Source organism: Mesoplodon bidens (assembly GCF_964165515.1).
Source record: "Mesoplodon bidens genome assembly, chromosome: 12".
NCBI lineage: Eukaryota > Metazoa > Chordata > Mammalia > Artiodactyla > Ziphiidae > Mesoplodon > Mesoplodon bidens.
In genome coordinates this window covers 79,273,777-79,417,955 of record NC_138168.1, presented here as the reverse complement: position 1 = coordinate 79,417,955, position 144,179 = coordinate 79,273,777, and the positions used below count along the sequence as shown (strand labels likewise).

General features: G+C 43.2%; 2 protein-coding genes across 5 annotated transcripts in view; one reads left to right on the top strand and one right to left on the bottom strand.

Annotated features, from left to right (window-relative positions):
* The window catches only part of ZBTB2 (zinc finger and BTB domain containing 2), a 24,735-nt gene extending 8,298 nt beyond the window's left edge, over positions 1-16,437 (top strand). For 2 of the 3 annotated variants that reach the window (XM_081251055.1, XM_081251056.1), the window contains exons 2-3: positions 6,540-6,724; positions 13,681-16,437. In XM_081251055.1, coding sequence (XP_081107181.1) covers positions 6,552-6,724; positions 13,681-15,052 — 1,545 coding nt within the window. In that variant the 5' untranslated portion in view covers positions 6,540-6,551 and the 3' untranslated portion in view covers positions 15,053-16,437. Of the gene's footprint in view, positions 1-6,539; positions 6,725-13,148; positions 13,266-13,680 lie in introns of those variants that run through there. The other variant, XM_081251057.1, reaches the window with a different exon arrangement.
* A 10,248-nt stretch (positions 16,438-26,685) lies between these two features.
* Positions 26,686-128,052, bottom strand: AKAP12 (A-kinase anchoring protein 12). 2 transcript variants are annotated; one of them, XM_081251151.1, is made up of 4 exons: positions 127,716-128,052; positions 72,132-72,246; positions 28,723-33,715; positions 26,686-27,743 (listed from the first exon to the last, which is right to left on the bottom strand). In XM_081251151.1, exons 1-3 carry the CDS (start codon positions 127,881-127,883, stop codon positions 28,731-28,733), a joined length of 5,268 nt encoding a protein of 1,755 aa, XP_081107277.1. In that variant the 5' UTR covers positions 127,884-128,052; the 3' UTR covers positions 26,686-27,743; positions 28,723-28,730. The 2 variants fall into 2 exon arrangements, with proteins under 2 accessions (XP_081107277.1, XP_081107278.1); XM_081251152.1 differs by lacking the exons at positions 72,132-72,246; positions 127,716-128,052 and adding an exon at positions 51,656-51,758.
* Between the last annotated feature and the right edge of the window lie 16,127 nt (positions 128,053-144,179).

Sequence of the window (144,179 nt, the reverse complement as noted above, 5' to 3'; positions counted from 1 at the left end):
AAAGGTCCTGCACAGAAGTTCCAAGGCCCAGTTCAAACAGGCCCCGTCTCCTGACCATGTGAGTAGAAATCAGGTTGCTGAGCTGCTCAGCTTTGAGAGGGAGGCCCCTGAGCAGTGAGTGTTATGTTCTGTTAGGAGCCCAAGAACGGCCTGGGCATTCAGGACATTTTCTGGGCAAAGAAAACTGCAGTTTATGTCAGTTCACCCAGAATTTCCCAAGTGAGTGAAATACATCATTCTGTCTTCCTTATCGTCAATATACTCAGATAAAACTGGATTTGTGATCGTGCCTGGACTTCAGAACAGTGGGACACTTGTTGATCACTTGGTAAAGACCACCAAACGGACAGTCTTGTATCAAGAAAACAATTAGGCACAACTTAATGTCATAAAGTAAAACTTGATGTTGCAATTTTTTTTGCATTAGAAAAAAATTTTTTCCATCTGTTGAATATAGTGCCACTGTCCTTCCTCTAGAAGTATATTCTGACGTTATGTCCTGTCTACCTTTTTATGTTGAAAAGCTCTCCATTCCTAGCAGGTATGTAAATATTTTATGTCTTTTCTTTCAAAATAAAGAGGGAGCACACTCTGTTGGACCCCCAGTTTCAAGGTTGCTTGGTTTGTTTTTAGTAGGTCTTGGCAGCCCAGAAGTCTGAAAACCAATAGTTTAAATTAGCACTAGAGTACGGAATGCAGAGTGAGCAGCGGTGAGGTCACCTGTAAGCCATGTTGAGGAATCTGGGTTTCATCCCGAAGGTGGTGGGCAAACAAGAGGAGGATTTTCAGCAGGATGGTAACATCAGATTTTCCCTTGAAGAGATGGTTCTAGCTGTTCCATACGGATAGGTTGGAGAGGCTAGAGCTGGAAACGGGGAGATGAGTAGGGAGGTAGAGTTAAGGCGTGGGGTGGGACAAAGAGTTTAAATTGGTGGCACATGGGTGGCATATGGGGAGTGAGAGGTAGAGGCCTGAAAGGGGAGTCGGGGTTCCTGGCTTGGTCGAGGGGTAGATGATGGAGCCATGCACTGAGCTGGGGATACAGATGGAACAGGTTTGTGTCGATCGCTTTTATTGTCCCTTTGGGATCTGAGTTGTTTTGCCTAGACTGAATTTAGGGTTCCTTTGGGGCAGCCAAGTGAGAGTGGACCAGATCACCACAGAGAGTCTGCAGAGTGAGAAGTGGGCTGTGGACCAAATGCAGAGGAGCAAAAGAGGAATCTTGATGGGGATTAAAATAGAATAGCCAGAGGTGAGACGAAAACCAAAGTGCGGTGGCCTGGAAGCAGGGCCCGAATATTTATGGAGCAGGAAGAAGGGTATTAAATGCCGCAGAGAGGTCGAATAAGCTGCTCTTCCATTGGGCTGGGGAGCAAGAGGCCATCAGTGACTTTGGTGGGCAGTGCAGGGCCATTTCAGTGCTGGCGGGCAGCAGCAATGTGGTTGGGTGAGCAGTCGATGGCTGTGAGAAGAGCAGATGTCCATTTCCTCAAGGGGGGTAGCCTGGAGCACAGCCAGCCCATGAAGTTGCTGCATCCTCAATCTACGCAGCACTGTGCAAGGAAAGCCTCATGGAAATGATTATGAAGGGGGCCGTGATAAGGAAAGAAGATTGAGGAAAGGGCAGTACTGTCAGCTGGATGGGGGTGGGGCAGGAGCTCCCTGAGATGCTCCAAGCCGGGTACCCTCTCCTCCCTCTACCCTCTTACCCCGTTTTCTCAGGTTCATTCATATATGTGAGAATCTAGGGGGTGGTTTTTCTTTTTCCCACTGAGAAAGGCTTTTTGGTCTCTAGAGTAAAGAAGATTTTTAAAAATTGATCTGTATGGGATTTTCCCCCCATGTGAAATATGAACATATGACACATTTTCTTTGTTTCTCCTTTCATTTGGTTTTTCCACTTTTCAGAGACACCGGACATGTGTTCTGCCTTCTGTATTTGAAAGGCACATTCAGTTCATTTCCTATTCTAGATGCCCCTAAATTGAGATCCTAAAATAACTAGTAGACCCTCTTTAAAAATAAACATTTTGCAGTTTTATCATAGTTTTATTCTTATGATCTGAATAAGATACTTAACGTTAGTCCGTTTTGGAACAAGGGGGGAGCCATACATTTTGCTAAATCGAAGAGATGATATATATCCGTTCATGTAAAAACCCCAAACCTCAAAATCGTCCTATAAAATATTGATAAATTTGATGAAAATTTTATATGTCAAAAATCTCTCTAAAACAAAAGAGAGAAAAATATTAGCAACATATGTGACAAAGGGCTCGTTTTCTTTATATCCAAAGGGTTTTACAGATTGATAAGAAAAAAGAACAAATAACCTGATAGAAAATGGGCAAAGCTCATGAAGAGAAGCAAGAGGACATAAAAATATACTTCAGTTCATCATTAAATCCATAGAAGGTAAAAAGTGATATTGGCAAAAATTCTTTAAAAAGTGATAATACCCAGTGTTGGCCAGAGTGTGGGGAAATGGGTGGGGTGGATGGACACTATTGTGTGTCCATAATATTTGAATCTCTTATAACAGGTATATACACTTTAAAGTAGCCATAAAAAATCCCCTATTAATTTTAAACAGACATATTTGTACGTAGTGTGTTCCAAAAAATCAAATGAACCCCAGTTTAAACCCTACTTCTTGTTCTTAGGGATTCTATAATCTTGGGCAAGCTACCTGACTTCTCTAAGCCTGATTCCTCTTTTGTAAAATGTGGTTAGCAAGACCTCAAATAGCTCAAGTCAGTGTGAAAGTACATGAATGACATATAGGTATTATACTTTTTGTAGAGAAAGGCAAGTTAGTAAGATGGGAAAGGAAGTGTTCTGGCACTTTTTCAGAGAACAGCCTTGAAGGCAAGTTTCTAAAGTTATATCCTGGTGGAGGTCAGATGAGAGCGATATTTCTTAGTCATCCCGGTTACTTTGCCACCTGGCAATGTCCCTGTCTCTCCTTCCTGGTCTTCATGCTTTCGCCTTCTCTGACATACGCAGAAAACACTGGGAACTCAGTTCCCAATCCACGCCACTGACGTTCACCTGCAAGCAAGACTACAGTCCAGGTCTCTTCACACTCAAACTCCTGCAAACAGGGATGGCTCTCCTGCTTCTCATGCTTGGATATAGCTCTTGGTAGAAAACATAATACTTAACATTCTGGAGTCTTGCTTTGTGACCAGATCAGTCTCTTAAAGTATCATTCCACTTGGTTCATTTATTTTAGGGCACACTTGTCCATTTCTGTATCTGCCAGATCATCCCCAGAACCTAACCCTAACCCTAGAACAGGAAAGAGGGTGAGGAGTTAAGCACCAGCTGAGTAAGAATCGATGTGTTTCTGTTTCTATTTTTGTTTTTAAGCTTACTGGTAATGCTTTCTCCACAGTCGATTCTGAAGTTAAGCATCGTGGTGATCCATTTTTAATCTAATTAATTAATGTGTGATGGGCCTTTCTTTTTTAACGTTTTATTTTGAGATAACTGTAGATTTCCATGCAGTCACAAGAAATAATACAGAAAGAGCTCATGTACCCTTTACCCAGTTTCCTCTAATGGAAACATCTTGCAAAATTCTGCTCCATCACAACCAGGGTATTGACATTGACACCGTTGAGCTGCAGAACGTTTCTGTCACCACAGGGCTCCCTCCTGTTGCCCTTCTACAGCCAAGCATCACTGCCGTCCTCTCGCCTCGCCCCTCCGCCACTAATCTGTTCTCTACTTCTGTAATTTTCAAGAATGTCATGTAAATGGAATCATACAGTATGTAACCTTTGGGGACATAATTCACCCAGGTTGTTGCCTGTTTCTGTAGTTCGTTTCGTCTTAAGGCTGAGTAGTTTCCTGTGGTTTGGGCATACCACGTTGTTTAACTGTTCAGCCATCGAAAGGCATCTGGGGCACTTCTGGTTTATAACTGAGGAATAAAGCTGCTGTGGATATACAGGTGCAGATTTTTGTGTGAACCTAAGTTTTCATTTCTCTGGGATAAACGTCCATGTGTAAAATTGCTGGGTAGTATGGTAGTTACTACATATTTAATTTTTAAAGAAACTGCTTACTTTTCCAGAGCGGCTGCACCGTTTCACCTTCCCACCAGCAATGGCATGAGCAGTCCATTTCTCTGCATCCTTGCCGGCACTTGATTGTTGTTCTTTTATATTTGGCCACCCTGCTAGGCATGTGGTGAATCTCACTGTGGTTTTAATCTGCTTTTCCCTAATCGCTATTGAACTGTCTTTTCATGAGTTTGTTTGCCATCTGCATATCCTCACTTAAGTATTTTGCCCATTAGGTTTCTAATCCGATTGTTTTTGTACTGTTGACTTTTGAGAATTCTTTATATATTCTAGATACTAGTCCTTTATCACATTTTTTTCTCCTACCTTTTAGCTTGTCTTTTCATCCTCTCACCAGGGTCTTCCTCAGAACAAAAATTTTTAATTTTTATGAAGTACAATTTATCAATTTCTCCTTTTATGGTTAGTACTTTGGATGAATCCTAGATTCTCTAAAATTTTATCCCATTTTTTTCCCAAAAAATTATAGTTTTGGTGTTCTACATTTAAGTCTGTGATGCATTTTGAGTTAATTTTTATATAAGATATGAGATCAAAGTTCTTTTTCTTTTTTCCTTTTCCTTTTTTTTTTTTTTTTTTGTCTATGGAAGTCCAACTGATCCAGCACCATTTGTTGAAAACTGTTCTTTCTCCACTGAATTATTTTTGTGCCTTTGTCAAAAATCTACTCTACATATTTATGTGGGTTTCTCTATTCTATTCCATTGATCTGTGTGTTTATCCCTCTGTCAGTACCATACAGCCTTGAATACTGTAGCTATATCATACATCTCGAAATTGGATAGACTGATTCCTCCCGCTTTATTACTCTTTCTAAGAACTGTTTCAGCTATGCTAGTTTCTTTGCCTTTGCATAAACATTTTAGAATATTCTCATCTGTATCTACAAAGAAAATCTTGCTGGGATTTTGAAAAGAATTATATCAAACCCATATATCAATTTAGAAAAAATTGATTTATATTATGTGTTCCTAAACATAAATACAGTATGTCTCTTCATTTATTTAGATCTTTGATTTCTTTCACCAGCATTTTGTAGTTTTCAGTATACAAGTCCTATACGTGTTTTGTTAGATTTACATCTATGTATTTCATTTTTTGTGTGATTATAAATGACATATTTCTAATTTCACTGTCCACGTGTTCAGTGTTAGTATATAGAATTACAATTGGGTTTGTTTGTTTGTTTGTTTATTTTTGGCTGCGTTGGGTCTTTGCTGCTGCGCGGCATGTGGGACCTTCCCGGACCAGGGGTCGAACCTGTGTCCCCTGCGTTGGCAGGTGGAGTCTTAACCACTGCACCACCATGGAAGCCCTACAATTGGTTTTTATATGTTTATCTTGTATCCTGTGGCGTGGCCAAAGTCATTTAATAATTCCAGGAGGTTTCGTAGATACCTTGGGATTTTCTGTGTATATAAAAGTCATGTCATCCGCAAACAGGGACAGTTTTATTTCTTCCTTTCCTCTCAGTATGCCTTTTATTTCCTTTCTTGCTTTATTGCTCTAACTAGAATATCCAGTACTATATTGAATAGTGAGAATGGACATCCTTGCGTTGTTCTCAATCTTAAGGCGAAAGCATTCGCTCTCTCTCCCCATTAAGTATACTGTTAAGTATAATGTTGATATTTGTGTGCTGGGCTTTTATAAATGCTGTTTGCCTGTGGGAAGGAGCACATCAGGAGTTTACTGATTTGATACACTGGCTCCCCCAGAGGCAGTTCCCCTACTACAAATAGATTGAGGCCACGTGGTTTGCTGGAGTGAAGTGTGAAGAATAAAGACGTTAGAACCTTGGAGTCAGGGCATTCAGATTTAAATTTTGACTCCCCCCACCTTCTGGCCAGATGGGCCAGGCTAACTACTCGCACCTCTCGAAGCCCATTTCCTCCTCCACAAAAGATGGAGAAGACGACCCATCCTGAGCCCTCACCCTGGAGGAGTAACCACGTAGGGTTATTATAGCCCTGCCAGCGGCAGCCCTGTCCACACGGCAGGAGCTGGAGGATCGTCCAGACTTGGTGAGATCTTGGCCCTACCCTGCTGTGGCTACACCCCAGCACCTTAATTTACTTCTCTCTCTGGAAGGTTGGACAACTTCTGATGGATCATTAGAATTTGCGTTTGGAATCTTAGACTCAATGACAAAAGAATGTTTGCTGTCTGGCGGGCTGACTGCTCAGGTCCATTTCCTGGTTTCTCCACTTACCATCTGTATAAACTTGGGCAAAGCACGCAATCCCCGAATTCACCGTAAATTTCATCATCTGTAAAATGGGAGTAACAACAGAGCTACGTCACAGGGCTGTTGTGAAGACTGAGTGAATTTATGCAACATTTCTAGCAGTGCCTGACCTATTAGCCGGGACCATTACTATTGGTGACTCTAAAGACATTACTTATTTGTGAATCGTCTTTCTTAAAACCAAATTGTTTGCTTTGCAGATTTTTTAAAAAATGGATTTGGCCAACCATGGACTTATTCTTCTGCAGCAGTTAAACGCTCAGCGCGAGTTTGGTTTCCTGTGTGACTGCACGGTTGCCATCGGCGATGTGTACTTCAAGGCACACAAATCAGTTCTTGCTTCATTCTCCAATTACTTTAAGATGTTGTTTGTCCATCAGACCAGGTAACTAACGTGGTTGATAATAATCTAATGACTGTAGACTCTGCACTTCCGTGGCCCTCCTTCCCATGAACATGCTCTTTGCCCTCATCACGACCGGGGGTCTCGCTGCCTCTCCCTGGGTTCCCAGTCCCTCATCACCTCACTTGCCCCGAGCAGCCCCTCCACCTCCAAGTAGCCATGCTGGGGGTCACCGACACAGTCAGGATCGGCAGGGTCGGGTCCACTACGAAGGCAGCTTCCTCTCACTCCTCCGGCCCCGTCCCGGCTCTCCCCCAGACTTTGAGTATTTATCCTAGTCTCCTAATGAGAAGCTTGGCGGCATGAATTCCCACAGTTTCCTTCTTTTCTCTCTTAAAATGTCTCAATCTCCTTATCTTCGCACAGTCTTTTTCTTCCCATCTCTCTGTCGTGGAGAAAAGGGCCCCTGATTGTCTAAGGAAAACAATCTTCCTCCTGCCCTTATGCTCCCAGATCCTACCCTGCAGTTTTCATTCTGTACTTTTCATTTTATACTTGTACCCCCACTGCCATCCCCAAGCCTGTGAAGGCTCAGCCCTTCCGTGACACCGCTGTCTACCTGCGTGATGGTGCTGCTTTTCCTTTGTTTCACTGTGAAAGTTCTACAAAGGATGACCTATGGCCTTGCTTCTCCTCTCCTCATCCCACACTCTTCCTCTCCGTTGGCACTGTGGTTTCCACCCGTCGCTCCACTGGCATCATTTTTCCAAGGTCGCCTCCTCATCAGAATCACTGCCTCCTCCCAGTCTCTGTTGTCCTTGTCCCCTGCAGCATTTGCGACTGTTTTCTTCCTTCGGAAGGCTTGTCACCTGCATTTTGATGACTCTGAATCCCCCTTGTTTTTCTGCCTTCTCCACAGGCGCCTCCTGCAGTTTTGGTGAGTGGGGTCTCCACGCTGCTTTCTCTCTGCCTCTCCTGATGGGCGCTCATCTTTTCCTGGATCTTGCCTCTGCTGGAAACCAGTTGACAGCTCTGGGCTTGATCTTTCTCTGTCTCCAGAACTCTATTTCCCAAGGCCACAGGCTGCCTGCTGGACATCTAGAATTGAATATCCTCTTTTATCTCATTTTGCATGTCTAAAACTGAATTAAGTCTTCCCTGAAGTCCCTTCTGACTTCCCTATTTTTTTTCTCTTCAAGTAAGCCATACTAAAAATCTCTCTAAAATCGTATCCCGTCGGCACCCAAATCATGTTTTCTTCATAATTACCTCTCACATTAGTTCTTTCCTTCCCTTCTCACTTCCATTTCCTAATCATTTTCCACGTTACTGTCAGATTAATATTCCTAAGCATTGCTTTGATTGGAGTGTGCCTTTGATCCGAAACCTACCAGATTGTGTTACTCCTTTGATTGGAAACCTAGAGGACACCCATCACACATCAAAATAGCACACAGATTCCTCATTGTGTCTTTCAAGGCCCTGCAGGCATGAAGCCTGACCTCCTTCCAGCCTCTCTCCGACCTCACGCCCACCTGGACCACACTTTGCTGGCCTTTTGCCCACTCCCTGAGTCCTAGTTTACATATCACCTCTTCCGTGACCTCCGCCCCCCCAACAATCAAGGGAGCCCAAATGATCAAAAGCAGTCTCTTCCTCTCTCAATAGCACTTTATTTATGCCGTTTTGTAAGAGCAACATATTTTCCCTTTGTTGTTGTTATCTGCATACTTACCGCCCCTCCTCATTTGTAAGATGCTTGAGGGCAGAGACTGGGTTTTACAAATGTTTTTGAACAGTTGCAGCCTATAGTTCGGGGATTTGTGCATAATAGTCACTTGATAAATGTCTAGAGGAGCAGAATGGGGGATTAGTAGGATTAATGGCAGGCGGAGCTTGCTTTATCTTGGGACACTAAGGATGCTCCTGTTTCCTTCATTGTCAGAGACATCACAGCTAATAGGCACTGGAAGTCTCTACGCAATGAATTAAATTGTCTTGCAAAGGGACAGGTTTTCATTTTGAGGAATAAAAGAATATAATGTAATGAGTTTTAAATAGATGCAGGAAACTTAAGTGTAGAACAGTAAGCAGATACCTTTCTAACAAAGGAATGTGATATTGGTGCAGAGTGGAGCCCCAAGTTTGAGCAACAGTGTGTTATTGCCCCAGAGCTGGCAGTGCCCTTTGGGCTGCCTGAGGCCTTGACCACCTCTGGTGAGAGGAGAATACTGCACAAAGACCAGAGCCATGCTTTTAACCGCTGGCTACTGTAGAGAGAGACCAAGAATACAGTTTTTTCACACTTAAGAGAGTGTTTTATGTCTGCAGTTACCACTAGATGTCTCTGTCTTATGGACACTACTCTAAGTGAATGTTTTAAATCATGTAGCACTGCAGACTTGGAGCTCTCAAAAACAAAACAGAGACAGGCCTTGCTAAGTACAACCTCTGACAACATCTAACGTTATTTTTAAAGCCTTACTTTCAAAGTTCTTTAAGCCCAACTTACTTGAAGGGTCTAGTGAAGGAAAGATTTAAAATGTAAATGACTGTGAAAGTTTACAGGAAGGGCTTGTAGCTGTGCTAAAACTATATTTTTCCTTCATAAAAGTGTTACGTCACAGACATCGGCAAATCAAACCACTTAGGTGTAAGCATATTGTAGAGAGCTGTGTCCTTCCCAGAGCACTTGGAAATGACCAGAGTGGCCCAGAGCGAGCTTGAGCGAATCGACAGGAGGTCTGGCGGACTGGGAGGGACAGCCGTCAAGGACAGCAATGGCTGGAACGTGACATAAGGAGTTTTTTGGGGTTTTTTTAATTGGTTGATAACTTTTTTTCTTTTTTTTTTGGCTGCGCTGGGTCTTCGTTGCTGCACACGGGCTCTCTCCAGTTGCGGCGAGCGGGTGGCCACTCCTCGCTGCGGTGCGCAGGCCTCTTCTTGCGGTGGCCTCTCCTGCTGCAGAGCACGGGCTCCAGGCTCGCGGGCTCTAGGGCGCGCGCTCAGTAGTTGTGGCTCACAGGCCCAGTTGTTCCGCAGCATGCAAGACCCTCCCGGACCAGGGCTCGAACCCATGTCCCCTGCATTGGCAGGTGGACTCCCAACCACTCAACCACTGCGCTACCAGGGAAGCCCTAAGGAGCTTTTTTTTTTTTTTTCCTTCGGTACGCGGGCCTCTCACTGTTGCGGCCTTTCCCATTGCGGAGCACAGGCTCCGGATACGCAGGCTCAGCGGCCATGGCTCACGGGCCCAGCCGCTCCGCGGCATGCAAGACCCTCCCAGACCAGGGCTCAAACCCATGTCCCCTGCATTGGCAGGTGGACTCTCAACCACTGCGCCACCAGGGAAGCCCCCCTAAGGAGTTTTTTAAAATAACTTCTGAAGTACCTTGAATGTGTCTATGTGCTTCTGCTTTAAGAAAAGAAAAAAAAAAAAAAAAAAAAAGAACAAACCAGGATAAATGGGTGTCTGGAAACCTCCCAGAGCCCTGGGCACTTGCAGTAGACCCCAGGGACACGCCGCTTTCCTCTCCCTGGGGACTCCTCACCAGCTCTGCGGCCCCTGGAGTCCTTCCTTCTCCCTCTAAGCCTGGCTGAAGTGTGAACAGGGCCTCCCCAGCCCCATCCCTTCTTTGCCATCAGAAACTGCATGAAGTTCTTTAAAATTTGAGAGATTTACTGTCCAGTCACCTCCATTCACAGTCGGTAGACAGAGGACAACCTATACAATAACAAATAAGGGGAAATTATAAAACGTACAACAGTTTTTCTGGAAAGGGGCCCCGCTTTGGATTTACGTCTCATGGATGCTGAAAAATATAGCCCTGCTTTGTATTTACCTCTCGTGGATGCTGAAAAATATAGCCTTGCTTTGGATTTCTACCCTTCCCTCTTCTTTGCCCTGGGGGCAGGGGGGCTCCCTCTCCCCTCCTCCTGCCTGGAGGAGCATTCCTACCCACAGAACAAAAGGTGCCCTATAGTCTCCTGGGGTGATTTGCATCTCTGAAGGCCTGTGGCTTCCTGGTTAAATAGGCCTTTGCCTGGCCCTGGAAAGATCCCCACTACTTCAATCTGGAGTTGATTGCTTACATTATGAAAGTATTCTTCACCACACCTAATCCCTGCAGCTTTATTTTGAATATGGAATTTCCCTAAAGCATCTAAATATGTTCTAGTATACACATAATATTGTGGGCACTTAGCTTGTGCTTAAAGGGAGGACCACCTGCATTTGCATTCCTATTTAAAGGAATATAAATAACTTAAAGGACTATAAAAAGACTCCCAATACAGACATGAATGATCTGTGTGTCTTTTTTAAAAACAGAGTGACATAAACTCTTCCTCTTTATACCGTCAAAGGGGTGCTGGTTTTTAGGCTTGATCTTTATTCTTTGGCTCCCATACTTTATAGTCAAACATTTCCCACACAATTATTTGTATGCAGTCATGTTGAAATATACACACATTGATAGTGATGCAGTAATTATTCCAATCTATTTTGTCACAAATTGCTATTAAAGTCACTTTACCCCCTTTTTTTAACAGAATAAAATATTAAATTTAGAAGAGCAGAATATACTGATACTATTTTAGCATATTGGAAAATATTTGTTAATAAGATAAATAGCTTAATAGTAATAGTAAATCATAATAGTAATAAGTGGTATAATCAAAAATGATTATAAATTCTAAAGGCATTCAAGGAAGGTGTCTTTAAACTTAAAAAATGCACTGTCCTGCTTCCCTGGTGGCGCAGTGGTTAAGAATCCGCCGGCCAATGCAGGGGACACGGGTTCAAGCCCTGGTCTGGGAAGATCCCACATGCCGTGGAGCAACTAAGCCCGTGTGCCACAACTACTGAGCCTGCGCTCTAGAGACCGCGAGCCACAACTACTGAGCCCTCGTGCTACAACTCCTGAAGCCCGGGTGCCTAGAGCCCGTGCTCCACAACAAGAGAAGCCACTGCAATGAGAAGCCCACGCACCACGATGAAGAGTTAGCCCCCGCTCGCCGCAACTAGAGAAAAGCCCGCGCACAGCAACAAAGACCCAACACGGCCAAAAATAAACACATTAAATAAATAATTTTTTTTAAAATACTTTAAAAAAATGCACTGTCTATAGAATATATTCACTCAGTATGTGATAGCGCACATACCTCATAATATGTATTATTATTTTTTTTTTTTTTATGTGTGTGGTACGCGGGCCTCTCACTGCTGTGGCCTCTCCCGTTGCGGAGCACAGCCTCCGGTCGCGCAGGCTCAGCGGCCATGGCTCACGGGCCCAGCTGCTCCGCGGCACGTGGGATCTTCCCGGACCAGGACACGAACCCATGTCCCCTGCATCGGCAGGCGGGCTCTCAACCACTGCGCCACCAGGGAAGCCCCCTCATAATATGTAGATATACATCTCACTGATTTATAATGATGCATTAGAGTTTCCCTAGTGGCCCACGGAGAGTTCTTGGGACCTTTATATTATTGCTGCTTGAATCATAATGCTGTTTCTGGGATGATGCAAACACTAAAGTCTAAAAGTTATAAAATCAATTTTGCCACAACTGCTTTAGCTACCTCAGATAAATCATTTAACTTTGGGGGACCTCAGTTTCTATGTCTGTCAGATGGGAATAATCAGATCTGCCTCATATACTACACAGGGTTGTCTTAATGCTCCAAAGAATCTTGGTGCTTTGGCTTAGGAGTTAGACTGAAATTTAAATCCCAGTTCCATTGCTTACTAACTCTGATATTGAGCAAGGTATAAAGCCCTTTGAACCTTAACTCCTTATCTGTAAACTGAGAATTAATGGCAATTAAATGAGAAAATGCCTATAAATCCCAGCTGCAGGGACATCCCTGGTGGCGCAGTGGTTAAGAATCCGCCTGCCGATGCAGGGGACACAGGTTCGATCCCAGGTCCGGGAAGATCCCCTATGCCGCGGAGCAACTAAGCCCGTGCCCCACAGCTACTGAGCCTGTGCTCTAGAGCCTGCAAGCCACAACTGTTGAGCCCATGTGCTGCAACTACTGAAGCCCACGCACCTAGAGCCCGTGCTCCACAACAAGAGAAGCCACCGCAATGAGAAGCCCGTGCACCGCAACTAGAGAAAGCCCACGCGTAGCAATGAAGACCCAAAGCAGCCAGTAAATAATTATTAATTTTTTAAAAGATAACTGGAGAATATTAGAAACAATTAAAAAAAAAATCCCAGCTACAGTTCTAATGATGAGGATGATTACGTTTGATAAGGAACTGAGTTGTCCCGGAGCTGCTTTTCATGCAGTCTAGCAATGCTGGGGCAGTGATCTGGCTCCATTCGAGCTAGAATGTGGTTTGCCTTTCCTGTTCTTCCCAGCTCTACAGCTCTCCATCCTCATGCTGGAGAGAGCAGAGTGTTGCAGAGCAGGGGTAGGATGAGGTTTTCCTTTTTCTCACTTTTGTTGTCTTGCTCTTAGGCACTAGTCCAGCGCCCCCATGTTATATTGTTTGACTCTTACCTTGAAAGACCTGCTGAGCTCTGGATGGCACTGGATCAATACAGAGTCCTAGACATTTAGCTAAAAGATCTGCAGGTCAGTGGTTCTTAACCATCTACTGGGTCACAGTCCACTCTGAGATAGAAAGCAATGGATCATCTCCATAAAACACAAAGTTTTTTTATATATGATATAATTTTACGTAGATTACTAGGAGAAAAACTGCTTCAAGAGTCTATGAGTTAAGATACCACATTGGTTTAACATGAATTTTCCTTTCTCGGTCCTTTAAAATATCTTTACTGTATTTCTCTCTGTTCTTAATAGGATTAGAGTTAAATTATATAGGTTCCAGTGTTCTAGTTCATGAAATGAACAGTAAGATATATGTGAGATGGTCTTGTTTCATTTGCCTTTGTAAGTACCGGGTTTTTCCCCCAGGCTTTATGTTGTCATTTGAGTCATGAATTGACGTTCACTCACAGACTTGTTTTTTACCTGTTTCTTTCAGTGAGTGTGTCCGTTTGAAACCCACTGACATCCAGCCCGACATCTTCAGCTACCTCCTGCATCTGATGTACACGGGGAAGATGGCACCTCAGCTGATCGACCCGGTGCGCTTAGAGCAGGGGATCAAGTTTCTCCACGCTTACCCGCTGATCCAGGAGGCCAGCCTGGCCAGTCAAGGAGCCTTTTCTCATCCTGACCAGGTTTTTCCGCTGGCGTCTTCCTTGTATGGCATTCAGATTGCAGATCATCAGTTGAGACAAGCCACCAAGATTGCTTCAGCGCCGGAAAAACTTGGCCGAGAGCCACGGCCACAGACGTCCAGGATGAGCCAGGAGCAGGTGCCTGAGGCCTCCCAGCTCTCCCAGCTGCCCTCGAATCTGACCCAGGTGAATCGGACACACATGACCCCCTCGGACCCGCTGCAGACCTCACTGTCGCCCGACCTCGTCTCCACTCCTGTTCCTCCCCCGCCCCCAGGGGAGGAGACCAATCTGGAAGCCTCTTCCTCGGACGAGCAGCCCGCGCCCCTCACCATAGCCCACGTCAAGCCGAGCATCATGAAGAGGAACGGGAGCTTCCCCAAGTACTACGCCTGCCACCTGTGCGGGCGGCGCTTCACGCTCCGGAGCAGTTTGCGGGAGCACCTCCAGATTCACACGGGGGTCCCCTTCACAGCCAGCCAGCCCGGAGAGAGCCGCGTGCCCCTGTCCCTCTGCAGCAACACGGCGGACCTAGGAAAAGACGCCATGGAGGTGCCAGAAGCGGGGATGATCAGCGACAGCGAGCTGCGGCACATCTCGGACTCGCCCATAATCGACGGGCAGCCGCACTCGGAGACGCCACCGCCCTCAGACATCGCGGACATTGACAACCTGGAGCAGGCGGACCAGGAGAGGGAGGTCAAGAGGCGCAAGTACGAGTGCACGATCTGCGGTCGCAAGTTCATCCAGAAGAGCCACTGGAGGGAGCACATGTACATACACACCGGGAAGCCTTTCAAATGCAGCACGTGTGACAAGAGCTTCTGCAGGGCCAACCAGGCTGCCCGGCACGTGTGCCTCAACCAGAGCATCGACACGTACACCATGGTGGACAAACAGACCCTGGAACTCTGCACCTTTGAGGAAGGCAGTCAGATGGACAACATGTTGGTACAGACGAACAAACCCTACAAATGCAACCTGTGTGACAAAACGTTCTCAACTCCCAATGAGGTTGTTAAACATTCATGCCAAAACCAGAACTCAGACGTTTTCGCCCTAGACGAAGGGCGGTCCATTCTCCTGGGCAGTGGGGACTCTGAAGTGACGGAGCCCGACCGCCCAGTGTTAGCTTCCATCAAAAAGGAACAAGAAACAGTGTTGTTAGACTGAATGTTACTTATCTTTTTAAAAAACTGTCATTTTTACAAAGACTATCTTTCTTCCCTTCCCCCAACTCAGAACTCTCGTTCTCCATGGCATGATACAAACAGGCCCCCGCCCCTCCCTCCCCCTCCCCCTGACCCGTCCCCAGCCCCCCCTCCTCCGTAAAGGCTTTGTGCATTATAAACCTGGAACATATTTACTTTAATTCAGGGGATATTGGAAAGATAATGGTCAGTAGTACTTATAAGCTCAAATAGACTTCGAGAAGTTTTGGATGATTTAAAAGCATACTTGGAACTAATGAATGGTATAGAACAAAACAAAACAATTCGAATGCAATTTGGTAAGCTAAAATTATGACTCCCTGGGTAATAAGTCTTCCTTCTCAGAAAGACAATGTCTGAAAATACAGCATGCTGCTTAGAGATACAGTGGGGCTCTGTACTATGCAAAATCTAGAGGTGTGGGGAAACTTTAAATCCCAAGAAAACGTTCTTAGTATTTATCCTCCAGAGGTCTTATTTCAGAATGCATCCTTTGAGATTATGTCCAGTTAAGAAAAATTATTAGCTAAGAAATCTACTTGAACAAAACACAAAAGAGAAAAAGTAATAATGTGATGGCAATCTTCATTGTTGGATAAAACATGACAAGCTGTGAGTTTGTGTGTTTGGAAGAGAAAATGTGTGGATACTTGATGTAAACAGGTGAATTAATGCAAATGCCTTATCTAATTGCTGGCTTCTTTCAAAGTTGAACAACAACAAAATACTGTGTTTTAGTTTCTGACAAATTTGTCAGTTTTAAAAATCAGATTTGAAAGTACTGTTCTATAGATTGTCTTTCTGAATAGAAAACAACATGCCATTCTAGCAGTTGCCAGTGGTAAATTTGTTTTTAGCACCAGTCAGCTGCTTTTAAATCAGTGTGTATATGTGGGAAAAGATAACAGGAATATGCATCTTACAGGGAAACTTGTGAGCAGCTGTAGCAACTTTAATGAGTTTAAATGTTAATGCTAATAGTTTACTGGCAACATTCATTGAAGCATCAAAAATGGCAAAGAGAAATCAGGACAAAACACTTAACTGCTGTTTGGGAAAAAAATTTAATTTTAATGTTTAGTCTCCAGTTTTTTTTTTTTTTTAAACACTGAAATGTCCTCCATCGGCCTGAAAGCAGTAAAAGTTGTCCATTAATCTTCCTTTAGGCCAGTCTCACAGGATAAAACAGGAGCCAGAAATAAGGACCGAAGGGGAAAGGGAAGAACAGTTAATAACTGTGCTGTACGTATATGTTAAAAACTGAATATCCCGTCATCCTATCTCATGTATAGTTGAGTTCTCAGATTTGTAAGTTTTTATACATACTTTCATTGAATAAACATTTGACTAAATGGGTACATGGTTTTATCTATGCATTACTTTGTCTACCCAAAAAGATGCAGGAAGGCCAAGTAGACAGCATTGCCCCAAGAGTCAATTTCTTGCTGTGTCTCCTTCTCTCTCTGTCTGTTGAACTTTGGGCAATTCCCCTACCCTGAGTGGTACTGTCTCTATTTGTAAAATGAAGACAATAACTGCATTGGATCATAAGACTGTGAGAATCAAACGAGTCCACAATATAAGAAGATGCTATGAAGAATCAGGGTTTGACCACGAATGGGTCTAGATATTGTCTTATCCAACTTTGTTTTACAAGGAGGTAAGAAAGAGGCTAAGGTGTTTGCCTAAAGATGACACAAATACAGGCTACATAAACCTAGATTATTAAATATTAAGAGGTTTCTACCAATTTCAGCTTTTTTAAAAAAACTACAGTAGTCCCCACTTATCTTCAGGGGATACGTTCCAAGAACCTGAAACTAGACAGTACCAAACCCCATATACCCTATGTTTTTTCCTATACACACATACTTAAGTTTAATTTATAAATTAGACACAGTAAGAGAATATCTGGGGCTTCCCTGGTGGCGCAGCGCTTGAGAGTCCGCCTGCCGATGCAGGGGACACGGGTTCGTGCCCCGGTCCGGGAAGATCCCACATGCCGCGGAGCGGTTGGGCCCGTGAGCCATGGCCGCTGAGCCTGCGCGTCCGGAGCCTGTGCTCCGCAACGGGAGAGGCCACAGCGGTGAGAGGCCCGCGTACCGCAAAAAAAAAAAAAAGGATATCTGAATTGTCAGCATCACTACTCTTGCGTTTTGGCGCCATTTTTAGTGAAATAAGAGTTACCTGAACACAAGCACTGCAATACCCTCACAGTCGATTTGATAACCCAGACGGCTACAAAATGACTAACCGGCGGGATACGCTAGGCAAAGGGGTGATTGACGTCCCAGGAGAGATGGAGTGGGCGGCACAGGATTTCATCCTGCTACTCAGACGGCCGGAATTTAAAACTTATAAATTGTTTATTTCTGGAATTTTCCATTTATTCAGATGGAGGTTGACTGCAGAAAGTGAAACCTCGGATAAGGGTACTACGGTATATTCACGTCTCCCAACTTAAATGAGAGTCTTGCGCCTAGTTAACTCCTCTGAATACCTGAAAGGGAAAATCAAGGTGTGCCTCCACAGTCCTTCAGGCAGACAAGGGGTCCTGAAGACCAGAAAGTCATGGGAATCACAAAGGATCTGGTGGACGAAGAGAGAGGAGTGAGTGCCTGCACCCTGATGGAGATGGAAGGGTAGGTGTGTTCACCTACTCATGCTGGGGTGCAGGGGCCCTTAGCAGCTTGCGGCCACCTCCTCCACGTGGCAGACCTGGACAATGCCAGTTCCCTCCCCAAACCAAAAGCTGAGTACAGATAAGGAAGCCCACCCTACCCTGGGATACTCGATACCTATTTAATCCCAAGAGGTTATAAACTAATAATTTATTCTGCGGTTTTGATGGTACCAGTTTAAATAAGCTTTGGACATTTCAGTTGATGGTATTTTTCCCAGTGATTTTGAGGTTCTTGACGTCTCGTCGCAGAAAGAATTCAATGAGAGACAGAGTTACAGATAAGAAGTGGATTTATTTAGAGAAACACACTCCACAGACAGCGTGGGCCATCTCAGAAGGCAAGAGGGCCCTGAAATACAACGTCATTAATTTTTATGGGCTGGGTAACTTTATAAGCTAATGAGTGGGAGGATTATTCCAATTATTTGGGGGAAGGGGCGGAGATTTCCATGAATGGGCCATCGCCCACATTTTGGCCTTTTATGGTTGGCCTCAGAACTGTCATGGCGTTGGTGGGTGTGTCATTTAGCATATGCTAATGTATTACAATGAGCGTATAATGAGGTACAAGGTCCTCTGGAAGTCAAATCTTCTGCCATCTTGGACCTAGTTTCTTCTATCCAGTTTTTGTCATGTCCTATGGCTATGTCATTCTTTTAAAGGTTTTGCCCTTCCCCCTTTCCTCCTGTTTCATTAAGAGCAATCTGAACACCTAAGCTTTAGAATTAATTTGAGCTGTCATCCTCCATACTTTAGCCCTTATTAACCCCACTGGTTCTATTACTTTTCCTTTCTTAGGGAAAACAATAAACAACTCATTCAACAGATGTTGCTAAATGATAGATTCATAAAGAACTGTAGGATTTTATTTTACCATAGGAAATATGGCTTTAATGGGAAGAAAGCATTCCATTAAAATATATTTATCAATTATTCTTCAATAAAGCTGAAAAATAAATAAACAAGGTAGCTTGGATAATGATAGAAGAATGGAGAGTAGAGTGGACCCCAAACCTCCTTGTTAAAGTCATAAGAACTAGCCGCCATTCTTTTTTGTAATTTCACCTTGCAAGAGAGGGGAAGAGCTGAGACATCCAAAAGAAACATTTCAAGTTCAAAATGTCAGACCTCAGTCATGCGTTTCAGGTAAAATACTAAATTGCCTTGTTTAAAAAGATATAAGGGGCTTCCCTGGTGGCACAGTGATTGAGAGTCCACCTGCCGATGCAGGGGACACGGGTTCGTGCCCCGGTCCAGGAAGATCCTACATGCCGCGGAGCGGCTGGGCCCATGAGCCATGGCCACTGAGCCTGCGCATCCGGAACCTGTGCTCCGCAACTGGAGAGGCCACAACAGTGGGAGGCCCACGTACCGCAAAAAAAAAAAAAAAAAAAAAAAAAAAGATATAGGCACTTAGAAGGATGATTGTGGAGGATGGTATGTGTGTGGCACCTCCTGAAATTTGGCTAGGAATTGAGGTGGGCAAGGGGAAGCTCTCTTGCACTAATTCACTAGGAGTGAATTCTAAGACAAATTATGTGTACAGGGAGTACAGTTTATTGTAATGTAATTTAACTTGCTCTTCGGGTTGACTTCGCATTTTTATGACAATTTTTGCTTTGGTTTAGTCCTCCATTTTGGTCTAGAACAAATTATTGCTATATATCACTTGCGGGTAAGCAAGATTTAGGCTTGGAAATCTTTAAGCAAATAAAAAATTAAGATACGATCAATGAAACTCCCTTTCTAGAACTAGCTCCTAAAACACAACTGGAAGACTATCACTAAACTGTTAATAGCTCTCTAAATAAAAGAAAGACTAGGGGCTTCCCTGGTGGCACAGTGGTTAAGAATCTGCCTGCCAATGCAGGGGACACAGGTTCTAGCCCTGGTCCGGGATTATCCCACATGCCGCGGAGTAAATAAGCCTGTGCACCACAACTTGAGCCTGCGCTCTAGAGCCCACAAGCCACAACTATTGAAGCCCCCACGCCTAGAGCCCGTGCTCCGCAACAAGAGAAGCCACCGCAATGAGAAGCCCAGGCACCCTCAAGAAGAGTAGCCCCCGCTCACCACAACTAGAGAAAGCCCGCGCACAGCAACCAAAGACACAATGCAGCCAAAAATAAAATAAATAAAAATTTTTAAAAAATTAAAAATAAATAAAAATTAGACTGAGAATCTTTAGCGTGGGAAAAAAATGGATCAGGATGAAATGATATTGTGGCTTCATTCTCCTCAGGCAGATCAAAAAAGAAATTTTTTTTGGCACCTTGTGTGGCATGCCGGATCTTAGTTCTCCCACCAGGGATCGAACCCTGGCCCCCGGCCGTGGAAGTGCAGAGTCCTAACCACTGGACCACCAGGGAATTCCCAAAATATTTTTTAACATAAAGAATAGTTATTAAATTTTTGACTCAAGCTTGTGCTATTCTCTGAAAAATATTCAAAACCTACCCTGCCTAAATTCCCTGGTTGTTGTGAAGATTGATCCTTGTGAAGAAGGCATTACAAACTGAAGGGCTGAACCTGGGGAAACAAGATCCTTTTTTTTCTTTTTTTCTTTTGTTTTTTTAACATCTTTATTGGAGTATAATTGCTTTACAATGGTGTGTTAGTTTCTGCTTTATAACAAAGTGAATCAGCTATACATATACATATGTTCCCATATCTCTTCCCTCTTGGGTCTCCCTCCCTCCCACCCTCCCTATCCCACCCCTGTAGGTGGTCACAAAGCACCAAGCTGATGGGGAAGCAAGATCCTTTATAGGGTGTCTGTGTGCTCCTCTCAACAATACTGTCAGACATGTGTCCCATGTTTACAGTTAAGGAAATTGAGGCCCAAAGAAGTTAACGAACTTTTCTGAGGTCACCCAGACAGGATTCAAACTCCCATGTGGCTCAGTGCTATATTCCCCAATGTGCAAATATTTCTGTGGGCTAGAAGCAACTGGGGGGAAGGGATGTCAGGAGAGGGGTGGGAATCTGGAAGGGGAAACCTTTTTCACCTGTTAACCTATTCATTCTGCTATTGAGGCGATTAACTTAAACCTGTTTTATTGCCTTTACTACAGTAGTCCTAAAACTTCAGCACATCAGAATCTTCTGGAGGGCTTGATAAAACAGACTGCAGAGTATCTGATTCAGTCGGTCCAGGGTGGGGCTGAAGAATTTGCACTTTAAACAGGTTCCCAAAAGATGATGATGGAGATGATGATGCCAGAAGCAACATTTTGAGAACAACAGCATCACTATACAATTTGTGTTGTAGTATTACTGCCTTTTCTTGGTTCTACTTTCTTCTCAGAATTGAAATAACCAGGGGAGGGACTTCCCTGGTGGTCCAGTGGGTAAGACTCCGCGCTCCCAATGCAGGGTGTCCAGGTTCGATCCCTGGTCAAGGAACTAGATCCCGCATGCGTGCTGCAACTAAGAGTTCACATGCCGCAACTAAGAAGTCTGCGTGCCACAACTAAAGATCCTGCATGCTGCAACTAAGACCCCGCACAGCCAAAATAAATAAGTAAGTAAGTAAGTAACCAGGGGAGCTAATAAAGGGCCAGAAAGGGATCTGTGCCATTTCTAGCATGCTTCTCTCTTTGAAGCAAAGTGCTCCTTAATGAGATGTGTGCAACATACAGATTGGTGCATGAGCCCTTAAAAATGCATGTTTGAGAGGCCCTAGAATTTATTTTAAACCTCCCTGTTCTCATTCTAAATGCCTTTGTAATCTCTGAGCACAGAAAAGATCATAGCCATAGTAACCAAATACCCTAACTAGTTTTTGAGGAGGTCACCTAGACAATCCTCCTTACTCTAAGAGAGGCAAGGATCTGGATGAGGAAACAAAATGGTGGTAATTACAGAGTCCAGGTCTCCCAATCCAGTGCTCTTTCTGCTATCATCACTCTGCCTAGGAAACCCTTCCTTGCCTCATTTAAATTTATTTCTATAATTGTTTTTGATTAGCAAAAGAAAAAAGACTAAAGAGTCCTTTTATCTTTCCATTTATATTTAGATGCCCAGAAGCAGACAAAGGTCACAAGGTAGCCAGCCAGAGAGAACTGGGCGCCAGGACAATGCACGGTCTAGGGAGTCCTGGGAGTGACCGGGAAGAGACTGCAGGTTTGGCCCCCTCCCAGCCAGAGTCCCCTACCCCACGTCGCATGCCCCCCACCCCAGTCTCCCTGGGGAGATGTACCAGCAGGCCACAAAAGCTGAAAAAGCGACAAGGAGAGGAGGAAAGGTAAGAAATGCAGACGACACACAAAGAGAGCATGTCTGAAAAAGATGTTTCTGATATTTTTAGAAAGATCAGTGTCATTATTCTGAATCTTCCAAAATACTCAGGGACACAACACTCATCAGGTTGCTTCTAATGGATGGTTTTACTAAAACTTCTCTTCTAATTACTAATATTAGTGTACTGTGGTGGATTTTGCTTTTTACTTTGTCAAGCACCTTCACAAGAGGAAAATCTTGTGAAGCACCTTGTCATGCATTCTGAAATGAGGAAACGGCTGTGACAGGGTAAGTGAATGCAACAGCCTCACCTTTCTTAGTCACCAATGTTGGTGCATGAGCTTTTAGGAAATGTCGTAGGGATCTGTGTAGGTGATCTCCCCCTCTGTGTCTCCAAGGACGTAGAGAGGACAGAAGAGCCATTGATGTCTCTGTCCTGAACACTTTTCTGTTTATAAGACCCATATAGCCAGCTACTGGTCCTGCATTTTCCCTTGGGGATCTCACAGGCCTCTCAAATTAACATTACCCAAACGAATATCATCACCTACCTCTACACATGTCGGTACATGGCTCCATATCCAGGTTGGCAACACAGAAACTTCATTGAAAAAAAAAAAAAAAAAAAAAAGTTTGTCATTTTATTGCTTGGGGGGCGGCAATGTGTGTGTTGGGGGACGGGGGGTTGGTTGTTTATTTTGGTTTTTTGGCTGCACCTCGTGGCTTGCAGGATCTTAGTTCCCTGACCAGGGATTGAACCCAGGCCCCTGCAGTGAAAGCGCCGAGTCCTAACCACTGGACCACCAGGCAATTCCCCCGGAAACTTCATTCTTCAGGCCAAGCTGTTCCTATGACAAATAATCAGGTATCCTGCCCTGAGGCCACCTCCTAACATCTGTTGACCCTCTCACACCCCTCCAGCCAAAGTGTCGCTACTTTAATATAGGCCATTTTCAGCTCTTGCTAGGTTATTATAGTAACATGTTAGCTAGTCTCCTCCCAGCCTCTGGTCTTTAATTCCCTAGAAGCAATTCTCTAGAATGCTTGGCATTTTAGGTAGAAACTCTCTTTTTAAGAAGGGCTGTCCCGGACCTTGCAGCATCACAAGCGTTTGGTCCCAACTCATTAAAATTCAGTAATACCCCAGCCATTGCGATAAGCAAAAACTCTACAGGGGAGTGGGGCAGAAACACAACCACTAACACTGCCTTGGGAATGGCAGGATAGCATCATTTCTCTGCTAAAGTAATGATATCTTAGGATAAATCCCACTCCTTAAAATGGCCCGCTGGCCAAGACTGTAGTACCCTTTCCATAAGGTCTTTACAAAGAACCCCAGTTGCGGGTTTCCCTGGTGGCGCAGTGGTTGAGAGTCCGCCTGCCGATGCAGGGGACACGGGTTCGTGCCCCGGTCCGAGAAGATCCCACGTGCCGCGGAGCGGCTGGCCCCGTGAGCCATGGTCGCTGAGCCTGTGCCTTCGGAGCCTGTGCTCCACAGCGGGAGAGGCCGCAACAGTGAGAAGCCCGCGTACCGAGGGGAAAAAAAAAGAACCCTAATGGTATCCAGGTCTCAAGTCCTAGAGGCAACCGCACCTGCTTTTCCAGGAATCAGGTGAGCTCCTGAGGCTGACAGTGGTTAAGTAGGATCAAGCACAGTGTGGTTCTTTTTTTTTTTTTTTTTTTTGTGGTACGCAGGCCTCACTGTTGTGGCCTCTCCCATTGCGGAGCACAGGCTCCAGACGCGCAGGCTCAGCGAGCATGGTTCACGGGCCCAGCTGCTCCGCGGCATGTGGGATCTTCCCGGACCGGGGCACGAACCCGTGTCCCCTGCATCGGCAGGCGGACTCTCAGCCACTGCGCCACCAGGGAAGCCCCACAACATGGTTTTTAAATTGGCCTAATTTAAAGGATTGTCGTTGTACTCACAATTATGCCAAGTTATTAGGGCTTATTAGAACAAACAAGAAAACGCACAGGGGTGAGTTAGAGCTAGGACTTAGCACTCAATATCCTGTTGTGGGAAAATAACACCTTGGGTCCTAATTTCATCATTTATGAAATGTTATTCTACCTCTGGTCTCCAAATATGAGTACTATCTATAAGAAAACTTCTCTTAAGTTACATGTAATACTTCTCTTGTATTAAAATTTTTCATGTCAACAAGAAATGGGAGAATGTGAGAAGTCATGAGATTACCTCAGTCGTAAGTGTAGGATACTGTACAGATGGCCTGTTATATTTAAATATCAAAAAAAGGGGTTGATTTCTAAGCTGTGACGGCACTAAAAAAAAAAAAAATCATGATTATCTTTATCTTCACCACCATGCCACCCCCAAGTCCTGGTCACCTTAGCTAAAACCTGTGCTATCACATAAGGGCTGGTGATCTATATCTCAACTTTCTTATTTATAAAACGAGAGCCAGGTCATTTTCCTAATTGTAAGAGATGGTAAGGAATTTGGTGGTGAGGAGAAAACTTGCATTTGCACAAAAAATTGTGCCAGGCTATCCAGCAGATTCATCTCCAGAATCACATTAGCAATGAAGTCATGTGACATTGGTCGTTCAGGTGCCAACTTCTTCCTGGGAATCCTTGGACTGTGTCCATTTCCTTTCTTGCAGTTGGATGAGAGGTTTCTAACTCTGGTTCTGGTTACCGGTTGGGTTTTCCGAGTGTGGCTATCCAAAAACTACATGAAACTGTGTTCATTTTAGGAGTTGGAGGTGAGCCAGAGGTTTAATGAAAGTCTAATTAAAGGGGCCCTGACCCAAAAAGGTGAAGAATCACTGATAGAGACTTCTGTGCACTCACACAACCCCAGATACATTCCAAACTCCCATGAAGCTTTGTGGACAGTGTCTCAAAGGATGATTAAGTAGTTAAAAGTAGGAGTGAAATGTGTGATGAATCTCAAAACAGTTAAGAGCAATCAAAACTGAATTATGGTGAAATTATAGAAAGAAAATCCATGGCATTTAATTAGGTTGCATTTTATTTAGATAAATGAAAATTTGCCCCCCAAACAGAACTAGGAATCAAATACTGTCTCAGATTAAAAAGGAAATGGCTAAGCTTGAAGCTTACACTGAAAAACTAAAATTTCCAGCCCTTCACTACCTGTAGTTCCAACCATCAAAGGAAAATACCAGAAAAAAGTATCTGTGTGACAGAGAGAGGCAACTCGGGTGTACCATTAGCAAAAGAACCTGAGGGGGAACATTTTATATTCTTCGATTACAAGAAATGGCGAGAATTTACAAGTCTTGCATTGCTTTCTATTGAACATGGCTCCATAGTAATGCCAAAAATAGCAAAGTTTAGGCACTTGCTCCAACTTCTGCAGTTTGCATTTGATTATTATGTACGTCATAAATTAACAGCAGCTTTAGAGTTATAATACAGAATTGTATTTCATGCTACTGTTAATAGCATTCCTCCTGTTAGTAAAACAATGATGCTTAATGGACATAGGTCCAGAGCTTGTACGGAAGTAATCCAGGGCACATCAAGAGCACAATCATGAAGCAACCACCACTGGAAAACCAATTGTGATGGCCAGAATGACCTGGCCACGTGTATTAAGACAAGACCAAATACAAATGGGATGAAGTGGCAGGATGGAATTTAAACCCCCCAAAAATGATTACCACAAACTACACAAACCTTTAGTCTGTTCAAAATAGCACGAAGTTTCTTCCTGCCGTAGAAAGGAAGTTAGTTGATATTTAGAAGTGTAATGAACTCCTTAAAAACTGCTACCATCTCCAAATTTCAGTTGATCTTCAAAAATTGACACCAGCATTTGGATTTTTTTAAAGTATCAGGTTGGCAAAAGAAGTATCTTTAGATCAGAGGGTGTTTTTTTAATTTGGGGATTTTAAAGTTTAGTAATTAAGCACAAGTGGCTATTATATGTGTGAAAAACTCCCCAAAAGATACTAAATGTTTTCCAACTACAAAACCATATGCTGTTACCATGAGGGGGTCTTTCTAATATGGCCAATTTTTTATCGTAGTCAGGTTTGTTGGTTTATGAGAAACTACTTTCCAGTTTTGACAGCAAACTGTCTTTCTGCTAAAAGACTGTTCTAGTTTTGCTAGAATGTTATATGTCAAAATAATTTAATTGGCAGTTGAAATTTAAGTTCTCAAACTGGAGTACTGAGTTTGAGTACAATTTAAGAAGTGTGCCCACCAGGCCAGTGCTACCCATGAAAAAGTGGGACTTCCTGGTAGATGGGGGACTGTTCTTTGTGTGGCTCTTGTCTGACAGAATCCTTTAGGTATTAGCGTGAATCAGAAATCATTTTGACACTTTAAAAAATTTTTCTAAGATCACCTGTTAGGTAAGGCATTTTTACCACTAAGCCTTCTTGAAATGTCTTTCTAGAGACATTTGTCATTAACAGATATTAACAAAGAAAACTGACTTTTTCAGGAAGGCACCACCAGATGGTAGCATTGTTTCAGTACCGTCAATCTAAAAAGCTCCTGGTTTATTTCAGCGGATCCCTCTCTGCCTTAGACTTCCTCTGATCCCCAACTCAAACTGGGGTAAAGTGGTGACATCGTGTAGTGACTACATTAGAAACTTCTAGCTTCTCTGCTTTTAGAATGCAGTAAACATATGTCCCAGGCTTCCTATTATCTAATAAATCCAACAAATCTAAGTGAAGCAAACGTTTTATTGAAATCAGTTGTCAAATCACAATTTATCCAAATGATAATGCTACATTGTTCTTAAAAGAGTGGGCACAAATATGGCACAGACACAATCCAGCATCTATCAAAATACCATCTGTAAAGAACCTGACTTATTTCGTGCTGTGTGTGAATGTGGTCCACCATAGAAGGTAGACTCAAAACCAGTCGATTTTTTTCTTGATAACATGAAAAACATTTCACTACTTTGCCTCAAAATTAAGCACACTCATCTGTCCGTAACAACCGTATAACAATTAGCAGAGAAGACTTCAAATTAATCTGCTACTGAAAAAAAACTTCCTTCCAACCTCCACTGGGGGATAGAAAGAAAAATTTCCCAGTAACAATGGAACATTCTGTATGTTTCCCTCCAAAAAACACTTTCTATTTTTAGTGCACTGTGCATAATAGGAAAGTGACCAATTTCAGAGCGATACTAAACACTCTGAAAGGAACTAATCCTTAGTGAATTTTAAAATAAGAAGTGTAGCTTCTGATCAGGAATGTTATTTCTAGGAAGCTCTGTTTTCAAAGGTTGTAACTGAGGCAGACAGCTTCCTGAGACTTCACCGTGGTTGCATGCCCCGTCGTATATTGTGTGATACAGAAGGAACGCACTATACTGTAATTTCCTTAAACATTAAGAAAAAAAAATATACAATAGATACAGAAGGAGAATTACTTAAAACATACATATAAATACATAAAGAATGATACTCCAGTTTGAGAAGCAGAACTAGGTATTGCCAACTCCAGTTCCGGGCTAAGAATTAAGGACCTTGAATCAGAAACATTATATGGTACCAAGGGAAAATATCAGGGTGGTCTTGAAAGGAAGAAATGTTATCTGTCTACAGCTCCCGATGAAGCCTCAGGATTGTCAGGAGTTCTCTAGAAATGAGAGCAGTTGATGCGTCTGTTCTTCCGTTCCCAAAGTTCTGTAAGATTGGTCTCATCAGCAGCATTCGTTTTCTTCTCCCACTCGTCTTCACATTCTGGTCTTGCAAATACACAACTGTAACTGTAGAAGGAAGCCAGAATCGAAAGTAAGTAACATCTCCTTCGCCTCCCTCATTTATTCAACAACAGAAGAGTTGTGAAAGTGAGTTGCAGTCAATGGGAACCCTGGTGAAAACCACAGTTTAACTCTGTAAGAAAGAAAGATGGTGAAGGTCCATAATACAGCATCCTTTGCTACCCGAACACCAGTAGGCAGGCTCTCACATGCACTGGAAATATTTTTAAATGCTTCTTACTACTGCTGGAAGAAATCCTATTTTTTCCCAGACAGCTACAAACTATAAATTTTAAGCACTACCTTATAAACCTACTTTGGACTTCTAGTTATTTTTAAAAATGCAACAAAGTAGCCGTGAGCACAACATATTTCTTATGTCTTTGAGCCAAACACACACACAGTCACACTGGGGGTAAAACGAAGTCATTACTTTCAGGACACCAGTAAGACTGAAAAGCATGTCAATGAGAACAAGGAAACTAATGCTGGGGGCTTCCCTGGTGGTGCAGTGGTTAAGAATCCGCCTGCCAATGCAGGGGACACGGGTTCGAGCCCTGGTCTGGGAAGATCCCACATGCCATGGAGCAACTAAGCCCATGCACCACAACTACTGAGCCTGCGCTCTGGAGCCCGCGAGCCACAACTACTGAGCCCGCATGAGGCCCGCACACCTAGAGCCTGTGCTCCGCAACAAGAGAAGCCACTGCAGTGAGAAGCCCGCGCACCGCAACGAAGAGTAGCTCCGTTCGCCGCAACTAGGGAAATCCCACGCGCAGCAACAAAGACCCAATGCAGCCAATAAATAAATTTTTAAAAAGGGAAACTAACCTGGATCTCCTAGTTTGGTTGATGGTTATTTCCCCAGATGTAGGTTCCGCATAAAATCCTAATTATTTGAATTCCTGCTTCCCTCATAACAAATCTGCCATCAGATGACAGAAAAGAGGGCAAAATTACTTTCAAAGAAAAGGAAGTTACTTACGTGATGTTTTAGGATTCTGTGGGTTCGGGTTGTGCCGGTGCTCTCTCTTGGTCCTGTGTCTCCTCCTGTGTTTGTGTTTTGATCTCTTTTTCTGACTCGCTCTGCACTTTTTCTTCCTGAAATTCTACTTCCTGGCCATCTCCCTTCTCTTTCAGTTTGGGTCCAGTTGTATCTGGAGACTCTTTGGTTGAGCCTCCTGATGCCTCAGCATCTTCCGGGGCTGAGGTTTGGTTGCCGGGGTCATCAGCAGCATCACCTTTTTCATCTTCTCGGGATTCAAACGGTGACTTCTCTGTTCTTTCTCCAAACCTGGCACCACCGTCGTCTTCTGGCACAGACTTTGCTTCAGGGGCTTCTCTCTTTTCCTTGGATGGGAAAGCTACCTCTTCAAGCTGCTGGCCATCTACCCGGGAACTTTCTACCCTGGTGGCCGCCATCTTCTCTAGAGCTTCATTCACATCTTCGGAAACATCTGGATGTGTGTGTTCCCTGGCACTTAGTGGGGACTCCTCTTTGGCTTCCATGGTTTGTGTTTCATCCAATGTGCAGGCCTGAAGTTTGCTTTCTTCTTTCTCGATTTTCTGCCCAGCTTCCTGGCTGTCGGCTTCCGTCAGTTGAACCTGGGTCTGGAAAGCAGCGGCCTTTTCTTTTGTACTCCCCAACTGGTCAACAACTGTCTGAATTACGTTTTGTACAAGCTTGCAGCTCTCTGTCTCAAGTTTCAAAATCTCATTTTCAGCCTTTAAGTCTTCCTCTCTTGTTTTGCTTACTCTGCCTTCCTGACAACCAACCTGCTCACCGTCTCCATCTGACTCCCATTTCTGTGATGTGGTTTTATCTCCTTCCAGGTCAGCGCTGATGCCTTTTTCAGGCGTAACAGATACTATTACCGGCATTGATTTGGCCTGAGACTCAGTCCCTGTGGGCACCGCGTCTTCCCCCGGCTGAGCAGGAGAGCCTTCATCTTTTTCTAAGGACTTTCCTTCCGGTACTAAACGTGCCTCTGCAGATTCCAAAGTTTCCGCTGTTTCTAAAATCTTGATAGCTTCTCCTAAGACCTTCTCCCCCACTGCTGCAGCTGTTAGAGCTAATGATGCCTCAGAGCTTTGAACTTGAATTTCTGTGCATGCCTCTTCCTCGTGAACAGGCAGAGAACTTCCTTCAAAACTGATGACTTCCTTTTCACCGTCTATGACGGTTACATTCACTGCCTGAACCAGTTGCTTACTGAGCTCTTCACATGTGGTAACAGCTGGTTTGCACTCAAGTTTCTCTTCATTTACTTGAGTTGGCTCTAATTCCGTTTTGTCCCTTTCCACGTGAACTACCCTCTCTCTCTCCACTGGGGTTGGAAGAGACTTAGCAGGTCTCTGGAGTTCGAGATCATCATTCTTTTGAAACTCAGCTTTTTTCATAACTTCATCCTCAAGGGCAACTTCAGTTATCTTTTTCTCGGTTATTTCTGTGTCAGCAGACACCACAAGTCCTTCGACAGATGGCTCCTCTTTGGCTTCCTCATCAGCACATCGGCCAGCCTCTTGAATCACCTCAGTCTTTGAAAGGATGGGTACAGTTTCCACTGTTACCTCTTTATCTGTATGTTCTAGAACCTCTTCCATTTTTGAATGCTTTTCTTCCTGGGATTGAAAATTGGAAGGTTCTGGAGGCATCTCTTTCAGTTCAGGAAGTGCCTCACCTTCTGTGACCTGGTATTGGGTACCGGATGGAACCTCACCATCTTCATCGATTTCCAAGATCTTGGTCTGCTGGCTTACATTTGTAGCTTCAAAATCTGCTACTGGGGTGCTTCCATTGGTCTCACTGTCTGTGAGGGTTTCAGCTGAGTCAGGAGCAACAGCCTGTTCTGGGACAGTCTCTGGTTTTACCGCAGCCACGATTTCAGCTGGACAAGTGCCTGTAAGCTCCCTGGCCTCTGCACTCTCTGTGCCTGGAGGAATTTCTTCCAAGCTTTCCGGGGTGGCCTGTACAATCACTGTCCCCTGTGTCAAAGTCTCAGTTTTCATTTCTTGTACATGTTCTTTGGATGCTCCATCCATTGCTTCCTTCTGACCGAGTGCGTGAGAATCCTCTTCTGCTTCTTCCACCTGCTCCAGTATTTTTGCTTGTCCTTTCTGGGTTGTCTGGATGGTGTCGTCTAGCCCTCTGGCGTCAGGCAGCTGTGATTCCTCTTTAACTTTTTCTGCAACGGCCTGCAGCACCTCTTGGATCCTCTTCGCTTGGTCTTCCATGTCAGGCACGCTGCCCTCCACCTCCTGAACCGGTGTTGCTTCCTCAGTGGTGTCTGGAAAGTCGGTTAACTGGGAAACAGCCGAAACCATGTCGGTGGTCTCTTCAGCACCAGAGGCTTCTGTGGCTTCTTCGGCACAGAATGCCTCTGTGGTTTCTGCGGCCGTCAGAGCTTCAGGGGTCAATTCCACCTTGCTGGAGACTGTGTCATCAGTGGCCTGCTGGCTCTCTGGCAGCGTTTTGGTATCGACGGGGGTTTCCTCTGCAACGACTTCTTTTTCAAACACCTCCCCAGATGGTGGCTTGTCTTCGTCTTCTGCTTGTTCAAGAGGTTCTGTCACCGAAGCAGAGATCCAGGAAGGTGCCCTTTCTTCAATGCTGGTAACGGCCCTTGTCCCGTCCATGACAGCCACAGTCACGGTGTGAACCAGACTCTTACTGAGCTCCTCCGACACGTCGACAGCCACCCTCTGCTCGGGGCCTTCCTCGTTCTTCAGAGCCTGCTGTGCTTCTGTTTTCTCCCTTTCCACCGCATCATACTCGGACAGAGGCACCACGGCTGGGACGTCCGAATCATCCTCGTTGACCTCCGTTGGCCCCGTATCTTCCATCGCCGCTTGTTCTTGTTTCCCATCCAGCCTTTTCTTCCTTCGCCCAGGAATAAACTTCCTGATTGAAACCCAAGACTCTTCTTTCCCCAGCTCAGCATCTGAGGCTGAATATTCTAGGCCGGACCCGGCTACCAAGTCTTCACTCTTCTCTTCCAGTTTTGACTTCGGTTTTTTTCTCGAGGTGACTAATCTTTTAAATGACTCCCAGGTGGAGACCCCCTCCCCTTCGGAGGGGCTGCCGGCCTGCTCGGGTGAGGAACTTCCTGGGGGTTGATCGTGGTCTTGGGAGCCGGCAGGGAGCGCGTCTGGGCCCGGCTCCCTGTCTCTCCCTGCTTCCTCTGGTTTTTGGCTGTCTCCTCCCAGGGGTTTTGGTCCCCCTTCGTCGTCGGAAGAGGATGCTTTTCTTGCTCTTTTCTTGGATGACCCCACACAAATCAGAGCTTCCCAGGACACGGAGGTGTCGACCTTGCGCTTTGGCTCTTCCGGCTTCTGCTCCTCTCCGTTTCCTTTCCCCTCTTCCTGCATTTCAGAGGCGGCGCTCTCTGTGGAGGACAGGGTGGCGCTCTTGACCTTGTCCACTTCGTCCTCCTTGTCACTTTCAGAGAGCCTTCTCACACGTTTCTTGGGCGTCACCATCTTTTTGAAAGATGCCCAGGGGGTAACACCTTCCCTCTTCTTCTCTCCGTCGGAAGCGGTCCCTTCCTCCGTCTCCCCGTCCTGCGGGGCCTCGGCCACGCCTTTCTCCAGGCACGTGATCTCCTCGGGCTCTTCGGGGGACGAGGCCGAGCTCTCGCCCTTGGGTTCGTCTGGGCTGTCGGGAGAATCCGCTGAGGCTGGATGCTGCTCCCCGGATTCCTCATCTCCTCCTCTTTTCCCTTTCTGTTTCTTTCCAGAGAGCTTTTTTAAGCCGCTGCTAGTGAACAGTTTCTTTAAAGGGCTTCCCTGCACCTTAGTTCTCTCCTGCGAGGACGGCACTTCCACCTCACCCGCGACGCCCTCAGGGGGCGTGGGAGGCCCCTTCGCGTCTGCGCAGAGCTCGGCCGGCTGGGCGTGGTCCCCGCTGGGCGCGCCCGCCTCTTCCTGCATCTTCAGCAGCGCCTCCGCCTCCGGGGGTTCGGCGTGCAGAAGGTCGGCGTCCGTTTCAAGCGATCGCTCAGGTGGCGAGGGCTCTACTGCTTCTTCTACCTTGGCTTTCTGCTCCTCCGTGCCCTTCTCTGCAGTGCTGACGTGGACCTCCGCGACAATCTCTACTTTTTCATCGAATACTTCTGTTGCTAATGGGGCGGGTTTCTCTTCGGTAGGTGCTTGCCCTTGGTCTTCGGGGGGCAGCTCCACTTTTTCATACTCAGCCGACAGCCTGGCATCCTGGGCGCTCTCGCGGGCCTCCTGTGAGGGCGGCTGCTCGGAGAGATCTTCCGTCTTCTCGTTTTCTTCTGTGTCTGCCTTTTCTGGCTCTTGTTCCTTTTTCTTCTCTGAAGCCTCCAGCTCATCCTCCCGAGGCTTCCTGAAACTGGTCTTTTTTCGCCAGCCGGCCCAACCTTGAGTGAAGAATTTTTTGAAGGGCGATGCGGTTTCGCTGGCCACTGGACTAGTCGGAGAATCTGGAGATCGGGCGGCTTCTTTCTCTTGCTTTTCTTCTCCTTCATCTTTGCCTTCCTCGGCTGGTGGACCGGACTCCGCCTGAAGGGAGACTTCTGGGCGGCTCAGCTCGTGTCTGGGTGTCTCTTCGGGCGTCTCTGTGGACTGTTTGAGTTCGGTGTCTGTGGGTGTCGCGTCTCCCGTCTCCTGGCTGGGCTCCTGGCCGTCACCAGCCCCGTCGGACCCCCCTGGCCCTCCGCCTTCATCCTTTTTGACGGTGAGAAGCTGCACAGTGTCAGACTTCTCTGTCTTATCCTTTTTCACAGAGAATTTGAAGCCGACAAACTTAAACACCTTCTTAAATCCTACGTCGTTAGCCTGGGGCTCAGCGGGTTGCATCAGCTCGTCTACACTGCTTTCTGAGGCAGGGATCTGTTCCATCATCTCAGGCATTTCCTCCTGCCCCTCCTTCGTGATGTCTTGAACCGCCGCTGAGTTAGCAGCCATGTCTTTGTCTGAGTCCCTTTCAGTCACATCTTCAGACTCTCTCTGTCCAACTATTAACAGAAAAAAAAAAAAAAAGGAGGGTGGGGAAGAAAAAGGTTGAAAATGATTACAATTCAAGAAAATTAAATATTTAAAAAACACGGCCAATGAATACTTTCTTTAACATCAGGCAGTTCCAAGATCAGGTAACGGTCTTACCAGTATCTGTAAATCTCAATAGATTAGGCAAAAAATTAGTTATAGGTAAGCGGCCACAACATCACTAAGGGTAGGTCAACCAGACGGCGTATGCAAAATGGAATCACACATCACACCTAGGATCTAGAATCCATCAAGCTTTAAAGATAACTTCCACTTTATAGGAAATATAGGGTTAGAGAAGCTAAGCTAAATAAGTACCTAGACAAATCTAGAGGGGCATTCTATGTGATAACTACCTGGCCTCTTCAACAAGTCCCCAAAGGCGACCAGAGCTCCTTGGGGAAATTCTGGGCTAGGTCAGGGAAAGTACAAGGAACATTTTAGTGTGACAAAAGGGGGTGCTCAAAGGCTTGAGGGGGGGGGGCATATCCAAAGGACACAGGAGCCAGCTTGAAAGGGCTCCTGCTGGCCAAACTTTGAAGCGTAAAAAAATAACAACAATGATAGGTTATAATACATTGAATAAAAATAGAATCTATGAACCAAGAGTGACACTACAAATACAACATTGTAAATCAACTATACTTCAATTAAAAAAGAGTGATACCAAAAAAGTAAGTGAGGAGTAGGGGATACTTCCTTATGAAGAAACACCAATCAATAAATTTAGATATAACTTGCACTTTGATCCGTAGAGCCATTTCTTTAGAATTTAGAATTCTACCACATCAAGATTCATATTTATTAAGGACGAGAGTTAAGAAAAACAGTTCTTTTATAGACAGTTGTCCAGGCTCTTCCTAGGCCGCAGCAAACAGCAGTTCAGCCTTGAAAATGCAGAGCATCACTGTCTCTAAACACGTATTTGTATCATTCATCAAACAATTAACTTAAAGGAAATAATATAAGTGGATTTTCGCTTGCAGTTAATTTGGAGAGGAGAAAGCCATGTTTTAATTCGCTTCAACTGTAGGGTCAACTGAACTGAACTTTTTCAGTTGCTTAGAAAAATAAAAATAATTTCTCATTATATAAAATAAATGCAACACTGTTTCATGGCCAATGAGGTTACTCTTTTGAATGTGGGCCTGACTGAAGGCATTTGGAACTAGTCATATCACTATTAAAAATCAGCTATTCAGAAACAAATTCTAAAAAGACAGGAATTAGGGGGAAAGTTTTTAATAGATGAGACTTGGAAGCAAAGCAAGGCAATTGACTGGCTGTAGCTTAAGCGGTTGCCTTATTTGGTAAAACCTAGTTGGCTGTTTATCAGTAGACTTAGAAAAACCACGTTTACTAACACCATTCTAATAACTCATTCAGTCAAGAATCAAGAGATGCTAAAACTTTTGGGTGAAAGGTTTCCAGCACACTTACAGTTTTAGAGTATCAACACACAGATTACTTCGTTTCAAAAGCAACAACTTCCTTTATAATGGAGAAACCTGCCAGGCACCACCTTAACCAAGCGATCAGAATTAACATCTCCAATAATGGGACAAAACTGTCATCATGCTTCGTGGTGTGAGGCACTGAGAAGGCCAATAAATCATCTACACAGTACTCCTGACAAAATGTTTAACAGAATTGAATCGTGTGGAAACAGTCAGACAACAGCCCACATGGAAGCCTGGCCTGAAATATAAATGTCTCAAAGGACAAAAATCAAACAAACACAAATGGATTGTCTGCAAGTAACTTTCAAATAGTTTAAGGGGAGAGAATGAGGGGGTGCGGGTAGAGGAGAAAGAAAATGTGGTAAAATATCAGTGAATGGTGAATAAAGTCAAGTGTATATGGGTGTTTATTGTATTTTTCTTTAGGTTTGAATTTTTTTTGTTTTTTTTAACATCTTCATTGCAGTATAATTGCCTTACAATGGTGTGTTAGTTTCTGCTTTATAATTTAGGTTTGAATTTTAAAACTTGTTGGGGGTTAAAGAAGCAAGTCAATGTGATTTAATAAAGGGTGGGATTCTGTGCTAAATTTAAAAATTTAAGAAACATAACAACCAGAGACACCAGGCATGGTCCTGGGTTGGATATTTGTTAGGGCAAGCCAGCTTAATGACAGTTTTGGGTCTACTTGGGATACTCGATGTCAGATTAGAGGAGATGAATTCTTACCAAAATGAAAGGGTAGAAATTTTGACTGAAGAAAAGCAGGTTACCAAACAGTGTATGTACTACGACCTCATTTTGGTTTAAAAACTCTCTCTCTCTCTCCCTCTCTCTCTAGGCCCCAGCAAACAGCCGTTCAGCCTTGAAAATGCAGAGCATCACTGTCTCTGTCTCTGTCTCTGTCTCTGTCTCTGTCTCTCTCTCTCACACACACACACACACACACACACACACACCCCTCACACACGACTTCTGGAGGATGGGGATGTGATATAGTTTAGTTTTGCTTATCTGAATTTTCTCATTTTCTATTTAGTATTGCTTTCTGTAATAAACAAAAAGGTCAATTAAAACTGATGCACAAAAAGGTCCCAATAATGTTGGAACAACATACTTAATGCCTACTGCACAAAATGAAGCTTAATAATTATAACCAGTTCCAATACCAGTGCTTAGAACGTGGCAATAAGTATTTGAAATACAGAACTACGTGGAAATACAGAAACCATATGCATATCCAAATCCATTAATTCCTTTAATTTATATCATCTTATTTCTCCAAGAAAATAATTTTATACTTTATGTGAAACATTACAAACCTATGTCTACAAATTTCCACTTTACTATTTATTGGGTTTCATTTTGAAAGTGAAGCCTAGAAAGTTCGCTGAAACACTGTCCAAAGTACCACCCAAGTGAAGACCAGAGCCCGTGTGCAGAGCCGTTTGAACATGCCTTGTACTGTGCTAGAAATCAACCTAAAGTCCTTTTCCCCTTGCTTTTTCTTTTCTAACGTTACCAGACTTATGGATAATCACAGATAAAACCTGTGACCATCTGGGTCTCCTCTTCTGCAGAGAGGAAGGAAGGATACTGAGGAGGTGCTCTAACGCTACCCACGTACTTACAGGGCTGGGCAGGGCCTCGGCTTTGGTGACAGTGCGTAGTTGTCTCTGTAAGAGTTTTGAGAGCTTCAGCCAATTTTCATTTTTTTCTAACTGATATCAGCATCTAAGGTAGCATTAAAAAATAATAATAATAAAACCGAACTGAACATTTTTTTTTTTTTTTGGCCTCGCCACAAGGCTTGCAGGATCTCAGTTCCCCGACCAGGGATTGAACCCAGGCCATGCCAGAGAACGCTCGGACTCCTAACCACTAGGCAATGAGGGAACTCCCCGAACTGAACATTTTTTTTTTAATTAATTAATTTATTTATTTTTGGCTGCGTTGGGTCTTCGTTGCTGCCCGTGGGCTTTCTCTAGTTGCGGTGAGTGGGGGCTACTCTTCATTGCGGTACACGGTCTTCTCATTGCAGTGGCTTCTCTTGTTGTGGAGCACACGCTCTAGGAGCATGGGATTCAGTAGTTGTGGCACATGGGCTTCAGTGGTTGTGGCTTGCCGGCTCTAGAATGCAGGCTGAGTAGTTGTGGTGCACAGGCTTTAGTTGCTCCGCAGCATGTGGGCTCTTCCCGGACTAAGGCTGGAACCTATGTCTCCCGCACTGGCAGGCAGATTCTTAACCACTGCGCCAGCAGGGAAGGCCCCCAAACTGAACATTTTAGATAAAGAAGGTTTGAAGAAAAACCAACTTGATTACTTTCAAGTACGCTTCTTAAAGGGAACTTTTTCCTTTTCTTTTTTAAAAAAATCAATTTGAGAACCAAACACTGAACTCTAGTTAATAACACGCATGCTGAAGTGTTTAGCGGTGAAGCATACTGATGCCTGCAGCTTACTTTGAAATGCATAAAAGAGAAGTAAGACGGACTCATGAACAGATACAAGGATGGATAGTTGAAGAGATATGTGAGAAGGCAAGTATGGTAAAACATTAATTATTCAATCTAGATAAATATACGTCTAATCACTTTTCTTTCAACTTTTCATATCTTAAAATTTTTCATAAATAAATAAATTTGGGGGGAGAAGCTCCCCAGGTGATAAAAAAAATCACTTTGAAATACATATTTGTGACCAACTTTAGACTTTATAAACAATAAAGGAGGACTTCCCTGGTGGTGCAGTGGTTAAGAATTTGCCTACCAATGCAGGGGACATGGGTTCGATCCCTGGTCCGGGAAGACCCCACATGCCGCGGAGCAACTAAGCCCGTGCACCACAACTACTGAGCGTGCATGCCACAACTACTGAAACCTGCGTGGCTAGAGCCCATGCTCTGCCACATGAAAAGCCCCTACAATGAGAAGCCCACGCACTGCAAAGAAGAGTAGCCCCCGCTCGCCACAACAAGAGAAATCCCGTGCCCAGCAACGAAGACCCAATGCAGCCAAAAATAAATTAATTTTAAAAAAAGACCCAATGCAGCCAAAACTAAATAAATTTATTTAAAAAAATAATAAAGGAAAAATTACAACCCACGTTAAATACTGAAGCAAATATCCCAAGAGAAAGAAAAATTCAGACATATGTGATAGGCTGTCCAGAGTATCCAACCCTGACATTCCTTTCCTTCTGGGAACACTCTCTCCCCATTATTTTTTTAAAAGTATGTATAATCTTCTGAAATAAGAATATGCTGTTTATTTATTTCTTGTAAAAATAAAATACAGTGTGTGTGAAAAAAAATAGGCTGTAAGTTTCCATTTGTTCCTATTATAATCCAGTTTACACAGTTAAGTCTAAGGATTTCTTGAAGTTAAGTGCATTTTGATGAACTACTTTACAAATTTTCCCAATTATAAAAGCATACTCATCAGAGAACTTCCTGCAAACACTTCTAATGCAACACAAGAGATGTGACCTTCTTTTTTTTAAAGATGGATGATATCATTGGAAAAACACTAGAGGAAAAAAATCAAAGCCCAATAAATAATAAACTCTATTCTACTATAAATTTACTAGTAATGCACACATATAAAAATTAAATTTCCTGCCAGCAAGCAGGAGGTAAAAACACTCATTAACTAACCTCTCTAGAAACCATTAGAAAATGCAGAGACGTTTTGCTAACATAGTAGGAGAAAGTAGGTGTTATATACACACCATTTCCCCCATTTCCCCTCCATGCTCCTAAATCCGTGTTTCAATTTGAAACACCTTTTATAAAACTCTGGGATGACTGGAATGCTTACAGTCAAAACTCGGGAAACAAAGCTGAACACCTGCTAACTGGTATTACAAAACAACTGTTGATGGTTCCTTATAGCTTAGCAATATTCAGATGTTCTCTTTAGAGTGTTATATGGCTGAACCCATTAAAAAAGAAAAGTATTTAAGATCACAGGAAAATTTAAAATCCTAACTGGTCAACTGGTCTGCAGTCTCTTTTTACCTAAGTAATCCTAGGAGCTACTATTGTCAGAACAATCTTCCAGACTGGGCAAGGCCCCCGCTGGCCCAGATGGCACCTTTGTGCTTTGTGCACAAGGCTGGATAAACCCAACTCAGCCCTGATTTCCACTTGCCTTCTGTACCAGCTAGACCTGTACAGACCTTACAGAGAGGCCCTGTTTCCTAAAATACCCCTTTGATCACACCATGAAGCTAGCTGCCAAACATCCCTAAAGGCTCCAGGATCTAGGGGAGTGTCTTCTACACTACTAACCTGGCAGCCAAGGCTGTCTAAATTACATTCTAACATATAAGCCAACTTAAAAAAATTTTTTTTATCAGATATATGCATATGTATAACTGATTCACTTTGCTGTATACCTGAAACTAACACAACATTGTATATCAACTATACTGCAATAAAAATAAGCCAACTTTGATCGCACACTTGCACTTTAGAGGTCTGTAACCTGCCTCAAACCACGTGCGACCACGTGGCTACCCACTCAGCTGGGAACCCGCAGGTAGTGAAACTTAGATCCTTTTTTTCCAGCCTTGTTTCCTATGACTGGGCCAGGCGCTCGGCGTGCTGCAGCCCAAGTAGCAAGGCCTGCTCCGTCCGGTTCTGCATCTCCCATTTTGCTCGCCTGCCTCTGGGCTCTCCGGGATGGGGGGCGGGGGGGCGGCTTTCTGGTCTTGGCTAAATCCTTGTGATTTTTCGAGGCCTGTATCGTTTTCTACCTCGCCCGCCTGCCGGGCAAAGACTTTCCCAGGTGACCCCAGCCCGCACAATCTCTATCCCCATCCTCACCCCCCTCCTTCTCGGTCATTGTCTTCCCGGATGTGCCTCTTTCCGGCAAGAAGCAACGTGCATCCTAGGGCCTCCCTTGCGCTGCGGTTCTGTTTTTCAGTCTCCGGGCGAGGTGCTGGCTCGGAGAGTGCAGGGTCCGGGCACATGCTCCGCGGGCCTCAGCGAACCCTGTGGAGCCCAGAGGGTGGCTCTGCAGCCCTGGGCATGGTGTCCTGTGGTGTCCCTCCCTAACACCCCCCCACCCCTGCGCGCTCCTGAGCCGGCAGCTTGATGAAAGCAAGGGAAAAGAGGAAGGATGGAAACCCACACACCCAGCTAACTGACACTTCAGGGGGAGCTCCCGGCGATCTGGCCCGCCAGGCCCCGGGGCTAACCGCCGCTGGGGGGCGCGCGCTACTCACAGCAGAGGATACTCCACCAGGGCCTGGCGCGCGCCGCTGGCCGGCAGGGGCAATCCGACAGAGGCCCCGGAGGCCCCAGCCTTCCTTTGCCGGCTGCCCCATCGCTGCATGGAGACGCCCCTGGGAGAGTCGCGCACGTCAGAGAGGGCGCAGCCACCTCGTCTGCAAGGGAAAGCCAGGAGGCCCTGAGCATCACCCCCAGGGGCCCCTCTTCCAGGCGAAGCACACTAGATGCGGGAAACCAGCCAAACCTCCCTGGCCAAAGACCGCCAAACCTCACTGCCGCAGCGTTCCTGTACCGCCTCTCTTACCCGCACAACATTCCATCGAGTAGTTGATCCAAAACCCGCAAGGCCTATCAGTGGCCCAGGGCATGGCTGGCACCTGTGCCTGGGTGGGTTTGTTTGTAAGTACTTTAATTTCCTAAGTATTAGAATAAGAACTGGGTTCCCATTACGAAGCTATCATTTCCAATCACAGAGCCTTAGAGCTGGAAAGCAGAGGTCACCTGGTCCCCCCAGCTGGTTTACAGGGGAATAAACTGACTTCAAACATGGCTGTATGTGGGAAATGCAAAACGGTATAGCCACTTGGGAAGACAGTGGGGCAGTTTCTTGCAAAACCAAACACACTCTTACCATCTGATCCAGCAATTACGCTCCTTGGTTTTTCCCTAAATATTCTTGGTATTTACTCATAACCACATTTGGTATGAGTTGAAAACATGTCCACACAAGAACCCACACATGGAGGTTTATAGCAGCTTTACTCACAATTGCAAAAACTCGGAAGCAACCCAGATGTTCTTCATAGGTGAATGGATAAATAAACGATGGTATATCCAGGCAATAAAATATTATTCAGCACTAAAGACAAGCTAGCAAATCATGATGACATGGAGGAGCCTTTAACAAGTGCATATTACTAAGCGAAAGAAGCCAAACTGAAAAGGCTACATACTGTACAACTGCAACTCCACGGCATTCTGGAAAAAGCAAAACTGTGGAGACAATAAAAAGATCAGTGTTACGGGGGTAGGGAGGTGGGAGGGATGAACAGGCAGAGCTGAGAGGACGGTTTAGGACGGTGAAATACTCTGCATGATACTCTAGATACATGTCCTTATACATTTGTTCCAACCCACAGAATGTGTACACCACCAAGAGTGAACCAATGTAAATGAACCCACACCAATGTAAACTATGGACTTTGAGTGATAATGATGTCAGTGTAGGCTCATGGATGGTAACAAGTGTACGGCTCCGGTGTGGGACGCTGACAGTGGGAGAGGCTAGAGGGCATGTGTGGGGTTGGGGGGTATATAGGAACTATGCTTTCCACTCTTCCTTGCTGCGACCCTAAAACTGCTCTCAGAAATAAAGCCTATTTGTTACAAAATGGTAAACACAAAGTTTGTCTTTTTAAAAGAAAAATAAACTGCATGTACTCTCAAAGCATTAAAATTCTTTTTTTTTTTAAAGACGATTACGTTCATTTATTTTTGGGGCTGTGTTGGGTCTTCCTTTCTGTGCGAGGGCTTTCTCTAGTTGCAGCAAGCGGGGGCCGCTCTTCATCGCGGTGCGTGGGCCTCTCGAGTTGCGGAGCACAGGCTCCAGACGAGCTCCAGTAGTGTGGCTCACGGGCCTAATTGCTCCGCGGCCTGTGGGATCTTCCCAGACCAGGGCTCGAACCCGTGTCCCCTGCCTTGGCAGGCAGATTCTCAACCACTGCGCCACCAGGGAAGCCCTAAAATTCTTATTCTCCAAACATCGTAACTTTACAATTTGTAAATGCCACTTATGACAAGAAAAATTATTTAGACATGTCAACACCTACACTTAAGAGAAAAATTGCTGTATGTCTGATGTGGACAGCAATTCAAATTCTATTTCAGTGTAAAAAGCGGTTTTCTCATGGTTACTGTCATGCTTTAAAAAAAGAAAGAACATATATATCCTACGTGCCCACTCAAAGATAATGATTCAAAAGATCACCTGAGTACACCTGTAACGTATATTGTACATCAACTCTACTTCAATAAAAAATTTTTTTTAAATGTTGTAACATCACCTGACCATCATTTTGTCACTTTGTCAAGGTAAAGACTGGATAAAAGCAAGAATCAATGGGTGCTGGACTTCCCTGGTGGTGCAGTGGTTAAGAATCCGCCTGCCAATGCAGGGGACACGGGTTCGATCCCTGGTCCGGGAAGATCCCACATGCCACGGAGCAACTAAGCCCGTGCGCCACAACTACTGAGCCCACGTGCCGCAACTCCTGAAGCCCACGAGCCCTAGAGCCTTGCTCTGCAACAAGAGAAGCCACTGCACTGCAACAAAGAGTAGCCCCCGCTCGCCGCAACTAGGGAAAGTCCGCATGCAGCCACGAAGACCCAACTCAGCCGTAAATAAATAAATAAATAACAAAGAATCAATGGGTGCTAAATGGGGGAGGGGGGGAGTTGGGCTGGATACTTACATGCCTAATAGTCGAAAGGGTGGTAAAATCGGACAACAGCTCAACATCAACCTATGAGGGACAGATGGACATTGTGTACAATACCTTGAGAAGGAAACAATGTCATCTGCGGCTAAGAATGCACAACCTAAATTCAATTAGGGGAAAACAAACACAAAATAAGGAGTGTGGTAGAAATGGGAAGAGAACTATATGCTCTGAACATGACAATATCTAAAAGACAAAGGTTATACAGATGTTCCAGATTAAAAGAGGCTAAACAGATTATGACGTAATACCTGACCTGAGGATGGATCTTGCAATGCAAGGGGAGAATGATAAAAAGGACCTTATTAGATAACTGACAAGATTGAAAAAGGAATGGTAGATTATAAAATAAGTATTGTGATAATGTAAATATCTGACATTGATAATGGTACTATGATTACGAAAGGAAATATCTCTATTCTTAGGAAATACACACTGAAGCATCTAAGAGTGAAGGACCATGATGTACATAACCTTTCCTCAGATGATTCAGAAAGCTCCACATCTCATGCCTACATAAGACATAACAGGAACCTGTATGTTGGTTTTTTATTTTGTTTTGTTTTCCAACATAGAGCAAGAGAGTAAATAATGAAGCAAATGAGGCAAGTGTTAAGAAATGAATCTAGGTGAAGAGTACATGATGTGCCCTGTACCATTTTTATTTTTGCTACTTCCTCTAAGTTTGAAGTTATTGTTTTAAACAATCAATCAGAAGAATGAACAAGTACAGATGACTAATGAAAATATAGAGAACAACAAAAATGGAGAGGGTAATGATTCACCCTACCTGATTTTAGTGGCTCTTTGCCTCACATTATATACCATAAAACAAATTTTTATCAATGAATTAAATAACAGAAAAACTCTTCCCCTACCCCTCAAAGAAGAGACAGAATTCAGGTAGAAAGGAAGAAGATTAAAGACCAGAAGTGCTAGAGACAGACTGGTGTTTAAATTTCAGCTGCACCACCTACTAGCACTGGGCCCTTGGGCACATCTCTTGAAGTTTCAGTTCTTAGTGCCCTCACCTATAACATAGGTCCCCTCCACTACTAGCAAAGGCTAGTTAGGAGGGTAAAACATCAGCAGGCAGTCTAGAATAAAAATAAAACAAAAGCCATTAGAAAGGCTTTTTTTTTTTTTTTTGCTTCACTGTTTTCCTCAGAACAGAAATACTTCCTTTTAATTACGTTTTACCAATTCCAACGGTGATCTATATGAATTGTAGAAGATTTAAAAATACAGAAAATTGGGAATAACATCCATAAAGACTATGTCCAATGATAACGGCTATTAATATCTGTACTTCCTTCTGGATAAATTATCTAATAGTCTTCAAAACTATGACATACTGGTTGCATAATTTCTTTTTATGTCCCCTTGTTTTTAGACAATTTATGTTGGTCCAATTTTTCATTATCACACTCACATGTATAAAGTCACTGTCCAAACCCGGGAAGGAGTGTTTGAACAGAAGAGGGCAGTCTTGAGCAGCCTTCAGCTCTCCAGACCTGGCAGCCTTGAGACACTCCTAGACCTTCAGCACCACAAGACGCTGCAGAAACCCATCAATACATAAAGTTTAGGTGCTCTTTCAAGTTCTGTAAAGTCACATCGCACCTGTTTTTATCTCTTCGACTCCCAGCATAAACACTGCAAGGGGGAAAATGGGCATCTGAGTTAGCTCCCTATCTGCTCTCTTCTTCTTTATTTGCACCCAGATCTAGATCCTTTTCCCCGATTTTGGACCAAGTTAAGGTCACACGTAGATGAGCCCTACTTCCTGTCTGGAACTCCCTTCCTCCCCTTACCCTGCTTTCCCAGCCCAACTGTACACAGTACAGCAAAATCACCCCACATTTCCCAGGTTCCGGCTGAAGGCAGAGACTCCCAGACCATCATCCCTCCCACCCATGTTCCAGTTTGTGGTTAGCAGAGAGCTCTTTAAAGGTGTTTCTATGAGCTGTCTGCATGCAGATTCTAGGTGAGTTCAAAGATCTTAGCTTGGGGCTTTCCTGGTGGCGCAGTGGTTGAGAGTCCACCTGCCGGTGCAGGGGACGCGGGTTCGTGCCCCGGTCCGGGAAGATCCCACATGCCGCGGAGCGGCTGGGCCCCTGAGCCATGGCCGCTGAGCCTGCGCGTCCGGAGCCTGTGCTCCTCAACGGGAGAGGCCACAACAGTGAGAGGCCTGCGTACCGCAAAAAAAAAAAAAAAAAAAGATCTTAGCTTGGTGAGCAAACAAGGAGGCTGTTAAATGCATAAAAGAACAGCTAAATAAATAAATATCAGTGTAAAAATGTAACAATGCAGCTTACAATCCACGAAATTATAATCAACTTATCAAAAAAAAAAGAAAAAGAAAAAAGAACAGCCAAAAAATGTGGGGTGGCAGGGAGGAGCGGACCACACCAGCAGGTTCAGCTGTTGGGAGTGGAAGAAGCAGGTGAGTGACAGGAAGCAGATAATAATGGTGGAGACGGCTTTCAGGGAAGATAGTCCAGTGTTCACCTGTTTGGACTTAGCATAGCAGAACCTACTCACAACCACACTTACAAGCACTTCATTAATACATTTACTTTTTTTTTTTTTTTTTTTTTTTGCGGTACGCGGGCCTCTCACTGTTGTGGCCTCTCCCGTTGTGGAGCACAGGCTCCGGACGTGCAGGCTCAGCGGCCATGGCTCATGGGCCCAGCTGCTCCGTGGCATGTGGGACCTTCCCGGACCGGGGCACGAACCCGTGCCCCCTGAATTGGCAGGCAGACTCTCAACCACTGCGCCACCAGGGAAGCCCACATTTACTTTTAAATGACTTCAAAACCTCCTCTGCTCTACTCTGACACATCAGCTCCCTATGGAATTGCTGTCTGCCTTAGATTTGTCCAATGGATAGGAAGAGGAAAATCAAAAAGCTTGATCACCTAAGCATCACTGATTTGGGGATGCACTTTCTTGGCATCCAAAAAGCCCTTCCACAAAATAACTGGTTTAGGGTGGGCCTTTCTGATACAATGTATAATTATCCCTCATGCGGGGCTTTGAATTATCCAGCCATTTTGCAGAACGCTGCTATTCATCCTGCAAGTTTCTCAAATACCCATAAAGTCCAAACACAGTGCTCCCATACTCAGTGATGCTGCGGTTTACCTAGAAACTCCACATTCTCCCCAGGCATCCAAGATGGCCAAAAGGTTGGGAAAGGGAGTCGGTCAATGTGTCAACTGGGAAAGCTCTAGGGGGTGGAACCAGCAAATGCTTCATCTTCATGCAGTCCTGCTCGTCACTGGTCCTCTCCCCGCCCCACAGACACTCCAAAGGGCGAGAAAATACTACAGTTCTTGCAAGGATCCCCACACTCATCTGCAGCACCCTAAACGTAGTCTCACCTGGACACGTGATTTGTGTCAACATGGTTTTCCACTATAACTGTTAGTGGCATCAACATCGTTAAGTCTTGCTTCGTAAATAAACATCAACATAGAAACCAAATATTTCTAGTCCCTTTTTCTGGGAGGAGATTCTAGTCATATGCCTTTGTGAGTGAGCGTTACTATGTTGGAAACATTACTTGGAAAAGAAAAAGATGATTTAAAAATGACATAGGAAGTGCTTTCACTCACTTAATTTTCTGCATATGCCCCAGAAGGAGCCTCTTTAGCATGGACATACAGCTTTAGAGATGCAGAAAAGATAAAGGCGAGTGATGGGTGAAGCGATGGTGTAGCTTCTGAAGTTTTAGCAAAGACTTTGAATAAGCTTTCTGTTTGTCTTTCTGTTTTTCTAAGACAAATGAAAGGTCTCCTTTTCTTTTCTTTTTTTAGCCACACTACGCCGCTTGTGGGATCTTAGTTCCCCAACCAGGGATTGAACCCTGGCCCCCCCGGCAGTGGAAGTGCGGAGTCTTAACCACTGGACTGCCAGGGAAGTCCCAAAAGGTCTCCTTAAAGAAAAAAGGGTGGAAAGTGAAACGGAGAAGAAAAGTGACAGCTGGTAGTACATACTTTCTGCCCCTATATTTTTACTTTTAAAAGTATAAACTATCCTCAGGTACTACGTAATAGGAAAACTTATAGCATATCTGTAATAGTAATAACCTATGAGTTGTTTAATATTTTGAACAGCTTAACAAGCCCTTCCAAGGCTGAAAAAACCTACAGAACATTAATGAAGTCAAATAAATGTGAAAATATACGAATAGTTATATCTTCAGTAATGTCGAAAGAAACCAAAACTTGAAAGCATTTCATGGACAGAAATTCCACTTTGGAAGAGAATTGTCAAAGCTTTTCCTTTTTCGGTGTTATGGTCTACTAAACTATGCTTATCTGCAGATAAATGTCCAGTCAATCCCAATTTATAAAATCAAGCACAAGAGATCTATGAGTATGGGCAAATATACATTTTCCCTGTGAACAATTTCATAATCCTCCACCTCCCAAGGCCCAAAGGGTCCATGATCACAAGAGGTTAAAGGTCCTGTACTGAACCCTGCTTCCCGTGCAGACACCCTGCTCCCAAGCTCCACAAAATGCAACAACCATTTGTGGGTCCAAAAGCTGCAAGATCAGCATTCTTTTCTCACCCTTCCAAATACTCAGCGATTAAGAGATAAAAGTATGACTTGTTTTCTTTTACTTTAGAGGTTTAAAAGAAAAAAAAACTTTTAAGGAATATGTCACATTATAGATTACAAAATGTTAATGTTTTTATCCAAACAGATATATTTGTCAGATAAAAAGTGCAATATTGTAAACAGCTATAACATTGATTTTTTTTTCCATTTAATATAACCCATGCTCTCCGTTCCCCACGCAAATTGGGGCTGCTTGCTGTGACATCTGGAACTGGTTAACTTTCCCCCGTGATTTGCAGCATTGCCCTGAAATTTTTCCAGGAATTCTCCACATTCTAAATCCATCTCTATATCTTACATACCCAACCAACTATTCTCATTCTAATGCTGATCAACCACGAAACCTCCAAGGGGAGATGTGTAACTGGGGTTGAAACTCAGAGAAGCAAAACCCCACACAGGAGCATACAGGTGATGCTCATCATTGGCCCTGGCCTTGATAGTGACGTCCCATGGTCCCTTATACACCTGGGCAGGCATGTAAAAATGTGGGCACCACGAAATCAATATCAGCATCCGTTACACAACAAGAAAGAGGTCCTTTACAAGCTACTCTACAGCTGTGATTCTTAGTAGCTGTGGAACACCAAGAGAAACTTAGTTTTCATGTGAAAAAGGGGGTTAAAAAACCACTTTTTGCAGGATTTTTGTGGGAAATCATGATAATGGCCACCTTAGAGTGGGCACTCGGTACACGGCAGTTACTGGGCCAGAGTTGTGAGGGTATTAATTTCAGGTTTCACAAATCCCTTGATAACTAGTCTGCCTGCACGGCAGAGAGAAGCAGCCATGTGGGGGGGATTTTTTTAATCTTGTAAAGTGATTTGCATAAAGAAGTGCATTATCAATCATCTAGAACTTTTGTGGATATTGGAGGATTCTTTCTTCCCAGTTTACTTTAGAGATAAAGAATACTGTTGTCCTAATTCCTCATGATAACTCTATATTTTGTCTCAATACTGTGTGTGAGTTAGGGAAAACAGGAAAGATATTTTCCTAATTCAAAAAGGTGGTGTTTTTTTGCTGGCATGCCACTGATACATGGGTGGGGAAGGGATACCTCTTTCATCATCGTGTCCAATTACTTACTTTCTAGTTTTTAAACTAAGCTACTGCTAACATGATGTGAGGGAAAGACTTCAGGAAAGGCAACAGAATGTGATGTGCATAATAAATCATCTCCTACTTGAAGGTCTGCTGTATTCACTCCAGGGGGTTGTGCGCACAGGGTCTGAGGAGGGGAGAATAATGGTCAGTATTAGGTGACAGCTTTCCCCTGCTTTACAAAATGAAAACTCATTCCTAAGCAGTTCTACAAAAATGTCATCAATCCTGCTCCCTTCCTATTAATTGTGAAACTGAAACACATTCTCACATAAGGCAGTCCTACTAAAGCAGCTGAGAATAACTTTCTCCTATATTATTTATTTATTTATTTTAAAAATATTTTTATTTATTTATTTACGCTACTCTGGATCTAAGGGATGGAACCCAGGCCCCCTGCATTGGCAGTGCGGGGTCTTAACCACTGAACTGTCAGGAAGTCCCTCTCCTACATTATTTAAATGAGCAATCCCAAAGTTACAAAAAAACCTTTGCTATTCAATTAATCCTGAATGCCAGTTTTAAAAGCCTTCATTGCTTTTCAAGATTCTGACCAGTTATTTAAAGACTATTGATTATAAATCTTCCTCATCAGAATAACTTGCCGAGGGAAAAAAAAAAAGATGGTTGAAACTCCTTTTTAATTTTTACTTCTTCCATTATGAAATGTTTATTTGCTGTAAACTTTTTGGAGTTTGAGATTTTCTGCACACTTTCTTTTTACCAGGAAAAAACACAATATTTTGCCACATCCTTCATATCAACATTGTAATAAAGCTCAGAAAGCAATTGATCCAATTATTTAAAGCTGCCTTAAAAATTAGACAGCCCTTGCAACTGTTTCCATTCATTGAGCATCCCATTAGGATTATCTGAACCAATTTTTTAAAGCCCCCAAGTATCCCAAGTTTGTTAACTCAACTTCTGCTTAAAAAGGACCACCTTCCTTTCCCATAGGAAACTGAGCATGTGCTAAACTCATCAAATAGTGAATATAATAAAGATCATACTGTACACAAAAAGCACCCAGAAAAAGTCATGACCATAGAAGCCCCACCCCAAGCTGTGACATCGCACAAACCACACTCCCAGGCAGGCTATCTCAGGGCTGAGCATTTATATATCTCATTCATAGAAAAATTAATGATCTGGGAAAAAAATGAATTTTGTGTTTTTAATTTTTAAGTTTTGTTTAGTCTAATAATACTTTCTAGGTATCATGTAAATTTTCACGCTAGGTACAGGGTAGAAAGGCAAGTTGAGTTAACTTGGGGAAGGAATTTTAAGGAAATTTCAAAGTAAACAAGCTCATCTATAGGAAGTGAGAGATAAGGAGAAAAATTTTAAGTCCTAGAAATTCTATACTGCCCTTTTAAGAAAACATGTATTTGGAGAACAAAGATCTCAAATATTTAGAGAAGAGCTGCTCTTATAAACCTATATTAGCAAATGGAGCTTAATTCTGATGGGGGCAAAGGCAGAAAGGAGGAGAAAACAGGCAGGTTCCTAAGGATTCCAGGCGACAGTACATCAGTGTGAGAAGATCAAATGACAAGCAAGAGGGGCTCTGAGTACGTTCCACAAGTTTGATGTCTGTAACTTATTTGCTAGAGGTAGGTATTAAATATTATCATTCACACTCAACAGCCAGATTTCTAGAAAGCAAGCTTAAGAAAAATCCTTTTTTTTTTTTTTTTTTTTTTGGTACGCGGGCCTCTCACTGTTGTGGCCTCTCCTGTTGTGGAGCACAGGCTCTGGACGCACAGGCTCAGCAGCCATGGCTCACGGGCCCAGCCGCTCCGTGGCATGTGGGATCTTCCCGGACCGGGGCACGCACCCATGTCCCCTGCATCGGCAGGCGGACTCTCAACCTCTGTGCCACGAGGGAAGCTCAAGAAACATACATTTTTATTATTCACTGCCCAAACACTGTTGCCTGTTAGTCACCAATTTTACAGTAACTATGGCTTTAAGAGAACCACCACACAGGCCTTTCTCACCTTCTGAGATGGGCCACACTCTGTCCTGTGGAGCGTGTTTCTCTCTAAATAAATCCACTTCTTACCTATCACCTTGTCTCTCACTGAATTCTTTCTGCGATGAGGCATCAAGAATCTGAGCTTCATTAAGCCCTGAAACCAGGCAAGACTGCAGCCTCCAGGACCTTCCCTGAGTTCCAAAGGGTGCATTTGAACAGCTGCTAATCAGAGCAGCCAAGAAACCATCTGAGGCCAGACTGAAGGAACCAGAGAAGCTCCTCAAGATTAGGAGACCAACCACCTGAGACCCCGCGCACACTCTCATCTTGTCAGCAGCCCCGCCCCTGAAGTATCCTTATAAAGCTCCTCATCAAATTCTGTCCCGGGTTGGGACACAGTTTTTCAAGGCAAGACCTGATGTGTCCCCTTTCGCCGGCCAAAGCAATAAAGCTATCCCTTTCTACTTCCCCCCGCCTAAAAAAAAAAAAAAAACCTGCCACACAAACCAGAGCTAACATTTTCATCCCCTAAATGGCCAAGTGTACCTTCATTGCCAGTTCTTAATAAACAGGTCAAAATGTCAAATACTGCAATTTCTCAACAACAGGAATTTACCTTTTTTTAATGACTATAGCAAGGAATTAGGCTTTCACAACCTCTTTTCAAATTCACCCCAATCTAACATGCATCTGTTGGGGTGGGGCTGTCGTTCCCCTCCACCAGAGGAAAAGGTGCAACCCCTCACAAAATGCATTCCAGGTCTCCCCGGGCCCGGGTCAGGAAGATTCCTGCAGAGGCAAAAAGAAAACGTTGGGTTTGCTTGGTGCCTGCTGAGCCAAAAAAATGATCTTCTGATCAAAAAGTCAGCACAGTGAGAGCGTTAAACGCCCATCAGGATGTCCAGCCGCTGCCCTGCGGCCCCCGACCCGCCCGTGTCCAAATGCAGGTTCCTCCACCTGCCCCGGAGGCAGGACACAGCTGACCCGGCTTCCGCCTTACCTGTGTTGGTGATGATCCCGATCAGCATCTTGGACGGCGCACTCCGAGCGGGGAGAGCGGCCGCCCTCGGCCTCTTCGGGCGGTTGGCTGGGGCCGCACGGGGTCTTGCCGTTGCCCCGCCCCCCACCCCCACCCCCCGACAGTCTACGCTGTGATCCGCAAGAACGAAGCGCCAGGCCACCCTCGGAAGATCAGGGAGAGCCAGAGGTGCCTGCGGAGCTGCAGCCAGAAGCGGACTGAGGCTGCATTTCCCTGGCTAATTATGCGAGGACTCACCCCCTCATCCGGGCCGGCGGGCTGGGGGCCCGGGGCTGGCCCACCCTCCCTGCGCTCCGGGACTGGGCTCGGCGCTCTCCAGTCATGTGTTTCGTTTTAAAGGAAAGGAGCCCTCCCTGTAGCTGGCCTCTGTTCATGGTCAGTAAGGCTCTGCAGAGAGACCCAGGGAGGGTTTCCGAGTTGCTGGGGTGAATAAGACCAGAGTCAGCGGCATTTTATCTAAACGGTTACTTCATTCCTGGCACCGATTTAATTCTGTCTCTTAGCTCTTAATCTTACTTAAAGGAAATAACCACACAGATATTAAATCCCACTGCCATTAAAAAAAAAAAAAGACTGTGTTCCGTACACTTATGCTTGTTTAGAGGCTGATGAGGTGCAAAAATGCTGTTTCCTTTTTAGTACCTATAGCTTTTTATATTTTCACCACCTGCTTCTCACACAGGCACACACTCTGCACTGATCTGGGGTTGGCAACCCTCAGCTGTCCTGTTTCCTGAACTCTCTGAGAAGGGCTGTTACAAGGCGAACATGTGTCTTCAACACTTGGTCCAGGCACCTTTTTCAAAGTCCAAATACATGAGCATTACGTCGGTTCCCCGCCCCTCCCCGCCCCCCTCCAAGCCATGGTAGAAGTTAGTTAAACTTTCAGATCAAACTACGCCGTATTCCAATTTAGAGACACTACGGCATCTCTAACATACAGGCACACAGCATGACAATCAGTGAGAGCTGACATTTAAAGTTCAGAAATTTTCAAGCAGTCCTAAATTTGTAAAATATTTTTTGCACTGAAACTTCAGATTTGTTCTATATAAAGGCACAGGATAAGTGATAAGTTGGGGGGGTTCTTACGATTTTGACACACTATTTCCATTTAGGCCCTCCTGGATTTGTTTCTTTTTTCATCCTTTTTCTCTTTATCTCTTCATGCCTTGCCTGTCTGACCCCATTAGCACAGGCTCTCCCCCTAAGTAAACAAAAGAAAGGTTTACTATTGCTTTTTTTCTTCAGGCAGTGAAAATTTTGTTCATCATTGCTCGGGGGCAGGGAGGAAGGTGGGGGGCTTGGAGTGGACCAGAGTGGGCACAGGAAAGAGGAGGGGAGAGGGGAACAGAATTATCTAGAAAGGCTAAAAAGTGCTTCCCTGGTGGCGCAGTGGTTAGTAATCCGCCTGCCAATGCAGGGGACACGGGTTCAAGCCCTGGTCCGGGAAGACCCCCCCATGCTGTGGAGCAACTAAGCCCGTGCGCAACAACTACTGAGCCTGCACTCTAGAGCCCGCGAGCCACACTACTCCCACGTGCCACAACTACTGAAGCCCGTGGGCCTAGAGCCCATGCTCCGCAACAAGAGAAGCCACCGCAATGAGAAGCCTGTGCACCGCAACGAAGAATAGTCCCCACTTGCTGCAACTAGAAAAGGCCCGCGTGCAGCAATGAAGACCCAACGCGGCCAAGAATTTTAAAAAAAGGAAAAAGAAAAGAAAATGCTAATGAGGACAGACGTGTTGGCTGGCATGGCACGTAGTTGCTCCCTCTGGCCACCAGGGGGCGCTACGCACCCTATCAGGCCTACACCGAGCAAGGTTAAGGCGGCACCGTTCCTGGCAAACAGACCTTGTTACAGAAATCAGTTCAGCCTCCATAGATTGGATTTCCCTCATGTTCCGGCGAACACCCTGCCTGGCCATACGTCCAAGTGGGAACAGGGAGTGATGCGCCTTGTCCTGAGGCCTGGGAGCTGATTCCCAGAGTGAGCCACTTAGCAGTTTCCTAACCTTTATCTTCCCTAGCAGAGCCTTCACTTTGGTTCACAAATTGCTTCAATTACAGTGAGGGTCTGGTGTGTGTGAAACGTTGCTGATGCTAATGGTCCCTGTGCAGTCCATAGAGTTAAGGGGTCCGGGCAGCTCCACGCTCCTCTCTGCCGCCACCCCACCCCCAACCCTCGAGAGTCCTAGCTGTGCAAATCATGGATAAAGCCGACCCTGAAGGCTGCATTTAATGTAGACCACTCTACATTAAATGAGTGGTCTACAGCCTTCCCAAGCGTGTGTATCGGCCTGGGCTACCTCCGGGATCTGACCTCCCAGCTCTGCATCATTTCTCAGCATCAGCAGTTGGGGATCACAGATGGCTATCATCCGATGCCGCCTGAAATACACATATTCAAGTTCTGGGTGCATCTGTTGATTCTCACCTTGCTTGGCTGTGCCACCAGCTCCTTTCCTTTCTAAAAAGTCCAAATTCTAACAATAGGACAGGCATCAGCTGTTCGCCTGAGGTGAATGGAAGAAACATCACTAGTTACAAATGCAAGGTCCAGGGCTTCCCTGGTGGCGCAGTGGTTAAGAATCTGCCTGCCGATGCAGGGGACATGGGTTCGAGCCCTGGTCCCGGAAGATCACACGTGCCGCGGAGCAACTAAGCCCGTGCGCCACAACGACTGAGCCTGCATACCCAGACCCTGTGAGCTACAACTACTGAAGCCCGCACACCTAGAGCCCATGCTCTGCAACAAGAGAAGCCACTGCAGTGAGAAGCCCGCGCACCGCAATGAAGAGTAGCCCCCGCTTGCCACAATGAAGAGTAGTCCCCGCTCGCTGCAACTCGAGAAAGCCCGTGTGCAGAAACGAAGACCCAACGCAGCCAAAAATAAATAAATAAAAAATAAAATTAAGCAACAACAGCATTTAAAAAGGTAAATGTATCGTTATTCAGCTTTGGTGCGTAAACTTTCTGTTTCTTTTCAAGACATTGGTGAAGACAGTGACACAGCCCGTTTGATATTCTTGGAGTGGTGGTTTAAACCAGGAGGCCGAGCAAGGGATCACGTGGCAAGCTGTTGCCTCCCTTAGCAGACAGTCCTCCTTTGACCTCCATCCACCTTGAAGAGTAATCAAGGACAGGCCATGTGGCACGGCTGCCTGATAAGCCGCTGTGTGTCTTGGATTTACAAAGAAAGGTCATCAATCAGGCTAAAAGCTGGAGTAAAGATCAGACTTGAGGTCAGTGGTACAATGCAGGCAACTTTCTTTGGCTTACTACTTTCATTCCCTATTTGCTTGTTTTTGTTACATCAGAATTTTTAGAGGAAGACGTCATCACCCAAAGCAAAAATGATGGGAAAATGTTTACCAATATCATCAATGGGTGGATGACAAAAAACGTGTTTTCCCAAAACTTCATGGTTCATTCAACAAATATTTACCAAGTTCTTGCTCCATGTTAATTATGCTAAGCCCCTAGGGATACAATTGGATACTGTCCTTGACCTCGGGGAGCTCAGTCTTGGGTGGTAGACACACCCAAAGGAAGAAGTAGGCACGCTCCAGTTTAACCCACCGCAGGTAACATCTCTGCTAGCCTCTAAAAGGATGGGGGATGTGAGGGGATAGCCCTACCTGAGGCCCAGAGGAAGGCAGTCCCACAGAGGGAAGACCATGCGGAAAGGCATGACGGAACACGACATTTAGGGAATATAAGTGAGTTCTTTATAGCTACAGGCTCAGAGTCTACTTGGGGAGACCAGGAGAAGGGGGGGACAGAGGTGATAACTGGAAATGAGACAAGAAAGATTACACTGAAGGCCAGATCATGAAGGGCTTTGAATGACATCTTAAGAACTTTGTAACAAATAACCCAATTAAATAATGGATCAGGAATTCCTCAGTGGTCCAGTGGTTAGGACTCAGTGCTTTCACTGCCGTGGCCCGGGTTCAATCCCTGGTCAGGGAATTAAGATCCCACAAGCTGTGCGGCGTGGCCAAAAAAAAGAAAGGATGAAGGATCTGAGTTGATGTTCCTCTAAGGTAGGTAACACAAATGACTGATGAGCAAGTGAAAAGATGCTCCACATCGTGAGCCATTAGGGAAATGCAAATCAAACCCCACAATGAGATATCAATTCACACTCACTAGGAAGGCTGTAATCAAAAAGACAGATAATATAACAAAGAAAGGAGAAACTGGACCCTCATACGTTGGTAGTGGGAATGTAAAAGGTGCAGCTGCTTTGGAAAACAGTCTGGCAATTCCTCAAAATGTTAAACATAGATTTACCGTATGACCCAGCAATTCTACTCCTAGATATATACCCAAGAAAAGTGAAAACCTATGTCCACACAAAAACTTGTACAAGAATATTGGCAGCAGCATTATTTATAGCAGGCATAAAAGTAGAAGCAACCCATCAACTAATCATGGAAGATGACCCATCCGTCAGCTAATGCATGGAAGAATAAAATCTGGTTTATCTTTCCAATGGAACATTATTCAGTAACAAAAAGAAATGAACTATTTGTACATGTTATAACATGGAGAACCACTGAAAAAATATTGCTAAGTGAAAGAAGCTAGTCACAAAAGAGCACACAGTGTCATATTATTTAATTCCATTAGGAACAGGCAAATCTATAAAGACATAAAGTGGACTAGTGGTTACTCAGAACCAAAGAGTTGGAAAGACTGCTAACAGGTAAGGGGGTTCTTTACGAGGAAATGAAAATGTGCTAAAATTGATTGTGGTGATGGTGGTACAATTCTGTGAATATACTAAAAACCACTGACATGTATACTTTTTTTTTTTTTTTTTTTTGGCTGCATTGGGTCTTCATTGCTGCATGCAGGCTTTTTCTAGTTGCGGCGAGTGAGGGTTACTCTTCGATGCGGTGCACAGGCTTCTCATTGTGGTGGCTTCTCTTGTTGTGAAGCACGGGCTCTAGGTGTGCAGGCGTCAGTAGTTGTGACATGTGGGCTCAATAGTTGTGGCTTGCAGGCTCAGTAGTTGTGGCACACGGGCTTAGCTGCTCCGCGCCATGTGGGATCGTCCCGGACCAGGGCTCGAACCCCTGTCCCCTGCATTGGCAGGCGGATTCTTAACCACGTGCCACCAGGGAAGTCCCAGACATTATACTTTAAATGGATCAATTGCATGGTATGTGAATATTTCATTAAAGCTGTTTTTTTAAGAAAAAAAAGAATTTTGTATGAGTTCTGGAGGCTGCAGGGAACCACTGGAGGTTTTAGAGCAGAGCTGGTGGCACAAACTTTGAACTGTGATTTAGAAAAAGTAACCAGGCAGTAATGACAAGGAGGAAGATGCTCTAGAAATAAAATTGATGGAAACCGTGGTGACCAAGGAGAGGAAGGAGTCAAAAGTTACATCACCCACTGTTGGATGAAAGAAGGCAGCAGCAGCCACGTGCATCTCTGAGATCATCGGAATGGTATGAGGCAGGTGAAGTCAAAGGTCTGGAACCCTGAGGAAGAGGAATCTGAAGAAGGGATCTGAGAACGGACAGAGGTTAGCGGCCATCAAGGAGAAAATGGCATCAGAAGCCCAGAGTGCAGAGGATTAGGAGATGGAAATAGTGGAAACATCGGACACAACTCACAGACTGGTGACTCAGGATGAGAGCTGAGGAAGCCTCGCAGTCAGGGGAGGCTGGACTAGTGGACCAAACGCTGCAGTAAAGACAAGGACCAAGACACCAGGATCAGCACTGACACTATGTTCATTAACTTCTTCTAAGGAGGCGTGAGTATTTAACCCAAAATTGAGCATCATCGGGAACTGTTGACTTGGACTCACGCCAAATCCAGCCCCCATCCATCACCCTATCCTTCCGTTTTCTTTTCACCCCCGTTTTACACTCGGAGGAAGATAAACCCAAACCCAGCGAGGTCACTTTTCCTCTGGTTGGAAAGGGCAGGTGAGATCTAAAGGAGCATCTATGCACTGTTACTCCTTTAAAATGCTTCAGAGATAATCGTAGGTTGAGTTAGAAGCTGCTGCAAACTAATAACCATGAAGAAGATGAATATATACACTGAATTAAATGCACTGGGCAGGTTCTCCTGGGCTCAGTGTATTTTCAAGTCTCTGCTGCTCTGCTATGAACACAGACAAATACCAGCTAATTGGATTTTACGGTCCAGTTGAGTTGGACATGTTTGTGTAGACATGGTTATTTTGATTCAAAATCCTCAAGACAAATAATCTGAAGACTAGCTCCTCAAAGGGACTATTGTAATACAATAGAAAAGCTAAGGGGGATTTAAAAGTCACTTAACAAGATAATTTATCCAAAAAAAAGAAAAAAGGAAAAAAAACCAGTCAAGGGGAAAATTATTTAAAAACTCAATCCAAGTAATAAAAATGACGCAGAATAAGTTTATTTCTCCTCTTACTGAGTTCACTTGTTTTTATATTTTTTGCTTTGGCAGTTCTGCTTTTATTAGCTATACCAAATGAAAGTATAGATTTATGTATGAAAATTTAACTGCTTGGGACATATAATATTTAAAGAACCTAAGGGTCCCAATACTAGGAAAATAGTACATTTAACTCTTCAGTGGACTATCTGGCAAAACAACATGTTTGAAGCAGTTAATGACAAGGAGAAATGCTTACATTGATTTAGAAAGCCACACACCTCTTTGTTCAGTATATAAACTATATATTCAATATAATCTTAGCTTTGCTTTCTCAAATGCATATATATCTGCACATAAGTGAGGGTGAGGAAAAAAAGAGCCCAGAAAGAAGACCAACAAAAGCCAACCAAGCCAAGTGGAATTATGGGCAATTTCTGCCCTGATTTTTTCCTACATTTTACACATCTTCTACAACAACCTCTGTTACTTTCACGGTTAGAATGCAGGCACATTTGACATCCAGCTTGGGGTTGCACGGGGTGGTCCAGCACTGCCGGACTTTGAACCTTAGAGCAATACCTCCGATTTTCCATTAAAAATGCAAGGCAGTCTAAACCATGATCAACTCCCAATCGTGGAATATATAAATTAGCAAGCAGATTAAAGTCAAAGTGTGATCTTTTAAAAATTAGGAAATAAGCAAAAAGGTATTTCACTACCAAATTTGGTCAAGTATCTGCATAGATTTCAAATTCTTTCCTGAGTGCCTTGTGTTCAACTCTTCTATTCCTCTTAGGACTCTGAACTCTCATCTTTGGTTTAGTCTAAAGAAGATTCCAAAGTGTTGAAAAACTAGTTGTAGTTCTGGTTCTTCTGATAGCAATGTGGCCAGGGTAAAATATTCTTTTAAATCTCTGGGCTCTGGGCTTCAACTGACGGGAGAATAAATACACCACCCATGCTAATGTTATTCTGAGGTGTAAATAAAGGTTAGCCTCAGCACTACTGAGTGTATTCTAAAAGCATAATAGGGCTTCCCTGGTGGTGCAGTGGTTGAGAATCTGCCTGCTAATGCAGGGGACACGGGTTCGAGCCCTGGTCTGGGAAGATCCCACAGGCCGCGGAGCAACTAGGCCCGTGAGCCACAATTACTGAGCCTGTGCATCTGGAGCCTGTGCTCCGCAACAAGAGAGGCCGCGATAGAGGCCCGCGCACCGCGATGAAGAGTGGCCCCCACTTGCCACAACTAGAGAAAGCCCTCGCACAGAAACAAAGACCCAACACAGCCATAAATAAATAAATAAATTAAAATAAATAAATAAATAAATAAATAAATAAAAGCATAATAAACGTTAGCTATTGTGCTTACTTTAAACTATACATTCCCCCATGGGGTAAAAATTAGTTCATGGTTCATCTTACTCTTTATATATGAAGCACAGATTTTATATATATATATGTGTGTGTGTGTGTGTGTGTGTATGTATATATATACATACATACATATTTAGATAGATATAGATATCACATAAACTGATATACAGTATATCTCTTCTATTAAAATTTTAGGCGAGGGGCGAGGACCGTTAGGGAAAAAAATGTCTGAAAAGACTCAGTGGGACAGGGCAGCAGTAATGAAAAGAAGGTTGAGAAATACTGCTTTAAATATAGTTAAGCCTCATTTTAAAAAGTCCTTTGAAAAATACTTCTATAAAAAGCAAGAATACCCTTTATCATCAATTTCTCAGAAATGCATCCTAATAAGAGAAGCATCATCTTCCACTAAAAGTAATTAACCTGAGGCTCCCTCTCGATTTTTCAGAAGAGAATGAGACAATCTTTGATTTGCCTGAAGTCTTTCTCAATAGGAGTGAGAGCGAGGGGCCAGCTGAAGGTTCACACTGGGAAGACATAATGATAATTACCTACCCAAGACCCACTGACATTCCACAGTTGCCCATCTGAATTGTGATGTGAGCCCGTCAGCAAGCCACATGCAAGACTTTAAATTTTCTTTCTTTTTTTGGGCGCCCAGCATGACTTGCAGGATCTTAGTTGCCTCCCCGGCAGTGAAAGCGCCAAGTCCTAACCACTGGACTGCCAGGGAATTCAGACTTTAAATTTTCCGGTAGTCACATTAAAAAGAATAAAAATAAACACTTGAGGTTAATTTTAATATATTTTATCAAACCCAGTATGTCCGGTTACATCAATAGGTACTCAATAAGAAAAATTATTAGGGAAATATTTTACATTCCTTTTTTGTACTATTTCACATGTAGAACACATCTCAAATAGGATCAGCCACATTCCAAGGGCTCAACAGCCACATATGGCCAGAGCACAACTTCTAAAACTACAAAAATAACTGAACATCCCTCCTTTATGCTAACTCATTTCCCAATAACAATTCATGTGGGATCTTAGTTCCCTGACCAGGGGTGCAACCTGCACCACCTGCATTGGAAGCGTGGAGTCTTAACCACTGGAACGCCAGGGAAGTCCCCTGCAATGACAATTCTAGCCCTGCTTCCATCTCCTTGCCTCCTGGACAGAAACAACCAAGCTATCCAATCACAGAACTGCCCTTACTTCAGCATCCAATCTAGAGATGACTCCTTTGTTTTCTCAGAATCATCCAGCATAAGCCCAAATCCTATAATAAAGTCCTCCCACCTCCAACATTACTCCATTACTGAGTCACCCATGCCTATAATCCTCCCTTGGTGCAGCAGGCTAAATAAACCTAACTTGGTTTGTCTACACATGAGTTCCTGCTGGTCTCTAAGCGGCAAGGAATTAAATTGCCATCGATAGATTTAATTGGTACATCTGTCTCTTTCATTATCTCTTAATTTGAGTTAATATATTCGAATCTGTTATTTTCCCAACAACTTTTACTGTAATCATACACAATGATAAAGTGCTTAAAAAGACTTTTTTTTTTTTTACTTAAAAGGTCAGCTAGTATATTTAGACTGGCTTCAAAAATAATTACAAAGCAAAAATTTACACTTGCAGGAGTAATAAATTTATTTAACCTGTAGTCACATGAATTAAAATTTACTTGTAAAGACAACTTTTCTATAAATCTAGAGTGTGATCTTTAAAAGTATATCTTTTTTTTTTTTTTTTTTTTTTGCAGTACACGGGCCTCTCACTGTGTGGCCTCTCCCGTTGCAGAGCACAGGCTCCAGACGCGCAGGCTCAGCGGCCATGGCTCACGGGCCCAGCCACTCCGCGGCATGTGGGATCTTCCAGGCCCGGGGCACGAACCCGTGTCCGCTGCATCGGCAGGCGGACTCTCAACCACTGCGCCACCAGGGAAGCCCAAAAGTATATCTTTTTTTAAAGTTAAGGTAGAACTCACTGCCTAGACAAAAAGTAAATTCTGGATGACAGAATTTACTTCTAATCCCTCCAGAAAACACAGTCCTGCTCACCAAAATTTATTGCATAAACTCCAAGGTCATGGGAATTCCCTGGCGGTCCAGTGGTTAGGACTCCCAGCTTTCACTGCTGAGGGCCCCGGTTCAATCTCCCCAGTCGGGGAACTAAGATTCCGCAAGCCATTCAGCACAGTCCAAAAAAAAAAAAAAGGAATGAATGTTTAGAACAAAAAAATCAGTTCTTAGAAATTAAAAATATAGTGACAAGGGCTTCCCTGGTGGCACAGTGGTTGGGAGTCCACCTGCCGATGCAGGGGACGTGGGTTCGTGCCCCGGTCCAAGAAGATCCCACATGCCGCGGAGCGGCTGGGCCCGTGAGCCATGGCCACTGAGCCTGCGCGTCCGGAGCCTGTGCTCCGCAACGGGAGAGGCCACAACAGTGAGAGGCCCATGTACCACAAAAAAAAAAAAATATATATATATATATAATATATTATATATATTATATATATATTATATATAATAATAATATATATTATATATATAAATATTTATATATATTTATATATATTATATATATATATATATATATATATATATAGTGACAAGATGAAATCTATTCTCGAGGACATTCTCCAAGAGTAAAGAGATACAAACTAGAGGAAAAAAGTTTTACTTAGAACCGTTCTAGAAGTTCTAAAATCTGAATAACAGCAATCTCGAAAAGAGAGCAAAGAAAAAGAGGGAAATGGAAGACATAACTTCCTACAAATGAAGCGCATGAGTTTCTAGACGGAAAGAGGTCACACGAACCCAGCACATTGAATAAGTGGATTCACGTGAAGACCCATCATTGTTCGATCTTCCGAACACTGAGGACAAAAAGGACTCCGTGAGATAATGAGGTATCCAAGGGATTAAGATCAGAATAGCACCAGATGCCAATAGTAATACATTTATCAAGATGACACTGATAGAATCCTACTGTGTTAGAACACTGATCAGAAATGAACACAACTGGGGGAACGGTCAGGGTCAAGATTTGAGAAGCGTGAGGAAGACATCCCATTTCGGTACACTGAGCTTACTAAGTGAGGCCACAGAGCTTGCGGGGAATCCTGGGGGCTCTGCAAGAGGCTGCTTGGGGGCAAACGGTGGCTCTGCTAAGGAGACCTTTTCGACCTTCCACTTTATTTACAACTAACAATGACTTGAAAAGTGGGATTTCTCTTATTCTTATCTCTAGCTACTGTTATCACGTAAAGGCTCTCTGCTTATGATCATGTTGGGTGAAGTACCAACAGGGTGAGTAAGGATTCCAGCGTTAGAAACACCAACGTGTATGGATATTTTCTTCTATTGCCTTCATTCTATTTGGCAGTTGCCCCTTTAGCAGCATCCTTGATAGGGGAACTCCTTTATATACTTCTGAATCAATTTACTTCTCGCCTCCAATCAATTCTTTCAGGACGTAATCCTTGGTTTAAAGCAAACTAAGCTGTTCTCGTGTTTTAAAGAGTCTGAGAAATAAACTCTTCTTTAAAAGTGGGAATATTGAAATTAAAACCCCGTTAAGCTTGGCAAGCTTCCATCAAGCACACCCATATCTGAAATATATATATCAGCCCTGGCGTTTTTCTTTGAATGTGAGACAGCTTGTCTTCTCTGGGGAGGTTCTGCCTAGAAGAGAAAAGATTAAAGGAAAGACACGATAAATGTTTTCAAATACTTAGAGGGCTGCGATGTGGAAAAGGGAGGTGAGTTTGTTCTATGCAGTCCCAGAAGGCAGCACCAGAAGCAGGGAGCAGCTGGAAGAGGCATATTCTCACTCCAGTGGAATAACTGGTTTCCTTTTATGGAGAAACTCCCCAAACCTTCCCGTGTTTAAGCAGAAGAGCCTTCTGAGTGGGGGCAGGAGCCTGGCGTAGACACCCTCAGAGTTCCTTCCCACGGAGGCTTCCTGGTCCCAAACCCGGCTTTCCAGCTGACAATCATAAAGGCAGGTGTCCTGGGCTAAACTGCATCCTCTCCAAACTTGTATGTTGAAGCTCTAAGCCCCAGCACATAAGAACGTAGCTGTATTTGGAGAGAAAGTTTCTAAAGAGGTGACTAAGTTAAAATGAGACTGTAAGGATGGACGCGAATCCACTCTGACTGGTGCCTTATAGAAGGGGATTAGGACACATAGAGACACCAGGGATGAGCACACACAGAGGAAAGACCAAATTCTGGAGGATAGAATTTACTTCTAATCCCTCCAGAAAACACAGTCCTGCTCACCAAAATTTATTGCATAAACTCCAAGGTCATGGGAATTCCCTGGCAGTCCAGTGGTGAGGACACAGCGAGAAGCGGGCATCCACAAGCCAAGAAGAGGCCTCAGAGAAACTAAACCTGAGGGCATCTTGATCTTGGTGAGAAAATAAATTTCTGATATTCAAGCCACCCATTCTGTGATATATTATTATGGCAGCCTGACCAAACTAATACAGCAGGATAACTGCCTGGTACTTGGTATCAGTCTAAATACTGCATTTCCGGTTTAAGCCACATTAAAGCAACCAGTTCATTCAATTAATTCAATCCAGCATATATCAATTTTCACCAAAATAACTAATGCATGCATTGTTGACTGGGGGGCAGGGGGGACTACTTGATGTCACACTGTACCGACACATTAATTACGAAAACAGTTTGTAAAAATTCAAACTATGGTGCTCAAGAATAAGACTCAATTGATAGGCTAAAAAGTTGTAGAACTTAAGCTCAGAGAATATACCTTCCAGAGATATATACAAATACACAACAGAGGATTTATGTTATCAAAGCATCCTTTCATATAATATAGGGACATTGTGCTCTAGAATATACATTGCCAGGACCATTTGGGGGTTGCTGTATTAGGTGAAACTGGAGCTGTTTTAAGAACAACTTTCAGACCTAAATGTCAAAAACCTAAATTTTTTTTTGGCTGCGCTGCGCAGCACACAGAATCTTATTTCCCCCAACAGGGATTGAACCCGTACGTCCTTCAGTGGAAGCATGGAGTCTTAACCACTGGACCGCCTGGGAAGTCCCCTAAAGGATTTTTATTAAATAAATAAAATGCTAAATTTAATGTTTCCTTTCTTGGCTTAGTTACCATTAGAAAACCATTAACGGCCTCCATCCCTCCAAGGGAAAGGGTCTGGATCTTGGTATGTTACTTGGAGAAGCTATAGGCCATCTTACCTATGCTCCTCCTCAAGTGGGCCAGAGCATCCATCCTATTCATGGGTGCCCTGGAGTAGCCTCAAAATTACAGCCATTTATAGGTAAGTCTTTGCAGTAATTTAAGACTGACTGACAGTCTTTACGGCACTTATCAACATCTTACACTCATTCTGGGCCAGAACCAACTCCTATTACATGATTCTGATCTCCTCCCATGTAGGTGGAGAAAAACGTTACTTTGTGGCACATTTATGAAGCTCCTTATCTCTCTTTCATACCTAAATAATTACATATGGAGCCATTCTTGAATGTTTTCCCCTCCTGAACTTTTTTTTTTTGTTTTAATTTACTTATTTTGGGCTGTGTTGGGTCTTCGTTGCTGTGCGCGAGCGTTCTCTAGTTGTGTCGAGCGGGGGCTACTCTTCGTTGCGGTGCGCGGACTTCTCATTGTGGTGGCTTCTCTTATTGCAGAGCACGGGCTCTAGGCGCGTGAGCTTCCGTAAGCTGTGGCACGTGGGCTTCCGTAGTTGTGGCTCGTGGGCTCTAGAGCGCAGGCTCAGTAGTTGTGACGCACGGGCTTAGTTGCTCCGCGGCATGTGGGATCTTCCCGGACCAGGGCTTAAACCCATGTCCCCTGCATTGGCAGGCGGATTCTTAACCACTGCACCACCAGCGAAGTCCCCCTTTTGAATTTTTTGTTCATTAAAGTAGAAACTTCAAATCTAGAAGATGGCTTTTAAGATCAAACTAAAAAGAAAAAATGTAAAAGTGTTTTTATAAAAAGGCATAATGAAATTGCCAAGTAGATTCCCACCTGCCTAAAGTCACTTGCATATCTTCAACAGTGAATCCATCATTGGTTTTTTTAATGCCTATATTACCAATACTGCTGATGTGACTCAGTCACAGAATTTCAGAGATGGACAAGGATGTTCATTTTACAGATGAAAACTGCTGCTCAATGAGATTAAAGGGATGTATTCAAGGTCACACAGAAAAACACTGAGAAAAGCAGTCTCGCCTGCGTTTTACTCTCCTGGAATGAACGGATTATAAAAGGGAGGGAGGATGGATAGAAGTCTTACTCCTCCTTCCTTCACCCACCCCACCCCAAACTTTCAAGTTAGAACAAAAATAAAGGTTCATTGCACTGTCAGACTTAAACAGACTTCAGAGGGAAAAAAGCTCTATATAGCTTGGATGTTAGTTACTGAAAAATAAATCTGTGTTTCTTTAAAGATGAAAGCAGTAGAGTATTTGTACCAGAAATTTGTCAATGACATAACTAATTTCAGGGAGGCATGCTAAAAATATTGCTGTGGATCAGAGGACTGAATTAAAACCAGTTCCCAGAAAGTGCAGACTGGAGGACTTTTGCCTAAGTTCAAGGCCTATTTTGTGAGTGTTTCAAAACATTACAAAACAGGATACAGCTTGAGAAAATGTCATGTATTAATATTGTATTTGAAGTACCAAAGTGTTGGAAGGGAGACCCCTCTGTCTATCCAGCCCTCATATTTGATAGCACCACTGGGCGTTCTTATTTAATTGCAGGCAGGTCAGGGTCTGATTTCATGTTTCCAGGCAACAACACCTGGATAACCAATGGTGGGCATCTGTGAGAGCCCAGCACCGGAAAGTACCAGCTTTGTCAGTGCTGATGCAACAAAGGAAAAGGAGCCTTGGATACATCTAGAAAGCTCTGGTATTTACGTAGGGAATGAATTGATATAAAGGGGAAAGCAAACAGATCCTCCTCTCCCATATGAGCGAAAATGTAATATTGTTAACTCTAATTTAAAACTGTGTCTTCACTTATTCAAATATTTTTTTGAGCACTTACTATGTGTCAGACACTGTTCTAGGCTCAGGAGATTCAACACTGAAACATATAGATCCCACCCCGACCCCCCATCCCAAGAAATCTCTGCTCTCGTGGTTCTTATATTTTAGCAGAGGTGGGAGGTAAGAGACAGGCAGACTGAACGCCAGATGTTGACAACTCATGTAGAGAAAAATAAAGGAGGCATGGAGGGTAGTATTTGTGCAATACACATGTCTTCATGAGAATACTAACAAGGTACCAATTATGTCACAAATTGAAGGAGAAAAGGGATTGACTCATAAAAACATTTCTTCCCAGTTGGGAAAACTGTATCACAGAAAAACAAGTATTTTGGAGGGTCATCTTTTTTTTTTTTTTTTGCGGTACGCGGGCCTCTCACTGTTGTGGCCTCTCCCGCTGCGGAGCACAGGCTCCGGACGTGCAGGCTCAGCGGCCATGGCTCACGGGCCCAGCTGCTCCACAGCATGTTGGATCTTCCCGGACCGGGACACAAACCCGTGTCCCCTGCATTGGCAGGCGGACTCTCAACCACTGCGCCACCAGGGAAGCCCTGGAGGGTCATCTTTTAACAGCAACCTAGAGCAGCACTTGGGGTACTCATTCTTCACATAAAGTTATTAAATGACCAAAAATCAAAGAAGTACAACTTTTAACTCCCAAGTGGATTTTCTTTAAGGTAACAAGATCCACGGGGAGGGCTGTGATCACTTGGCAGTAATCTCAGGCCTTCCCATATCCCAAAGGCACTGTACACCAGAAGCTGCCAGGTTCAAACAGCAAATTCAATAAAGGCCAAGACAATGCCATTCAGCACCTTTAGAAACATGAAATTCTCCACAGTGCTGCAGATTCAGCTTCTAGATAACTGAGCAACGGATCCTCCATTTTTGTTACTGTATCTGCAGGGAAAATATCAGGATGTAGAAAAGTAGAACCTTGAGAAGCATAAGGAACACACTCTCTTAAAGACTTCTGCTTTAAGTGACAAGATTTTTTTGGCACGGGAGGTATTTTTTCTTGGGGGTGAGAGGATGTTTTCCAGGCTCGCCTCCCAGGTCAGAGAAATCACGTGCAGTGATTCACGTGCATAGTTCCTTAAGCAGCCTCCGCACCATTCTGCTCAGCATAGCAAAGCCTGTTCCCCCAGTTTGCTGGCTTATACTTGCGGCTGACCCCAGAGTAGCAAATGCCAAGGGCAGAGCTCCCAGCTGCAGCTCCATCGCTGCTGGTGTAAATGCCCTCACTCAGGGTATGCAAATAGTATAAGGCATATGTGTACAAAAATTCAAAAACCAAGGAGAGGACCACCATTGTGTGTTTATTCTTTCATACAAGCAAATGTGACCTGTGATGGATGGAGAAAACATAACATTCACAGGCTTTACAATGTTTGCTGTAGCTACTCTGCAGAAAGACAAATCTCAAAAAAACCCAAAAATAACTGCCTTGTAAATGATACATTCAAATGTACTAAGATCACAGTCACATGATTAACTCATATATGGCAATGAGTTCAGTAGGCACTTTAACAAATATGTTATTATCAAAATAAAGAGGTCTTGGGACTTCCCTGGTGGCACAGTGCTTAAGAATCCACCTGCTAATGCAAGGGACAGGGGTTCAAGCCCTGGTCCGGGAAGATCCCACATGCCGCAAGCAACTAAGCCTGTGCACCACAACTACTGAGCCTGTGCTCTAGAGCCTGCAAGCCACAACTACTAAGCCTGCATGCCACAACTACTGAAGCCCGTGCTCCTAGAGCCCATGCTCCACAACAAGAGAAGTCACCCCAATGAGAAGCCCACGCACCACAAGGAAGAGTAGCCCCAGCTCGCCACAACTAGAGAAAGCCCACGTGCAGCAACGAAGACCCAATGCAGCCAAAAATAAACAAATAGATAAATTAATTTTTTAAAAAAAGAGGTCTTAAGTTTTTTTATTTTGTAATACTTAATTTCCCCATCTGTTTGGAAAGAAAATAATCTGCCCAACAGATACTAAGACTGAATCAAAAAAAGAAAAATCTAAAGGTTTTAATTTGCAAAAATTTGAAATCTAAAGTTGGACCTGGACTGAGATATAATGTTTTAAAAATCATTCTTGTTCAGGCACCCATAGAAACTCATAGAAAACCATATAAATGACAGACTATAGAACAAATGACAATCTGGGTTGGGAGGGGTCTTCTTTTTTTTTAATCTTTTCATCAGAAGAGATTAAAATCAGCAGAAGCAGATTTTCCACAAAACTAATGGCACTTGTGCAGCCCCTGTGAATGCTAGTGTGGCATGGCTGGATAGAACTTTCTGGTTGGGAAAAGGCTGTATTTCTGTATAAGCATTGTGATAAACAATAAATCACCTAAAAAGAACTCAGAAAAAAGGGACTAACTCCAAGGCTAAAGTAATTTGTTATGAATTCTTTTTTTTTTCATTTTAATAAATATTTGTTTTCATGCCTGACTGTATACACTCTAAAAGATGGCCCCTGAAATTATATAATCTTCAAGCTCCCTCCGAAACACACACACACACACACACATATATATATATCTATATATATAGATATATATATATGTGTGTGTGTGTGTGTGTGTGTATCTGAACCCTACTGCATAGTTTTGAAAATATTTAGTAAGCAGATCCCTTTTTCTATCATTTAAAGAAAGTTTACAAGGAAACAGGATTTCATTTTCATTATAGGAAGAGGATTGGTTCTGAATTACCAGTATTTCTGATTTCAGAAAGAGAGCAAGTCAAGGTAGAAGAATATTTTGCATTCTACATTTGTCTAAATATTGTCTGTCACTTTAAATTAAAACCCCTCGAGCAGGAATGCCCCTCATTTGTAGTTTTCTCCCATCCAAGGATCCACCTAAGGCAGGACCAAATTCCACTGCTGGCCAATCCTCCCAGGGACCAGGATGGCTCAGATCTTTCCTTACTGAAGTGGACGAGAGTAGAAACCAAGGCCCACCAAATCCTACAAATAAGCATTACATACCAAATTATGCCTTCATTTACATTACAGTAAGCTGCCATGTAGAACACGGATTCCTGGAAATACATAAAATCTAACCACAGGTTATCATCTATGTCAAAAGAAAAGCATGAAAAAATACTGTTTAATAATTTAACATAAAGAATTTTCTGCAATTGCATTGCTAGGCAGACAAAATAGGAAAAGAAAAAATAATAAAAACAAGTGTACCAGGCTGCCTCAGAAACACCCCAACAAGCCAAAGCAATAACAGTTCTGCTTAAAACAGTAAAAGCTCATCCCAAAGGCAGAGCCTCCGGAAATGCCTCTGGGGGGGTGGCCTCTGCAGCCCTGGGCCACATGGGGGTCCTTTCTAGGCCCGCAGGCCTTTTCAGGATCTTGTGAAGGACAAGGTATATTAATTACCACTCTTCCTGCAAGAGGCATCTGTATTTGCTCAGACCCCCAAGGCCATGGTAGGCTCAGGGAGACAATGGAATAATCACAGGGTGGGAACAGAATCACTTTCCGTAAAAATCAGTGTTTAAACACATGGCTGAAAAGTGAAAGAAATTACATCTGGACTAAAGGAAGGTAGCCAGCGGATCTCCAGTAAACAGGCCACAGATTAGACAGGATTTCCACGCTACCTAGGATTGTATGGAAACAAGGGCATCACTGAAGCCCCTCCCTTCTCTTTTCAACACTCCACACCAGATCAGATAAAAAGGCCTGGCCCAACACGCCCTTGGGGGCATATTTCAGAGATCCCACATTGCCCAAATACCTTCTGAAGCCACCTGCCTTTCAGCAGAGCCCTCCAACCCAGCGCAGTTTCCCTTCTGGGTTTTCATTCTACCCCTTGCTCAGACGATGTCATCCTAGTGGGCAAGCCTGGGGATGTGCCCTGCACAGCGGGTGAGAGCTCGTGCTTGGAAATCTGCTGATCTGGGTTTGAATCGAGATAGGACCGGTCTCACGGGGTTACTGCTAGAGGCCATACTGCACAAAAGGCACGGTTCCAGGACCCGTAATAAAAGCTTGTGAAGTGTTGGCTGTTCTTATTCTCCTCCCTTCGGCGGGCAGCCCCTGTCCCAACAAATCTAAACCTAACCTCCCCTCAGTCCCCAGACCTTATCCCACACTCTGATGTCAAATGAGGGGTCCTCCAGAACTCTGAGCAGCTCTCATCTCTTGCAAAATTCATTAGATAATCAACATGTTGCCTTGTCTTAACTTTTATTTATTTATTTTTTTTTAGCCATGCGGCATGTGGGATCAAACCGACCAGGGATCAAACCCGTGCCCCCTGCATTGGAAGCCTGGAATCTTAGCCACTGGACCACCAGGGAAGTCCCCCTAGTTCCATCTTAGGGAGCCTTCCATAGACTAGCTTGTCTCCCCTGATGGACCGTTTCTTAGCTTTCTTCATTCTCCCTGAAGCACAGGGCATGGTGGCTTTGCCCATCCATGGAAGGCTCCGAAACGGCTGTGGCTTGATTTGATTCAAAAGTTATCATGGGAAGGCCAGAGCGTGGGACTCTGGAATTTGAGTTGGGGCCGTTCCAATTACTTTGGTAGAAATTATTTGAAATTCTCGCACTAGGTCGTGCAGATCCTCTTTCTGTGAGGCTGTATGTATTTCTAGCTTTATATGGTGCCTGTGGTGCTATAGAAAAGATCAGGGTTCCCACCAACTTCAAAAGCAGCCCCCTGCTTGCAGCAGCTCCACAGGGGCATTGAACACGAGGAGAAACAGGTTCCACATGTTAGAAGAATCTCATCTCACCGAGGCAATGGCCAGTCTCCTTTCACAAGACTTTCCCTTCATTTGTCTTATTCACATTACATGTAAGCGTGAGTTCACTTATGGAAAATGATCATTCTGTGCCTCTTCAACAGCAGTGGTTAAATGATTCCTTTCTGACTAAATGGAACAGCGAGACAAGAAACAGGAACAGAGGAAGGTTCTTCTCCAACACGTGGCCTTCACAAGAGACCTACTTGTCGAGGTGCTTGATTCTGACCCCCAGGTGTGGCCCCCAGCCCCTCCATGGGCTGAAATCAAACCAGTGATAGCGTGGTCACAGATTTGCTTTCCAATAACCACCTCTTGAGTATCTCTGGGCTCAAGAGCTATAACACATGCAGCATATCATGGTTTGGGCAAAGAGGTATGCACCTTGAAATGTACACTACCAGGAAAATCTTCGCAAGGCCAGTAGGCTACTCTAGAGTGAGAGATACTGACTCTGAAAGCAGCCAAGACTTCAGCATTTCCAACAAGAATTCACATTCGACATCAGACAAGTAGTTGGAATAAGGCAACAATAACAACAACAACAAAAAGATCATGAAGTTTCAGGATGCCTAAGAAAAAGGAAAAACAACTTCACTTCCGGTACCCAAGCATTACTATAAGCTCCCGCGGGGCTATGCAAATGGCCAGATAAATACTTCTTTTTGCAATCAATCGATTGCTTTTGTTGTCAACATCACCCACTCCCAGGTAGGATGACAGGGCCCATTCTACCCAGGCCTATTTTTATTGTTCTGCGGGGGATCCGTTGCAGGTGTTGTTTGTCCTCCAGCCCCCCGGCAAGGTGACTTACCATCTGGGACAGTGACTTCCTCCTCCTGGCCATTCAGGGCTCCCTCCTGGAGGCCGAGCTCTCCTTGCTCGGCTAAGCCGTTCACAGTGGACAGCTGACCATTCTTCTGTAGTAGCTACGGGGAAGACAGAACCATGTAAACTTAATTTCAATCTTTACAACCAAGTTAGAAACGATACTGTACGTTCGAGAATATAAATCACTTAGAGGAGAAATACAGAGAACTGGAGGGCTAGTGACAGTGAAGATTTAAGTCTTTTTTTTTTTTTTGTCTGAAAGATGTGGCTATCTTACAAAAGATACAAGGAGCTATGAGCAAGCAGATAGGACTCTGTATCTGGATAAAGGTACACACCATTCATGCATTCGTTCACTCTTCTCAAAAACCAGGCATAGGCCTGATACACAACACCCATCGTTCCAGGCCTGTTTGAGATTTCACAACGACTAAGTCAGGTGTGGTCCCAGACACTTTGAGCTTACAAACTACTGTGGAAAGCAGATAGCGCTCTGAAAAATAGTTTTTACTTTAAAATAATGTTTCCTTATGATTAGACACAAGTTATGCATATTTGGCTGGAATATATATCCAAGCGACAATGTGTCCTTCTCGGGGAAGAGGGCAGACATTTAAATAAATAATTACTGAATTGCAGCTATGGAAACTGTCACGAAGAAGGAATACATACAACAAATGACAACAAACAGAGGGCCATGACCTAGGCCAGGGTATCGTGAAGGCTTCTCTGAGGAAGTAAAGGTAAAGCTGAGATCTAAGATGCCAGCAAGGGGTATGTGAGCAAAAGGTAAAGGGGATGCAAGTGAGAAAGCCCCGTGGTTCAAAGGCCAGTGTATCCAGAGCCAGGTGAACAAAGAAGAGACGCCTAACATGTGTGTTCATGAGTCATTGTATTTTCCTTAAAAATATTACTAAAACAGTGGTTTACAATCGTCCCCCTAGGATAGCCCGTGCAATCGATGTCATCAGATGCAAAAACAGTAGACATATAGACATGCCCAGTTGTTGTTTTTTTCCACCGCAGGGCTTGCAGGATCTTAGTTCCCTAACCAGAGATTGAACCTAGGCCCACAGCAGTGAAAGCGCGAGTCCTAACCACTGGACTGCCAGAGAATTCCTAAGACATGCCCTAATTTTTTAAATCCTGAGAATATAGGTAAAAAGTTTTAAGCCAAATAAAAATCGTACAATACCCACTAGGAACCTAAGGATTTCAACAATGCTTTATGGTCCACATACATTTCTCATTTTCCTTAAAACCAACTTAGCGAGGTGCTACTGTTTCCATTTTACAGATGAAGACACTGAGACTCAAAGTGATTACAGAGGGGAAGGCTGGCCGGCCACGGGTCCCACAGCTCAGCCATGGCCTGAAGGCCAGGGCTCACCACCAACTACTTCCAGAGATTTTTCTTTTTCTTCTTTTTTTTTAAAATATACAGATGGTTTCTTTCTTTCTTTTTTTAGTATTTATTTATTTGGCTGCACTGGGTCTTAGTTGTGGCATGCAGGATCTTTAGCTGAGGCATACGGGATCTAGTTCGCTGACCAGGGATGGAACCCGGGCACCCTGCATTGGGAATGTAGAGTCTTTTTTTTTTTTTTTTTTTTGTGGTACGCAGGCCTCTCACTGTTGTGGCCTCTCCCATTGCGGAGCACAGGCTCCAGATGCGCAGGCCCAGCGGCCATGGCTCACGGGCCCAGCCGCTTCGTGGCATGTGGGATCTTCCCGGTCCGGGGCACAAACCCATGTCCCCTGCATCGGCAGGCGGACTCTCAACCACTGCGCCACCAGGGAAGCCCCAGGAATGCAGAGTCTTAACCACTGGACCACCAGGGAAGGCCCCAGAGATTTTTCCGCAACACAACAAAGTGTTGGAGGACCTGTTACTACGCACAATGACAAAATGCCTCAAATAGTATCCCATAGTACCCAGACCCGATCGTGCCAAAGTAATCTCAAAGCTGGACACTCTGTTTGGCATCATTCCATGCCGTTTACAGGCCAATGGAGCATGCTGGCCAAACCATAGGCTTCCATCAGAGCCTTGAAGGGAGTAGACCCAATTCAAGAAGATCAATCCAGAAGGCTCGAACGGTGCTGAAATGGATTTCACCTGGCTGTTCCCTGCTCCCAGCAAAGATGCCCGGCAACTGCAAAAGCTGCCTTCTGAAATACCGTCACTGTCCTCTAATACTCTCACTACAGATGGGACGGCCGGCTTCAAAATGCCCATGCTGAGTCAGTGTATGAGAAAGGATGCTCAGATTACACTTCCACTTAAAATCTTCTCTTACCAAAATATGAAAGATGGGAGTTTTAAATGAAACCTAAAGACGAAAGCACAGGAGACGGGGCAGGGGGGTATCCTCACAATGCTCATCAGCAAGAATGTCAGCGTTTAAGACTATTTTAACTAAATTCCACTAGTCTTAGGCATGAGTTAGACTGAGATTTCATTAATAATGTGATGAAGAGCTAGTGGGGGAAAGCAGGAAATGCAATTATTGTGGGCTACATGGTCAACCAATGAACCTTAAACCTAAAAAATTTAACACAGATAGCATGGCATGGCAACCTAAGCCATGGGAATGAAAGACAGCCATTCTAATACCTCGATTTCAAGTCAAAAAACGTTGGTCAACTGTGCTCTTAGTTTAGGACCCAGAACTCTGAAGTTTATTATAGAGTCTAGAGTTCTACAGAGTTTCTATAATTCTTGAGCTGTTTCTCACAATTCTTCGTGAATTGTCAAATCCAAGACATCTTTAGCAGGAGTCAAACTGATTATCTTTAAACTTGAGGGCTCTACAGGACACGGCACCAATTTTCATCTGCTCTTTTAGAAGTGTTACACGTATACAATGATGTATTACAATAGATGATATAAAATAAAATGAGTCTTTGAGATCACCTGCCAGCCCCCTTCATAGTCAAGCGTGATAAGTAAATTGTGGATTAGTTATTCCCCGTGACCCCTGGGCAACTGTCTTTACCTCAGAAAGGCACCTGCTGACTTAACTTTGATGACAATTTATGACAGCAACATTACTGAAACTGAGTTTTGAGCTTATTTTATTATATGCATAGCTTGGGTCCAGCAAGTGTGCCCAAGCTCTGACCCATGAGTGAAGTCTTGAGCATTCAAAGCCCGTGACACACCAGCCCTCCACACAACAATGGGACGTCATTCCATTCAGCCATACTCAGACATGTCTACCATCTGTGTTTCACTTAGAGATGCTTTTTACAAAATCTCACGTGTTCTTGTAGATAGATAATTCACTTTTTGGCCAACCCAATCTATGGTGTTTTTGTTTTCCTTTTCTCCCATTCCCAACCATCTAAATAATTCATAGTATTGTTAAGGCTTCTGGTGCTTCTGAGAGTTATCAGCACGTTAAAGTCACCTCACATCGCAAGAAACCCAACCCACGGTTCCTTAATGCTTAAGTTCTTTGCGTCTTTTCTATGTGTTTACATGCACACAAGCTTTCTTTTTTTAAGAAAACAAAAATGGGGACTTCCCTGGTGGCACAGTGGTTAGGAATCTGCCTGCCAGTGCAGGGGACACGGGTTCGAGCCCTGCAGGAAGATCCCACATGCCGCAAAGCCAATGAGCCCGTGCATCACAGCTACGAAGCCTGCGCTCTAGAGCCCATGAGCCACAACTACTGAGCCCATGTGCCACAATTACTGAAGCCTGCGTGCCTAGAGCCCGTGCTCCTCAACAAGAGAAGCCACCACAATGAGAGGCCGGTGCACCGCAACGAAGAGTAGCCCCCGCTCGCCGCAACTAGAGAAAACCTGCGCGCAGGAATGAAGAAACAATGCATCCGAAAATAAATAAATTAATTAATTTAAAAGAAAAAAAAGGAGAATACATGCTTTTATAACCTGATTGCTTCGTACATTGTGGATACATTTCTTTGTCACTAAACACACATCTGGCTCGTCCTCAGTCTTTCTCTCTTTTCTCTGTAACTCAGATGCCCACAGAAGCCAAGGATTTCAGGTAAGCCCAGATAGACCCTGAAAGACGTACAGACACAACTCAGTGACAAACGGGGTGGGAAGGGCCGGAGCCAGATGAGATGCGAGGGGAGGAAAGCGGTATAGGATTGAAGTTTCCAAACGCGTTCATGCTGAAGCTTCCTCACGTAGCTTTATCCATCCACCTTGTTCTTACTTTTATGAACAGTTAGGCCTTTTGAGATGAGAACCAGACTTCAAAGGCATGCTTTTTGCACTGAAACACAGCTAACACCGGGAAACCTATTTTCCCACTGGATTTCTGCTTCAAAAACGGTAAACGCCCCCTTTGAGCAAATCAAAACCCTAAATGTTTTCAAGCTTATCTCCCTTGAGTGGGTCAGCCAGAGTTTATTCCCGTAAAGTATTACCACATTACAACTAAACAAGCTTTAAAAAAGAATCTCAAAGGCTTCCAGCCAGTGTTGTCCTCTCATTCCTCTGAGAACAACAACAGAAAACATCAAAATGGTAGTTAAGGCACAGCAGAAAAGCCACCCGATGTCTCTGTCCCCTTTCCTTCTCCACAGGATGGCCCACAACTTGCTCTGAACCCCTTTGCAGAGTAAGCTGTAGGGGTATCAAGCTCTTTAATGAACATGCTAAACCATGAACTAAACAGGTGAGCTCTTGACATGTGTCAGGATGCTGGGGGAAAAGGAGGTGAGCCTGCGAACCATTTCCTCACTGAGTGATGCCGCTGGCTCCACCATCTCACTGAAGGACCAGCACAGTTGGGAGTGTCCAGAGCCCTGCAGTCCACACAGCAGATGAGGCTCTGAGCAGTGCAACTGGTCCCAACAATAACAGCAAAACCCAAGAAGCAGAACTATTACATGGCTGTAACCAGGAAGGAACCAGAACCTTGTCAATATAAGGAGGACACATGCACAAATGATGAGAATAAAAAAGACAATCTGGAAATGATTTTAAATCCCATGACAGAACTTATAAAGAAGACTCTTCAGGGACTTCCCTGGTGGCGCAGTGGTTAAGAATCCGCCTGCCAGTGCAGGGGACATGGGTTCAAGCCCTGGTCCAGGAAGATCCCACATGCTGCGGAGCAACTAAGCCCATGCACCACAACTACTGAGCCTGCGAGTCACAGCTACTGAGCCTGTATGCCACAACTACTGAAGTCCGTGCGCCTAGAGCCCGTGCTCCGCAACAAGAGAAGCCACTGCAATGAGAAGCCTGCACACCGCAACGAAGAGTAGCCCCCGCTCTCTGTAACTAGAGAAAGCCCGCGCGCAGCAACAAAGACCCAACGCGGCCAATAAATTAATTAATTAATTAATTTTAAAAAATGGTATCAACAAAGCACATGTAATAGTGTAGAGATGTATTTTGTGTTGTAATATTAAATTTAAAAAGCAAACTAAACAGTTATAGATACAATACGATTACAAATATATATAAGAACATACCTCAGATAGCTAAATGAGTGGTGATAACAATACTACCAAATTGTTAATATCACAGTATACCAAATAATCATCGGGGAGGGAACTATGAATTTTTCATATCCTTTGTTTTTCTACTTTTCTGTGTTCTGTTCCTTGTTTAATACACCTGACTACTTTTATAACTGGGTGGTGGGAGAGAAGCTTTTCCTTCACAAGTTATTCTGTCTTAGTTTGCGTATTGTTAGTATGGATGGGAGACAGTTAAGAAAATTTTGCTTTACCGATTGCCCGTCACATGAATTTTCATGGGAAAAGAGAACTGCTTTAAGATAGGAACTTGACATGGAGATCATAGTTCAGGAGCCTTTTCATACAAACTAAGCCATATTCACTCCTCAACCGTGGATGACCTGGTGGACTCAGAAGCAGAGCAGAGGGTTGGGTGCTCTGGGGCAAGATGAAATACTTCAAATCTGGTATTTTATCATTGTCGTAGGTTGAAACTTGGTAATTCCAGGTCAGCAGACAGGGGTTGGCCGGGAGAGCAGGGTCTGATCTGCCATCTACTTGATCTCTGGCCTTGGGAACATTATTTAGCTTCTCACAGCCTCCTCTCTTTTTCTGTAAGCTGGGATAAGAATTCATTTTTACCTGCCATAATGAATATCTGCAGCATCACCCCACACATGTGAAGTGGCTAATAAGTCAACTACTAACATAAGTTTTAGCAGTTTTTGTTCTACCATTTGGTCAACAACTGCGATCTAATGGGAATGAATTGTCCTGTGCCCGATTCCCCTCTAAATTGAAACCTCCAAGACTTCTTTCCTGTTGCCTCCAAGCTCTGCATCCAATAGAACATCTGGTGTGAAGACTCCTAATTAGACTTCTTCTAATTTTCTAACGGTCTGGGTGGGAGAACAGGAGCAAGGCAGTTTATACAAAGGTCTAAATGGAGGGGCGCCATCTGAGTTTTTTCTTTTCTTTTTTCTTTTCTTAACCCTAGAAGGTACAGGGGAAACAGCAGACAGAGCACATTCAGGCTCCTGTCAGCCATGGAACCTTATCTCTGAGCTCATTTTCCCAATTGAAACTAATACCATCTCTATTTTCAGGCTGGTTGAGATTCAAATGAAATAATATTTGGGAAAGTTCTCTCTCTAAATGGAAAAGCACTCAGAAGCCACATTATGTCTGTCTACTTGATCAAATCAAGGCAAAGGTTGTACTCCAGTATTTTTCCAGCCCTTATATCACACTAAGGATGCCTTTTTAAAATTGTCCTCATGTTTGTGTTAAAGAGGGTTTCTTTCTTTCTTTTTTTTAAAATTTTATTGGATTATAGCTGATTTACAATGTTGTGTTAGTTTCAGGTGTACAGCAAAGTAATTCCGTTTTCAGATTCTTTTCTCATACAGCTTTTTCAGATTCTTTTCTCATATAGGTTATCACAGAATATTGAGGAGAATTCCCTGTGCTATACAGTAGGTCCTTGTTGGTAGTGTGTGTATGTTAATCCCAAACTCCTGATTTATTCCCCCCGACCCCCCGCCAAAGGAGGGTTTGGAAGGAGGCAGCATTAGATGTGAGACGATAAGGAATCCAACAAAATGAGACATCTGTGTACAGGGACCGCATCTCACTACACCCACTCACGGGCACTCGAACAGAGTTGTAGCGCAAGACTCAGGCAGCCCTACAGTAAAATGGCTGTAGCCTTGCTTGGTCACAAGAAGAGAAAACAATGGTTGGAGAAAGGTAGCCTTTTCTGCCTAGGATTCCTGCTTGGTTTGACCCTCAGGTAGCAAAAGCAACTTATGCTGCTCTGGGAATGGGGCTGTAAATGACATACCATGCATCCACACCTCCACACCCAGAGCTGCGTGGGAGCTGTGAGTGAGTCCATCCATCAACACCGACCAAAAAGCTGACCATCCTTATGGCTGAAGACTCACTTTGTTCAATAGCCACAGCTCCAAACAGTATATTCACTCCAGAGCCATGCTGTCCAAACAGCAAACATGAGGACCATGGTGAAAATACTTCATTCCCCCTTTTATTTAAACACAGGCACACAAAGCATTTTCCAATGTATTTTAAAATTTCTAGAAATAGGCTGAAAGTAAGAGGCTAAATGCAGAAACTGATGACTCCATCAGCAGTCCGTATTTATAAGAATTTTAGGGCTCCCCTGGTGGCTCAGTGGTTGAGAGTCCGCCTGCCGATGCAGGGGACACGGGTTCGTGCCCCGGTCCGGGAAGATCCCATATGCCACGGAGCGGCTAGGCCCGTGAGCCATGGCCGCCGAGCCTGTGCGTCCGGAGCCTGTGCTCCGCAACAGGAAAGGCCACAACAGTGGAGGCACGCATACCACAAACAAAAAAAAGAATTTTAGAGGGGCAGCAGCCCTCACTGTTGTGAGCAAACTGGATTGAGTTCTTTAATTCCTCTATGCCTTCCCCTACACAGCCATGCTTTCCAACAAGTTAGCTTTAAGATGCTGTGTCTTGATATGAAACCTCTCTATCACAAGGACACGTCTTCCTCTGAGATGCAGAAATAAAACCGTATGAAAACATCAGTTGTTAAAATAATGTTTTAAAGATTTTCTTTAAGATTCTAAAGAATTATTATTAATTTTATAAAGAGTGACAATAACGTCGTTAGTTTTTTATAAAGTCCTCAACTGGGGACTTCCCTGGTGGCGCAGTGGTTAAGAGTCTGCCTGCCAATGCAGGGGACACGGGTTCGAGCTCTGGTCCGGGAAGATCCCACAGGCCGCAGAGCAACTAAGCCCGTGCACCACAACTACTGAGCCTGCTCTCTAGAGCCTGCGAGCCACAACTACTGAGCCCTGGTGCCACAACTACTGAAGCCCACACACCTAGAGCCCATGCTCTGCAACAAGAGAAGCCACCACAGTAAGAAGCACGCCCACCGCAAGGAAGAGTAGCCCCCGCTCACCGCAACTAGAGAAAGCCTGCATGCAGCAACAAAGACCCAACGCAGCCAAAAATAAATAAGTAAATAAAATAAATTTATTTTTTAAAAAAGTCCTCAACTGTTAGAGATACATAATAATGGATCTACAGATGACGTATCTTGTATTTGTTTTCAAATAGGCAAATAAAATTTAAAAATTAAAGTCAGACAAAATAAGACTGGCAAAATGTTGATTACATTTGAAGCTAGGTGACGGGTACTTGTTATTCTCTACTCTTGTATACACTTTGAAATCTTCCAGAATTAAAAGAAAAAATAAAATTTTCTTTAGTGAACCTTCTCACAGAGTTAAATTTTGGGGTATAGCCAATAAAATCTGTAGACTCAAGAAAACCTCAGTGCAGTTGAGAAAATTTCAAATTTTTTATATTTTACACAGTAAAATGTTTCACCCCTTGGTAATCATCTAATTTCTAATTAGCTCAAGATATACAGTAAGCAGGGCTAAGGCAATTCTTAAATATTAAGAAAGATATATTTCTAGTCTATAAATTTAAAAAAAGATTTAAGGCAATCTATAAAAGAAAAATGAGAACTTTTAACTTGCAAAGCTTTTCAAAGAGAGAGAATATGAACTACTTATCAAGTTTCAGAGGTATTGTCAAAACATCGGGCCAAAGGCTCTCTCAAACCACATGAAATTGAGAAGAGCATGTACCCCAGGTCAGGAGTGCTTCTAGTGACCTCTAAAAAGGAGAAGTCCTTGTCTCCAAGAAACTGACCTTTAGAGATCTCTTTCTGATGCCAGTTTCCTCCCGAAAAGGAGGACAGACCCTCCTGTCAGTGTGGCAGCTGCCCCACCTCCTAAAAATCCTGGTGCCCTGAAGCCTCTGATCTTTAAATAAAACCTGTTTATTTTTATTCTTTTTTTCTTTTTTTTCTTTTTTTGCGGTACGCGGACCTCTCACTGTTGTGGCCTCTCCCGTTGTGGAGCACAGGCTCTGGACGCACAGGCTCCGCGGCCATGGCTCACTGGGCCCAGCCGCTCCGCGGCATGTGGGATCTTCCTGGACCGGGTCATGAACCCGTGTCCCCTGCATCGGCAGGCGGACTCCCAACCACTGCGCCACCAGGGAAGCCCCAAAACCTGTTTATTTTTAATTTCATGCTACTTTTTTCCACTCATAATATTCAGCAAAACAAAACCGACAAACGAAAATACCCACTTACTGGCTGGTAACATTGCTTTAAATATGAGCGAGTTCATTTGAAGGACCAGAAAAGGGGGCGGCATCTCATCACCATCACCCAGAGTCAGTGTGACCCCTTTCCTTCCAGCCCCACCCAATGAAAACAGTGGTCCAGCTGTCTGACCCTGCACATACTACCAATTTATCCTGCTGGTCTTTACTTAGAAATCTGACTGTGAGTCTACAGTGCTGTTCAACTAGACAACATCCCCCAACCCACAGCCAGAAGTAAAAATATTGGCCAGAAAGCCACATTTAACCAAGTTTATACCTAATTGGCTGAGCGCAGTTTCGTTGTGCTGCTGTTTATTAATTTAATTTAATCAAAGTGGAAAAAATTCTGATGTTCAGAATACAAAGATTAATCTTATTTTGCTTTTGAAATTGCATTGCTCCCTATTTATGGAAAGTTTCTGGAACATTATCTGCACAGCACATGAGGGTCCTTAAATGCCACTTGGTGAAGGGTGTACATACCAGATAGACAGTCTCTGGTCATTGTCTACAAATCACTAATTTCTTGTTTCTCGTAGTTTTCAGTAAAATTTGTGATAATTACTTAATATAGTTTTAGGAGGAATAACACAGACTCACCCCTAGACATGAGAAAGAATGAAAACTCGGAGATATCCATTAAAGTACCTAGTTTGCTTTTAGCCTGCAAAATTAAATTTCAATTCAGTTGAATGTTTCTACTCAAATATTCAAATTGTTGAGTGTCTTAGAAAGTAATCTCTCTCCTAGTATTTATTTAAATCCCAAGGGACTTGGCCACTACAGGTGAAGTCATTTTATTAGGAATGGTGTCTACAATTTAGGCCTCTAAATCTCAAAGATCAGCATTTTTCAAACTGGTATCCAAGAATATCAGTATACCAGGTATATCAATACCTGTGTATTACCAGACTTCTCTCAGAAGTGTTCTGGGCTCAAAATCAGCTTGCGAAACTCTGATCTAGACAGTTAAGCAGATTTAATTAGAATTTAGAGACCCTTTAATGTGCATTCTGAACCTCTAAGGAACAAATCATTACAGCATTTTCTCAAATGACTTGCCCACAGCACCCTTTTTGAACCACATCCTTCAACATCTGCCATAAGTAAAGACACCAAGATAAATGCAATATGTTTAAACACACAACATTTCAGTCAAATATTCCCCTATATTAAAAAGTTATAGTTGTTTTAAAAAGTATTAAAACTCCTCGGTTCTCTGGGAAAGTATGTAAAAGAAAACAAAGAGCTCTAAATCCGGTGAGGTAGGAGGTCAGCCATGCTGATTTCAAGCAAAGGGAATTTATAAGATCTCTGCTTGAGATGAAGGAAATAAAAAGCACCACCAACCCAAGATAGCACTTCACTGAGTGAAGATAGGTCACCACAATTCCATTACGTGAAATGCCTACCTGTATTGTTTGGAGTCCTCACACAATTGAGGTCTGTATCACACTCAGGGCAGAGAGATGCTTGATAAACACAACTTAAGAAACCTGTGTGGACAGCTAAGTCAGAGGACTGATACTACCTAACTTATTATAAAACTACAGTAATCAAAAGACAGTAGGGTACTGGTGAAGGAATAGACAAACAAATCATGGGAACAGAATAAATTGCCCAGAAATAGACACACACAGATATAATTCTAATCTTTGACAACGGAGGCAATTTAATAGAGAAAGGAGAGTCTTCTCAACAAATGATCCTGGAAAAACCTGATGTCCACTTGCAAATAAAGCTGTGTGAACATTCACGTACAAGTCTTTGTTGAGATACATGCTTTCATTCCTCCTGGATAAATACCTAGGTGTATTTCCTAGGTATTTATATATTTTATACTTAGTTATATTGTCGGTATACGTTCAACTTGTTAAAAAACTTCCAAACTCGGAGCTTCCCTGGTGGCACAGTGGTTAAGAATCCGCCTGCCAATGCAGGGGAGATGGGTTCGAGCCCTGGACAGTGAAGATCCCACATGCCACAGATCAACTAAGCCTGTGAGCCACAACTACTGATCCTGTGCTCTAGAGCCTGCGAGCCACAACTACTGAGCCCGTGTACCACAACTACTGAAGCCCACACGCCTAGGGCCCGTGCTCCGCAATAAGAGAAGCCACCGCAATGAGAAGCCTGCACACCGCAACAGAGTAACCTCTGCTTGCCGCAACGAGAAAGCCCACGCGCAACATCGAAGACCCGACACCCGACGCAGCCAAAAATAAGTTAAAAAAAAAAAAATTCCAAACTGAACAACAGGGACTAATTTTATTTTATTTATTTTTTAAGTTTTTTTTTTTTTGATGTAGACCATTTTTAAAGTCTTTACTGAATTTGTTACAATGTCGTCTCTGTTTTGTTTTGGTGTTTTGGCCCGGAGGCATGTGCGATCTTAGCTCCCCGACCAGGGATCAAACCTGCACCCCCTACATTGGAGGGCGGAGTCTTAACCACTGGACCATCAGGGAAGTCCCAACATAGATTAATTTTAAAATAATTATGCTGAGTGAAAACAGCAAGAGAAAATTATACATGTGGTATATTCCATTTATATACATTTCTAGAAAATCAAAACTGATCACAGTAACAGAAAGAAGATCAGAAGTTACAGAAAGGAGGGGGAGATTACAAAGAGGCATGCAATTTGGGGATGCATTTGATATGCTCACTATCTTGATGGTGACGATGGTTAGACAGATGTAGAGGTACGTCGAAATTTATCAAACTGCACACTGTCAATTATTTCTCAATGAAGTTGTTAAATGCAATGAAAAAAAAAAAAGAAAGAAAGAAACCTGGGAATCCTCGGCCAAGTCTCTGAATCACCAGCGTCCTCCTCTATGTGGAAACTATGCAGAGGAATTAGGACATGAGGCTTCCCTGATGGTCCCCACAGCACACCCACGTGTGCCATCTCCTCAAGGGGTAGTGCTAACACTGGTTAAGAACCAGTCAGTCCTCAGCCTCACAGAATCAGAAATGAACTCTAAGCATTGAACTTGAAGAACTGTTTTTATTTCCCTCCACCAACTTGTCTTAAACTAAGAAAACACAATCCTACTTCTATTATGTTGGATCAATGATACAATCCATCTTACTTGAGTGAACTATGGCTGAACTGAGGTGTCTAACTGGGGGAAAAGACTAAGCATAAGCAGCCCAACAACTCAAAAGATTCTTGTGGGCTTCCCTGGTGGCGCAATGGTTGACAGTCCACCTGCCGATGCAGGGGACATGGGTTCGTGGCCCGGTCCAGGAAGATCCCACATGCCGTGGAGTGGCTGGGCCCGTGAGCCATGGCCGCTGAGCCTGCGCGTCCGGAGCCTGTGCTCCACAACGGGAGAGGCCACAACAGTGAGAGGACCGCGTACAGCAAAAAATAAAAAATAAAAAAAGATTCTTGTGTTAGGACAGGGAACACGTCCCACTCAAGTTACTCCATAAGCTCCAAAACCTGCTGAAGTTCCCTGTTTTACAGAAAAGTGAGCACCTACCATCTGTTGGTTGGTTATTTGACTGTGGCCCCAGTGGGATGAGGCTCTACAGATCTTGTCAAGTTAGACATCTCAGGATACAGACCCGGAAAGCTTATATTCTCATGTTATGACAGAGCGCGAATGTCAAGTTACTTTCTTCCCTTTTGACCTGTTGCACCTATAAGATGTACAGGGCAAAGCAACTGCCTCCACAAATCCCAAATGCAAAGTAAGAAAAATATTACTGTGAAGAGAACAATAAAAATGAGTAGCCTAAAAACACAAGATTGGTGTTTTGAAACACTTCTGACAATTGTCATGCCTAGTTCCTTTTGAGCCCTTGCACCAGAGTTTCATTCCTGTAGATTTAGAAGTCAAGATCCCAATTCCCACCTAATCCCTACCCATGATGTCACATTCCAGGAATTACTCTCTTGTTAAATGGCTGCTTCTTTCAAAGGATGTGCGTTTGGTAGTAAAATAATTACGTCACATCCTTGCTTAGGAATTCGATAATACAAAATGTTCTGAAATCCACTACATGCCATAGGAAGGCTAAATAGTTTCTGAGCCTGACAGATAAACAATTTTGACAAAGGAGGAAACCAGCATATCTCAAGTAAAGTTACGATTTTAAGGTTCAAAAAACTTTAGATGCTAATATTCTTTTTTGGCCACGCCCCACGGCTTGTGGGATCTTAGTTCCCCGACCAGGGATTGAACCCAAGCCCTCCACAGTGAAAGCGAGAAGTCCTAACCACTGAACTGCCAGGGAATTCCCTAATACTACTTCTTCTGATGAAAGACTTGTCCCTAAGACACAAGCGTCAGAAACTTCACCAGGGAGGGAGTCCCAAAAATATACAGTGTCCACACTTTGCACAATAAACTCCAATCGCCAATACAAGACGCACGTCTGGGATTGAGTACGGGTCCAGTGGTAGAGGCTCATCATTACCTGGTTATAGGAGAGAAGGCAGAGATGAGAAAAGGGGAAACACAAGAAAGTCTCTTAAAAGAAGCTCTTCTCCTATTCTTTTATTAGATGTTTATTTGCTCGTTTGTCTTAAGTAGCCCAAGGGAGCATGCATCACCTCCTTTGGCAGGTACTTCTACACCAAGTTATTGTGGTAGAGAGAGATGGAACAGACGTTTACTCCAAATTTTGCCCAACACAAACAACATACTTTTTTTTTTTTTGGCCACGCCGTGCGGCTTGCAGGATCTTAGTTCCCCAACCAGGGATTGAACCCAAGCCCTCAGCAGTGAAAGCACCAGGGAACTCCCAGCGACATACCATTTAATTAGGAATATAATGGAGACCACTGTCAAAGTTAAATAGCATACTTTATCAGTATGCAAATTTAGTGGCCATACTGCTTTTGAACCACATTGCTTAAAATGACTGCTGATTTTTTAAAAAAAATCCAGTTAGAGAGAACATATTGATCAGCTTGTTGCTACTTACTTCAGTTCTAAGCTTGTGATCCATTTGACTGAAAAAGAAAACAGGCAAAGTTGCTTGTCTTATTTTCAGTAAAATGAACTTAATTTGCAAAGATGGCCCATCTAAGATAATATGATTTAGAATCAACAATTGCTATCCTATAATGTTCTACCCTAAATATTTCTAGCACAATCACTGGAAAAGCTAAGATACAGAATAGAAAACCTGCCAATTGCTACTCCACAAAGAGCCGTGCTGCGTTTGCTAAAAAGCATCTATTGCTTCCTGGCCTGAATTCTAAACTGCTTTTTGATTGATTAAATGTCTGTCTCACATCTGCTTCTTTTTTTTTTTTTTTTTTTTTTTTTTTTTTTTTGCGGTAGGCGGGCCTCTCACTGTTGTGGCCTCTCCCCTTGCAGAGCACAGGCTCCGGACGCGCAGGCCCAGCAGCCATGGCTCACGGGCCTAGCCGCTCCGCGGCATGTGGGATCTTCCCAGACTGGGGCACGAACCCGCGTCCCCTGCATCGGCAGGCGGACTCTCAACCACTGCGCCACCAGGGAAGCCCTCACATCTGCTTCTTTTTGAAGCCTGCTAAGCAGGGGGTTTCACTGCTAGAACCTCTCCTGCCTGAAGCTTTTTAGGAGGGAAGGCACCCAGCAAGGACGGAAGGGGAGGGGGCCAGCCAGCGGCCAGCGAGAGCTATGTTAAGCCATCCCCAGGGACGTCCAGAAATGCTTCCTTCTATGTGAAAAAACACTAAAGAATGTTTCCTATACTCCGTGGCATGGATTATTTAACAAAGTTATTAAACATTTAGCTCTGATAATGGGCTTGAAGATGCCATTCTGGAGGAATCCATTTAGGGTCTGTGATGGTTAATAGCAGAATTAAAATGATAAATTGAAATGGGTTTCTCTGACGTGTGTGCTTAGCCCTGGACTCCCCGGAATTCAAATGGCCTGCTGCATACCAGAAGAAGTGACGTGATCCGGTCCTGCAGCAACTGTAGCACGGCTACTGTTTATCAGTAAGTCTGGTCAGACTAAAACAAGGCCTTTGTCTAGGCCCACGGATTCATAAAGGCAGTTCATGGCAGGACCCTTCCTTAACCGGTAGAAATGCCACAAAGCTTCTCTGGATCCACACAGCACAGTGCAGCAAATGAAAAGCGGGCATTACAAGCAGACAGATGGGGAGGGGTGCCCAGATCAGTTGCTTATTAGTTGTAAGAGCTTTGAGCACATCTGCCATCCTCTGAGCCTCTGTTTCTTCACCTATACAATGGCGATAATACTATGCAGAGTAGTCATTGTGGCCACACCCCAACTCAATTAGGCCAGCATCTCTGGGAATGGGACCCAGGAGTATAATATTGACAAAGGAACCCGATCATTGGTAAATGGGGATACTGGATTCGGTCACTGGCAGAGTCTAGAACCCAGCTTTCAAAAGGAAAACAAGGGGTGAGGGATAAATTAGGAGTTTGGGATTAGCAGATACACACTACTATATATAAAACAGATAAACATCAAGGTCCTACTGTATAGCACAGGGAACTATATATACTCAATATCCTGTAACAGACCATAAAGGAAAAGAATATGAAAAAGAATATGTATATATAACTGATTCACTTTGCTGTACACCAGAAACTAACACAACACTGTGAATCAACTATACTTCAATTTAAAAAGTAAAGACAAAAAAAAAAAAGGAAAAGAAATAATGACTATTCTAAGAACAGGTTGATGTTGGTCCATACACTTCTTCGGTCTCAAGGGTAGGCTTCCAAACCATCTTGTTCAGGTGCCTCTTCCCAAGCCATGCCTCCTGGACAAATGAAAGCATCTTCAAATCAGACAAAGCAAAACCAAACCCAAACTGACGCAGACCCTAAACACGCTAGTCATCGTGTTCCCTGAGGAATAAAAAGTCACAACCAATGTCTCTGCAAGTTAAGCATCTCTCAGCCTTTACTTTGTAAATTTATTTATTTCATTTATTTTTATTTTCGGCTGCATTGGGTCTTCTGTGCTGCATGCAGGCTTTCCCTAGTTGCAACGTGCAGGGACTACTCTTTGTTGCAGCGCGCAGGATTCTCACTGTGGTGGCTTCTCTTGTTGCGGAGCACGGGCTCTAGGCGTGCGGGCCCAGTAGTTGCAGCACACGGGCTCAGTAGTTGTGGCTCGCGGACTCTAGAGCGCAGGCTCAGTAGTTGTGGCGCACGGGCTTAGTTGCTTGGCGGCATGTGGGATCTTCCCGGACCAGGGCTTGAACCACCGTGTCCCCTGCATTGGCAGGTGGATTCTTAACCACTGCACCACCAGGGAAGCCCCTCAGCCTTTACTCTGAATGAGCTAAGTGTCAAGCCTGTTACTAAAACCTCAGGAGGGAAGGTGACAGGGGCAGCCCCACTGCTCTCACTTACAAAACCGTCCCGGCTGCAGCATCTACACTCAACAGCCCTTGTGCCCCCTTTCTCCAGGAAAACCTAGGCTGGCCTAGGCTGTACTAAGGAAGTCATTCTGAGAGACGATGCCGAGATTGAAAAATGGCAGCTCTGGTTTCTTTTCTTTCTTATTTTTCTGAGTTTTAAAAATTACTCAATAAATGTATGTTATTTACACTGCACAGATCACCAACTTTCTTATCAGCATCAAACTCTACCCAAGGGAAAGGGGAGGGTGTTTCTAAAGAAGTAGGCATTGCACAGAGCCTTTCCACTGGCAAAGCCCTATAAATACCACATCAACTACAAGGTATTTGGGGAGTTTTGCATTGGTTTGACTGGTTTTTGCTACCAAATCTATTCCCTCACGCTTCTGCTTCTGACACATACAGGTGGTCAGCACATTCACTAATATACAAACACTCTAAAAAGCATCACCTAATGAAAAATGCATTCACAGTCTAACCAAGCATCATGGTGAATTTGCAGAGGAACTTAAAGCTGTATAATGCTCTCTCTCAGCATTTGGGGTGGAGAAGATCAGCTTGAATCTCTTAACCTGCACTCAAAGGGAAGAAAAAAAAAAGCACTATGTCTAGTAAAAAAAAAAAAAAAAAAAAAAAAGTCCTCCAGAATAATACAAGCCTAAGAGGGGAAAGCACTTGCAGTAGGTACTTAATACTACTTGAATAAGTGATCTTATACAAGTGCATTTCCCATTAAAAAATAATCCATTAACCTAATTTATAAATCATGTTATACCTGTCAAAATAGCTTTTAGAGCTGCCAGTTATTACAGAGAACATCTAGTAATGCCATTAATAATTTTTTTTTTTTTTTTGCTTTATCAGTAATACAGGGGAACACAGAGTGGGCCTAATTTCGCACATAAACACACTCAAGGAATCTGTCCTCATTCAGGAAGCAGAAGGCATTCATTTGGGAGAAACCACTCTATTCTCCATTCTGAATGGGGGGTGGGAGCAGTGAGAGGCAATTCAGGTGCAACCCAAACGCAACAAAAATATGAATTAACTATTTCAGGAGATCTCTGTCATCCTGAGTTATAACTACCAAATTCAGAATAGCAATTAGCTTATCACAGCACCTAGTGTTTGAAAAGTCAGTTTGAAGAATGTGCTCCTGATTTTTTTAACCTAAGGAAATATATTTACCCCCATCTCAGCTGGCCTGTCCCTCCCAACAACGGTGGTGTCTTGAGCAAGTCAACAGTTGCAGTTCTGGTTCTTGTTTGACTGTTTTGTTCTATAAAATATATAAGCCCTGACCTCCTTTGAGCTCTGAGCTCTAACCTTATTTGAATCCGATCATATTCAGGACTCAGTCAAAAGGAGCAAATTACTCTCTGTTTTGAGACCTGGATAGACAAAGAGTAGGAAAGGGCCTGTTTCCTCCACAAGTGCTTCAATAAATAAAAATGAGCATCTAAGTGGAGATGGCTGATTCTTTTACCACTTGGCAAAAGATGTGTAAGCAAAGTAAATGATTTCCAGAAGTACAGACTTTAACTGCTGGTGAAATAGTCTCCAATACGCCCATCTGAGTGACTAGAGAGGGAAAGCTCCTTGGTTTTTGCTTTTTTAGAATGCAAGCAACACCTTGTCTAACTAGGGTGGGGACTCCTCATGAAGCACTGAGGGCTTCTGGGAAATGCCTTGCCCACCATGCCATTGATCTTGAATCTTGAAAGCATGCAAGGGAGAAACTACCTGGCTATCAGGACACAGAGCTGGGCAGACAGGTGCCAGCCCTCCCTGCTGACTTTATTTGAAATACGAACAAAATCCTTTCAACTTGATGCTATTCTTAGGCAAGTTTGCTTCCCCAGGGAAGAGAGCTGTGTCTAAACAGTGTCCTATCAGTGACCCTCTCTCAAAATTGCCTTCATTGTCTAAATTACAGCCTACAAAAGATGATCGTATTATACATGTCAATGATCACAAAGCCTTTGCTCTTTTTGGACTAAATGCTGACTTAAATGAAACAATTTGCTTTAAATTCACAGCATGCAAAAATTACTAGAAACTGGAAAATATATATGGCTTTCTTCACCATATAGACTGTCCAAACAATTTCCCTTTTCCTCTACAACTCACCCAAACAGTAAACAGTAATACTTTGAATATTTTCCTGTTTTCTTTACATAATCGACTCCTCCCTTTTGGCATGAAACTTTTTTTTTTCCCTAAAAAAAGAGTAAATTGCTACTGGAGAAGTTAGTATAAAAAAAAAACCTTTTGATTGTCTTAATACTCATTTGTCTCAAACTTGTGCATTGTTCTAAAAAAATCCCCTTTTCATCTTTTCCATAAACTCTCCATTGAGGGATCAGAAGCTTTCTGGTAATCAGTAGTTTGAAAAAGACACACACAGAAAATGAAATGCAGTTTTCTCTGATGGGTACTATTACCTCCTGGCAAGGAAAAAATAGTTCAATAGCAAACAATAATGTGAATCATTGCCAAGACAGGAAATTATTTGGTATCCATTCATATAATAATGGGGAAATTGTCTTGAGATTGAAAAGTTTTTATATCAATTAGGTTAGCAAATATCCTATAAAACTGTCTCTAGTTATTGCCTCTGGGAAATAGGGGATGACATTTTGCTTTAATATGTAAGTTTTTATGATGGAATAGTATTACTTGAACTCAATAGACTCCCCACTCTGTTCCTTCATAAATTATGTTCTTCACAGTAATTATTCTTTTTTTAATATAAATTTATTTATTTTATTTATTTATTTTTGGTTGTGTTGGGTCTTCGTTTTTGCACGCGGGCTTTCTCTAGTTGCGGCGAGTGGGGGCGACTCTTGGTTGTGGTGCGCAGGCTTCTCATGGCGGTGGTTTCTCTTGTTGCGGAGCAGGGGATCTAGGCACACGGCCTTCAGTAGTTGTGGCTCGCGGGCTCAGTAGCTGTGGCTCGTGGGCTCTAGAGCACAGGCTCAGTAGTTGTGGCGCACGGGCTTAGTTGCTCCACAGCACGTGGGATCTTCCTGGACCAGGGTTGGAACCCATGTCCCCTGCACTGGCAGGTGGATTCTCAACGACTGCGCCACCAGGGAAGTCCCACAGTAATTATTCTTAAGGTCACAGAATCTCATAACTTAGACCACTACACACTCACATCTTGCACTGCAGTCTCCTGACTGACCTTCTAAGTTCACTCTCCAAAGTCAACTGTATGAGTCTGCTCAAGCTGCTGTAACAAAATACCACAGACTGGGTGGTTTAAACAACAGAAATTTATTTCTCATGGTTTTGGAGGCTGGGAAGTCTAAGACAAAGGTCCTATCCAATTTGATTTCTGGTGAGGGCCTGCTTCTTAGCTTGTCGATGGCCACCTTCTCACCATGCGCTCACACAGCGAAGGGAGAGCACCCCCTGGTATCTCTCCTTATAACGACACAAATCCTTTCAGGCCCTACTCTATGACCTCATTTAGCCTTAATTACCTCTCTCCAAATACAGTCACACTGTGGGTCAGACCTTCAACACGTGAATTTTAGGGGAATGCAGTCTGTCCACAGCAGGAAGTAATCACTAGAAGGGGCCACAGGGAGGTTCGTGGGACACTGGGAATGGTCTACAAACTGACGTGGAAGCTCTTTACACACGTGTGTTCATTTTGTAAGAAGGCATCAAGCTATACACTTAAGGTTTGTAGGCTTCACTGGATGTAAGTGGACCATAAGCAAACAAACCTAAAACCCCCTCAAATCGCAGGACAGGAATAAAGATGCACACATAGAGAATGGACTTGAGGACACAGGGAATGGGAAGGGTAAGCTGTGACAAAGTGAGAGAGTGGCATGGACATATATACACTACCAAATGTAAGATAGCTAGTGGGAAGCAGCCACATAGCACAGGGAGATCAGCTCGGTGCTTTGTGACCACCTAGAGGGGTGGGATAGGGAGGGTGGGAGGGAGACTCAAGAGGGAGGAGATATGGGGATATATGTATACGTATAGCTGATTCACTATGTTATAAAGCAGAAACTAACACACATTGTAAAGCAATTATACTTCAATAAAGATGTTAAAAAAAAAACCTCAAACCATCAATCTAGCTGCCCAGTGGACAACAGAAAGAAGGAGGCCAAGAATAGAGGAGGGAGACTGCTGCATCCAGTGCAGAGCTAGAATCAGGGAGGAGACCCTGGGGATAGGAAGGATTAACCTGAAATAATGGACATGAAGCCAGCAGGACCTGCCAATGGAAAAAGAAGGACTCCCAGACTTGAGGCTGGGTTATGTCAGTGACAGTTCCTAAGTTTAGAAAAAAAAACTTGTCCCTGTTCACTGCTTAAAACCCTGAGCTTTTGGTCTTTATACTGAATGTCTCTCTCTTTCTCTCTTACACACACACCCATTCTCTGAGCCAGAATGTCTATTCCTGGCAAGAGACCCTAGCTGCATGGGTCCTTAATCTCTACACAGTGCCTGTGTCCTCATTGGTAGAAAGAGCATTTACAAGTTTACTTGTACAAAGCACTTAAGACAACACCTGACATGTAGTACACACTCAATTAATGTTAGCTATTAGTATTACACAAATGACAAATCATGCTTTGGTCACCCCTTCCCTCTGTTTTGCTAGCCAGCAGTTCATTCATGTCTTTTCTCGACACGACTCTCTAGGAGAGGAATAACATCTCAGATGCAAGAGCCTAGACGCTTGGGGATCACCTTGGGCTTTTCTGCTTCTCTTTCCTCCCCAAGTGCCATTCCATCAACTGCCCTCATTTCGTATGTCTTCAATGCTGTCGATACCCATTCCTTGATTTCTGCCCTAGCTCAGGCTTCAGCGTTTCATTGAATCAATGTCTGATTTAATGCAATATCCTAAAAGCTGATCTCCCCGACTCTGGCTGGTTAGTTCTCTAACTCAATCTGTCACGCCGGTCTCCTTTAGTTCCTAACCGTGATTCCCCGCCATCAACTACAGAGGCCCAGCCTCCTTATCGAAGAGCCTCTGCCTTTCCATGATTTCCTACTACCCTCTTCCTTAAAGGCTCCGCCCTGAGCTAATCAGGAAGAAATTCTCAACGTTCTTCACCAGTCACCTCTGAATTTTTATACAATGCAGGCTATGCTATGGGAAGATTCAAGGGCTAAGCTAAGATAAAAAATCTACTCCATGAGGATGGGGGACACACCCAGCACCTTACACATAATACGCTTTAGGTAAATAGTTATTGAATTCAAGTGTGACCAGCTTGAACAGAAACTGGAGGTAGACAGCAGGGAACGAATCAAGTTAACAGGCAAGAGGCAAAAGGGAAAAAGCAATTACGTCAAAGAATCCCTACGAGCGGCAACACCATTAGACCCAGGCCAAAGAGCCTCTCACTTTGGACAGTCCATTCTGGCCGTCCTCTGGCCCTCCCCTCCCCTACAGGAACCAAGAGGGCAAACCTACCTGAAGCTACCATCCCACCCGCCCTGGGACCCAAGACTGTGGAGTTCCCAGGGCACCCCAAGGCCAGGGGCCTGCCAAAGGCTATTTGTTATGATGGAGTTTGGCGGGTAGGGACAAAGCTTGGACAGTGGGCTGGTTAATCACATCCATGTGCTGAAGGCCTCTCAGGGGCAGCCAGGAGTTGGAAGAAGGCAAGCTGGGGGCTGGCCCTCCCTCCAGCCTGCCTCCTTTCTGGTAGGGAAGGTCTCGGGGTCTAAGAATTCTAAACTCAGATCTGGCCTTCTCGGTCATTACGAAGGTATGTTTTTCAAGATAAGACGATAGCATTTCATTTAACAGTGTGTTAGCTTGATTAATAGTTTTAAAATATTTTGACATATAGTACATGTGTCTTCATTTGTATTCTTGTTCTGGGTCCTGCAAACATGAGGGGTGAGCCTATGAGAACCAAATCCGGGTTATGAGCAGCCCAAGGCCTAAAGGGAAAAACCCAGCACCATCCATTAGAGTCAGCCCAGAGGGGTGAAGAGCCAACCTCCAGGATTCTACTCAGGATCTGCTTCCTGGAGCTGGGTGACCTTAGTTAAGCTGCTTCACCAGTCAGCCTGTGCCTCAGTTTCCTCATCTGTAAAATGGATCTAATAGTACCTACGTCTCAAAAGGTTGTTGAAAAGGATTACATGACTTAATATTTGTAAAGTTCCTGAAGCAACCCCTGGGACATAATAAGCACTATGTAAGAGTTTGTTAAAGAAACAAAACGTATGTGTCGAAAAGGAGCCACAGGAAATCAGGTCCCAACCTCACAAAGAATGCATTAACCACAAAACCCAAGACTTAAAAATCCATGGTATCATTAAATAACAAAGGGTTAAGTTCAGGATTGGGGGCTTGGCCTGTAAACTCAATCCTTATGTGTAGGAAACTTCTGAGGCAAGACACTTCCAGCAACTCAACTCACCAAAAAAATTAGAAAAAATTGTTTGCCGAGGGACTGCCCACAGATGTGAAAATATAAACCGTGAGTTTTGAAGCATATAATAATAATATATATAATAAGCATAATAATATATAATATATTATATATATATATAATATATATAATAAGCATAATAATAATAATATATATAATAAGCATATAATAAGACCCCAATAGATAAAATGGGCAAAGAATACCTTTCGTAACATGAAACTAAATCAGTAAATCAACACATGGAAATATATTCACCTGCTCTAATCAAGTGAAAGAATGCAAAAACCAAAGCAAACTTAAGATGCCATCCTTCACCTGTCTAAGTAAACTCTACCAACATCAGTGACACGGCAGTAAAATCTGAACACTTATTTGTTCCCAGCGGCATCAAAATTAGCATCACTTGTGAAAGCACATCCTTAACCACCAATTTGTAGAGGAAGGCTCACAAGTTAAGCCATTTATCTTGGGTAAGTAGCAGACTGAGGATTCAAGTCCATATCTTGATGACAAAATATGTGCTGTTTCTACCATTCGTGAAACCGGGAAGTTTACCCTCAGGAAATAAGAGAAGAAGGTCACAGAAACAAAGACACTCCCTGCAGAATGGAAATCAGCTGTCAGTGTGTTCACTGGCAAATAAAAAGAATGACTTAGCTGTAATGTATTTTTTAAAATGACATGGAAACACAGGAAATTCTATAAGGGAATGCAAAATGGGAGTGTTTCAAGCTAACTGCAACTCAATAAAAATTCATATGCTTATGAATCACAAATTATGGATTAAATATATTGAATACATATAAATGTAAAATTCTTATGCCAAAAGGGAGGGAGTGTTCTGAGTATTTTTAAAGTATCTAATATTATAATATCTTTAAGAAGGAGGGAGACAGAATACAATTATGAAACATTAGAGCTTGATGTGTTCATCTTCGAGAACATCCAGAACAGTCTCTCCATTACACTGCTGAGAGCCCAGCCCCGAAAGAATGCTATTTGTCCAAGGTCACAGACCTCATTAGGAGCAGAAACCACACTAAAAAATTCTCAGCTTCAAGGCCACTGTTCCCATCTCCTTCTCTCTATCTACCTTTCTTTTAAAAAGATAACATTGGGCTTCCCTGATGGCACAGTGGTTAAGAATCCGCCTGCCAATGCAGGGGACACAGGTTCAAGCCCTGTTCCGGGAAGATCCCATATGCCACGGAGCAACTAAGCCTGTGCGCCACAACTACTGAGCTTGCTCTCTAGAGCCTGCGAGCCGCAACTACTGAAGCCCGCGTGCCTAGAGCCTGTGCTCTGCAACAAGAGAAGCCATGCGCACCGCAATGGAGAGGAGGCCCCGCTCACCACAACTAGAGAAAGCCCACGCAGCAACGAAGACCCAACGCAGCCAAAAATCAATAAATAAAATACATTAATTAATTAAAATAAATAAGTAAATCAATTAATTTAAAAAAGAAAAAGAAAACAATAAATGGCCCTTGGATTCTCCCTCATTGTGAGTCTATCCACATTCATACATTACAGACCCAAAGATTTCCTTCCACATAGAAATTAATATGAAATTGGAATTCTCAGGCAGTCCAGTGGTTAGGACTCTGAACTTTTACTGCTGAGGGCCCGGGTTCAATCCCTGGTCAGGGAACTAAGATCCCACAAGCCATGTGGCGGTGGCCACCAAAAAAAAAAAGAGATTAACATAAAATTAACTCATGAACTTTTCAAATACTATCCGAAGTGATACATTTCATTTTCATCATCATAGATGTTAAGGAAAATATGAAAGAGAAGATGAACAGTGTTTACTATCCCCCTTTCACAGTAGTAAGAAAAAAGAAATGCTTCTTCTCTACTAGGAACACACACACAGAGACACACACTCACACACACACCTATTAGCTGTTCCCTAAGGATCTGAAAGGGAAGGCTTAACAAGTCTCGTATATTCCAGTGATTAATGTTTTATTTATTTATTTATTTATTTATTTATTTTGCGGTACGCGGGCCTCTCACCGTTGGGGCCTCTCCCGTTGCGGAGCACAGGCTCCAGACGCTCAGGCTCAGCGGCCATGGCCCACGGGCCCAGCCGCTCCGCGGGATGTGGGATCTTCGCGGACCAGGGCACGAACTCGTGTCCCCTGCATCGGCAGGCGGACTCTCAGCCACTGCGTCACCAGGGAAGCCCTAATGCTTTATTTAACATTACCAAAAATACCAGTACCAGGCAAAGCAATGCAACTGAAGAATAAATTCTTACAAAATCCACACATTACTCCTAACATCTGTTCCTATGTATATTCTTATTAGCATTTAAAATGATTTTTATCTCTGTTCAAAAAGAACAGAAGGGAAATGTTAAAAGAGAAGTAGGATTTATAGCCCTGTTAAAATACAGTATACTAAAGAAAATGGCTAAATAGGAGGCAATAGTCTACTTGCAGGTTAAGCTTGATCATTTTATTAAGGAAACAAGTTATTTTTAAGACTTAAGAATTAAACTCATTCAATAAATACCTACTGAGTGTCTATTACTTATCAAGCATCACATTTTCAGTTAAAGAAATGTAACGGGAATATTTTCAAAGTATTTCAGTTCTACAAAGTTCACTCGTTGTAAAACTCTAGATGCTTAGAAACTATATGTGTCCCCTTTCCAACCATTTTGCATTTTAAAAACTCTTCTTCAAGAGAAGTAGATGCAGAAAATGAGTTTTAGCTGCCTGGGTGTGGTTATCTTAGGAGGATTCCACCCCCAAAGAAAAACTCAAGGCTTTCTCTTAACTTAGGAACATACACATTGCTGAGGAAAGCACTCCAGTCTATGTAACATTTACAACTGACAAACGGTTCTTGTAGCCCCGTCGATTAATAAGTGATCCCCATCTGCTCCAACGGAAATCGGGAGCCCCAGCGTACAGAACCCACCTTGAAACAGCTGCAGAAGCATTTACCCCTAGGGAAGGACGGATGCATTTTCTTCTGTATCTTCGAGATTTTATAAGTCGCTGTATTTGTTTTTAGGTTTGTTTGTTTTCGTGTTCACTAAATGACCACGAGCAAGATTTGTTTTAAATGGCTTAAACTGAGTATGTGCCTGTAGAAATGCACACACAAGGAATTCCACCTCAAAACCGCCAAGAAAAAGGCAATCCTTCCATATCAATCCACGAAGGATAGTCTTTTAAACAACAAGTCCCCTTGTATTCTTACTAATTGGATAAATCAACAAAAAGGGCTATCTAAATCTTTCACAAAAAGATAGGATTGTGATCAAACACAATCAGAGACTTCCTAGGAGGAAAAGGTAAAATAAACGATAAGTAAATAAAATAAATTCCTCCAAATCTTCGGATCTCCCGGTGTACTGTGCTCCTGGAACCACTCCCAGCCCCGCTGGCTTCCCTTTGTGTGAGCCACCGGGAAGCTCTGTCCACAGGGAGAGGCGACGCAGTGAGTGTGAGGCAGGTTCAGAGCTAGGAGGGAACTGTATCCCTTCAGCTGCCTGGACCGCTGACAAAGCTAACTTGGTTTCATTAGCCATCCTTTCTCAGTTCCACTAACGCCCTGAGCAAAAACATAAACAGCAATCCAAGGCATTGGCACCTATGAAAATGTCTTCATCACTTTGCAACGTGTAGCGAACATTTGGAGGAAGAAATCTACATTTTCAATTCCTTCCTGGCTCTGCTAGCAAGACTCTGCAACAATGACTAACCAGCAGAACACCATGCTATTAAACTGAACTTTTACAGCCATAGCTTTGCTACATTTAAATTCTGTGCAAGATTTTAAATAGTGTTCTGGAGGTCCAAGAGGGAGGGGATACATGTATACATATAGCTGATTCACTTCGTTGTACAGCAGAAACTAACACAACATTGTAAAGCAATTACACTCCAAAAAAAAAAAAAAAGTGTCCCAGGAACGTGGAAAGATAAAACAAAAAATAGGAGATTCATTGTTCTACACTGAAAATTGTATTTCAAGGTCTCTTTAAGCTCACCACTACCCTAATGACGTTTATACACAAAATTTCAGTCTGATCAATTTGTTAAACAACAATTGTTAGACCAAGAAAAATTGTCAGGGGTGTCATCGATTAATATTCAATCTAATTTTTATCCTTTAGTAGCTATTTTCTTCCTGCAAAGATGAATGCTAATAAACACGTAAAAACAGTCTAGATGTCTAGATAAATAGAACAGTTTTCCAAGTCAATGAGGCATTCTGATGGTTTAACCTGCATAAAGTCATTCAACAAAAATAAGACTAGAAACAGTCCTGCAATGCCCACAGTGGAGTGAAAAATACAAACGCACAACTTGCAGGCAGACAATGAAATGCTGGCGGTTTTTTGAGACAGATGCCAGGAAAATAATTATTTAAAATCTTACTCCTTCCAGCGATAGCCATAGTATAGGATTTCTTGTTTTTAACATTCAAAGTACTAAATCAATATAAAACGTATAAATGTTCTGATTTTTTAAAAAAAGACTGTTACTGATTCATTCAAATGTCTCCTACAACAAAAATATGAGCCTAGGAAATGTGGCATATCTCCTATAATGGAGTTTCTAAGGGAAGGTCTCAGGCAGTTTTTTGGATCACCTTGTTGGAAGGTAGATTCATTCTGCAAAAATCTAGTCTTCAACAGGTTTTCCCCTTTTCTAGATGTAAAATGTACATGCATTCTTCAAGCATTACTCTGAGGGTTCAACATCCAAAATGCAAATAACATAGGAGACCTCAAACTTGACACAAGGGACACTACGCAGTTCTAGGTTCTCTCAGATGCAAAACCTCTGCCCTTTCCAACGCGTTCCAAACACAGCACGCTAAGGAGCTAGGAAGATGACGGTCTAGGCACCCTTGATGCGAAGCTCAAAATGGCCGTCAGTGTGATCCATCCGCAACACTGCTGGACCACATTTGGGTCAAACAGGTTTGTGAGAACTGGCTTGGAATTCTAACCTCTGCTTTCGTACATTGTCTCTATGAACCTGAGTTTGTGTGTGTGTATTTTTAAGGCTTCTGAAGTTAGAAACTATAAAATTGTGAAATGGCACCCAGTCACAAATATTCCTTTTTTCTAAGAATATGCAAAAGAGATAACGGTTGTGTTAACTTGGAATTTCCACTTTTTTCCCCCCTGCTACTTTTTAATCTTTCTACAGTTTCTAATTTCCATATTTATAATACGGAAAGACCCTTACCTGGTCAGGGACAGAACTTTTTTATTTTATTTATTTATTTATTTTGCGGTACGCGGGCCTCTCACTGTTGTGGCCTCTCCCGTTGCGGAGCACAGGCTCCGGACGCACAAGGCTCAGCGGCCATGGCTCACGGGCCCAGCCGCTCCGCGGCATGTGGGATCTTCCCGGACCGGGGCACGAACCCGTGTCCCCTGCATCAGCAGGCGGACTGTCAACCACTGCGCCACCAGGGAAGCCCGGGACAGAACATTTTTGTTTTGTTTTATAATTGACAACTTCTTCCAGGAAAAAAAAACAAAACACTTCTGACAAAATATTTCTAATTCATTTTAATGAAATTAAGGTCTATTATTCTAGTCAACGGCCTTGCTTCCCTCCTACGCTACCCCTCCCTCCTCTTCCATAACCACCACCCACACCCAGGTGATCCTCAGGAACGACCATCTTGATCCCGCTTTTTTAACCAGTCTAAGCAATAACTAACTAACCATTCTCTTGTTCTGTTAAATAAATATGCTCATAATGTTTTTATTGGGAAATTTTTTTTTACCTTTTAGAGGAAAACAAAGGGAGAGAAGAAGGTCCAAAGGAAAAGCTCTTCTCTACAGAAGAACGCCAGATGGAGAAGTGTAGAAAGAATGAGGGATGAGAACGTTACCACTTTGGACCCCCCAATGGGATTCAGTCGAGGATCATCAACCGATGCTAAAACACTGTTTGGTAACAGAATAATCAGCATCAAACTCTCATATTATCCCACAGGGAAAAGCATACCTTCCTAATGAAGAGATCTGCTGGGGACCGTTAATCAAATCATCAAACTCAGCATCACCTATTGATATAATCGGGCAGCCAGGAGTCCTATGACTCCCGGGGCGATGTAATAGTAGGTACTCAGTAACACCCAGGTGTATTCTTGCTAAGACTGTTCAGCCTCAATTTAATCATAGAAAAACAAATCCAATGAGCCCACCAACCAATAAATTGGCCTGGGCTCTTTATAAAAATAAATCCCACAAAAAACAAAAAGGCAGGAGAAGTATTCTAGTTTAAGAGACTAAAAGAAACATACCTGAATGCAATATGGGACTTCTGATTAGATCCTGGATCCAATTTTTTTAAATGCAGGTACAAAATATGTTTAAGGAATAGCTGAAGCTTGAATGCGGACTCTATATTTAGGTGATATCATCAATTTTATGTTAAATTTCTCAAGTGTGTTAAAGCTACTGTGGTTAAGCAGAAGAATGCAAGAATTTATTCTTAGGAGGCAGTGCTAGACCCTTTAGAAGTTGTTTTGATGTCTAAAGGAGTTCAGTAACCACACATACACACAAAAGTATACAAACAAGACAAGGAAAAGCAAATCTGGCAAATGTTAATGACTGGTGAATTTACACAAGTAACTGCTACTACGTTATTTGGTGAGAAACATATTTCACCAACAGAAATTCTCACCACCTCCTCACCATGGAAACATTTAATTATTCCATCAACTCCCCCATCTAGAAACAGTATTTCTTATCTATTAAGTCAGGACTGTAAGATCATTTTTCAGAAGCCAGAACGTGCTTTAACTGCCAAGGATGCACAATGCATACTGTTCCCTTGGATCCGCTGTGCTGTTTGCTGTACAAACATTCATTTCAGAAGGCATCTTTAATTTTTAGCTTTACTTGGCTGTATAAGAATACCAGATATTGGGCTTCCCTGGTGGCGCAGTGGTTGAGAGTCCTCCTGCCGATGCAGGGGACACGGGTTCGTGCCCCGGTCCAGGAAGATTCCACATGCCGCGGAGAGGCTGGGCCCGTAAGCCACGGCCGCTGAGCCTGCGCGTCCGGAGCCTGTGCTCCGCAACGGGAGAGGCCACAGCAGTGAGAGGCCCACGTATCGCAAAAAAAAAAAAGAATACCAGATATTTAGTTCACTAAAAACAAATGGGATCAACATGATTGGCCATCAGGGAAATGCAAATCAAAGCCACAGTGAGATACCACTTCACAGATTACAAGTACTGGAGAGGATGTGGAGAAACTGGAACCCTCTTGTACTTCTGGGGGGAAGGTACAAGCTGCCTTGGAAACCAGTATGCTAGTTAACATGTAACCCAGCGATTCTACTCCTAGATAAATACCCAAGAGAAATGAACACATGTGTCTAAGCAAAAACTTGTACACTAATGTTCTTAGCAAAAAGTGGAAACAACCCAATGTCCATCAACATGGATGGATGCATGGATAAATAAAATGTGGGGTAGAGCCACACGATACAAAATTATTCGGCAATAAAAAGAAATGAAGTACTGATTCATGCTGCAACATGGACGAACCTGGCAAACATTAAACTAAGTGAAGAAAGTCAGAAACAAAAGGCCACATACTATGTGATTCCATTTATAAGAAATGTCCAAATAGGAAAATCTTTACAGATAGAAAGGAGGTTAGTCGTTACCAGGGACTGGAGGGAAGGGAAATGGGGAACGATTGCTAATGGCTCTGAGGTTCCTTTTGGGGGTCAAACTGTTCTAAAATTGACTGTTGTGATGGTAAGTGTACACAACACAGTGAATGTACTAAAAACCACTGAATTGTACACTTTAAATGGTAAACTGGGGACTTCCCTGGAGGCGTAGTGGTTAAGAATCCACCTGCCAGTGCAGGGGACATGGGTTTGATCCGTGGGATCTAGGAAGATCCCACATGCTGCGGAGCAACTAAGTTGGTGTGCCACAACTATTGAGCCTGCGCTCTAGAGCCCGCGAGCCACAGCTACTGAAGCCCACATGCCGCAACTACTGAGGCCCGTGCGCCTAGAGCCCATGCTCCGCAACAAGAGAAGCCACGACAATGAGAAGCCCGCGCACCGCAATGAAGAGTAGCCCCCGCTCGCCACAACTAGAGAAAGCCCGCACACAGCAACGAAGACCCAACACAGCCAAAAATAATAAATAAATAAATAAATGGTAAATTGTAGGGTATGTGCATTATATCTTAATAAATTCTTCCAGCAATTGAGACTAGGAAATATCTCAGAGGGAAAGTTACCCATGGATGTCTTCCTGGGGTAAATATATCTGTTCATTTCCTTTTAATCACAAGCCAAGATCTACAATGTTTCTTGAGCAACAGTAAAATGTCATGACAAATCAGAGTTAAGTGGTGTTGATTCCTGGAGGAAATAAAATACATCCTTTTAATTATGTAAGCCTCCCCAGATGTTCTGGCCAGTTCTTATGGTAGAAATAAGCTCCTTTTCCACTAAATTTGGAGGGGAAGACTGAATAGGATGACAAATGAGTCTAAAGTGCTACTGAAAGATATTCTGCACTAAATTGTAAAAATTTAAGAAGGATATAGAAAACAAAACAAAAAAACCCCTTAAAACTCTGGTGACATTTTGGGATTATCATCCATCTTTGAATGGGCTGTCTGACAGGCCATAGCTGTCTTTAAAAAGACAGTGAAATCTAAAGAAAGCCATCTGTAGCGTCTATATTCATACATCTCCAGAAATCTTTTCACTTAAGATCAAACATCCTTCATCCTGACCATGAGATTTAGTCATCAGACATTAAATATTTTCCACACCTAGTACTGGGGACAGCTTCCTTCCCGCATTCTTAACACAGAACTCATATTACACTAAACTTCGATATGCCCCAAGTTCTAATTTTCTTTCTGTAATATTAAAACAAGGGTTTGAAAGCTGGTCAAATACCCTGCAAATTATAAACACAGGTCTGTTCCAAAATTGAAAGTTTCCATATAATGTAGGTATTTGATTAGATGTCACACCTTCTCTTGTAAAGCAAAAAGAACAATATTGACAGATTCACATTAAATTTAGTTAGATATATGTATAGCTACCAAAGTTTTATTTTTGTCTTAAACACACATATTTGAGAATATGTCCCATTGTTTTAATAATGGCTACTTGCTTGGTCCCATATGAAGATTCCTGGATCTCACTTAGTAGAAAAGAAAAAGATAAAGTGCGGGTCTTGCAGGGGGATAGGGGTGGGTGGCATCTGTCAGGCAGAAAGGTGATGCCCAGTGAGTGTGGGTAGGAATCAGAGTACCTGGGGAGGCCTAAAGGATGATCACTTAGCTCTCTCCATCAGCAATACCTGAAGAGAAAGGTTCAGAGAGCCCAAAGAATGGATGTCTCCCTATTGGCAATGGAAAAAACTGGCAGCCCGGAGACCTTGCCTTTGAACTATCTCAGCTGCCACTAAAAAGAAACCACATCCCACACCTTCCTGGAACTTGTCACACTCTGTTCCTGCCATTATCCCTGTTATGTTTGCCTGTGAAAAAGCCTTATTAAATTAACAGTGATATGTTACCTTGCCAACCTGTGAGAACAGTTATGGTGTCTTTCCATGGTTGCATTCTAGACATTTAATAGGCCCTGATAACAGGAACCAAAAATGGTATACAGTGACTACAGCTGCAAGAGCAGGTCCCTTGTTCTACAAATCTATAACTTACTTGCAAAACTTATCACAGGAAACAAAGCTGACACTCTGAAGACCACTCTTTTCAAAATAACCCTACTCCAAACCCTACATTCTCTCTGTTCACCAAGGTTTTGTGGATTCTGCTGTGACAACTGTCTCTCAAGGCTCTGAAAATATTCATGAGTCTTTTAAGGACCTAAATCTACACTTCTGGCTTTAATGTAGCAATATCTGGCACTAAAATGTGACTCTGAGGACTAAGTACTATACTCCAAGTAGACACTGACCAGTGCAAACCACGGTACACTATTTCTAATAATATAGCATAAGAAGAACTTCCCTGGTGGCGCAGTGGTTAAGAATCCGCCTGCCAGTGCAGGGGATGTGGGTTCAATCCCTGGTCCAGGAAGATTCCACATGCCGCGGAGTGGCTGGGCCCACGCACCACAACTACCGAGCCTATTCTCTGTAGCCCATGCGCCACAACTACTGAAGCCGGCGCACTTAGAGCCTGTGCTCAGCAACAAGAGAAGCTACCTCAATGAGAAGCCCGCACACCACAATGAAGAGTAGCCCCCTCTGGCCACAACTACAGGAAGTCCACACCCAGCAACAAAGACCCAATGCAGCCAAAAGTAAATAAATAAGTTAATTAATTAAAAAATATATATATAGCATGAGTATATTTGGTATTAGCCACCCGCTCTCATTTAATACTATAGTTAACAGAAAATCAATGAAACCCCCAGTGTTTTACTTCCCTTTTGTTTTTTGGGTTTTTAAAAAAAATTTTGGCTGCATTGGGTCTTCGTTGCTGCACGCAGGCTTTCTCTAGTTACAGTGAGCGGGGTCTACTCTTCGTTGCGGTGTGTGGGCTTCTCATTGCAGTGGCTTCTCTTTTTGCAGAGCACGGGCTCTAGGCACGCGGGCTTCAGTAGTTGCAGCACATGGGCTCAGTAGTTGTGGCTTGTGGGCTTTAGAGTGCAGGCTCAGTAGTTGTGGTGCACGGGCTTAGCTGCTCCATGGCATGTGGGAGCTTCCTGGAACAGGAATTGAACCCGTGTCCCCTGAATTGACAGGCAGATTCTTTTTGTTTGTTTGTTTTGCGGTATGCGGGCCTCTCACTGCTGTGGCCTCTCCCGTTGCGGAGCACAGGCTCCAGACGCGCAGGCTCAACGGCCATGGCTCATGGGCCCAGCCGCTCCGTGGCACGTGGGATCCTCCCGGACTGGGGCACAAACCCGCGTCCCCTGCATCGGCGGGTGGACTCCCAACCACTGCACCACCAGGGAAGCCCTGGCAGGCAGATTCTTAACCACTGTGCCACCAGGGAAGTCCCTCCTTCTGCTTTTAAACTAGATCCTCTTTCATCCTAAATTCCCTCCCATGTTGATCTGCTGGTTTCTCAATAAGCTTAAAAAGGGAAAATATTAAAGAAAGTCTTTAAAAGTTGAAATGACCTAAAACACTGTCATCCTAACACCTCTTCCTTTTCATGTGCTCCCTTCAATTTTTAGCCACATACATACACTTGGATTATATACAGTTCCACATATTTTCCCCAATTTGAAACCATAACCGTTTTCCCAAGTTGCTACCAATTCTCCTCATGTATCCTTTAACGACAAAGGATCAGGTGTATGGACCACACAGAATTCACTTAACCGGTCTTTCAAAACCGATAAACATTTGTAACACATTTTATGTAACATAGTTTACCTTCCTTTATATTATTTATTTGCTGAATTTCCAGAACCAGGTGCGCTGGAAAAAAGGCTGTGAACACTTACATGGCTCAATGCATTGTCAAATTGCTCTATAATTTTTTCTTTTTAAGCACGGGAATGGATGCATTTCATGGATGTTTCAAAGATGTTTTCCTTCTGTCGTATTAGAGGCCCTCCTTGCTCCCCATTCTCCCACAGATCCAGTGCCCTCCTCTGTCTCTACTGGATGCCCTGGGTCTGTTTGCTCCAGTGCACTGAGCTAAACTGGCTCTCTTCTTGATCTCATAACACTGTCACCATACCTACGTTTGAAAAAAGACGTCATCCGGCGTTTGCTTTCTAGCCTAACTTTTCAAAAAATCTTTTGTCAATTTGAGACATCTGCCTTCACTTCTGCTGCAAGGTGATAAAATAGCAGGCAACTCTTAGCAGGATGATCAATCGATTATGTTTATTCAACTGTACGTGTGACTAGACCACATTTATAAGGAGAGGTGCTGAACGACTCAGTTTTGTCAGACCACCATCAGTCCATTCCCCTGAAATCTTACAGTTCAGGAACCTGAACAACAATAAAAGACCAAGAAAGGAAGGGAAAAAAAATTAAATAAATTTGATTATTAGGTTTATTCTTAATTAAGTGAACCCAAGCTGACCTCTAATGATCACCAATTTTTTTCTCACGCAACTGTTGAGCAATCCATTCTAGGCTGGGAAGGATGTTATAATCGCCATGATCTGTGGTGCCTTCTGATAAGGAAGACTGACTGATGGGGGGGGGATGTATGGGTAAGGAGAAAGAAGGGCTTTTATATAGTTACGTATGTACTATCAGATTTTTTAAAGCACTGTTATTCTTGAATTTTAAAAACATGAATTTAAGTGGGCCTTTCCCCAGAAAGGTAATATATTCAAATGTTTGTCTTCTGCTATAGTCTTCTACTAGATTTAAAATACAGCAGAAGAAAATGAACTTGAAAGCTACTGGGTTGAAGTTGTTTTAGCTAACTGATTTAATGGGTCATGAAATCCCTACAGTAACTGAAGTTCAAACAGTAAATAGGAGTTCCCTTCCTCTACTTGGATTTTTGAAAAAATTTTTAGCAGGGGCCAACTGGATTCCTATGTTGAAACAGTCGTAAGAACCTAAGTCAAATCAGTTAACAAATATCACTTCCTTTTAGTCATTCAGCAATAACATTTTTTCAGTAAAAAATGTTTTGATTACTAAAAACCATTGAATTGTACACTTTTTTTTTTGGCCGAGCCTAACCACTGGACCGCCAGGGAATTCCCCTGACCTGTAACACTTTAAATGGGTGAAATGTATGTTAGGTGAATTACATATTAATAAAACTGTTGCAGAAAGAAAAATATGCTTTCATTTACATGTATAAATTTAACTTTGTCCTTAAAAACGTAAGCTTTTACTACAAATTCTATTTACTACAGACAAATTCGGTCTGTATCATCCAAATAAATGAGATTTTTGAGTCTGAATTTACTGTTTTTTACCAGAAATATTACACACATATTTATATTATATAAAAATCTATCTTTAACAGGCATTTGTGATTCCTACTATCTTTTTTTTTTTTTTTTTTTTTTTTTTTTTGCGGTACGCGGGCCTCTCACTGTTGTGGCCTCTCCCATTGCGGAGCCCAGGCTCCGGACGCGCAGGCCCAGCAGCCACGGCTCACGGGATCTTCCTGGACCAGGGCGCGAACCCGTGTCCCCTGCATCGGCAGGCGGACTCTCAACCACTGCGCCACCAGGGAAGCCCCGATTCCTACTATCTTGATGTAGAATTTGTTGGCAAAAGAACCACCTAGAATTTTGCATTAAATATAGATCTTATTCTTTTATGATGTTAGCAAGCAAAACTAGTAAATTGCTTTCAACACATATTTTAGAGCTAATAGGTTCTTGTCTATTGTCCTTAAGGCATTCAAGCCTCCTTGCAGGACCACACCTTGCTTGAGCTTTCTTCTTGGTGCACTTAAGACTGCTGGGCCATCCACCCAGCTGATGTTCTCTGTTCCCTTCCTCTCTGTCACTCAATCCCTTCTGTGTACCGCTGGCTTTTCTCCCAGAAGTCTCCTCTCCACCTGCCCCAAGCTGGAGACTGCATGGACCATCAGGGAAGAGAGCAGGGAAGGTACAGACTTGGGGTAGGTGGGCTCAGCTTGAAGGGGCAAAAGACAACAAACTAGAGGTGTCCCTGGCAGAGAGATGGATAGTTTCAGGATTCGACAGCATGTAGTTGTACCAAAAGCCAAGATGGTGCACAAGATATCTCCCAAGAGCTTGTGGAGCAAAAACAACTGAAGGAATAGCAACAGGAGTTTAGTATGTGTTGAATGGATGCCCCAATGACCAGCTTTGCATGGATACAGCTAAAAAAGAACTGAGTTAGAGAAAGCCCAGTAAGTGGTGATTCTAGTTCAGGAAGCAATGGTAATTCTCCTGCCATTAAGTTATCCCGACCCTCAGCGAATCACCATGTAAGTCAAAGAGAAAATTTAAGAAAAGACTCTGAAAAAGTCACATGAACACATTTTTCACCTGTAAGGAAGAAATCTAAAGGCTAACAACTTCAATTAATAAACTATATTTTATATTCAGCAAAGAAAATGGGCTTAAGCTCTGAAGAATAAGGAAATTAAGACCCAAACAACTTGTTAAAGCCTTAGACTTGAAGTTGTGAAATGTCTCTGTAGCTTTAAAAAAAAGAACTGTAATAGTGTCCACCTGGGAAATAGTCCTGATAAAGAATGGCTTCAACTGTTTTATGACAGAAATTATAAAAAGCTTTAGGAATTTTCTCTTTTTTGGAGGTGGGAAGAGGAGAAGGAAAACAAAGAATTTCTAAACTTGATTTAATTCATACCAGATAGCTGCTCGTTGAAAATGAAATGCCAATAAATCAAATGCTGGAACATTTTAAGTCAATTGGCCACGTTTCTGCTTCAGATAGAATTCCCAAAATAAAAACCAACCCAAGAATGGAATAAATTTATAGCCCAAACTATGTTTCTATACAAATATGATGAAGATACCATAGTTTTCATTTATCTTAAGATGCCCGCGGTGGTAGAAAATTGACTTCAGTTATGTAGACATTTCTCGGAGGCCATGTTACTGCAGTACATGGAAGAGTATTTAAAATTAAACAAAGGCAATGAAAAGAGTTTCCATTTATTGCTACATTCACTGACTGAATGGAAGAAAAATATACAGAAGAGCAAAAGAAAGCATCTAACAAACCACCGGTTTTTATCTTCTCTCCCAACCCTCAAGATGCAACCTGGGGAATGAAGGATAACAAATACATAAGTGCGTGACTGGAGGCAAAGAGGAAAAGTCTGGAGAACGCTCTCAGATCACAGGGTTCCAGGTACTTCTACTACCTAACTATCTACATCTATAAAGCAGTCATACACAGAGAAAAATGGCTAGAAGCAGGAAGACTAGTTTGAAGACTAATGTTGCAGTATATTGCATGAGATAATTAAAATTTGGAAATGAGAAAAAGATCTGAGGAAGCAAGTGAAAGGAAAAGCCAGTAAGACAGAACCATTCTACAAGATGCTAAAGGCACCAGAAGAGAGTTCTCTTATGGCAGGGGTCCCCAACCCCTGGGCCACGGACTGGTACCAGTCCTGGAGGTGAGCGGCGGGTGATCGAGCGAAACTTCATCTGTATTTACAGCCGCTCCCCATTGCTCACATTACCGCCTGAGCTCCACCTCCTGTCAGATGAGTGGCAGCATTAGACTCTCACAGGAGCTTGAACCCTACTGTGAATTGCGCGTGTGAGGGATCTAGGTTGCGTGCTCCTTATGAGAATCTAATGCCTGATGATCTGCGGTGGAGCTGAGGTGATGCTAGTGCTGGGGAGCGGCTGCAAATACAGATTATCATTAGCCGAGAGGTTTGACTGCACAGAGACCATAATAAATCAACTGCTTGCAGACTCGTATCAAAACCCTATCAGTGGACTTCCCTTGTGGCACAGTGGTTAAGAATCCATCTGCCAATGCAAGGGACACCAGTTCAATCCCTGGTCCGGGAAGATCCCACAAACCACAGAGCAACTAAGCCCGTGCGCCACAACTACTGAGCCTGCGCTCTAGAGCCCGTGAGCAATAACTACGGAAGCCCGTGTGCCTAGAGCCTGTGCTCCGCAGCAAGAGAAGCCACCGCAATGAGAAGCCCGTGCACGACAACAAAGAGTAGCCCCCGCTCGCCGCACCTAGAGAAAGCCCGCGTGCAACAACAAAGACCCAACGCAGCCAAAAATAAATTAATAAATTAATTTTAAAAAAAGAAAGAAAAAACAACCCTATCAGTGAGTGGCAAGTGAAAACAAGCTCAGGGCTCCCGCTGATTCTGCATTATGGTGAGTTGTATAATTATTTCATTATACATCACAGTGTAATAATAATAGATATAAAGTGCACAATAAATGTAATATGCTTGAATCATCCCCAAACCATCCCCCTCTGCTGGGTCCGTGCAAAAACTGTCTTCCATGAAACTGGTCCCTGGGGCAAAAAAGGTTGGGGACCGCTGTTTTATGCGAAGAGGAGGCAGGCAAAGGGGACAGAAGAGAACACTGTTCTTGAGGTAAACTTATCCAGTACATAGATGCATATGTGGGACTGAAACTTGGTGGATATAATTGAGTATTAAAACCCTGGGAGAGGGCTTCCCTGGTGGCGCAGTGGTTAAGAATCCGCCTGCCAATGCAGGGGACACGGGTTCGAGCCCTGGTCCGGGAAGATCCCACATGCGGTGGAGCAACTAAGCCCGTGTGCCACAACTACTGAGCCTGTGCACTACACAACTACTGAGCCCGCGCACCACAACTACAACTACTGAAGCCCACGTGCCACAAGTACTGAAGCCTATGCACCGGAACAAGAGGAGCCACGGTGGGCTTCCATGGTGGCGCAGTGGTTGAGAGTCCGCCTTCCGATGCAGGGGACGCGGGTTCGTGCCCCGGTCCGGGAAGATCCCACATGCTGCGGAGCGTCTGAGCCCGTGAGCCATGGCCGCTAGAGTCTGCGCGTCCAGAGCCTGTGCTGCGCGATGGGAGAGGCCACAGCAGTGAGAGGCCCGCGTACCGCAAAAAAAAAAAAAAAAAAAAAAAAAAGAGGAGCCACCGTAATGAGGAGCCTGTGCACCACAATGAAGAGTAGTCCCCGCTTGCCGCAACTAGAGAAAGCCCCTGTGCAGCAACGAAGACCCAACACAGCCAAAAATAAATTAATTAATTAATTTTGTTAAAAAGAGAGAGAGAAAAGAATCAAAAAAAAATTAAATATTTTAAAAAACAAAACAAAACAAAACAAAACAAAAACCCTGGGAGAGCACAGTATCCCCGAAGGACAAAGCCTTGATCTGGGCTGGCAAATCAGCTGGGGGATGATCCTTAGAGAGGAAATGGAATGGGGTTTACACGGGTACAGTAGGATGGATGATGTACTGGGAGGTCAGGAGGGCAGAGCAAAATAGGAAGGGAGAAAACGGTGATTGTAGGTGCCTGGCATTCAGTTAGACCCAAATGAAAGAGAGGAATGAGTGGTATCGATTCTTTAGGTCATATGACTTGCCTCCAAGCCCAAGAAGCTCTTACAGCCTGGCATCAGCTATCTCCCCTCTCAGATGGGATGGGAAGAGTGCGGACAGGGTCTGAAGTAACCGGTTGGCCCACAAAGATGAATCGTTTGCCATTTACTTGACAGCAGATCGAGTGATACATCCTAAAATACCTAGAGAGGCACAGAGCCCTGGGATCTGAGGAGGGTCTAGTGTGTCAGAAGTTATTAGGAGCCGTCTTCTCAGCATCACAGCCAAGGCCCATTTCACACTGCAGTGGTCTCATACCCAGCAGTCCCAGCCCGGGAGCTGACCAAACCGGGGGAGTTGGGGGGCGGTGCCCTCAAGAGCTAGTGAATCCTCCCAAATATAAAATAGCTAGTGGGAAGCAGCCGCATAGCACAGGGAGATCAGCTCTGTGCTTTGTGACCACCTAGAGGGGTGGGATAGGGAGGGTGGGAGGGAGGGAGACACAAGAGGGAAGAGATATGGGAACATATGTATATGTATAGCTGAGTCACTTTGTTATAAAACAGAAACTAACACACCATTGTAAAGCAATTATACTCCAATAAAGATGTTAAAAAAAAAAGAACCTGCTGTATAAAAAATAAATAAATAAAATACAAACAAAACGAAGAAAAAGAGCTAATGAATCCAAAGCTCCAAAACTATTCATTTTGTTGGCTCCCTTTTTTTTTTTTTTTTTGCCGTACGCGGGCCTCTCACTGCTGTGGCCTCTCCCGTTGCGGAGCACAGGCTCCGGACGCGCAGGCTCCGCGGTCATGGCTCGCGGGCCCAGCCGCTCCGCAGCACGTGGGATCTTCCGGGATAGGGGCACGAACCCGCGTCCCCTGCATCGGCAGGCGGACTCTCAACCACTGCGCCACCAGGGAAGCCCTGTTGGCTCCCTTTTTAAATGGGGATGCCAGCACTTAGCTCACAGATCTTGTAAGTGACCGGTAAGATAGGAAAAAGCATGTACAAGTGCCCCCGAAACTGTTTGGTCCCTGACAGATACTGAACCCGGCAAATGAACTGACAGTCAGTGAGAGAAGGGACTATATTTTGTAATATTTCTACATGTACCTGACCCTTAAGGCTTGGGCATTAGTTCATCCCCTACAGCTTTCACCCTTGTCATCAACCCCGAAACGCACAGTAAAAGAACTGTGTGAGGAGCCTCGGACATGGGCAGGGCACACAGAACTGGCACAGCCAGGCTCCTCTTCCACTCACAGAAAGTTCATGCTTTGTTTGAAAATAAGCACAGAAAGTTACGCTGAAGAAAAGGGTCAATGCCTGGGTATATTAAACATGTTTCTGTATGAGCTAATTTTTAAAGTAAATGCAGTATTAGTAAATGTTTACTAAGAAGCAGGCATCATTACTTAATGCCTAGATCGAGTCACTCCCACTTAAATGGCCTGAAGCAATCTTACAAGAACAGCCCTACACTGATTTTTAGGTTTTCCAAAGGTGCGACTTACTTAAAAATTTAGCTCCGTTAACAATCCCAGGATACAGTTATTTGCTTTGATTTGCTTTGATGAGACTCAAGGAAAAAAGAAATCGGTGTGCGTCTCAGCTTCTTACCCGAAGCCAAAATAAGCCAGCTGGTCAGCTCATAGCAAAGGAATCAGAAGCTTTGGGGATTTTTTCCTTCTTCATGACCATAAAAAGCAACAGATGGGTGACATTTCCCTTTACTCTTATATGCCAGAGGAAGAATTTGCAACTCCATTCAAGAAGGCTCTGTTTTGACCTTCCCCTGATCTTCGTTCAAGTTCACATACAGTTACAATACCTCCAGTATTCACTGCAGGAGCTGGAAAGGGTTTGAGGAACACAATAATTTACAGCATTTAACTCCACAGTAGTCCGATTGTCTCTGGCCCCAGAAAATCTGGTTAAGGGAACGTTTCAGGACACAGTGTGGCTTGTCCCAGGATGTTCAGCTCTACGTGCAATTAATTAAGTGCCATAGAAACTGAGTCAGTAAAGTTATTGGACTCACTGCACAGTGAAAATAAAAACTAAACCTGATATGCAATTATCTGGATTATCTGAACAATGAAGTAAACCCAAAGTATATTCAATTTCTAAATTTTTAATCATCCTTATTGTTGCTCCCCGCAACCCCCCAAAATATAGCAGGAACTCTAAACATAACTTAATGAGGATGTAAAAATATGAAATATTTCATCTCAGGATAATCTGAGGCATTTCCCAATAATGTACATTTAAAAGCTGGGCTCGGGCTTCCCTGGTGGCACAGTGGTTGAGAGTCCGCCTGCCGATGCAGGGGACACGGGTTCGTGTCCCGGTCCGGGAAGATCCCACATGCCGCGGAGCGGCTGGGCCCGTGAGCCATGGCCGCTGAGCCTGCGGGTCTGGAGCCTGTGCTCTGCAATGGGAGAGGCCACAACAGTGGGAGGCCCGCGTACCGCAAAAAAAAAAAAAAAAAAAAAAAAGCTGGGCTCTATTCCATATTTTTCCATTTTAATCTGAGAGTAAGAATCTCTCTACGTATGGTTCATTTAACAATTAGATATAAAATGCAATCATTTTTATATGAAAGAAATGAAAATCCATCCTCCTTGCTCCCCTCCTCCAAAAGAGAACAAAGTTCCTTAATATCTCAGAATTATTCTGTCTCAGATTCAAAATAGAAAGTTAAGTCCCCGCCTCCACCCTAACAGATGTAGATGTAGATCCCAATTAATTATTGGCTTCACATTGCCAATTACAATAAATGTAGATGTCACACTCTGGTATTCAAATTCTCCACGGCAGAGCCACAAGATACCTCTCCCGGCTTCTCAATCACCACTCTCTAATTGTGCTCTCTTCACTAGCCTGGCATTTCCCAGTTGTATTTGGGTAAAGATGCATACTATGTGTCTCCTTTGGGAGAAGCATAATTAATAATAACATATGAAGGGTTCTGGGACTTCCCTGCCGGTCCAGTGGTTAAGACTTTGCCTTCCAATGCAGGGGGTGTGGGTTCGATCCCTGGTCAGGGAGCTAAGATCCCACGTGCATCACGGCCAAAAAATTAAAACATAAAACAGAAGCAATATTGTAACAAATTCAATAAAGACTTTAAAAGTGGTCCACATCAAAAAAAAAAAAACCTGTAAGAAAATAAAATTAAATAAAATAAAGGTTCTGGGGGCTTCCCTGGTGGCACAGTGGTTGAGGGTCCGCCTGCCAATGAAGGGGACACGGGTTCGTGCTCCGGTCCGGGAAGATCCCACATGCCGCGGAGCGGCTGGGCCCGTGAGCCATGGCCGCTGAGCCTGCGCGCGTCGGAGCCTGTGCTCCGCAACGGGAGAGGCAGCAACAGTGAGAGGCCCGCATACCGCAAAAATAAAAAAATAAAAAATAAGTTAAAAAAATAAAGGTTCTGCAAAAGTCCTGCAGTTAAAAAATGAAATCTTTAACCCAATTTTTCCTAGACTATTTTTTACTCAGTATTTGTCCCAACATGATGAGGTTCTCTCTTGCCTCCTTATTTCATTATTTATTTTTATTATTTTAAAAAATTACTTAATTATTTTCTTGCCTCCTTCTCTCAAGCATCTCCACTCTTCAGCAATTCAACATAAATTCCATTTCCTCTGTCTCAGTTTGGGCTGCTATGACAAATTACCATAGACTGGACAGCCAAGACAACTAACATTTATTTCTCACAGTCCTGGAGGCTGATAGTCCAAGATGAAGGTGCAAGCTGATTTGGTTCTTAGTGAGAGTTCTCCTCCTGCTTTGGAAAGGGTATCTTTTGGGGGGTGGGGAGGGCAGCAAGCTCTCTGGTGTCTCCGTGGCATGTAGGATGTGGGATCTTCCCGGACCAGGGCTCGAACCCGTGTCCCCTGCATTGGCAGGCAGATTCTTAACCACTGTGCCACCAAGGAAGCCCACATCTATGGTTTTCCAGTCACTAGTCTATAGCCCTAACTCTTTTTGTTATTGGGAGTACAGGGACATGTGAATCTGTTCCTTTTAGTCCAGCCCTCCTAGAAACTAACAAGTTAATTTAGCCACCTAATTTGCCTAAGACTAAAGAACCCTGAATAAGGAGTTAGCGGGGACCCAGCAATCATAAGGACTGCTTGAGAAAAGTTCTCTGACAAATGTAAGGCTTTAAACCATGACCTACTTCCCTGAAGTAGAACGCATTCTTCGCATTCCTCCCTGTCCTGGAGGACTGTTTATCAGGCACAGTTCCAGAAGTGACTTGAAATCTCTGTCACTGTTGCAATTCTAGACAACATTGTAGGTCCTCTTAGCTCCATTTAGGACAAAAATCTTTTCAGCATTCAAAAGACCTTAGTGTGTCTTTAATTAATAACAAAAGAACAACCAATCCGCATTTTAATTGAAGCAAAACAAATTTCCTATATTGCAAACAAAACAGACGGATCTAACACTGCCATCACATTGAATTTAAAGGAAACTTAAACTCCTGAAGGTTTAAAAAAAATCAGATATAAAATCAAATCAATTTGAGTTTTGCTCCCGGTACTGTCAAGAATTTTTTGTTTAAATTTTATACACTTTTGTCAGGATTGGAGAAAAGATCTTAATAATCAGGACTGATTTAGTAAACTTTAGTGGTGACATTTTCCACTGCTTTTCGGTAACTTACTTCATATAAAACAGAGCAGAACAAGAACAAAAATTTCCACTCAAATATTTAGATTAACATTATAGGAGTCAGGAACTCATGTCTAAATATTGGTTAAACGTGTCATTTCTGAAATAATTAAGAAAAATTCGTCATAGAGAGACTGTCTAATTTTTAGCAATTTCTTGTAGATTTCAATCCTTTCTCCACCTCCCCCATCCCACCCCAGTTGGTACTGCAGTGTATATCAATTGTAAATTCAACCACATCTAAGGTTGAACTTTGCATAGCATTCAACGTTACTGGTGTGGAATAAGACTGTTTTACATACATACCCAAGTGAAGGATAATTTCAAACAAAAGTTTCTTAAAAAGCATTATGCAAGCAGTTTGTTACCTTAGTGAAAAATTATCACCCAGAACTGAAAATGTAAAAAAAAGCTAACAACCATAACATACATCAACAATCTTGTTTTATGCATCACAACAGTATGCATTTCGAAGAGTAAGGAAAACCATCAAGGATGTGATGAAGCATGGCTTCAGTAAGGGTGGTCAATATCTGAGCAAGGACAGAAAATTGATCATGAAGCAGACAAAACCCAGAGCCTTATGAAATGGCTCAATTCAGTAAGAAATCATATGCTCAGACATGAAGAAAAATAGCAAACCATAAATCGTACTGCGAACGACACACCAAAGGGCATACACTGGAGATGGAAAAAATTGCGAAGAAGAAATATCTTCTTTGAAAGTGAAGATAAACCTTCCCCAAGCCACCTAGATTCTTTGCCTACAAATGGAAGAAATGCTAATCAACCATCAGTCTCTTTCATTTTTAGGTGGACCCAGATGTGCTGGGGTAAACTAGTCACTGTTGCATGATGAAGCAGTGACCCAATGGCAGGTGGAGCCAGTGCCATCTGTTTTCTCTAGTCTTCTCCTCTATTAATATTCACTGTTGGTTCCACCTTCTCCCCAGCCGCCACTCTCAGCTCCTTCGGTGTCATCATCTCTTACCCTGTGATTTTTTTTTTTTTTTTTTTTTTTTTTTTTGCGGTACGCGGGCCTCTCACTGTTGCGGCCTCTCCCGTTCCGGAACACAGGCTCCGGACGCGCAGACTCAGCGGCCATGGCTCACGGGCCCAGCCGCTCCGCGGCATGTGGGATCTTCCCGGACCGGGGCACGAACCCACGTCCCCTGCATTGGCAGGCGGACTCCCAACCACTGCGCCACCAGGGCAGCCCTATCCTGTGATATTTAATCTTTCCCTGTGCCCCACCCCCAACCCGCCACTCTGCAAGCCTGGATTGCTCCCAGTGCCGGTGATGTGGGCTCTGAGCAGACCACTACTTAGAGAAACCCTATGGATCTCATGGACGCCCTCTGTCATTCCCTAGACTCTGCTGCAAACCTCTTCTTTACATTAAAAAAAAAAAAATCCCGGGTTTCCCTGGTGGCGCAGTGGTTGAGAGTCCGCCTGTCGATGCAGGGGACACGGGTTCGTGCCCCGGTCCGGGAAGATCCCACATGCCACGGAGCGGCTGGGCCCGTGAGCCATGGCCGCTGAGCCTGCGCGTCTGGAGCCTGTGCTCCGCAACGGGAGAGGCCACAACAGTGAGAGGCCCGCGTATGGGGGCGGGGGGGGGAATCCCAAGCTGTTACTATCAAGTGATGTTCTCTCGGTTTAAGCGGTTGTTTGGCACAGTTGGTTACACAGCAATAGACAACTGAAACCGACATCCTGAGGGGAACGTCCTTGTCTACTGGAGAAACTGAGGCACTCCGTATTCCAGGTCTTGAAACCTCCGTTGTTTTTGGCTGCCCCCGTGCCGAGCCTACCCCCTGCACCCATCCCACCGCACGGGCTAATATCTGCCCCCCATGCTCCTAGGGGTGTCCTCTCTGCCGAGTGTGAGAGGGTCTGTCTCTTTGCTTTGTTTTTTATCGGAAGTCTTCACTTCACTGGCTCTCTGCCGCCTGTGCAGCTCTTACCATGACTGGCTGCAATTCTCTCGGCATCTTCCCATTATCCTCTTACAACATTCAGCTCTTTCATATGCCCTGTACCTCCTGGCCTCCCGACTAATGGCCTTTATCTGCCTGCAACACTTGCCAAGATCTTCTTTTCTTTGTACATCAGTTATCTGGACAATTCACTGAATAGACATGTACCAACTAATGGCAATTCTTCTATTGTCTGCCCAACTTATTTGAATCTTTCTTATTGAATCTTTTCCTCTAGAGAGATCCTATACCTCACCTAGATCCTGAGGTGCTTAAGGATAATGCTGTGTGTAATTTACCTCAGGAAGCATCTAGACCAGGGCCTTTCATAGGCTAAGTGGTTAGGAAATACTTGAGTGACTATTTTTAATGCATAATGTTATCACATACCAAGAAAATAAATTCATTTCTGAAGACAACACAGCCTCCCCACTTTTTTATATTTATGTGTGTATAAACTTATGATAGCCACGAGACAGGGGTGAGCCCAGAGATGTAGAATATAAAAGTATTTTAAACCAGGGGTCTGCCAGTAGAATCGATTACATTTTTAGCCACTCTCTTAATGCTTTTAACTACGTGTACAAATAAAGAGTAGGAAAAATTTTTTAAGTAAAAATAAATCAATAAACATATATGCATACGGAAACTCGAGTTTTAACCGGAGGGGCTATTTAGTCAATGGTACTGGAACAACAGGTAACCAGTATGGAAAATGAATTAAATATCTCCCTCTAGACAGAAAATAATACATTTTAGTGGAATGGGAGCACTTTAACCTTTTTTTTTTTTAGCACCGAGCTCTTGGATTTCTCTCTTCTTCAATCCCCAGTTCCTGGAGTACAGGAGCCAGTAAAGAAATGTTAATGAAATCAAGTGGTGGGGAAAGCCACACAGCCCTCTTCCTCTTTTTTTTTTTAATTAAAAAAAATTTTTTTAGACAGCCCCCTCTTCTGATCTTCAGCAACTTGGTTAGGTGTTAAGATTTCTTCACGGATTTTCGGACCAGCCGAAGGCCATAAACTAAGCCATCAGCTACTGTCCACTTACCCAACACAAGTGACATTTTAAATTGATAAATGAGGGATGAGGATTAAGAGGCAATCAGGTGGGAACGAAAAGTGAACTTTGACAAGTAGCTCCTGGCTCAGAAACAATGAGAGCATTTGATTCCACACCTATTTACCTTGAAGAGCACATTCCATTAAGAAAAAGCCTCTACTAGCAGCACACTTGGTTTCAAGACAGTAGAATAGGGACTTCTCTGGAAGCGCAGTGGTTAAGAATCTGCCTGCCAATGCAGGGGACATGGGTTCGAGTCCTGGTCCGGGAAGATCCCACATGCCGCGGAGCAACTAAGCCCATGTGCCACAACTACTGGGCCCATGAGCCACAGCTACTGAAGCCCTCGCACCTAGAGCCCGTGCTCCGCAACAAGAGAAGCCACCGCAATGAGAAGCCCGCGCACCGCAACGAAGAGGAGCCCCCGCTCGCCCCAACTAGAGAAAGCCCACACGTAGCAATGAAGACCCAGTGCAGCCAAAAAAAAAAAAAAAAAAAAAAAAAAAATGCAGTAGAATAAAGGAGGGAAATTATGTAGGAAATGTTTCCCTTTATTTTCTCCTCTGTTGTGGGAGGGGAAACATCTAATTCTTCTAGCATCATCTGAAACCCTCCCTCCCACCCACACAAGCACCAATGTCAATCAGTCTCTGCTGCTGTTACCTCTGAATGCCTCGCCCAAGTCTACACCCCAAACCGCTTTCTCCAGGCAATTGTGGCCTAACTAGACAAATTAGGATCCCTGATGAGCATTAAGGCTACAGAATCTCAGAGGCTGGGGTGGCCTGGGATTCTGACTGAATAATCTAGAAGGGGGCCCAGTGGTGTCTTTCAAAAGCTCCCCAGGTGACTCAACTGCACAACCAGGTTTGGGAACCACAGAAAATTTAATCTCTCCAAACTCCACAATTTGCAATGTCTGCATATGATGAACAGAAGATCTGCCAATGATTTATAGTTATCTCTCCTTCTTAAAATTTGGCTTATCTCATTTACATAACATCATGAAGAAACTGTAGGGAAGATGAAAACCTTTGAACTTGAATGAACACTTGTATTAAGAGAAGCCTAACAGTGTCTGGGAAAGACCCTGTAGTTTCCAGTGCTTTGAGCACCTACGTTTTCCTGGGAAAACACATTTATTCCAGTTAAGAGCCAGGCTGTCATTTGTTATGAGAACTGAGAACAGCGCCCAGGGGAGGGGACTACTGTTTTCCCAGGAGGTGGATTTCTGCCCACAATCCCTGATTCCAACATTTCATGGATCAGATGTATGAAGAAATTTCTGGCAACTGGACGATTTTAGACTGTTCCCAGAGGAGACATTTTTAAACTGATAGCTAAAGAAGTAGGTCATTGCAAAGTCAATCCAAGCAAATAAAATTAAAGACAGTTTACTAATTTGGGAAGGAAAGGGAACAATACCTTAGCCCCCTTTTTACTCTAAACTGCTTTTTCCCAATTTTGATTAATTTCTGGAGGGAAAAAGTCTTTTAAAGCTAACTAACAATAAAATAAACTATACCCTTTAATGCTCTGAAAGCCAGTCCAGTTCCTGATGGAGTGGTGCACAGAAAAAAAGCATATGGTCCATATACGTGACAGGGCACCCAACTTCATAATTAAAAATGCATCGAGGAAACTGAGGTGCCAACTGAGGTACAGATTGGCAAATACTAGAAAAATCTTCTATCCGCTGAGGCAAGGGCAAGGGAAAGTGAGCGCTGCTCTCCACAGAGTAAGGATGCAAAGTGGATGAATCTCTCTGGAAAGTAAATTTAGCAAAGACTATCAAAATTTTAAATGCATGAAAATCCTGTGATCCAGCAATTCCACTTCCAGAAATATATCCTAGAGATACATTCACACACATACAAAGATGTCTGAACTAGGATATTCCCTGTGTCAATTTAATATAACAAAAGACTAGGAAAATCTATATATAAACACAGGGGGATTGGTTAAATCATTATGGTCCTTCAATCCATAAATGAGAAATTTATGTAGCCAATAAGAATGAGGGTAGATCTTTATGTCCTGATATGAAAAGATATCCAAACTCTAAAGTTGCAGAATATATGTGTTATGATCTTATTTGTTGAAAGCAAAAGATAGAGCTATTCTTATTTATATACTTGCACATGCATAAAGGTTTTAAAAGACTATGCTAGAAACAACCAACACTGATTTCAAACTATTGTTAACAGTGAGTACTTTAGGGGCGGGGAAGAACACGAGGCTTTCCCTTTTCACCATACTCTACAAATTAAGGTTCTCAACCATTAACATTTTTAGAAAAATAAACATGAATGTTTAACAGAAAATGAATCCTGTTTGCTGTGACTTTAAATAAAAATCATTTTAATAAGAGTAAGCAAGTGCTTTTGATCATCTTTTTATAAAGCCTTTATTATTCAAGAATGATGATGTCAGGTCTACAATCAGATTTAAATAAGTAAACTTAATTATTCACGATGAGAAATAAAAATGTATATATAATCAAAATTATTACAGATTAATATCTTCACCTTAATCCTCTTATTAGATGTACTAACAAGTAAGAACATAGGTATAAAACCCATACCCATTCTCTAATAAGGTGCTAACTTACAGGAAAATAGCCCAAAATCTAAACAGACAAGACAAATAATTATAATTATAGATTTTTAAAGAATTTATTGAAAATATGCTTGCTGGGCTTCCCTGGTGGCTCAGTGGTTAAGAACCCACCTGCCAATGCAAGGGACAGGGGTTCGAGCCCTGGTCCGACAAGATCCCACATACTGTGGAGCAACTAAGCCCGAGCGCCACAACTACGGAGCCTGCGCTCTAGAGCCCACGAGCCACAACTACTGAGTCCGCATGCCACAACTACTGAAGCCCGCGTGCCTAGAGCCCGTGCTCCGCAACAAGAGAAGCCACTGCAATGAGAAGCCTGCGCACCACAACAAAGAGTAGCCCCCCCCCGCCGCAACTAGAGAAAGCCCGCGTGCAGTGACGAAGACCCAATGCAGACAAAAATAAATGTAAATAGAATAAATTTTTTAAAAAAGAAAGTAAGATTGCCTATTTACAAGATATAATGCATCTCCCTCCCAAACCCAGCTTTTTCCATATTTTTCTATTGTATTATTTTAAAATGAAACTTCTTCTAAACTATAATTTTTTAGGTTATAAGAGAACTAAGAATTGGCTTCAAGGATTTTTAGTTTTATATTTTTCATATGATAAAAGTACTGATATATTTTTCTCACAACGCTAAGTGCTGTAAATTCTAATTTCTCACTTCATGAATGACTACAGCATTAAAAATTATAGAGGCCAAGGACGAGCACCATTTAGCTGGATTTTCTTTTCATTGGTATTCCTGTAACACTGAACAGGTGTTAAAACTGGTAAAGAAAAAGAAACCATTTCTTAGTACCTTATATTTTATTTTTCTTTCTTTTTAAAAAAACATTTATTTATTTATTTGGCTGTGTAGGGTCTTAGTTGCAGTGTGTGGGCTTAGTTGCCCTGCAGCATGTGGGATCTCAGTTCTCCAACCAGGGATCGAACTCACGTCCCCTGCATTGGAAGGTGGATTCTTAACCACTGGACCACCAGGGAAGTCCCCTTTGTACCTTTTAAAACAAAACATTTTATTTCCATTTTATTAATTATCCTGTAAGATACCAACCTGGAATCATCCTTTTAATGTAGTTTAAAGCTATCCCGGCACAGAGATTAGTCAATGCACAGCAAATTCAAAGAGGACGCACATTTGGGGCCTGTTCCTCATCAAGGGAAGTATTTTAAGTGGAAATCTTCACTGATCTCACAAATCTAAGAGCTTAAAAGGCTATAATGGATTAAAGGGAAGGCACTGCAGTCCCCACAGGCTATCGGTACCCTAAACGACCATCCTCACACCCACAGCTCCAATTTCTAGACTGTGTTCTAATCAGAAAGTAGTACCTCTTATAATCTGAGGGAAATCCATATGAATACAGGTAGTCACACACAAAAAAACCCACTCTGTTAACATATAATTCTCTCGAAATCATCTTAAATTCTGGCCCTTCTAGTGTAAAACTGGTGACAATCACATTACAGCCATCTCCATTCTGATTTTGTAAACACAGGGTAAGTGGGAAACAGCACATACCTTGTTCTGGGAGAGGAATTATGAAATGCAGCTGGCCAAATCAATTGTCTGTTTTAATGCACAGAAGGTAAGGGCGTCCTTAACTTTATTAATCGGGACAGTGGATTCTTCTATTTGAATATATTTGAGTCACAGCTCTTATAACCAAATGGAACCACAGCTTGAAAGACTGACAAGGGTCCCAGTCTCCCCACCTGCCGGGGACCTAGGCCTCACACTGTTGCAACTGAGAACTGTTCCATTTCTAGCTCTGAGTCACTGAACAGAAAAGACAGAAAGGCTAATTTAGAGGATTGTGATTGTCCAGATCTAGCCCAAAGCTTGGCTCCAGAAATCAAGATTTGCCAGAGATATGGAAGTTTGTCACTGGCCACCCCACCCTACACTGCTACCTGAGTGAAAACAGGCTTTTCATTTTTTAAAAGCAGATGACTGAGGAATACCATGAGGCTTTGCTTACCACCTGTGTTCAGGTGGTCTAATCTTCCTGCACCCTGCAGTGGCCAAAATGGCAAACTCTCAAAATTAAACCTGGAAAATAACTGATCAAGCCATTTCCCCTCAGAATTAACATACAAAGATTGTCAAAGATTGACTGGAAGATAAGACTCCTTCCATTTCCATTAAAATACATCACAGATAAAACCAGGACTTGTCTCAGTGCATCTAAACGTGAGGCTTCAGTAATCAAGTTTTACCAATGGGGGAAAAAAATCTGCTAACAGCCTTTAATTAATGATCAGCATTCTACTGGGGGAGGAGGGAAGCATTAGTCTAAACCTCCCCAAATGTCCACAGACCCAATCAAAAAAGCTCAAGATATAATTCATCACTAATCCAATGTATGAAGTGGTCTCATCTGAGTCACTTGCATTTATAATGCATTTGCCTATTTGAGATTAAAGGCAATTTGAAACTGCAACGGTAATAAGCCATTCTAAAGAAACAGAAATCAGAGTCCCCAAATCTTAGTTTTTTGCTAGATATTCACCTGGTCTGTGAATAACCAGACTCACGTTGACTTAGTCACTATCTGATAAGGGACACAGATCATGATGATGAGAAAGTCAAAGAACAAGTAGATGGGCTAAGGTATTCCCCAACTTGACAGTCTGCAATCAAAATCAGGGAGCTAAGCATCATCCTACCGGCCAGCCACACACGTCACACATGGGGCAACACCTGTTATGAGCCAAACCAGATACGGTCCCTGCCCTTGTGGAGCATTCAGAACAGCCAGAAGAACACAAGTCACTAAACCCACAAATATGGAAACTGCTGGAAAGAAGGGTCCGTGGTGCTATGGGAACCCAGAATGGCAGATGAGATTACTCAGAGGTCAAGAACTGGGGCTGAACAGGGCAAAGAGGGGAGGCAAAAGCTATGTGCTGAATCATCCTTAATTAGACCATCCTTTTGAAAAGACTTAGGTCTTCAAAACCTGAGTAATAAATTTTTCTAGTTGAAATGAAAAACTACACATTTTCTAAGGATACATGTAAGTTTATTGATTTGTCTCCAAATTGATAACTGGGCCGTATGCCAAAAAGTTCAATGATATTCTGGATGTCATTCAGGTAATTTTTTAAAGGAGGTCATCTGGCTGTTTCAAGATGGTGGTGACTAAGAAAAAGGGAGGATAAGGTTATGGCAGAAAGATAAAGAGAACAGAAAGGAAGGAATATTTCAAATGAACACACTGAAGTTATTGGGAAGGGAATAAGTACCATATCTCAGTGTGAACTGTTGATAAGACCTGAAGGACTGGTAAAAGCCAAGGAAAAAAATGTTCCCCAACTGCAAGCTTTTAGCAACTACACCTTAAAATGACTTTCATTACTGGACTCTAAATACTGGTTATACAGCCATTTTGACAGTAGTTGGCATCAAAAAGTGATGTACACTAAATATTAAAACCTAACTGAGATCTCAAAAGGATAGTAATTTCTTAGGCATCTCTTAGAAAATCTGGACATTCCAGGCACAGTTGGTACTTGTGAGCACCTACAGCTCTAGGGATCCTAGGTTTTACAAGTAGTTATGTTAACGACTAGAGGTAATCTAGTTAAGAGCAGTCTCTCAGCCCAAACTAAACTAGGACAGCTAAAAGGCCAAGGCGATTAGGTCATATAATTCTGTGATTTTTACCTAGATTTCAGGGTGGTTGTTTTTTTCCCCCCGCACTGTAAACATCCATACTTCCTGAGATAACTCCTAAAGGTCCTCGTGTACTCCGTATATCCTCAAATTCGACCCAAGGGGGTTTCTTTTTTCCTTTTAAGTATTAAATACGGTTATCCACATCTTCTATAAAAATATCACAGAAAGGGTTGGGTGAAGCCTGGCTAAAGAACATACATGCTGGAAAATAGATCTAAAAGACAACGATCTGAACAAGTCACAATCTTGGCGACTGTAGTCGCCAAGAATAAATATTTCAGCCTTGAAGACTACGACTATAAAATGCAAAATGTCTAGGAGGTTCTGCACTGCCCCCAGAGACCGGAGCAGAGGGAATGCTGGCTTACGCCTCTGACCGCATTTGAGAACTTCTAACTACTCCTCCAGTATTTGTTTATCCAACTGAGTGCAATGAACTGAGCGAAAAGGGGGACGCCGCCGTGTTTGCGAAACCTGTCATTCCTTCTGGAAATGCAGCGTCGGCTCAGATTTTCTTTGGCTCCGAGCGAGCTACACCCCAGGCTTTCTCTGCATCAGGAAGGCGGTGTCTGCTCGAGCCGCTGCCTCAGGAGGACTGGGTACCAAACCCGGGTCGCTCCAGACATAGCTGATATCACGGACGGTGCGCTGCGGGGAACCCATGGGTGGAGGGCTCGCCAGGCTGCAACACGCGTCAGGGCCCAACAGCGGGCTTTCCGCTTGGGGAGATAGGAGGGCGGGGGCTCGACACGCTCGGCTCGGGGGTCAGTTCTCCGCGGACTCCCCCAGGCAGCTCGCCGGTATCGGGCTGGGTCGCTCACACCGGAAGAGCGTGGAGAGAGGCTCAGCTAGTGGCGGGCAGCCGGCGGGTTTTATTACTGCGGGTGGCGCAGCCGCCACCCCTGGAGCCCCACTACAAAGATGCAAGCCCCCCGCCGCGCTCGCCGCTGCTGTGGTCACGCCCCGGCGCTAAAGACCCTGAAAAGCCTAGACAGAGAGATTCATGCTCCCGAGTTTGCTGATGGGCTGGACCGGCCGGGAAGTTATCGCAGGCGGAGATCAAGGGACCCCCCCCCCCACACACACCCCACCCTCCGCCTCCCCGGGGCAGGTGGCCCGGCGCGCCGGTACCTTGGTGGCGGGGTCCGCAGCGGCGATGGTCGCGTCCGCCGACGATCCGGGCGCCGCCTCCGCCGCAGAGCCTCCGCCGCTGGGCTCGGGCTCGGGCTCGGCCGGCGTCGCGCTCCCCGCCTCCGGCTGCTCCGGGCTCCTCTGTTCGGTGGAGCTCCCGGCGCCCATGGCTTGTCTGCGGTTCTCCCGCGCCCAGCAGCCGGGTTACGCCTTCCCCAAATAGCAGGGACGCGGAGAAGAGCCAGGAACCGTGCGCCCGCGAGGTCCCAGGAGCGCCTTCCTCTCCCGTCGTCCTCCTCCGAACCCGCCCAGACAGCGAATGAAGGAGACGCGCTAGCAGCAAACTCCTTAAAAGAAAAAAAAAAAAAGCCACCTCTTTGCCTCCTCCTCCTCCCCCTTGTTTTTCCCTCGCTTCATCACATGAGCACAGCCCCAGACACGCCTTGCAGCAGCATCTCCTGCTAGGCTGCTAGGACCCGAGGAGCGGCCAGAGCCTCGAGCCAAGGGCCAGGCAAGCAGCCCACCCCGACCCCCGGGACGCCTCCCGTTCCTGTACGGGGACAGGAGCTGGGGGGCCACCACCCAGGGCTGCCTCCACGAAGGGGAGGGGAGGGCGAGAAAGAGGCGAGGGCAGAAAGCCCCCCGAGGAGATCGGATTCGCCGGGGGTTTATTAAATGATTGATGACCCGAGGCAGGGCTTCTGCTGCAGCCCACTTTCAACTGGCCCAGAAGCGAACCCAGATCCCTGTTTGCTTGCCTTCAGAGTGTTTGCTTCCTCCCCATTAGCAGGAGAAAGACAAGCGCTCCTGGGCTCCTGCGGAGTCTGACCATATTAGGACACCTCACGTGGCAGGAGCTGGGAACCAAGAGGTTAATGCAGTCAGACCACGGATGAGGTGGCCCAGGCAGCCCCACGCTCTCCTATCACCCGGAACAAGTGATATCAGGCGATGCCGTGGGCAACACCGGCTGCCCTCCCTCCCCGGGGAATCTGGGGAATTGAGACTGTTACTGGAAATGTGCCTGTCCTTAAGGGCCTGATGCTGGCGGTCCAGGCCACCTCTCCCTCACGCCACCGCTGAAACAGGATGACATGGATCTGCTCGTTTGCTGGCAGTATTTCTCCACAGATAAGGGCTTTCAATAATAACTGCCGAAGTGGCTTGCATTGTCCCTTCGTACTCTTGAATATAATACTTGTCATATGAACATAGCAGGCAGTCAATATATATTTGAACTAAACTAAAATGTTAGCTGAATTATCTGGACGTAAGCATGAAGGTAGTGGGGCCGAAAGAAAAATTATCCCAGTTTTAACCGACAACTAAGCGCCTTAGTTTTCACAAACAGAAGCTCGTTAAAAATGAAGAAACTTTTGGAATATTGCCACTAGATACCAGATAAATATCCCATACCCAGATTTAGGACAATCTAGTAGAGAATTGATGTAAACAATAGTTCAGCACAGGATATTTGTGCCTAATTAATTGCATGTAGTAAAATGGCTCCTTGGGAACCATAGGTTAGTTATCCAGTATAAAACTTTTCTGAATTTATCATTTTTATTTGAAAGGAGTACAGAACGGCCACCTTCTCTGGAATCTATCCCTTAAGGAGCAGTATATTTGGAAAATGTTGGTTTTCCGAAGTTTTAAGCATTTCACCCATTTTGACTTAAATATTTAGGAAACATTTGATTACTTAGTACCAGACATTGTGAATGCGCTTTGTGTGTATAATCCCGTTTCATCCTTACAGCAATACTGCCGTGCTGATCCTATTGTTCTCATTTTACCAATGGAGTGGGGGAAAGTAGGCCCGGAGATGTTAAATCCAGCCTTCAAGGCTTCAGAGCCGGTACATGGAAGACAGATTCCTCCCTGGCCAACCACTGGCCAACATTTCACTCCCCTTCTGTGGGAAGCTTGGAATGTGTTCTCTCTTCTTCTCAGGGATGTCAGTGAAAAGTGGCGTTTAGACCTCACCTGGGATGTTAAGAGCAAAAAATGCTATTAAAACCTATTTGAGAATGACTAACCTCAGCACATATGAAAATGTACCATTAAGTAGTACAAATACTTTCAAAATTCCCCATTCTGTGAGATTATATTTATACAGTTTTGGGAAATTCTTAAAGCTTTTCACATCACACTAGCCTTTGAATTTTCAGAAGGGATTGCAAGGTCAAAGATTTCAAGCTGGCAGTGTACACTCGCATGCTGAGGAAGACAGTGCCAATGTCTGATTAGATTAGCAATTGCTTGCTTTGTGTTTATTTTTCAGTGTGAAATGCTCAGATTCTTATTTTTTAATTGCAAAATCTTACTTTAAGAAATGTGCATGTGGGCTTCCCTGGTGGCACAGTGGTTAAGAATCTGCCTGCCAATGCAGGGGACACGGGTTCGAGCCCTGGTCCGGGAAGATCCCACGTGCCGTGGAGCAACTAAGCCCGTGCACCACAACTAATGAGCCTGAGCTCTAGAGCCTGTGAGCCACAACTACTGAGCCCGCATGCCACAACTACTGAAGCCCGTGCACCTAGAGCCCTGCTCGGCAACAGGAGAAGCCACGGAAATGAGAAGCCCGCGCACTGCAACGAAGAGTAACCCCTGCTCGCTGCAACTAGAGAAAGCCTGCGCGTAGCAATGAAGACCCAATGCAGCCGAAAATAAAATAAATTAAAACTAAATTAAAAAAAAAAAAAAGAAATGTGCATGCTCTAGTACTCCCTATTCTTCCTGAAACAGCACCATGATAAGGAGGTATTAAGGATAACAGGCTGCTTTGTAGATTCACACAAACACATTAAGTATCTTTGATTTTTAGACTGACCAAAGAATCCTTTCCATCTTACTCAGAGACTGTGGAATTACTCTTTATTTTTTTTAAGATGATTCATTCTTCCTTAAAAATATTTCTTCATCAGATCATGCATTCAGCTTTGTTTTTTTTAATTTTTATTGAAATATAGTTGATTTACAATGTTGTGATATGTTAGTTTAAGGTGTACAGCAAAGTGATTCAGATATGTATATATATATATATACTTTTTTAGATTCTTTTCCATTATAAGTTATTACAAGATTTCTTTTAAAATAAATTCATTTATTTATTTTTGGCTGCCTTGGGTCTTCATTGCTGTGTGCGGGCTCCTTATTGTGGTGGCTTCTCTTGTTATGGAGCACGGGCTCAGTAGTTGTGGCACACGGGCTTAGTTGCTCTGCGGCCTGTGGGATCTTCCTGGACCAGGGCTCGAACCCATGTTCCCTGCATTGGCAGGTGGATTCTTAACCACTGCACCACCACGGAATCCCAACCAAGGTTTTCTTTTCCAGAGTTTTGGAGACACCTTCAGAATTGCTTGCATCAGTGTCAGCGATGGAGAGGAAGGCAGCTGTTCTCTGTTTTCCACTTCTCCGTCCAAGGCTGTCAGTTACCCCGATTTCTCACCAGCAGCCCTTTCTCCTCCAAACAGCAGAACGCAGGTGTCCCCGCACATCTTCTCCCATGGGGCAGTTGGTGGTAGAGTCGTTTCCCTGAGGGAGTTAATGCTCTCATAAAAACAGAGATTTCTCAGAAACAAATACACATTGCCCATATAGCAGGCTGAACTTGTATGTCTAATGCTTACTTCTCCAGAAAGGCAGGTCACATGAGATTTGCCAATAAAATTTAGAGTCATAGCTGGGCATCTTGTGCATACAAAGCATTTTCAAATACGTTTGAAAATAATTCACAGACGTTAATACAGCCCCTTGAAAGCACAATAATAACTATAGTGATTAAAACAGAATCTAAAACCAACACTCTATCCCACAGATTCATTTTCTCAATTGCCTTCAGACAATTTCACTTAAAACTGGCAACTCTTCACCCTTGAAACTACCACTTATCACTTGTTTTCCCTAAATAAAAAGTCTACTTTTTTTCTGAAGCAATTACTTACATCAAGTTATCTAAGAACCCAACTCTTACTCTCCTCTGTTGTATTTGCTGATTATTAACTAGAACGCTAGAAAAATTAATAACTTTATTCAATTCATGAGTAGCTAATAATCCAATATTTGTATAGAAACTACAGAAAAAGTTCAACATACAGATTAAGTTCAAAGGTCAACTTCCTGTAAATATACTTTATGTATATAGGCAAATGTTATTCTTCTAACTTTTTTTTTTTTTTTTTTTGCGGTACGCGGGCCTCTCACTGTTGTGGCCTCTCCCATTGCGGAGCACAGGCTCCGGACGCGCAGGCTCAGCGGCCATGGCTCACGGGCCGAGCCACTCCGCGGCATGTGGGATCCTCCTAGACCGGGGCACGAACCCATGTCCCCTGCATCGGCAGGTGGACTCTCAACCACTGCACCACCAGGGAAGCCCATTATTCTTCTAACTTTTAAGGAATGTGTTGCTTTGGGTTTAAGTATAAAGCCTGCTATTCATATATCTGTTTCATTTACCAAGATTTAAAATTGGCTCCTGACTCAAATCTAAGATTACTCTAAGGTAACAAAGCGTGAGTTGAGGGTTGTGGAGGTGGGGTGTTGGAAGGGGACAGTTAATTCTTTCATTCATGTCATTTATATATACGTATACCTTTGTTCCCCCTCCAGCCACTATGGAAGGCTTTCTAGAAGCAATTATTTACAGAGAACTGATTTAACATAGCTCCCACCACTTTGTTCAAAATATGTCTAAATGTAAACAACTAAACAAATAAAGGAATACTATTGAAATGTAGTCCCCAGTAAGCCCATATAGCTTTGGCTTCTCATTTTTCTAGAGTTGGGCTGCTCTCCACCTATTATGGAGTGACTAGAAGGCAGATACAGTAAATGATTTGCCCAATATGGAGGGAGAGTTTCTCAGGATGCATTTATGGAGGGTGCCTGAAGGTATCTGGAAGGTTTCTGCACTCCAGGGCAGATCAAGTTACCATAATCCAACAACTTCAAATCCCTTCACAAATTCTTCAAAGGGTCCTGTAAATATCCAACATTTTAAAAAATATTTTGACTTATTAATTCGAAAAACTTTTATTGAGTTAAGTGCCAGGAAAAATGCTTGGGGCTTTTCAAAGTTGGAAACTGGTTTCATAAGTCAACTTACTGGAAAAAAAGACATTATAGAGACATACATTTTAAATCATTGAGAGATTTTTATATTCCTCTATTAACTTGAATACCTTTATGAATTTTTAATCTTAGATCTGTTATATGTTGTCTCTGACATTAAAAAATACTTCGGGGCTTCCCTGGTGGCGCAGTGGTTGAGAGTCGGCCTGCCGATGCAGGGGACACGGGTTCGTGCCCCGGTCCGGGAAGATCCCACATGCCGCGGAGCGGCTGGGCCCGTGAGCCATGGCCGCTGAGCCTGCGTGTCCGGAGCCTGTGCTCCGCAGCGGGAGAGGCCACAACAGTGAGAGGCCCGCGTACCGCAAAAAAGAAAAAAAAAAAACTTCAATTATTTTTTGTGTGTGATTAAGAACCCAATGAAAAGACCAATGCTTGATCTAAAGAATTACTAAAATTGTATAGAAGAGAGGTTGACTATTTTATTCCATGTTACAGAGCTCCCAACCAAATCTCAGATGTTGTCCTGAGATTCTGTATTTGAACTGATCTCAGTTGTATTGGGATTGATCTCAAGTCTATCAGCTGCTTTTTGTTTGTTTGTTTGTTTTTTAATGACTTCTGTCACTCCTACAAATGCAGTATTTATAGGAGAGGTAGTAGAGTCAATGGTAACTTTGAAAAGTGAAAGAATCACTTGATATGTTGTTTTGAATGTTATTATGTTCTTTGACAATTCTATGGAAAAAATCACGAGTACAATATTTGAATTTTCCTTTCTGTTGGAGAATTTGAAACACTGATTATTTCAGAGTGTGAAATTATGGGATGTTTTCCTGAGTAAAAATGATGGGTTAGTGAAAATAATATCCAGTAAGTGACTGCAATATCCAGGATTTCAAGCAAAACTTTACACAACAAATTCCATGACTGGAAGTTGCCAACAGTCCCTTATTGTTTTGACAGCTTTATGGAGGTATAATTGCCATAGAAGGAACTGCACACATTTAAAGTGTACAATTTGATGGGTTTTAGGACAAATGTATACATACTTGAAATCATCACCACAATCAAGTTAATGGGCATAACCATTCACCCAAAAACATCTCTGCGCGTCCTTGTAATCCCTCTATTCAGCCCCTCCTGTTGCCCATCTTGCCTTCCCAGGCATCCGCTTACCTGCTTTCTGTCACTATAGAATAATTTGCATTTTCCACAATTTTATAGGAATTCATAGAAATGGAATAATCTACTATATGATCTTCTTTGTCTGGCTTCTGTTACTCAGCATAATTATACTGAGATGCATTCATAATTATATTGAGCTGTTGCATTTAACAGTAGTTAGAGGCGATTTTTATTTTTACAAAAATTTGAGGTGGGTGCTTCCCTGGCAGTCCAGTGGTTAAGACTCCGCGCTTCCACTGCAGGGGGAAGCGTAGAACCCGCTTCCACGGGCTCCATCCCTGATCGGGGAACTAAGATCCCACATGCCATGCAGTGCGGCCAAAAAGAAAAAAATTTTTTTTGTGTTTATGACTTTCCTAAATATTTAATAGTGAATATGTATCAGTTTTTTCCCTTGTAATGCAAAGATTTAGGCATATGCTCATGATATATGCATACATATCTCCTCCCACTGAAATCTAGAGAATAAAAATTCAACTGGCATTTGAGTCTGAGTTAGAAGAACGTAATTCCATTCTGTATTTAATAAGTCTGTATTCACTTTATGTGCTTTTCCTGGTTCATATCCTTATTCTAGTCTGAGTAGTGCAAGGATTTAGAAAAAAAATTAACTTTATTATCTTTACATAATAGTCATCAGTTTGGCTGGTAATGATGCATTTTTGGCCATAATTCCAAAATTACATATGATAGCAGTACTTTGTCAACTTAGGGGGAAAATATTATGGGAAGTATAGTCATATGCCTTAAATGTTGTTTTGTAGCAATGTAAAATGACTTATTAAAGGGTATGTCTTACCTGCTTATATCCATGATCCAGATCAAGGTGTGTGAAAGTGTAAAAATTATGACAGTTGCAAACCAATACTGATTTCACACTTTCTGCTATTGATACTAATTTTTGCATTTATTTATGAGATTTCTAAAATAACATATAAAGCTATATTTTCAATATCATCTCAACATTGAAAGAATAAAAGCTGAATGTGTGTATATATATATATATATATATATGTTAATGTATGTGTATATGCCTAATAAAAAAAACTAGAATGTTACAATAATTCTTTCTGGATGATAGAATTTAAAATGATTTTTTTCCCCTTCATTATGCTTGCCTGTTTTTTCCCCAAATTTTCTTCATTGAATATGTTACTTTTGCCAACAGAATAAAAAGAATGTTAGAAATTTTTAAATTATCCAAGGAAGAGTGAAACCTGAAAGATATAAGTTCACATAGTATATTATGACAACCCAGTACACTGTATTCACAGTATTGAGTGATAAATTATAGTAATATAAAGTTTCATAAAGAAATAAACAAAAGAAGAGACCTAACAATTGAACAGTATTCTCAAACTTGGCTGCATACGAGAATAACCTGGGAGTTTTAACAAATACTAATACCTGCATCCTAATCCCAGAGATTCTGATTTAATTGGTCCAGGGTGCAGCATGGGTATTGGGATTGTAAAAATCTCTCCAGGTGATGCTAATGTGTAGCCAGAGGTTGAGAACCACTGCTCTAGGGCCTTGAAATTGAACTGATTTTCTTGATGCCACCTGGCTTCCTGAGGGGAATTAACAGTCAACTGTAATAAGCAAGGATGTGGGAGAAAGGCAATTTCCTTTTAGCACAGTTTTTAAATGATATTACGGGAGGGAAAGGTCTATGCTCTGGAATCATCATCATTACATATATTCAATCTAATCCTTCCAAGAAAATCAATCCACCTGGAAGGGGTCCAACATAGGGTTTCATGGCATAATGAATTTTGTTTTACAGTGGGAATATCTTATAGTGAGACTGTATTTTTTAAAATCATGCCAAAGAAGATGGTTATTCCAGTATATAGTTACAGATAAATATAAAATTATCTATATTCAATTATATACTACTTATCATATTCCTAGGCAGAAAACCATTCGGTTATGAAATGTTGAATATTTGCTCTTAAATATAGAATTTAATCACTATAGAAAAGTATTTGGTCAGTCAAAACCCACATGCCTTTAGTCATGAAAATAATCAGAGTGTGAACTGATAAACATCTTAACTAGGAATAAATTGAAGAAAGGCAGCTAAGTTCATCTAACATTTCTTTGGCATTCTTTTAAGTTGACTTGCTATAATATGCTTTTAAAATAAATGTAAAATAATTTGTAACAATTTCAATAAATCCATACAAATATGATCAACCGATTTTTTACAAAGGTCCAAAAGCAATTCAATGAAAGGAAAATACGCTTTTCAACAAATGATGCTGGAACAATTGGACATTCACAGGTAAAAATACTAACCTTGACCTAAAGCTCATATCTTATTTTAAAAAATTAACTCAAAATGGATCGGGGACTTAAATGTAAAACATAACACTGTAATACTTTTAGAAAAAAAAATAGGAGAAAATCTTAGGGACATAGGCCTTGGCAAAAAGCATGATCCATAAGAAGAAAAACTGATAAATTATGCTTCTTCAAAATTAAAAATTTTGCTCTGCATAAAACCCAGTTAGAGAATGAAAAGATAAGCTACAGATTGGGGGAAAATATTTGCAGACCACATATCCAATAAAGAACTAGTATATGGATGTACAGATGTCACCAACTTATGATGGCTCGACTTACAATTTTTGGACTCTATGGTAGTGTGAAAGTGACATGCATTCAGTAGAAATTGTACTTCAAATTTTGAATTTTAATATTTTCCCAGGCTAGCAATATGTAGTACCTGCCTCTCTTGTGATGCTGGGCAGTGGCAGGAAGCTGCACTGACTAGACTAGACTAAGCTATGATATTCTGTAGGTAAAGTGTATTAAATGCACTTTTGACTAATGATATTCTCAAGTTACCATGGGTTTATTGGGATGTAAGTTTATTGTGAGTTGAGGAAGACCTGTATAAAGAATACTCAAAACCCAACACACAAAAAAACTAACAATCCAATTAGAAAATGGGCAAAAGAATTGAAGAGACTTCACCAAAGGGGATATACAGATGGCAAATAAATACATTAAAAAGTGTGCAACTTGCGGGCTTCCCTGGTGGTGCAGTAGTTAAGAATCCGCCTGCCAGTGCAGGGGACACGGGTTGGAGCCCTGGTCCGTGAAGATCCCACATGCCGCGGAGCAACTAAGCCCGTGCACCACAACTACTGAGCCTGCGCTCTAGACCCTGCAAGACACATCTACTGAGCCCACGCGCCACAACCACTGAAGCCTACATGCCTAGAGCCGGTGCTCCGCAACAAGAGAAGCCACCGCATTGAGAAGCCTGCGCACTGCAATGAGTAGCCCCTGCTCGCCACAACTAGAGAAAGCCCGCGCACAGCAACGAAGACCCAACACAGCCAAAAATAAATTAAAAACAAAAAAAAAATTAAAAGCAAAAAAACAAGGTAACTACACCTTGGACCTTTTTTTTTTTTTTTTTTGGTACACGGGCCTCTCCCGTTGCGGAGCACAGGCTCCAGCCGCGCAGGCTCAGCAGCCATGGCTCACGGGCCCAGGCGCTCCGCGGCACATGGGATCTTCCCGGACCGGGGCACGAGCCCGTGTCCCCTGCATCGGCAGGCGGACTCTCAACCACTGCGCCACCAAGGAAGCCCTGCATCTTGGACCTTTACAGACTTATGTTAACACCAAAGCCTGTACATGAGTGTTTATAGCAGCTTTATTTGTAATAGCTCCAAAGGAAAAACAACCCAGACATCCTTTAACACATTCAATGGTTAAATAAACTGTGGTATGTCTACACCATGAAACGCTGCCCAACAGTATAAAGAAACAAGCTCCCCATATCTGCAGCAATCTGGACAAATCTCCAGAGAATTATACTGAAAGAAAACCAGCAATCCCCAAAAGTTATATACTGTATGACTCCATTTATATAACAGTCTTGAAATGCAAAATTGTAGAAATGGAGACGAGATCAGCGGTAGCCAAGGGTTAGGGAGGCGTGAGGGAGGAGAGAGTGGGTATGGCCATAAAACTGCAACAAGAGGGAGCTTGTGGGTTGGGAATGTTCTGTACTTTGTATCAATGTCAATATCCTGAGTGATATAGACTACAGTTTTGCAAGATGTTACCATGGGGGAAACTGGGTGAAGGGTATATGGGCTCTCTCCTGTACTATTTCTTACAACTGCTGTGTCTACAATTAACTTTAAAAAAAAAAAAAAGATTTATTTTTTTTAAAAAAAGAACAATAAAATATATATTCTTGGATGGGCTAAAATAAAGGTCTAAGATACCTGTTTTTATTCAATTTACAGTCTCCTCAGCTTTCCAGCACCCTTGAACTGTCCTGTAAAAGGAAAACTAAGCCAAATTAGATGTCAACTCAGTGTTAGTAAGTTGGTATTTTGTTTTGCTTCTAAGCTTGTTAACTCTGAAACAATCAGACTTGATAAAATACAGAAACAATAGATTTCCTGACTCTGCCCTGCTATGTAAATACACTCTTTTAACTCCTTAGCTTCATCTGCCAATGTAGTTGTGGACCCACCTATAATTATCCTGCTCAATATCATTTCCAAATTCTCCTGCTTGTGAAGGGCCTCAAAGGAACCAGATCAAACAAGAAATGAAGCAAGGAACATCTTAGACTACGAACAGTTTCTGCAAAGGTCCCTCCCTTTTCTGCTTCTCTCATCACCAGCATTTATCATGGCTTTAGTTAGCAAAATACACATAGGAATCCAGCAATATTATATCAGCTATAAGATAAAGAAAGATAAAAAAGATCAGTTAAAGAAAGAATAGGAGGAGGCACTTAGGGTTTAAAATGCTAATTTCTAGGGTAAATCTAACTGGAACAAAATTGGATTTTATACGGCTTATATTTTCTGGATTTTAAAAAATGCACATCCTTCTTTGGCCTATATTTAATAACGACTATTATATATTTGCTCTTTTAATAAACATCTGCAACATGCAAGGCAATGCAGCAAAGCATTCCCCAAGATTAAGAAATTAATAACTGTTTATAATCATGTTTTTTAAAAACTCTAGTAATGGTAAAGCTCTCAGGCAGCACATAGCAGCCACCAATATTTGAAGCTGATATTTTAGCAGAGTAAGACTCCAACCCGGGCAGTGGAGCTAGACTTACCCCAGAAATGTCCACATGAGAGTTTTTACTTCCCACATTTCATTGTATTCAAGTAAAATGGTTTCTGGATAGTTTGGAGATTTGCAGAGAAAAATCCCATTTTAGCCTCTTTTCAAAATAATGCTATGCCTAACTTTGGTGGCCGGGAGAAGAGGTCAGAAGATTTTTAAAGATCTCAACAGTTTAAATAGCTCTTTTGCCAGTCTGGGCAGGAAGACACTGAACTTTCCCCATTCCTGAAAAGAAACTGCTCAAGGCACTAATTTCCCGTTTGTGTTTGTCTCTGGCTCCCAGGTTTCTTTGACATCCGGGAGATGGGTTTGGTCTGAACAAATTAGCAACTGAAGTGAAGAATGGTTGCTTTTATTATTAGATAATCTTTCTCTTACTGATTTTTCTCAGCAGAAGTTGCAAAAGCAGCTCCTTTTAAATGCATTATCGTCCAAAACTCAAAGCCAAGTGGCTAACTAAACAGGAGTCTCTTCCTTCCCACTCAAGCCACAGTCGGGATTCAGAAAAGTGTGGGGAGCTGGTAAAAATGTTTGGCCTTGACCCTCACTTGGGTTTTTCTTTCCTAAAACTGCAAAGTTCCAGTTTGTGTCCTGTCACTCCATCTTTATAAATTTATTTGGTTCTGGTTCATAATTCGCTGTGGAAACTGTTGTTCTGATTTGAAGTCCCTTATCTGTCCCCATCCGACCCCACCACTTTCAGCTGCCCGCTCTTGGGTTCTCCTGAATTCCTTCTCCAGCCCTGGGACTCCAAGGATGAGGGAGGGACTTTGCTGTGGGGGAAACTCATCTGGGACTCCCTCGCTCTTCCTGGGGCCTCTAGCAGCCTAAGCCAAGGGTCCTGGAACCCCTAGACTCCTGGAGAAGCAAGCGCAATGGTGCGTCTCTTCAGAGGGGGTGGAGGTGGTGGGCTTAGAGAGGAGGAGGGCTGATCCGGGGCAGGGCCCAAGGACAATGAAATGGCACTCTTCTTTTTTTTTTTTAAACATATGGAATTTATTGTTTTCTGGTTTTCCCTCCTGACATGATACCATGTATTTACTTATTTATTTTTAATTATTTTTTTAACATCTTTATTGGAGTATAATTGCTTTACAATGGTGTGTTAGTTTCTGCTCTATAACAAAGTGAATCAGTTATACATATACATATGTTCCCATATCTCCTCCCTCTTGCGTCTCCCTCCCTCCCACCCTCCCTATCCCATCCTTCTAGCTGGTCACAAAGCACCAAGCTGATCTCCCTGTTCTATGCAGCTGCTTCCCACTAGCTATCTATTTTACATTTGGTAGCGTATATATGTCTATGCCTCTCTCTCACTTCATCCCAGCTTACCCTTCCCCCTCCCCATATCCTCAAGTCCATTCTCTAGCAGGTCTGTGTCCTTATTCCCATCTTGCCGCTAGGTTCTTCATGACCTTTTTTTTTCTTTTTCTTAGATTCCATATATATGTGTTAGCATACGGTATTTGTTTTTCTCTTTCTGATTTACTTCACTCTGTATGACAGACTCTAGGTCCATCCACCTCACTACAAATAACTCAATTTCATTTCTTTTTATGGCTGAGTACTATTCCATTGTATATATGTGCCACATCTTCTTTATCCATTCATCTGTTGATGGACACTTAGGTTGCTTCCATGTCCTGGCTATTGTAAATAGAGCTGCAATGAACATTTTGGTACATGACTCTTTTTGAATTATGGTTTTCTCAGGGTATATGCCCAGTAGTGGGATTGCTGGGTCGTATGGTAGTTCTATTTTTAGTTTTTTAAGGAAACTCCATACTGTTCTCCATAGTGGCTGTATCAATTTACATTCCCACCAACAGTGCAAGAGGGTTCCCTTTTCTCCACACCCTCTCCAGCATTTATTGTTTGTAGATTTTTTGATGATGGCCATTCTGACCGGTGTGAGATGATATCGCATTGTAGTTTTGATTTGCATGAAATGGCACTCTTGATAAACCTGACATGTAAAGTGGCACATCTGGCTTTTTTCTTGTTTGCTTTTGTCTTTTTGACTACGAGATAGGAAAACTTAAAAGTGATTTGTTTCACCAACCACTGTGGGGTCCAAAAGGGATGTCCTGACCAGTTGTAAGTGAGGATTTTGTCCATGGAGCAATAGCACACAAATAAGAGGTGAGATCAATTATATTACAGGCTTCACCACCTGGAGGACTTTTTTTCTAGAGGGAGCATTGGCGGAAACAATAGGAATTAAACTGTTCTTAAGACCAAGAAAATGAGGAGCGCTACTTACTTTGAAAATAATCATTTGGATATGATCATTATAGCACTTTCATTCAGATTTTCTCTTCCAGGTGCACCCTAGCGTCAAAATTTCCCACTAACTTAAGAATTCTGAGACTGAGATTCTCCAGGAATTTTCCACGAGCAATTTTTCTGAGTGGCACAAACGTGCCTCTTGGAGGGCTGCCCCTAACAGGCCAGTTCTCAGAGGACTCATGAAGTACAGGAAGAAAGCAGGAAAACCTCTATTTACATGAACTTAATCTCATCCTATCTAAATTACTAATTGGAGTATATGATGTGATATACCTAACTTATTAGTGCTATAGCAATATAAGTATAATATTTATAAATAAATACAAATATGTATATTGGATCTGAATGCTCAAGTTTAAAAAAATTGACATTTATGATTTCACACTGTCTCGGGAACCTGGAAATGGCTTAGCTGTGTGATTCTGGCTCAGGGTCTCTCATGAGGTTGCCTTCGGGGGGCTGTTGGTCAGGGTTGTCGTCATCCGCAAGCTCATAAGGAGCTGAAGAATCCACTTCCAGCTCACTCTCTTGGTAATTGGTTATCATCATCAGTTCTCAGCTGGCTGCTGGCACAAGGCTTCAGTCTCTCATTTCATGAGCCCCTCCACTGGGCTGCTCACAAGATGGCAGCCTGCTTTCCTCAAAGTGAGAGATGAGAGAAGGAAAAGCCTTAAAAAGACTGGAGACCACTTTGCTAAAGGCAAAGAAAATCAGTCTTCTTCAATCAAGTCCATAGAAAGTGACTTGTGCTTTATAACCAGAAATTCATAACTGGTATTAGCTGCTGACTATGAATTCATCCACACATCACACAGCTCCCCAAGGATGGGACCACATTTCATACCTTTTTATTTCCCCATGACCTAGTATCGTCCTTGAGAGTGTAAGAGAATTGTTCATGAAGGGTAAACTGGATTGTGAAAGGAGGTTGAGAGGAATGGAGAGGAACTGTTCTTAAGTTAGTTTACTTGGATTTGAGTCTTGGTCAGCCACTTGGTAGCTGTGTGACTTCAGGCAAGTTGTTTAACCTCTCTGTGCTTTGGTTTGCTCAACTCTACAATAAGAATAATATTAATGCCTGCCTTATAAGGTCATGAAGAGTAATTGTGAGGATACATATAAAGAGCTAAGAACAGTGCCTGGCACCTAGAAAATATTTCCAAAGCAGGATTTCTTGTTTTCTGGGGCAGTGGTCTCCAGCCTTTTTGACTATATGCTCCATCAATTAAAAAAAAAAAAGCATTTAGCTTCAATATATGTATACATTATTTATTTAAATATTCCTATCTATAATATATTCTTTCCATTAATTAACCCCTTGGAGCACTAGTACTACAAGGCAAAATGTTATGTGAAGTTTTACCAGGATTGGACTGCCTGCCTGGTAGAATATGGCAGAAGTGATGGTATCACCTCGGAGATTAGGATATGAGGGACCTCTGCTTCCACCTTGGATGCCCACTGGCTCCCACTCTCTTGTTCATTCTCTCATCTCTCACTTTGAGGAAGGCAGGCTGCCATCTTGTGAGCAGCCCAGTGGAGGGGTGCATGAAATGAGAGACTGAAGCCTTGTGCCAGCAGCCAGCTGAGAACTGATGATGATAACCAATTACCAAGAGAGTGAGCTGGAAGTGGATTCTTCAGCTCCCTATGAGCTTGGGGATGACGACAACCCTGACCAACAGCCCGAAGGCAACCTCATGAGAGACCCCAGGCCAGAATCACACAGCTAAGCCATTTCCAGGTTCCCGAGACAGTGTGAAATCATAAATGTCTATTGCTTTAAGGTGTTAAAAAAATGCTATGTGTTTAAAGGACAAATAAACTACTTTTTTTTTTTTTTTTTTGCCATATTGTGCTTCATGTGGGATCTCAGTTCCCTAACCAGGGATGGAACCGGCGCCCCCTGCAGTGGAAGGCAAAGTCTTAACCACTGGACTGCCAGGGAAGTCCCCAAATAAACTACATTTGAATTGGCAAGCCCAAGAATTTTTAGATGCTTATAAAAGAAGAAGATGGTAGATTTTTATGATTTTTAGCCAATGTATATTCCTAGTGGTCACTTGACTATCTGAGTCGAGGGCTCGGTATTTTTTGTGTCACAGTTTGGTGACAGCCATACTCGGCGAGGCTGCCGCATCATTTAGTTTCCGAACAAGATCTAGATCAAGCTCTCAGAGGCAGAGGTACGACCAGGAAATGAGCTCATTAAATGGCAGGCAGAGCCACAGAACAATTTCACAACAAAGACGCTGGTACAGAGCGGACCTGTGCAATGACCACAGAGGCAGAGGCAGGCTGGGCTGTGATAATCCCATGTGCAAATAAAAACCCAGGAGGTGCTCAGTTCAAACCAGTTTAAATAGGACTGTAGGTATAATGGCCTTTTTCTTATACCTGGGGGCTGTTTGAGAGGCTCCAGAATTTTATATGATGACACTAAAACAATACCTATTTTCAGACCTCATCGTGGAGGGGAAAATATATGTAAATTTAAATACCAAAGGGGCAAGATAGCGGTAGAGGATTAAGAGGTACAAACTACTACATATAAAATAAATAAGCTACAAAGATATAGTATACAACACAAGGAACATAGCCAATATTTTATAATACTTTTTAAATTAATTAATTTTATATTAAAGTATGGCTGATTTACAATGTTGTGTTAGTTTCAGGTGCACAGCAAAGTGATTTAGTTAGGTGTACATATATATGTATTTTTTCCCTTATAGGTTATTACAAAATATTGAGTACAGTTCCCTGTGCTATACAGTAGGTCCTTGTTGG

What these genes read in the sequence shown, in the direction of transcription:
- AKAP12 (XM_081251151.1), bottom strand. Translation starts at nt 127,883, where the DNA reads ATGGGCGCCGGGAGCTCCACCGAACAGAGGAGCCCGGAGCAGCCGGAG. An exon ending in CTGCGGACCCCGCCACCAAG is followed by an intron (nt 72,247 to 127,715) that starts GTACCGGCGCGC and finishes TCTTCCCCGTAG; the next exon opens with CTACTACAGAAGAATGGTCA. An exon ending in GGAAGTCACTGTCCCAGATG is followed by an intron (nt 33,716 to 72,131) that starts GTAAGTCACCTT and finishes TTCTGTTAATAG; the next exon opens with TTGGACAGAGAGAGTCTGAA.